The sequence below is a fragment of the Hemiscyllium ocellatum genome, chromosome 37 (assembly GCF_020745735.1).
Source record: "Hemiscyllium ocellatum isolate sHemOce1 chromosome 37, sHemOce1.pat.X.cur, whole genome shotgun sequence".
Lineage (NCBI taxonomy): Eukaryota > Metazoa > Chordata > Chondrichthyes > Orectolobiformes > Hemiscylliidae > Hemiscyllium > Hemiscyllium ocellatum.
The window spans coordinates 12,353,674-12,497,852 of NC_083437.1; positions in this window are offsets into that span (position 1 = coordinate 12,353,674).

The window sequence follows — 144,179 nt, forward strand, 5'->3', positions numbered from 1 at the left end:
TTGGTGGAGTGGGAGGGGAAGTTGAGCCATGGGGTGGTTGGGTTGGTTGGTCCAGGTGTCCCAGAGATGTTCTCTGAAACGTTCCGCAAGTAGGCGGCCTGTCTCCCCAATGTAGAGGAGGCCACATTGGGTGCAGCGGATGCAATAAATGATGTTTGTGGAGGTGCAGGTGAATTTGTGGTGGATATGGAAGTATCCCTTGTGGCCTTGGAGGGAAGTGAGGGGGGGAGGAGTGGGTGCAAGTTTTGCATTTCTTGCGGTTGCAGGGGAAGGAGCCGGGAGTGGAGGTTGGGTTGGTGGGGGTGTGGACCTGACGAGGGAGTCACGGAGGGAGTGGTCTTTCCAGAATGCTGATAGGGGAGGGGAGAGAAATATATCCTTGGTGGTGGGGTCTGTTTGGAGGTGGCAGAAATGACGACAGATGATATGATGTATCTGGATGTTGGTGGGGTGGTAGGTGAGGACCAGTGGGGTTCTGTCCTGGTGGCGATTGGAGGGGTGGGGTTCACGGGTGGAGGAGCAGAAAGTGGAGGAGATGCAGTGGAGAGCATCATCGATCACGTCTGGGGGGAGCTTGCAGTCTTTGAAGAAGGAAGCCATCTGGGGTATGCGGTATTGGAATTGGTCCTCCTGGGAGCAGACACGGCAGAGGCGAAGGAATTGGGAATATGGGATAGCGTTATTACAGGGGGCAGGGTGGGAGGAGGTGTAATCTAGGTAGCTGTGGGAGTCAGTCGGTTTATAGTAAACGTCCGTGTTTCATTCCTGAAGAAGGGCTTATGCCCGAAACATCGATTCTCCTGCTCCTTGGATGCTGCCTGACCTGCTGCGCTTTTCCAGCAATGCATTTTTCAGCTCTGATCTCCAGCATCTGCAGTCCCCACTTTCTCTTAGTGGTAATTTACCAAACTTCATTGGACTCCGGGGCAGGTCCAGCAAATGTCATGACAGACTGGAAGGCAGCAAATGTCATGACATTGTTTCTAAAAAGGTGTAGGCAAAATGCAGGTAACTATAGGCCAATTAGCTTCACATCTGTAGTCAGGAAAATGTTGGAGGCTATCATTAAAGAAGAAATAGATATCTGGATGGAAAGCATCCCATCAGGCAGATGCAGCATGGACTCAGGAAGGGAAGGTTGTGTTTGACCAACCTCCTAGAGCTCGTTGAGGATGTAAGAAGCACGGTGGACAGAAGAAACATGTGGATGTTGTATACTTGGATTTCAAGAAGGCATTCAATAAGGTGCTGCGTAAAATATTCATCAATAAGATAAGAATGCTTGCAATTGCGGGGAATGTACTAGCATGGATAGGGGACTGGTTAACCAATACAAAGCAGAGAGTTGGGATAAATGGGTGTTGCTTTGGTTGGAGATCAGTGGAGAGCAGGGTGCCACAGGTTTCGGTATTGGACCTGCAACTGTTCATATTATATAAATGATTTGGAAGAGGAGACCGAGTGCAACATATCGAAGTTTGCTGATGACACTAAATTGAGTGGAAAGGCTAACTGCGCAGAGGATGCAAAGGGTCTGCAGAGAGATTTAGATGGGTTAAATGAATGGGCAAGTATCTGGCAGATAGAGTATAATGTTGGTAAAGGTGAGATTATCCACTTGGAAAGTGAAGAAAAAGTAGGTCAGCGTATTGCTTAAGTGGTGAAAGATTGTAGCATGCTGTTGTACAGTGAGACCTAGGGGTGCTCATACATGAATTGCTGAAAGTTGGTGAATTGAATTGAATTGCATTTATTGTCATGTGTACCTAGGCACATTGAAAAGCTTTGTCTTGCGAGCAATACAGGCAGATCACAGAGTTAAATAGCATAGATAGTAAATAATAGGCAAACAGCAGCAAAACCCACAACATAGGTACGGGCGAATGTTAAGAGTTTGTGCGGCCATTCAGCATTCTAACAACAGTTAGAACTGTTTTGAAACCGGCTGGTGCATGTGTTCAGGCTTCTATACCTTCTCCCCGATGGTAGAGGTTGCAGAAAAACATTGCCAGGGTGGGATGGATCTTGGAGAATGCTGGCGGCCTTTCCTTGACAGCGGGCCGGGCAGATGGATTCTGTAGATGGGAGGTTGTCCTTTGTGATTGTCCAGGCTGAGTTCACCACTCTCTGTAACCATCTCTGATCTTGAATGGTTGAGTTGCCATACCAGGTAGTGATACATCCAGACAGAATACTCTCGATGGAGCACCTATAGGGTTGGCAAGGGTATTCGCCGTCATTGGCGAAGTTATAGAAAGGATGATTTTTACATGTGAGCAAGCCAGAATGAAAAGTCATTGGTTTAGGATAAGGGATAACAGGTTTAAAACAGAGATAACGAAGAAATACATTTCTGAAAAGAACATGAATCTGTGGAATTCACTACCCCAGAGTGCAACAGATACTGGGACACTGAGTAAATGTAAGGAGAAAGTAGAAAGATTCTGTTTTGATGAGGGTTGAAGGTTTACAGACAATCATTTGAATGCAACATAACAGGGAAGAAAAAAAACCAAGATAAAACCAGTGTAGCACAGCTTTGGAAGGGATTTATGTTTTGAAACATGGTCGCACTCACAGACAAGGAAAGATCAACTTAAAAAAGATAAAGTGATTATTCAATTTGCAACAACTTAACTACAAAACAATTCAGGGATACCAGTTTGTCACTTCAAAATGGAGTCCAAAAGTCCAAAGCTGGGATTAGCAGTCTGGACTTCATTTAAAGGGTGATTGATTGACTAGCTAGCAACTCAATAGTAGCAGACAGTATCTTCTCTTTAAAATTTATTTAAAGGTCTTCTGTGAGATATTGTTTTGAATGTAGTTTCTGTTTTACTGATTCAATGAAGAAGGTTAATTATATCGTGTTTGAATGTACAGCACAGGAGCAAACCATTCAGTCCAACTTGTCCTTGCCGACCAGATATCCTAAATGAATCTAGTCCCATTTGCCAACATTTGGCCCATATCCTCTAAACCCTTCCTATTCATGTATCCATCCAGATGTTTTTTTTTAATTCCTTGCGGAGAGTACAATTACAGGGTGTTGGCTTCATTTTACAAGCTGGGGGCTTTTCCTCTGCAGTCTGAAAAGCAGGGCTTCGATTCTGACAGCAGAAGTTGTATTGAGCAGTGTTTACTCTTCAACTGGCTTCTCTTTTATAATAGTATCCTTAAAAGGCAGTTGGCTCAGCACTGGTGACAGTAAGGACTGGATGTTGGAGATCAGAGTTGAAAAGTGTGGCGCTGGAAAAGCACAGCCAGTCAGGCAGCATCCGAGGAGCAGGAGAATTAACATTTCAAGCATAAGGTCTTCATTAGGAATATCCTGTTGAAGAGCTCATGCTCAAAATGTCGACTTTCCTGTTCTCCGGATGCTGCCTGACTGACTGTGCTGTTCCTGACTGGCTGTGCTGTTCCTGACTGGCTGTGCTTTTCCAGTGCCACACTTTTTGACTGAGTTCTGGTGATGTCATTTGACCAAACCTTCTGGGGTTGGGAACCAATTAACATTGAGTCCAGGTCTGGCATTGCAGAAAAACAACAAGCTCTGGCTCATCCCAGGGTTTATGTGGAAAGTCATCAAAGCACCTTCCTAAATAAAAACCAAAAGAACTGCAGATACTGTGAATCAGAAACAAAAGCAGAGCTTGCTTTCAGGTCTGGCAACTCTTCCTCAGAACTGACATCTTCCTGCAATGCAGCAGTGCTTTGAACTTCCATTGTAGAGAATGGGCCAGATATTCTGATGGTTGGAGATTCATTGGAGCGGTGTCGTCTGGAGTGCACGTCGGGGCTGTCTGGAACCCCCCCTCACTTGCTGAAATTGTGGGAAATTCTAATCAGCAATTCCCCCGTATCTGGAACCCACTGAAAGAGTCCATTAAAGTCAAATAATTTGGTGGGTTCTGACGTACCTTACAGTAAAATAGTTATGCAGGAAATGTTGGAGGATTTCAATCCTACAGTAACATCTTGGTAACAAGTCAATTGAACCCATGATTCACCAGTGATCCCACCCAAGCTCCTACATGACTCACACTGCCATCTAAATCTCCGTCCAGCCAAATTCACCCACCAATCCTCCCTTGCTGGACAATGACAAAGCCTCTACTCACCCTGGAACTAAAAGAAAACCCACTTCTCTATTACCTAGAATGCCCTGGAGCAAACACCGTCTCCCACCTTTAAGATCAAGCAATTCCCTCACCATCATCCAGGCCCAAGCCTCACATTTCTCCATGCCACTAGACCTCAAAGGTCCCTGACCCATATCACCATGGAACCATCCTTCCCCAAACAGCCTCCTCTTCCTCAGTGCAATCACTATTCCCCACCAGCCTTTTACCTTGCACATGCCCAGAAACCAACACGCTCTCCTCCAGCCTGACAGCTCCCAGATCCACCAATGTTACCAACTTTCAATCCGAACATCACATAATGCGGACTGACATTCCACACTGCTGGACTGATACCCCACCTCAACATAACTTCTCTTCCCACCACCAGCTTGACACCTCCATCCCCGAACACACTCTTCCCCACCAGCAAACCCAACATCCTTCTACCCTAACCATTCATTCGCTGCCCTGGCATATTTCCCATCTTACATCCTACCAACTTCACTCACCTGGCACTTTACCTACCTAGCACTCTAAACAAATCACCCACCTGGAAATCCATGCACCTTAACTCTGACAACCACACCATCCAATCCGTCTCTCATACTATCCATCTCACTGATCTGACTCCCAAAGCCCTCAAACCACTATCACTTAACTCCAGACTTAATTTAAATAATTGCCCTTTCACAGGCAGTATCAAAGTTACTGGCTGTGTTGCTGAGTATTTACATCAAAGAAGCTAAAAATCACACAACACCAGGTTACAGTCCAATAGGTTTATTTGGAAGCACTAACGTTCAGAGCACTGCTCCTGATGAAAGAACAATGCTCCAAAAGTTGGTGCTTACAAATAAACCTGTTGAACTATAACCTGGTGTTGTGTGATTTTTAACTTTATCCACCCCAGTCCAACACTGGCTCCTTCACATCATGTACATCAAAGAACACAGCTCACCGGCTGCTGAAAATTATGGTGTGACTTTTAGTAAGATTTTGTTATACTGGATGTAAAGATTCCTGAATAGTCCTGTAATGGGCTTTCCAAAAATAGCAATACTGTATCTCTGTACTGATTGCTGGGATTTCCCCACAATTTTATCATCAACGTAGTGTTTGTCCATCTCGTACAAACAAAACACTGCCTTTTCCACCTTTTCCAGCCCAGGTAGAGTTTTTCTTTCACACATGAAATGGATATTTTCCTACCTTCCATGTCACTGTCCTTGATTTTCCAAATACACCCCTGTGGCCAAAGTCTTAGGTCTTTTGGTCAAATCAACAGTTTAAAGTATAAATCTCCCAATGCTACGAGAGTCTGACAACTCTTCAGTCGTCTTCTGCCAGACTCAGTCTGCTAAAGCTTTTAAATTGCCCGTATGTCATTATAAATATGCTTTGTGACATTCCTGATTTTGAACTTGGTATAAATTAATTTACAGCCCATTGACTGTGATACTGCCTTGTGCATTGCTATGGTGGTAACATTGATCAGTAATTATTTCTTTTTATTTCCCTCCTTCCCAACCTGGTCCTTTTCTTCATTAATATTTTTTTCTTTCCTACAAGGATTTTTAACTATCTTGTCAGAGCTCCTAAATACTTGCTTCCTAATTCAAATAGGGACTGTCCCTTCAGACCCCTTTTCTCTGAGGATTGTGTACCTGCCAAACATGACAGGACGTTTTACTCCATTGCTTCTTGTCTTTCCGATGTCTGTTACGAGCTTGAGGTGAAAGCTTGCCCTGGAGTTTACACTTACCCTGCTCTTCCCGCCATGAGTTCTGCTGATATTTTTCCCACCCAACCATTTCCAGCTGCTGTCTGACTGAATATTCTTCAAGGGTTAATGCTCTTAAAGTAGTAAACTCACGAGTCTTGTGAAAACTGTTTCTCCTGGGTCAAATGGGTTTACCTCATCATTGTTTCTCAAAGGCAACTTAGCAATGATCATTGTGGAACACCATGCCATATGTTTGTAGAACCAATCATTGGCAGCTTGTGCTTTTGGTAAAGCATTGGCACCAGTCACCTTTTCTCTCTCGTTCTTTGTCTCTTCAGTTAACAGGATGAAAGACTAATGAGTCTGAACAAGAAGCACTTGTCTTCACAACAGATATAGTTTACTGCATAATGGCAATAGGTTCAAGCTACATTAGCTAAATCAATATATGAACAAAGAATATCAGGAGCCAGTGATGACATCTATGACCCTACTGCAATCTACTGCTGTACTCCTTAAATATGTACTATGGTCTATGTGACATCATCAGATTGGGTTGAATCTAATGGAATCTGCAACATTAACTCTTTGAGAACCATTGCCTTATGCACCATATGTCAAAATGAGTAAAACAAATGTTTGAATTGAGCCAGAATAAAGCTATTGACCAGAATCAGAAAGATAAGAGTCTTGGGGCTGTAGCAAAATTGTTCAAAGGACAAACAAGCACAAGTGTTATGCATTAAGCAATGAACAGTCTTGGAGCATTTTGTAGGGGAATCTGGACATGTTGCGTGTCTCTAAGTGTTGGCTGGAGAGTGTAGAGTGTAGTTTATTAACTGTAATTCACTGTGGAGAATTAGTACACTAGAAGACAGTGGTTGTCTGGCAGGAGAAGGATGTGGAGGTAGGAAAACACAAATCAAAATTGGCTGACAGTGGAACATGACATGGGTTGATTCATAATGCACAACAAAGAGCAATTGGCCGTCAAGAACATTGAACTGAGGGAGCAACCGTAGTACAAAAATGCAAGAGATAGGGAAAGATTGCCTCACAGTTGATGACAGAAAAAAAGATAAGTGATTTCATATGGGTTATTTAATAGAGATGGATTTACAAAAAAGACCAGAGGGAGACAGACAGCAAGAGTGATTAACAGAATATTCGAGAGGGAAAAGGAAAGGTTGATCCATGAATGGTGTCACACAAAATGATTGATTTATATAGCTAGCTCAAATCAGAAGAGCTAAAAACTAATGTACAGATTATGTCAGGGGAGCCAAACAGATCAAATCACAGAGAGAAAGGAACAGATTGGCAGAATCTTGTGACATTTCAACACTGTAGCTGGACTGATTTATAGAAAATACCAGAGCTGGCTGAAAATAAGAGGTGCGCTGACATGAATGACACGTCAGGGAGAAGGACTGACAAATGGAGTGATTCCGAAAGGATATCTTTAACCGACTCACAGAGGATATTAAGTAGAGATGCTAAGATAAATAGAGACAGAAAATACCTGGTACACAGAGAAGGACAATGGTGAGGAACGTTGTTGGCTAATGTGTTCACACAGCAAAGAAACAGAAGGAAAGGGGGTGATGAACTGTATTAGAGAGCAACAGCAACAGAAGAAAATAATTTGATCAAGACCTTAAACAAAAATTAGATGAGGCCTTCCAAACCTAACCAAAGAATAATTACAATTAGCTCCAATGGTCAGAAGGTTTACATTCATAGACTCTTCACATATACAAGTTATTTGTGTCAATTTGGTAATACTTTCATTCCTGAGGCAGCAAATTGTGGCTTTGACCCCCACTTCTGGCGTTGAATGTATAATAATCTAAACAAACATTTCAAAAGCAATACTGAATCAGAAACCCGACAGTGCAGGAAGCGGTCATTTGATCCTTCAAGTTTGCATCAGCATTTCAAAGAGATTGCACCCAGACTCATCTCATCCCACAAACTCTGAATTTCCCATGGCTAATCCACCTAGCCTACACATCTGAGAACAATGGGAGGAAACGAACATCCAGAGGAAATCCCCACAGACACAGGGAGAATGTGAAAACCCCTTATAGGTAGTCATCCAAGGCTGGAATTGAACCAAGTTCCCTGGTGCTATGAGGCAGCAGTGCTAGCCATTGTGCTTCATTGTCACAGGTGTGATCTTCAGCTGATACATTAAAGGTAAAAACAATACCTGCAGATGCTGGAAACCAGATTCTGGATTAGTGGTGCTGGAAGAGCACAACAGTTCAGGCAGCATCCGAGGAGCAGTAAAATCAACGTTTCGGGCAAAAGCCCTTCATCAGGAAGGGCTTTTGTCCGAAACGTTGATTTTACTGCTCCTCGGATGTTGCCTGAACTGCTGTGCTCTTCCAGCACCACTAACCCAGAAGCTGATACATTTAACTCCATCCCAAATTATCACAACATCAATAACCTTCCCTCCATCATAAAGTGAAAAGTGCTGATGATTGAACAATGTTCAGCACCGTGTGCAACTCCTCAGATTCTGAAGCAGTCTATGTTCAATTATAACAAGATCTAGGCAATGTCAAGGCTTGGGCTGACAAATAGTAAATAACATTGCACTACACTCCAATAAGAGACAATCTAATTACCTCCACTTGACATTCAATGGTTTTACCATCACTAAATCCCCTGCTTTCAATATGCTTGGCGTTATCATTGACCAGAAACTCAACAGGACTCACCACATAAACACACTGGCTATTATAATAGGTCAGTGACTGAAACACTGTAGTGAGTAACTCAACTCCCGAATCCCCAAAGCCTGTTCACTATCTACAAAGTGCACAAGTCAGGAGTGTGATGAAATACTCCCCACTTGCCTAGATGGTGCAACTCCAACAACACTCGAGAAGCTTGAGACCATCCAGGACAAAGTAGCCCGCAAGATTGCCACCACATCCACTAGCATCCACTCCCTTCAACAATGTCAATCACGAACAACAATGTGTACCAAGCATAATATGCACTGCAGACATTCATGAGAAACCCTCAGACAGCACCTTTCAAACCGATGACCACTTCCATCTAGAAGGACAAGGACGGCCGATCCATGTGAACACCATCACCTGCAAGTTCCCCTCCAAGCCACTCACCATCCTGACTTGGAAATATATCGCCATTCCTTCACCTTCACTGGGTCAAAATCCTGGAATTCCCTCCCTAAGGGAGTTGTGGGCCAACACAGCAAGTGGACTACAGTGGTTCAGGAAGGCAGCTCACCACCCTCACAGGATGATTCCCACATTCAAGAGTGAATTTAAAAAGACAGATTAAATCCAAGACATTATTGAAGCACAGTGAAGATGCCTTTACAGTAATCTAAATATGATGTTGACATTTATTTAGGTCATTGAGGAGTTTTGCTGTGAATCTGCAACATGACTTGGCCTAGAAATACATTACATTCTAACTTGGACGATAATTGGGAACATAAGTTTGATTCTGAAATGTGTTTCAGTGGAACAATGAGCTTACATTAAAAAAGTTACCTTTCTGTTCATTTAAGAAGTGATTTATACAAGGCCTAACTTGAAAATGGTAGAAAGACTATCAGCTTGCATTGATAATGTGCTTCTCCATAAGAATATGCGTCCCTATTAGTTTGAATATTGATAATCTGGATGTTAATCAAATGAGATCAAATCACCAGCTTTTCCACATACATATAGAAAGCAGGTCTGGTCAAACTGTGTTGTTAACATATTTTGACTCCATAACAGTTTCCTTTCCCCAGAAGGTGCAGAAGTGTACCTAGAACTTTATATTCCTGTGCTGTCCTGTTATGGACCATGTTACAAAACTGTGAAAATACTAAAAGAAAAAATAAAGGGCTTTGATTCACATAGATCTTATTACTTTTCTTAGAAACATCTCAAAGAACTATACACGCAGTGACTTATTTTGAAGTGAAGTTACTGTATCAGCAAATGTGGGAAGTATATTTTACATAAATGGCACCAGTGGCAGATTAGATTCCATACAGTGTGGAAACAGTCCCTTCAGCCCAACAAGTCCACACTGACCCTCTGAAGAGTAACCCACCCCCCACCACCCCGTGACTAATGCACCTAACACTATGGACAATTCACCTGACATGCACATCTTTGGAATGTGGGAGGAAGCTCACACAGACACGGGAGAATGTGCAAATGGCACACAGACAGTTGCCCAAGGCTGGAATTGAAACTGGGACCCTGTGAGGCAGCAGTGCTAACCACTGAGCCACCGTGCCACCCATGGAAAAGAGGTGAAGGAACAGTAAATCTGTGTTTGGTTTTGCGGGTTAGGACTGTAACCATGAACAGAATGAGAGAACTTCCCACTCTTTTTCAAACAGTAACACAAGATCCTCAATGCCCAGATCAATTCAAATGGAAGGGTCTTAACTTTATGTTTCAACTAAAGGACTTAAGCCCCACAAAATGGCATGTCTTCAACAGAGCACTGAAGTGTCAGGTTAAATTATAGGGGATTATTTTGCACGGTTTCAATCCCAGGAGAGAACATTTCCAAAAGAACACAGAGGCTAAAGAAGAGTTCTGACAAAGAGTCATTCCTGACTCAAAATAACAACTCTGCTTTTCTATCCACAGATGCTGCTAAACCTGCTGAGTTTCTCCAGTATTCTGTTTTTTTCTTCAGATTTCCAGCAGTATTTTGTTTTTACTTAAAATACATGTATTGATGCATATACATTCACAACCATACTAAAAGAAACAAATTCAAACTCAATTGTTCATAATGTTGCTCAATATTGAAATAAAATACTATTTTACTCAATCTAAAATCTAACCGAGTATTGAGCAACATAAGGGAACTTTCAACAATAACAGACTTTGAAAGAAATGAAATTATGTATATTGCATGACTGTGTAATTATATAAACATCAAATCAAATAGACTGGTTGGTATAATTCAGTAATACTTGTGCAATCAAGCTCCTTTGCTCTATGTTTCAGCTTTGATTTATTGCCATACTGAATGGTTACTCATCTCCATAGACCCAAAAGCAGATTTTATCATTTTGACAAGTTTTCATTATTAATTTTCAGAATAATTTCTCTGTCATTAATAATCTTCATTTAATGGATAACGACACCTTCTGCCTGTAAAATTACTTTTCAACAATACATCAATGGCCTGCTATTTAAGTCTTTATGATACAATCCATACAGAATCATAAGTGGCAACTTTTAGGGCCAGTTTTAACTCAGTACATCCAGTGGAAAACTGGCAATTAAAATTGTCCAGATTATTCACCGTCCTTAGAGTTTCCAGGAGTTGAAAATTGCCAACTTTAACCTGCATTCCTGACAAGCGGCCAGGGTATTCAGTCAAAGCAGATGGCATTCTTTCTCATAGGTTTGTCTTCGGATCCAATGATGCTGCCTGCACTTAGCTGTAATTTTATCTCAGCTACTGGAGTGGGAATCAGGATTGGAATGGTGCACACTAAAAAAGAAATGTTTTTGAACAGAATTTAAGTTCTACTTAGCGAGGCCTTTATTTTAATTAACCACCCTCCATTAAACCCATACTCCAATGCTTACTAGCTGCTCATATTTATGCAGTAAATGTTTTATTAACTGGCCGTTATGGGACCATGAGTGTACCATTTGATCAAGAAGTCCACATAATCAATGTGAAAACACACACTAAGTGATATAAACGTAATGCAAGGGGTAGACTCATCACTATTATACTTTATTTACAGCATAAATCACTGAAATAATAATGCAACTTTGCATAAATAAAACTTAGTAGCAGAAAGCCTTCTCACTCACACACTCAGCCGACCATTCAGATATCACGATAGATCACAGTAGCTGAGAAGAAATTGACTTGAAATTGAATCAACTGTTGATATTTCATGTGGGCATTCAATTGAACAACAACTTACAATTAAAACTCAGATATTGGACAAAACAATGCAGTAAATTTCACGGTATTTGAATATTCTTCATTTATATAAATGATTTGGATGGGAGTATAACAGGTATAGTTAGTAAGGTTTCAGATGACACCAAAATTGGAGGTGAAGTGGACAGTGAAGAAGGTTATCTCAGATTACAATGGGATCTTGACCAGATGGGCCAATGGGCTGAGAAGTGGCAGGTGGAGTTTAATTCAGATAAGTGTGAGGTGCTGCATTGTGGGAAAGCAAATCTTCATAGGACATATACATTAATGGTTAGATCCTAGGGAGTGTTGCTGAACAAAGAGACCTTGGAGTGCAGGTTCATAGCTCCTTGAAAGTGGAGATGCTGGTGATAGGATAGTGAAGAAGGCATTTGGTATACTTTCCTTTATTGGTCAGAGTATTGAGTACAGGAGTTGGGAGGTCATGTTGCGGCTGTACAGGACATTGTTTGGCCACTATTGGAATATTGCATGGAATTCTGGTCTCCTTCCTATTGGAAGGATGTTGTGAAACATGAAAGGGTTCAGAGAAGATTTAAAAGATGTTGCCAGGGTTGGAGGATTTGAGATATAGGGAGAGGCTGAATAGGCTGGGGCTGTTTTCCCTGGAACGTCAGAGGCTGAGGGTTGACCATATAGAGGTTTATAAAATCATGAGGGGCATGGATAGGTAAACAGGCAAGGTCTTTTCTCTGGGGTGGGGGAGTCCAGAACTAGAGGGCATAGGTTTAGGGTGAGAGGGGAAAAATATAAAAGAGACCTAAGGGGTAACTTTTATCATGCAGAGGGTGGTACGTGTATAGAATGAGCTGCCAGAGGAAGTGGTGGAGGCTGGTACAGTTGCAACATTTAAAAGGCATCTAGATGGGTATATGAATAGAAGGGTTTGGAGGGATATGGGCTGGGTGCTGGCAGGTGGGACTAGATTGGGTTGGAATATCTGGTCGGCATGGATGGGTTGGACCATAGGGTCTGTTCCTGTGCTATACATTTCTATGACTCTATGACTCTATATATATGATTTTTGCTGGTTTATCAAGAGTGCTGGGTCATAAGGTGCCAGTTAAGACAAAGTTTGTTGTACAATCAATTCATTAAATTAATAGACATATTATACGTTCCGTCATTCCTTAATGTCTCAGCATGTGTTTCAGCTAACAGTGAAACCACCAGGTAAGCAAATCCAGGACTAGTGTTTACCTTCCTGACTCCGAGAACTTCACTGGGCATTCTTAACAAGTGATCTCAATTCAATCTGCAGCCAATTGGTTGCCACAGGACGGTAACATTTCTGACCATTCTTGTCCATTTCCTGCCCAAAATAGAGGACAATTAGGTAAAATGAGGAATTACAACAAACTGAGCCTCTACCAACTCCATTTTCATTTAGTCGTCTCCTCCTCTCCCTACCTCTACCTCACCTCTGCTGGTCTGCATTGCTCTTAATGAGCTCTGCATGTAAATTAATCAATTGGGGATTTAATGGTGGTGGTTAATAGGTAAAAGAAGTATCATAGGTGATTTGGTGGTTGTGCATAAGAACACTTCTGGATATATCAAAAGAAAACACAATCTGAGCTGAGTGCTTCAAGCAGTGGGTCAGATTCAAGTTTAGGCTTCTTCCCAGCCATCCCTTACTCCCCCACAGTTAACATCCAACCTTCTATATTTAGCCTACCAACAACAGAGTTCAGCATAGTTTTCGAAGTCCTCTTACATGTGAGGTATTCTTTGACTAGTCCACTCATAAGTCAAAAAGCATAGCGCTGGAAAAGCACAGCCTGTCAGGCAGCATCCAAGGTGCAAGAGAGTCGATGTTTCAAGCCCATTCCTGATGAAGAGCTTATGCTCGAAACATTGACTCTCCTGCCCCTCAGATGCTGCCTGAACGGCTGTACGTTTCCAGCACCACACGTTTTGACACTAATCTCCAGCATCTGCAATTCTTACATTTTCCTCATCCACTCATAACTCTATGACGCTTATCCAAACTGTCTGTGTTCTTTCTTTTTAAAACTCTCTACAAGTAATGTACAACTGGATTTTTAATCTCCCTGTTGCCTAACCTTCTCTGGTTCATTCACCAAAATTACGCTGTTAGTTGCAAACTACATTGAAATAAACGCAAGAGAAATTCTACTCCACCCAGCAGTCATGTTTGCGACCTTGGACAATGAGGAAGGAGGAGGTAAATGGGCAAGAGTTACACCTTCTGCAACTGAATGGGAAGGTGCCATTGAGAAGGGGGGAAGTGTTAAGAGTGATGATGGAATAGACCTGAGTGTCGCTGAGGGAATGGTTTTTTGAGAATATTGAGAGTGGAGGGGGACGGAAAATGTGTTTGGTGGTGGCATCTTGCTGAAGAACTACTATACCTGTGACCTGCTCTGATGAGGGCAACTCCATTTGGTACATGTGTATTAGCCCAATTAAACGTAGAACAGTACAATGCTAGGTTGTACATTGCTCCGAAAGCTAGTGAGCTTCCAATTAAACCTGTTGGATATAACCTGGTGTTGTGTGATTTTTAACTTAATGTTGTACATTGTTGCTCTTCTGACAACTGGAAAATGAACCCAACACATACCACATGAATGCCTCTCGAGCATGCTTACCTAAAATTAAACACTTCATTTCTAATTGGTGCAACACTGTTCTCAACCTCAACTTTAAAAGAATGTGATATTTTCTTATTGTTCACAGCAACGAATTTCTTTATTGGTGTTTGAGTTAATGTGTTTGAAATAGTGACTCAAACTTGTCTCATGTATCACCACACAAGTTCAAAGCACAAAATGGCTATGTCCTTATCACAATTGGTTTAACAAGGCATCATGATTGGAACCATGGCCAGGCCATTGACTATGAGATCCTTGATTAGGGTTATTAGTGGAGGCCAATCAGGGAGCCCTGGCTGACAGATATAAGCTGGAGAGGGATTTGTACATTTTGTGTCTGTCACTGTGTCTCACACCTGCACACACACACAATGGGTGCTGGGGAAAAAAATAAGCACTACCGCAGTTAGGTGGTAGTGTGGGGGTTAATAAAAAAAAGGAAAAAAATATATAAACAGGAGAAAAAAAATAAAGAAAAAAAAGAAAAAAAACAGGAGTGTTAGCATTGAAAAAAAAACAAAAAAAAAATAAGCTGGAGAAGTGTCAGACATCCTGTTCACTCTAAAGGAAACAAAGAGAAAGAAATAAAAATAAACAGGAATGTCAGAGGTTCTTAAAAAAATACAGGAGATTCAGAAGTTCTCTAGGGCTTGGCTTTGAGCTGGCTGGTCAGAGCCTAAATATAGTGCACTTGTTAATAAAGGGTGACTTGGTGATAGGATACCAGGCTTTGTGCAATTATTTCACAAGGCAATGATTCTGAAAACTATCTGAGTATTTTGAAATATATTTTATACAGATAATTACTTGATATCAAATTCTGAAAGAATCCACAGTCTTGTCTTTCAGGCACAGGGGAAAAGAAACTGAAAACTCCTCTCGACACCTCCAATCTCCGACACCATCTGTTTTAAACTGAATGTTTGAGTCATTTGGGGGGTAGGGGGCATTTATAATGTGACCGAAAACAAATTTAGATGCATGCAAAGAGTTAAATGCTCAAAAGGAGATGTCTGGTCAAGACTTCAACATCAACCCACCCACATCCAGGTTTCACATGAGGAGGGCACCTCTTCCAGTACAAATTGAGCACTACCTGCAGTTCCATCCAGCCATTCTGATTATAGCAGCCATTACACCTACCTATCAAGCTGCTGTGATGCATTTTCATGATATATATTCTTATTATTCGAAATCTTGTGTTCATAGATGGGTAGAGAATAGCGTTGATTTGTTTATGTTCAGAAGTTTAAGTTCGATTTTAAATTTCTGAGAGTGGGGTCAGGGTGTCAGAAATTTTGTTTAGTAGCATCTTGAGCAAACTAGTTTGTGTGTTTCTTTTTCCTTTTGTGTGTAATTTACTTTTAGTTTTTTTTATAAAGTACACTGGCAGCCTCTTGCAGATACATTCAGTGACTGACCACCAAAGTAAACAAACGGCAAAACTAAAAGTTTATGATCTATCAAGACGAGCTTCACCCTGGGGTCTGACTTGTCCAGTATTATTATCAGCTAAGATCAAACACTGGCAACAGCTCACAAGGGAAATCAGCTGATGGCAGAGCAGGGAGGGCTTCTTCAGTGAAATTGGAAGGCTGGAAAGACATTGAGTGGTGAAACTGACGAGCTTTAAGCAAGCCCACAGGAGGGGCTGTGCTTCAATTATTTATTCTAAGAGTGCACCTTCACTGCCTGGCAAGCGATTACCAACTTTTTGGAAGTGAGATCGACTGTCCAAAACGTCCCCTGAATCTACACTTCCTTACTGTCAGCTTTCACTGAACAGGGGCAGCTGTATCTCTAAAAATTCACAGCAGGAATAATCATAACAATCCCAGCAGCATCAGCCACCTTCTGTTACATACAAACACAGGAATCAGGGCACTCAGCCCAAACCATGGTGGATCAGATTGTAATCTCAAAAACATGTTCTGCTAACCCAGAATAATCCCTTTCTTAGCAAGAATCTATCCACTTCAGTCTTAAAAATATTTGATAACTCTGCTATTTAAGGGAGAGAGTTCCAAAGCTTCATGATAAAGGACTTTGTCTAATGTTTTAACCAGCTGATGGCAGATGGGTAAACAGTGACTCCTTGATCGAGACTCTCCCACAAGAGGGAACATCCTCTTCATATTCACCATATCACGATCCTTCAGGATCTGATGTGTTCCAATCATTTTGATGTTTACTCTTCAACACACTAACAGACACAAGCCTAATCTGACAAAGCTCTCCTCATAAGACAACCTGCCCCCATTCCAGATGGTCACTTCACCTGGTTGGACTATAACCAGGTGTCATGTGACTCCAGAAGGTCTGCTAGACCTTCACTGAACTCCCTCCAACCCATTTAGATCCTTCCTTTAACGAGCTGACCAATTCAATATACAGTACTCCAGATATGATAAGGAGAAAGTGAGGACTGCAGATGCTGGAGATCAGAGCTGAATAATGTGTTGCTGGAAAAGCGCAGCAAGTCAGGCAGCATCCAAAGAGCAAGAGAATCAATGTTTCGGACATAGGCCCTTCTTCAGGAATGAGGAGGGTGTGCCAAGCAGGCTAAGATAAAAAGTAGGGAGGAGGGACTTGGGGGAGGGGTGTTGGGAATGTGATAGGTGGAAGGAGGTTAAGGTGAGGGTGATAGGGCAGAGAGAGGGTGGGGGCGGAGAAGTCGGGAAGAAGATTGCAGGTCAAGAAGGCGGTGCTGAGTCCGAGGGTTGGGACTGAGATAAGGTGGGGGGAGGGGAAATGAGGAAGCTGGAGAAATCTGCATTCATCCCTTGTGGTTGGAGGGTTCCTAGGCAGAAGATGAGGTGCTCTTCCTCTAGGCGTCGTGTTGCCATGGTCTGGCGGTGGAGGAGGCCAAGGACCAGATATGACTACACTGGTGCCCTCTGTTATTCAACATATTCTCCCTAATTTTGTGGAGAGAGTCAGAGTTAATGTTTCGAGTCTGGTGACCTTTTCTCAGAACTGATGATAGCCAGGAAAAATTTGTTTTTTAAGCAGGAGGTAGGGTGCAGAGAAGGGGGGAGGGGTAAATGATAGGTGGAGATAGAGCCCAAAGATAGAGAAAAACAGTTGGAAAGGCAAAGGAGTCGCTAACGGTCAGCCTAGGGGAATGAACAGCTAATAATGGACACTATTAGCTGACAATGGGTTGTGTGTATTTGCAGCCCATGTGATGACTAGGCCTGGTGTGTGCAGGTTGGGGAAAGCATGAAGAAAGATAATGATGCCCTAAAATTGTTGAGTTCAATCTCAACAGAAGGCTGCAGGGTCCCCAGGTGGAAAATGAAGTGTTGTTCTTCCAGCTTACGTTGAGTTTCGCTGGAGCACTGCTGCAAGCCTGAGACAGAGACATTGGGCAGTGAACAGGGTGGTGTGTTGAAGTGGTAAATGTTATTTTGTATTCAATTCCCCTCACGGTAAATGATAAAATTTTATGAGGTTTTGGGACTGTTTAGAATCAGTGGACTGGACCATATTCAAGTACTGAGCGGGAAACCTAGAGGAGAACACTACCGTCATCACGGACTTCATTGGCTATTGTGTGGAGGACTGTGTACCAAAGAAATCAATCCATGTGTTCCACAGTTGGAAATCTTGGATGAACCAGGAAATCCACTCCCTTTTGAAGACCAGGAGTGCAGCATTCAAGTTGGACGAGTCAGACCTATACAGGAAATCCAGACATGATCACCACAAAATAGAAAGTGGGGACTGCAGGTTCTGGAGATCATTGTCGAGAGTGAGGTGCTGGAAAAGCACAGCAGATCAGGCAGCATCCGAGGAGCAAGGTCTAAGCCATCAGAGATGCTAAGACGTAGCACCGTACCAAGTGAGAGGCCTAAACCAACCATACAGATTCCTACTGCCTGTGGCAAGGCCTAAACAACATTACAGGATACAAAATGAACCTGAGCAAGATAGCAGACAAACACACGCCCCTCCCTGATGCACTCAGTACTTTCTATGCTCAGTTTGAGCAGAATGCCAGTGGCACCTTCCCAGACAGGCCTGCAGCACCACTGCAGACATCAGATCGGTCTTCCTGAGAGTCAACCCAAGGAGAGCAACGGGCTCGGACAAAATCTCTGGCCCAGCAGTTAGATCCCGTGTGGACCTGCTGACGGAGGCAATCACCAACATCTTCATCCTCTCTCTCCTACAAGCCATAGTCCCCACCTGCTTCAACAAGACCACCATCATCCCCATACTTGAGAAAGCACACGCAACATGCCTTATTACTATCGCCCAGTGACTCTGACCTCCATAATCATGAAGTGTTTTGAGAAGCTGGCCGTGGCCCACATCAACTCCAGCTTCCCAGCCTGCCTTGATCCTCGACTATTTGCCTACCGAAGTAACAGGTCCACAGTGGACATCATTTCCCTAGCCCTACACTGATCCTGGGAACATCTAGATAACCAGGACACCTATGTCAGATTCCTACTTCTTGCATATAGCTCCAGCTTCTATATCATAATCCCCTCCAGCCCAATCTCAAACTCCAAGACATTGGTCTCGCCTCTGCCCACTGTAACTAGCTTCTCAGCTTCGTGATCCACAGACCACAATCAGTGAAGATTGATGACTGTACCTCCTCCACAATAACACTCAACACTGGAGCAACCCAAGGATGTGTCCTCAGCCCCCTACTGCACGCCTTGTACGCCCACGACTGTATTGCCAAAATCCAAATGAATGCCATCTACAAGTTCGCTGGTGACAGCACCCATCCAGTACATCCACTGATTCCCTTGTGCATCACTTGTGCAAAATACTCCAACAGATTAGACAAACCTGACTCTCCTTTCACACAACCATACTGCTTCTACCTGATTGCCTTGAAATGACCTAACAACAACAAGTCAGAGTATAGAATGGAGATAGAGGAGTTGGTGACAGGGTGCAATGTGAACAACCTTTCTCGCAATGTTGGCAAAACTAAAGAACTGATTATTAACTTCAGAAAGAAAGGAGGGGAACACACCTCCATCTATATCAATGGATCTGTAATTTAAAGAGTGGAGACCATCAAGTTCCTGGGAGTGACGATAACCTACAAGCTGTCTTGGACAGCCCAGGTAGATGCGATGATCAAGAAGGCACAGCAACACCTCTTCTTCCTCAGGAAATTTGGCCTGTCCATAGGGACCCTCACCAACGTCTACAGATGCATCATTGAAAGCAAACTGCCCTGTTGCTAAATGGCCTGGTATAGCAACTGCTCTGCCCAGGACCGTAGGAAACCACAGAAGGTGGTGTGCACAGCTCAGGACATCACAGAAGCCAACCATCCATCCATGGACTCCATTTACAAGGCTCCATTTTGAGGAAAGGCTGTGAACATCATCAAAGACCCATTGCACCACGCTAATGCTCTCCTACACCCTCTTCTATCAGGCAGAAAATACAGAAGATTGAATACACGCACCAGCAGGTTCAGGGACAGCTTCTTTCCAGCCTTTATTACATTGATAAATGGACTCTCTAACTTCAAATAATGCGAATCTTGTTAATGTTGAACTTGCTTCGTGCACATCCTGTGCAGTCTAACCTGTGTACCTCTGTCAAAGTTGTTTTTTACTCTCGGATCGGTATGCCCTTGCTTGCTATGATCTCCCTGTACTTCTTGTAAACAAACCTTTTCACTGTACTTCAGTATATGTGACAATGAATCACATCAAATACCTGCACGCTGATCTTTGTGACTCTTCATAAACAAACTCAGGTCCCTCTCCAACCTGGAGCTCTGCAAACTCTCGCCATTTCGATAATATGCTTCCTTTATATTTTTCCTGCCAAAATGGACAATTTCACATTTTGACATAGTGTACTCCATTTATTACATCGTTATCCATTGACTGAATCTATCAGTACCTTGTTGCAGCTCTGCATACCTGTGTCAATTTTGGCAACTGTGCTTTCTGTCATTTCAGCTGAGTCATTTATACAGATTGCAAGTACTGGAGGTCCCAGGGCCAATCTCTATGGCACACCACTCATTAAATATTGCCAATCGGAAAAAGACCCATTTATGCTTTTGCTCATATCAGTACATTACCCCCAAACCAGACTGTATTTTTCACGATAGCCTTTCATGTGATCCCATATCAAATGTCTTCTGGATCTAAATCCACTGATTCCCTTGTGCATCACATGTGCAAAATACTCCAACAGATTAGACAAACCTGACTCTCCTTTCACACAACCATACTGCTTCTACCTGATTGCCTTGAAATGATCTACGTTCCTTGATTTAACCTTTCTCAATAATAGCTTCTAACATTTTCCCAATAAGATGTCAAGCAACTAGCCTGTAGTTTCCTGCTTTCTGTCCTCCACCCTTGTTTGAACAGAGTGCTATATTTGTTAGTTTTTGATCCAATAGAACTGTCCCTTAATCAAGGGAGCTTTGGAAAGTTAAAGGAATACATCAATGTGATTCAAACATGAATCAGAAACCAACTAAAGGACTGAACGGTTGAACACTAGGGACCGAGCTCTAAAGAAATCTCCAAGGGAGGCTCAGCTGTCTCAATGAATGTGAGTCTCACTGCTCTCACAGTAGATCATTGCTGGCATTTATCGCAGCCTCCTAGAAAAGGACCCTCTTCCCATGAGGCGAAAGTGAGGACAGCAGATGCTGGAGATCAGAGTCTAGATTAGTGAAGTGCTGGAAAAGCACAGCAGGGCAGGCAGCATCCGAGGAGCAGCAAAATCGACATTTCGGGCAAAAGCCCTTCATCTTCCCATTAGGCTCATTAAGGTATACTAGTGGTTGTCACTAGAGGGCACCCTCTCCACCCATTTCCCCCACTTCCATGCCAGCAGCCATCATGGCCTCCCCACCCCAAAATTAGATTAGATTACTTACAGTGTGGAAACAGGCCCGTCAGCCCAATAAATTCACATCGACCCGCCCAAGCACAACCCACCCAGACCCAATTCCCCTACATTTACCCCCTTCACCTAACACTACAGGCAATTTAGCATGACCAATTCACCTAACCTGCACATCTTTGGACTGTGGGAGGAAACCAGAGCACCCAGAGGAAACCCACGCAGGCACTGGGAGAATGTGCAAACTCCACACAGTCAGTCGCCTGAGGTGGGAATTGAACCACTGTGCCACAGTGCCGCCCACACCCAAGTTTTGTGTCACACCCCAAAGTTTTGTGACCTTTTCTTCTGTGGTGGGAAGAAGTAGGTTGTGATGAATATGAGAAATAGGTTCAGCAGAAATGATGAAAGGAGAACATGGGACTCTGCGTTACATGAATGCATGAGGGCAATAGATGTGTGGGTGAGTGCTGACTACCCATTTGAAGGTGAGTTGGTGACAAGAGAAAGAGAGAGAGAGGAATGAGTGCAGCTGCATCACACTGAAGGAGTGCTGTGCAGGGGAATGCTTGGGAAGTCAGAGATCAGTGACAGTTCTGTCACTCAGCTTTTTGTCCCTCCTGGTGTCCTTGAATCCCCCCATGTACTGTTACTAGGTTGGAGGGACCACATAGCTGCTACCAGCTTCCTCAGCCTCTTCCATGCACCACTTCTATCGGATCTGTTGGCAGGATGTGGGGTTTGGTGGTTATGTGTGCATTTATATCCAATCCTGAATTACACTTGAGAATTTCACCATGAATTGGCTTCTTGAGCCACTGTGGTTTATGAGCAGTCAGTGCAGCTTCTATTAGGAAGCAAGTTTCAGAATTTTGGCGCAGCAACAGCAATGGAACAGCAACTTATTTCCAAAGCAGGATGGTGTGCTGCTTAGAGGGGTACTGGCAGATGGTGGTGCACCAATGCTCAGGTGTTCTCTGTCCTTTGAGGAATGATAGGTTGGATTGATTTATTATTCTCACATGTACCTAAGTACAGTGAAAAGTTTTGTTTTGCATGCAGTACAAGAAGATCATACCATACTAAGTGCATTAAGGTAATGCAGAGCAAGGAATACAATGTTAATGTAGCAGAGAAGGTGCACAAAGAATGAGATCAACGTTAGATTTGAAATTTGAGAGGTCTGTTCAGAAGTCTAATAACAGTGGGGAAGAAGCTGTTATTGAATCTTGCTACATTTAAGCTTTTGTATCTTCTGCTCAATAGAAGAGGTTGTAAGAGATTATAACCAGGGTGGGCGGGGTCTTTGATGATGCTGGCTGCTATTCTGAGGCAGTGAGAAGTGTAGATGGAGTCAACAGATGGAAGGTTGGCTTGTATGATGGAGTGGGCTATGTTCACAACTCTCAATAGTTTCTTTTGGTCCTGAGCAGCGCAGTTGCCATAACAAACTGTGATGCATCCTGATAGAATGCTTTCTGTGGTGCACTTATAGAAGTTGCTAAGAGTCTTTACAAACATGATGAATTTTCTTAGCCTCCTCAGGGAATAGAGATATTGGTGTGCTTTCTTGATCATCACGTCAATGTTGGTGGTGACCGTCACTCTGAGGAACTAAACACTCTTGACTACCTCCACCTCTGCACTACTGATGCTGACATGGTGCAGTCTGTTGGTGGACTGTTGGAGAGTTATTATAGTGCATCTTGTAGATGCTAACACCATTGTATGTTGATGTTAGAGAGAATGAATGTTAAACTTGTTGGATTGGGTGCTGTCATGTGGGCTGCTTTGTTCTGGACGATGTCAGGCTTCTTGAGTGTTGATGGAGCTGCACCCATGCAGGTAAGTGGGGAGTATTCCTTCACACTCTTGATATGTGCATTATAGATGGTGGGCCGGTTTCTGGGAGTCAGGTGGTGAGTTACTCACTGTAGGATTCCGAGTCTCTAACCTGCACTTGCATTAACAGTATGTCTGTGGTGAGTCATAAAGTCCTATCGCATGGAGACAGGCCCTTTGGCCCAAACTGGTCCAGGCCAAACAAAACATCCATCCATGCTAACCCTTTTCCCTGCACATGGCCCATATCCTTTTAAGAGTAGTGCTGGAAAAGCACAACAGGTCAGGCAGCATTCGAGGAGCAGGAAAATGTACGTTTCTGGCAAAAGCCCTTCATCAAGCCTTTCCTGATGAAGGGCTTTTGCTGGAAATGTTGATTTTCCTGGTCCTCGCATGCTGCCTGACCTGCTGTGCTTTTCCAGCACCACTTCAATCTAGACTCTGATCTCCAGCATCTGCAATCCTCACTTTTGCCATTACCTTCTAAACCTTTCTTATACATGTATTTGTCCAAATGTCTTTTAAGTGTAGTTAATGTCAGCACCTCAACCACTTCCACTACCACCCTCTATTTTAAAAAGTTGTCCCTCAGGTTCCCTCTCATTCTTTCCCTACTAACCTTAAACTGGTGCCCTCTAGTCCTCAATTCCCTAACCCTGGGAAAAGTACTGAATACATTCACCCTATCCATGCCTCTGATGATCTTATACACTTCTATAAGATTGTGCCTCAATCTCCTACATTTTAAAGAAAACATTCCCAGCTTGTCCAACCTCTCCCTATAACTCAGACCCTTGAGTCCAGGCAACATCCTTGTAAATTTCTGCTGAAGATGGTTAGGCTGAGGACACTACCCTGAGGAGCCCCCTCAGAGATGTCCTGGAGTTGAGATTAAACTCCAATAACGACAAGCATTTTGCTTTGTGCTAGGTATGGTTCTAACCACGTGAGAGTCTTCCAGTGATTCTCATTGATTCCAATTTCAATAGGACTCCTTAAGGATATATTTGGCCAAATGGATCCTTGGTCTCAAGGGTGGTCTCTCTCACCTTACCTCTGGAATTCAGCTGTTTTAGCCACATTTGGTCCACAGCTATAATGCGGTTAGGAGATGAGTGGCCCTGGCAGAAGTCAAACTGAGTATCAGTGAGTAGGTTATTATGCAGCAAGAACCAGTTAATAACTCTGTGGATGACCCCATCAATCACTTTAGATCAAGAGTAGACTGATTGGGCTGAGAGGGGAATGGAACAGACTAGGTTGCTCCTTGAAGAGCTGGCATGGACTTGATGGGCATAATGACCTCCCTCTCTGTTTCAAAAAGCTCTATCTCTGATTTTCTTACCCAAACCCCATTAATTCCTGCCGCAGGAACCCACATCCCAGCTGATTACTTACTTACTGTAGCTCCTTACAGTCTTCAATCTACAGCAATATTATGAAGAGATTCAAGACCACAAGCCTATTGTTCCCCATTCCTCCTTATTAAAACTTGTACTATTAATACTGTTCAAGCACGGAACAAAAACTCCACCTCCACCTTCCTCAGACCAGCATCAGGTCAGAGCATAAAGCAACATCTTTATTGACATTTATTCAGTGAGATTGTGGGATACAACATGACCCGTGATTTTGCTCTGGGGGAAGAACAGGAGTTACAACTCGAAAGACAGAGACCCATCTCAGGGACTAGATATGAACTAAACGATTGTTAGGATTTTTTGAAATATACAATTATCTTTTTAAGACATTTAGCTAGTGAGGAGAGATTTAAAACATTCTGCTTTATTTCATTTGGCAGAATGAGCTTTGATGCAACCTATTTTAAGGTTTATAAGTTTAAGAAAGACATAGTGTAAATTATTCTATAAAAGCTACACCTGTGCAATACTGACGTCAGATTAATTCCAATCAGTTTGGTATCATGAAAGGGAATTTAAAGCAAATCTTTTTATATGAATGTTCCCGTAAAAAACAAATTACATCGTTACTTACAATGTAGACTTTCAAACGAAAGAAGACAACTTGACTGAGGTATCAGTGAGCCATTAACATGTGAGAAGACTTGTTAATACAGGAGTCAACATCCACAGGACAAGAGGGGTGGATAAAGACAGAAAGAAAATTTACAGCCCAGGAACAGGCTCTTCGGCCCTCCAAGCCTGAGCTGATCCAAATCTACTGTCTAAATCTGTCGCCCAATTCCTAAGCCTCTGCTCCCCACCTTCTCATGCATCTGTCCAGATGCATCGTAAATGAATCTACTGTGCCTGCCTCTACCATCTCTGCTGGCAATGCCTTCCAGACACCCACCACTCTCTGTGTAAAGTACTTGCCATGTGCATCCCCCTTATACTTTCCACCTCTCACCTGGAAAGTGTAACCTCTCGTTAATGAATCCTTCACCCTGGGAAAAAGCTTATCTCTATCGCCCCTTCATGATTTTGTAAACCTCAATCAGGTCCCCCCTCAATCTCCTTTTTTCTAATAAAAACAAACCTAACCTACTCAAACTCCCTTCATAGCTAGCACCTTCCATACCAGGCAACATCTTTGTAAACCTCCTCTGCACCCTCTCCAAAGCGAGCACATCCTTTTGGTAATGTGCTGACCAGAACTGTACACAGTATTCCAAATGCCACTGAACCAATATCTTGTACAATGTTAACATGACCTGCCAGCTCTTATACTCAATACCCTGGCCGATGAAGGCAAGCATACTGTATGCCTTCTTGACCACTCTATCCACTTGTGCAGCAACCTTCAGGGTACAATGGATCTGCACTCCCAGATCTCTCTGCTCATCAACTTTTCCCAAGGCCCTTCTGTTCATTGTATAATTCGCTCAAGAATTAGACTTTCCTAAATGCATCAACTCACATTTGTCTGGATTGAACTCCATCTGCCACTTTTCCGCCCAACTCTCCAGCCTATGTATATCCTCCAGTACTCTGTGGCAGTCCCTTATGCTTTCTGCTACTCCACCAATCTTCGTGTCATCTGCAAACTTGCTGGTTATACCAACAGTGCTCTCTTCCAGATCATTTATGTATATCACAAACCACAGTGGCCCCAACACTGACCCCTGTGGGACACCACTGGTCAGCTTTCTCCATTTTGAGAAACTCCCTTCAACTACTATTCTCTGTCTCCTGTTGCTCAACCAATTCTTTATCCACCTAGCTAGAACATCCTGCACACCATGTGACTTCACTTTCTCTATTAGTTTACCATGGGGAACCTTATCAAATGCCTTACTAAAGTCCACGTATATGACATCAACAGCCCTCCCTTCATCTATCAACTCAAAGAACTCTATTAAGTTGGTAAGGCACAATCTCCCCCGCAGTCCCCGCACAAAACCATGTTGCCTATTACTGATAAGACCATTCTTTTCTAAACTTAAATAGATTTTATCCCTCAGTATCTTCTCCAGCAATTTCCCACCACTGACGTCAGGCTCCCTGGTCTGTAGTTACCCAGAATATCCCTACTACCCTTCTTGTACAGGGGGACAACATGGGCAAACTTCCAGTCCTCCGGCACCTCATCTGTGTTTAAGGATCCCACAAAGATATCCGTCAGGGCCCCAGCTATTTCCTCTCTCGCCTCCTTCACAACCTGGGATAGATCCCATCTGGTCCTGAGGATTTGTCCACCTTAATAATCTCTAGCCTATCCAACAGAACTTGAGATATTGAGAAAATCTAGCAAAGCGATGGTGAACTGAAAATTTTATGTCTTTGGCTGTTTTATACATTCTAAGGCTTCCAAATAAAGTCCTTGCATCCAATTTTGTTCTTCAGATAGTCATGGTTTTTAATCTCTCACTGCAAAACACCCCCGTTGACAAATTGCCAAGATTAAGATTGGTTGCATTATTAAATAATAAATCAGATCATTAATTCACTGAAACTGTGCTCTCCCAAAATGTGCTATCACCAGAATAATAACCTCACGGTTTAATTAATTACATGTCATATCATTGAAAAAATAATTACAGGTGGCCAACAAATTCTGGCCTCCCCCAAGATGTGAAAGGACTATGTAAAAATTGTATATTCGGTTTTCTCAGATTTTCTAAATATGACCTAGCTAAACTAATAATACTGCAGTTATTGCCACTGAATTCTTTGAATTTGCTATCATGGGCAACTTTTAATCAATTCATCTTTGGTATAAGCTCAAAATACCAAGAACTGGATGGTTTTAGAAAATATCAAAGGGCTCATGCTTCCATGAGTTTGCAGTTGAAGATATTGTTAGATGAAAGAGAGAGGAAGCATATCATTTTGTTATGGTCTATGTAGGAGTGCGATGAGTAGCATTAATAAGCAGAAAGTGTGATGAGTTGATTCAGTTGCAAGAGGGGCAGCAATATCCACTTTACTGAACAGGCGTTCAGCTCACTGCTAAACATTTTGGGCATGGTTTGTAAATGGTATATCCCCTGTGTCTGTTCATTAGAAGGAACAGCTGTTCAAAGACCCCTGTGCCAAAATGGGGCTGCCCTAAACTGAGTAAGTGCCAGTCTTTCTTTGTCACATTTGCCAAGAATCCATTTGTCCAGGCCCCTGCAGTCACCCTGACAGCTGCCAAAGGCTGTGTTTGGCACCAACTCCTCCTCCTTTCGTGTCCTTACCCAAAAGCTGCTGCTGGCAAGGCAGGTGGCTGAAGATTAAATTCCTCCATCAAGCGGGTTCCTGTGGAGACACTGCTCCAAAAGTCGTCTGAAGGAATTCCTCGGCCAAACTAACCATTTTCAAGTTCAATTCTAAAACAATAACATTTCTCAGAATTAAACATTACAGTATTTTACACTTTTAGTGATGTGGTAATAGCTACAAAGTCATTGAACGTAGGAGGTTGAGACCTTATAGAAGTTTTTGAAATCAAGAGGGGTATAAATAAGGTGTGTGACAGGTGTCTTTTCCCTGGGGTAGGAGATTTCCAGATTACGGGGCATATTTTTAAGGTGAGAGAACAAAGGTTTAAGAAAGGCATGAGAGACAATCTTTTTGCACAGAGAGGGGTTCATGTGTAAAATGAGCTTCCAGAGGAAGTGATGAGTGTGGGTACAATTACAATGTTTATAAGACATCTAGATAAATAATGGATTAGAAATGTTTCGAAGGATATGGGCCAGGCATAGGCTGGATGGATTAGTTTATTTTAGGATTATGGTCAGCATGGACTGATTAGACTGAAGAGTCTATTTTCATGCTGTATGGCTCTATGATTCTATGTCTATGCTCCAAAAATGTGAACATAACTATATTTGACATATTTGACTCAATTTCATTATTTTCCCTTTTAAGTCTTGTTTAACCATTGCTATAAAATGTTGAAGTTGTCAGTTTCCAAGACCTTCAGCGTCTCATCACAAGAGTGCAAATCTACTACTGAACATAGACTTAAATGACCCATGTCCAATTCATAAGTAAAGGTTTTCAATTTCCTTCTTTTCAGTTTGGGACCAGGTATCACAAAATCAAAGACACTCTGCCCCATCTAGCAAAGGCACCTGCCAGGTTAAGTGCCAATCTCAAGCAGAAGCCTCGCATGTTTCTTGGCCAGTCAGATCCGAGCAGAACTGCCTACTCTCCCATTGTTGTGGTTTTGTTCGCCGAGCTGGGAGTTTTTGTTGCAAACGTTTTGTCCCCTTTCTAGGTGACATCTTCAGTGCTTGGGAGCCTCCTGTGAAGTGCTTCTGTGCTGATTCCTCCGGCATTTATAGTGGTTTGAATCTGCCGCTTCCGGTTGTCAGTTGCTGTCCGCTGCAGTGGCCAGTATATAGGGTCTAGGTCGATGTGTCTGTTGATAGAATTTGTGGATGAGTGCCATGCCGCTAGGAATTCCCTGGCTGTTCTCTGTTTGGCCTGCCCTATAATAGTGGTGTTGTTCCAATCAAATTCATGTTGTTTGTCATCTGAGTGTATGGCTACTAGGGATAGCTGGTCGTGTCGTTTCATGGCCAGTTGGTGTTCATGGATGCGGGTTGTTAGCTGTCTTCCTGTTTGTCCTATGCAGTGTTTTGTGCAGTCCTTGCATGGGATTTTGTAAACTACATTGGTTTTACTCATGCCGAGCACCCGAGCTACAAATCTTCTCACAAACTTTGAACTCTCCCTTTTGAGACACCTCCCTATCTCCATCAGAAGAAACAGCAATGCTGCCAGCTTTCATCCTCCTCTATAGAGCTGTAGCCTGGTCTAGTCCATGAGCTGCGTGCACGTTCCCTTGCTGCAGGATTTGGATGATAGTTTCCAGTGCAGCCCATTAACATGCAGGAGCATGTCCGTGGAAAGGTGACGTGTCTGAGAGCTTTTTTGGAGACTGGTGCATGTTGGATGCAAACCTCACCCTAGTCCACGTTGTTCAGACTTCTATTATGCCCCACCCATTGGCCCATGATTGTTCACTGCTCTTTCCCCAGCGTTTTCAGCTTTGAAGCCCATCCACTTTGGGTTTTGTTTCTCGAGCGTGAGTTCTCAATGGAATAGAAACATACAAATTTAATTATTACAAAAATATCTGGCACCTTATAGCAATTCAGTGTTTATACAAAATGAACTGGAGCCAAGAGGCACCCATGCACAAAAAAGAGAAAATACAGGCCATTATTATACTAACATAATCCAACCTCTATGTTTGATGCTCTTCAATTTGATCTGTGTGCTCTATCTGTATTCTGTTCATCAATGCGAGATGAGCTTGCATATATGTAAGAACCTCATAGTCTTTCATTAATGACAAATCAATAAGGTGATAATTTACTTGATTTTCACAACAATGTGAGCAGTTTTGTACCTAAAGGTAAATGCTGATAATAAAGGCATCTTAATTCCAAATCCCCTCCCGTCATATTATTTCTGTACAGTATTGATTTGACTCACTATAATATCTCTCATTTCAAAGGTTTTGATGTTAGTTTAATTCGCCCATCCATATTTTGAACTCTTCTGTTTTTACTATGCGTTGGATTCATCTGTCCCCACATATCTACTGATGACTGTCGTCCGTTGTGTGCATTTCAGAAATGTTTCCCAGTCTAAAACCACTATGTGAATAATACTTGCTGTTTGTGTTATAGAGTTATCCAATTACAAATTAATTTCGACTGACAATGAAAATTGTGGAATAATGCAATCAGATTTTATGTTGGCTCATGTTTCATAAGTAGAGTTTAAGTCACAGACTGTATCAGTAAAACAGATAGGTCAGAAAAGTCTAGTAACCTATTCAGGTGTGCATGCTAACAATGGTTTTATGGTGCACCTTGTTACTTGAACCATGAACTATTACAGATGCATTATATATCTGCAGTTGCTGAATGCACATAGCTGCATTGTTGCAAAGTTAAACATTCAAGTAATGTTTTCCTCCCCATTTTTCCCCATTTCCACCCCTGGAGTCATTATGCATACTCAAATATATTCCATGTACTTCCAACTCCTCTGGCACCCTATCCAAGACATTGTGCTTCGTACGTAAGTCCAGATATACAAAGGAAGTCAACCTTTCGACCACAGTGGAGGATCACAGATCAATTTCATCCTGTTTCAATTGGACATTCTTATTTGTGCACACTCCATCAGAGATCAGTGAGTTGGTCTCAGAACAATGACCTTTCCAATTCCTAGTCTTGGGGACTAGGAATTTATTTCAGAGCTTTGCTGTTGGCTTGGCTGCATAAACTGGTTTATTTAAGCCTCTCAGTCTCACTTGATACCGCACCATGCAGTACATGGACCACTAAACCACCCTGAAAGCAATTTTATTTACCATAGAAATCTGCATCTGAGCAAGTTTCCATATTAATAATGATGACATTAGTTGGGAAAGACTGTGTTTGAAGCACAGAAAGTCTCATTTGATGGATGATTTGAACAGCTATTCCCACTCTATAGTTACTTTTGGTAACCATCATCAGTACCGTACTCACAAATCTATTGCTAGTTTTCCAGAAATATGCACTTTGAAACACACCAACCAATATGTTGATGAAACATACCAACCAATTATTAATTTTCCATCATAATTACATTGCTCAATTATGTCCTAGTTTTCACCAAAATGTTTTATTCCCAGACTAAATGACAACAATACTGGTGAGAGATTCCTACCGTTGATGTTTTTTTTTAAATGCAAGCATATTTTTTGTCGATGTATTTAGGATTTCACTGTAATTATAAGTTGTGACCAATGTAAATCGTTCTCATTGTACAAATTCGACCAAATCAATTACTGACAATAAGCTGAGTGATGTACTATTTTACAGGCTATGGTTGCATTTCACTGATGGGCATAGGTTTGACTGGCTGGGCCAGCATTTATTGCCATCCCTTGCAAAGCTGATGGTGAGTTGCCCTCTTGAACTGCTGCAGTTCATTTTGGTTTATCATTGGGGAGGATTATTGACCCAACAGCACTGAAGGAACGATAATCCATTTCCAGGTCAGGATGGTGAATGGCTTGGAACAGAACTTGTTAAGAATTGTGTTCTCATAAGATCATCAGAGATAGGAGCAGAATTGGGCCATTCAGTCCATTGACTCAGCTCTGCCAATCAATCATGGCTTTTATGTTGTTCAAACCCATTCTACTCCTTCTGCCTCTAATCCTTAAGCCCCTTATTAATCCATAAGTCTACAACCTTTATCCTTCTAGATGGTAGTGGTTGAGGGTTTGGAAGGAGCTACCCAAGAAATCTTGGTGAATTTCTGCAGTGCATCTTATAGACAGTACACACCGCTGTTATTGAGTGTCAGTGGTGGAGGGAGTGGATGTTTCTGGATGTGATGTCGACCAAGAGGGCTGCTTTTAGTCTCTGGGAGGAGAAATGGAGAATTGCAGGCATATAAATAAGCATGCTCTAGTTTTAATGAGATACACTTGCATGGAAATATGGTAGTTACTGCTGAATACTGAGATTCCGATCGCTATTTAAACCTTGAGGAGAGAATGTTCACATCGAGATTCTGATCCTTTATTTTCCCATCTTGCTTGACATTGCTCATGCCACAAGATGCAGGGCAAGTTCTGGAATTGCTGCCTAACTCTTATATTGTAGGAGAAAGTGAGGACTGCAGATGCTGGAGATCAGAGCTGAAAATGTGTTGTTAACCTGCAATCTTCTTCCTGACCTCTCCGCCCCCACCCCCACTCTGGCCGATCACCCTCACCTTAACCTCCTTCCACCTATCACATTTCCAACACCCCTCCCCCAAGTCCCTCCTCCCTACCTTTTATCTTAGCCTGATGGACACACTTTCCTCATTCCTGAAGAAGGGCTCATGCCCGAAACGTCGACTCTCCTGCTCCTCGGATGCTGCCTGACCTGCTGCGCTTTTCCAGCAACACATTTTTAACTCTTGTATTGACAATGGTTGAGGGAATAACAGAATGTCAGTGTTTGTGGAATTAATACCATCAGCAGGCAAAAAAAAAGCAAGATTCAAACACACCAACAGTAGGCAACATGATGGACTATGTGTAAACGCAATGTATATTTATACATAAATAGTATTTAAAGCATCAGATTCTTGAAATGATTGTTATGAATATCAACTAAGGAGCATTTAGTGTGTTTGTCTGATAATTATCTGCTATTTAGTTGAAATGGTTTAATGCCATCACACTGTCTTAAACCTTGGTGGAGCACTGTTTTTAGCTCACTGGTTAATGCATTCGACTGAAGTTTCAATGTCTGCTACGTGACGATGCTGAGACTTCAAAAAGTTTATTTTGTCTTTGTTTTTTTAAGAGAGCTCGTAAAGGTAGACGTTCCGAGGAGTCTAAGAGTGTAACAGTTTAACAATGGAAGGGGAGTGGCCAGTTCTCCCAGCTCAGGTTTTGTTTCTAGTTTGTTTTGCTGTAGCAGTCACAAGAGTTGTAAGCTTCACTAAAGGATTTCTCTGACTTTCTCTGAAATCTCTCTCTCGATGTTGTTCCCTCCTACCTGTAAGAATCAGTGTTTTAAGTTACCTTTTTGCCAAGGGATGTGTTGATGGGATGTTACCAGAACAGTTAATTAGTAATAGTTACTATTTCATGTCAGTTGTTATCTAATAGTTAAGTTATTTTGCTTTCTCATGTTTATGCTTCAATGGTAATGTTTGAATAAATTCTGTTTCATCTCCTCCGGGTCTGACCAGGCTGGCCATTAACAGGTCCAGGCAGCAGGCTGTGGACAGGGTTCATTATGGCTGACTACTTTCCCCCCTCCATGGTTATTTTCAGGCCCAGGTGTCCCTGGAAATCAAGCATGTGGTGTCTACCAATACTCTGGCCTTCTTTAGGGAGAGGTGGGCACTGTAGAGAATGGAGTGCTTTATTTGTCTCTCCAATTCTGTTTTGATTTAGTCCCTATGCCCCCCCCTTCACCTTTTACATTTAAGCATTTATGTTTGGAGGTGGCGGAAATGTCATCGAATGATTTGGTTTTTGCGAAGATTGGTAGGGTGGAAGGTGAGAACCAGGGGGGTTCTGTCCTTGTTACGGTTGGAGGAGTGGGGTCTGAGGGCGGAGGTACGGGATGCGTTGGAGGGCATCTTTATCCACATGCGAAGGTAAATTGTGGTCTCTAAAGAAGGAGGCCATCTGGTGTGTTCCGTGGTGGAACTGGTCCTCCTGGGAGCAGATACGGCAGAGGAATTGGGAATACAAGGTGGCATTTTTGCAGGAGGTGGGGTGGGAGGAAGTGTAATCCAGGTAGCTGTGGGAGTCGGTGGGCTTGTAAAAAAAGTTGGTGTCAAGTCGGTCGTCATTACTGGAGATGGAGAGGTCCAGGAACGGGAGGGAGGTGTCAGAGATGGTCCAGGTGAATTTAAGGTCAGGATGGAATGTGTTGGTGAATTTTGGTGACATGTGTAATAAGTATGTAGATACTGGCCTCCTTAGCACGAGACTCTATGCCCAATGTTTGGAGGACAATATTTGCTGTGACTGTGGTATGACCACGTTACCGAGGAACATGTTTTATTTCTGATATTGTCCCCAGATGCTCACTGGAACAGCCGCCAGTGGGTCCAGGCACAGAAGCAGCAATCAGTCCCGCGGTTGCTCCAACATACCAATGGTCAAAGCAGCAGTGTTCCCCTCTGTACTCATATCCAGCAGATACTGACGGAGCCCAGCCTGGTTCTCCCAACCTGCCATGGAGGCAACCAAACCCTCACATGCCAGAGGCAGCCTGGGACAAACAGTATTGGTGGAGTCCTGTCACTAAGCCACATTTCCCAGTGCTACTGACAAAGTTGCCTGCCGCTCCCCTGTCAGTGTGTGCACTTGGATGAAGTTCACAATGGCTGACATCACTGAGCCTGGGACTGAGTGGGGTGCCTGGTCACTGGCAGTCATCTGAATGTCAGCCATCTGCAGCATTGCTCCCTTGGCTAGCTGTGGAAAGGTGACAGTGATCTACCTTGCTGTATGAACAGCTCTTCTAATCCAGCTAAAGCAGCCATCGAGGTGCCAGTATCCGAACTGGAGGAAGGTACAGGAGGCAGCATTTCCTTAGAGGGATCTGTGACTTCTCCCTCAGAGAGAGAGGAGGAGGAGGTGTCTTGAGAGGGCACCTTTTTGATGGCAGAGAGTGTGCAGATGTCACTGGTCCCTACAAGAGACAAAAGAGAGAATGCGATGCAGAGGTGAGGCATGTTAAGCGTACATTTCGAGTGGCAGTGACAGTAATGGGGGAACAGCCCAACAAAGGACAAATTTCAGATTCGCTGGGACATGGAGCTTATGACATCACCACCTTGACAGTCATGGTCATCTCCCACCAAGGCAACGATCATCTCCTTGTAGGGTCTGACGAAACAAATATTGGACTCCCCACCACCTGGTATGACTCTTTCTGCCCCTTTGTGCACTGTTTCCTCCCAGAATGAGAGAAAGGGAGGGAAGGAGTGAGCTGAGAATATGGTTAATAGTTCTGGTGCTGGTGGGGGAAATGTGGCCAAAGAGAGGGTAGGAAACACAAAGGTCATTTAGAGTTAGTGTCTGAAGATATTAGGGTGGATGAGGGAAGGTGCCATATGTAATAGTGAGAACGTTAAAGTAAGAGACTTAGTGAGGGGCGGGCATGGTGGCAGATACAGAATGAGTATGGTGGAGAATTGGAGAGAAAACGTTGGCACTTACCCTGACAGAGCACAGAAGGTCATTAACCATCTTGTGGCACTGCTGGACACTCCTCCAGACTGAGGAGTCAGGACTCAGCCAAGTGAGAACGCCACAGGGTCTTAGCAAGGCTTCAGTGTAGACCTTGGGGTCTTGAGGCGATTCGGAGTATGATCCCAGTGTGGGGAAGCATTTCAGAAAGACTGTAATGTTTGAAGTTTCAGCTTTTTTTTATTTCTTAAACTTAGGTCTGCAATTTTAACCTTATTTCTGGTGTTTTATTATAATTCCTGCAATGTTTAACTCTTAACTTTGTTCTCTCATTCTACCTTGTCCTTAAGATTCTATACCTGGGTACTTGTTCTTAAGATGGCACTCGTGTGGTGACATCATTTCCTTTTCACCGTACAGTTGCACTTTTGTACACAAGTACACATAACAATGAAATCAAATCCAATCAGGATGTGATGCCATGGTTTCCTTTGGCAGTCCTGAGTGAAGAAGATGCCTCCACTCAGCAACACCACGTCCCACCCACCAGAACCTCCAGGTTTCTGCCAACAAAACCTGGCCCACCAGCTCTAAGGGCCATTCTTTTTATTGCTTCAAAACAGTGATTTTTAATCAACTATTCTTTGGCTTTTTTGCTCAAACTGGTCAAATTAAACCATCAATTTAACGACTTTCTTAATTTAATGCGGATACCCTTCCCTAAGTTTTTGCACTGAATTCCTGAGAGTTATGTGCAGTCATAACAAGGCATGTTACTGAATACAGTCGGTTCTGATATAATGCAATAGTGTGATCTCGCGTTATAAGAAAATCATGCAAAAGCCACGCCATTGAAACTAATGGGGCGGGAATCCCGTTATAGCCAATACAGGTAAGAATAGTTCACTTTCTACAAATGAAGGTCTAAATTCTTCAATCACGTTAAAGCCAATTCGCATTGAAGAAACACGCGTTATAGCAGAACCAACTGTCAAGCGATCTATGCATTCCTTTAGCTTCTCATCATACAAATTTTCCGTAAATGTAAGGACCTTCACCCTTCCTTTAGTGGATCTAATTTATTGTAGGAGTCTGACATTGATTGCTTTATCCTCAGTTTTTGACTCAGGCTTTGTAGCTTTGGAAAGTCTGGCTGTGGTCAACACAAGAATTTTCAATAGTTGTTTTGATATTAGTTGTTTCTGAGCTTGAAACTGGTTTAGTTCTGCTGTCAATGCTACAGGCTTCTTAACTGCTCGCTGCTGCACTCAGAAATGGGAGGCTCTGTGCCTAGTAGCTAGCATTTAAAGACGCACTTGCAGTTTTCTGACTGGCATTTTATCCTTTCTTCTGTTCAAATAACCATGGACTTTTCAGGAAGATTTCTTTGGGGACAAAAGAAACCTGACTAGTACAGACATTATCGATTCAACTCGATCAGAGATTATATTACTCACCTCTGAGCAGGCGCAACTTGAATTAAGGAGTCCTACCTCAGAGATAGGGACACTACCACTGTGTTGCATAAGCTCATACCTTGCTGGCATATTTTAAATAAATTACTCACTGTTTATATCAGTTGTAAATCAGACCAGCTCTGACCTGTCATGGCCATTAGACCGATCTGGTGTCTTGGGTAGATTCATTGTCACAAATTCTGATTATTGATATTAGTTGAAGGGGGCATCTAAGGTGAGGCAATGGCCATGGGGTATTATCAGTGAACTGTTAATCCAGTGACCCAGATAATGTTCCAGGGACCCGGTTGATTCCTGCCATGGTAAATTGTGAATTCATTAAAAATCTGGAAGTAAAAGTCTAATGATGGCCATGAAAGTCACAGAGTCCCACAGCATGGAGACAGGCTCTTTGGCCCAAACTGGTTCATGCCGAACAAAATGTCCATTCACACTAACTCCATTTCCCTGCAATTGGCCCATATCCTTCTAAACCTTTCCTATCCATGTATTTGTCCAAATGCCTTTTAAATGTTGTTAATGTACCCACCTCAACCACTTCCTCTGGCAGGTCATTCCATATGCATACCACCCTCTGTGTAAAAACTTTGCTCCTCAAGTACCCTTTTATCCTTTCCATTCTAACCTTAATCTGATGCCCTCTAGTTCCTTGATTCTCCGACCCTGGAAAAAAGATTGAGTGCATTCATCCTATCCATGTCTCTCATGGCCTTATACACTTCTATAAGACTCCCCTCTCAATTTTGTACGCTTAAAAGAAAAAAGTCCTAGCTTGTCCAACATCTCCCTATTAACACAGTCTATTGAGTCCTGGCAACATCCTTGTAAATTTCTTCTGCATTCTTTCCAGTTTAATAACATTCTTCTGACAGCAAGGTGACCAAAACTAAACACAATACTCCAAGTATGGCCTCACCAATGTCCTGGACAACTGCAACATAACTTCCCAACTTTGATACTCAATGCCCTGACTGATGAAGGCCAGTGTGCCAAAAACCTTCCTCACTGCCCTGTGTACCTGTGACTCCACTTTCAGAGAACCGTGCACCTGAACTCTAAGGTCCCTCTGTTCCACTACACCCCTTAAGGTGTTACCATTCACCATGAAATTCCTACCTTGGTTTGACTTTCCAAAATAAAAGACCTCACACTTATTAGGATAAACTCCATTTGCCATTTCTTGGTCCACTTTCCAAGCTTATCAAGTCCTTCTGCAATTTCTGATAACCTTCCTCACTGCTCATGACACTGCCTATTTTAGTGTCATCTGCAAACGTACTAGTCATGCCTTGCACATTCTCATCCAAATCATTGATGTACATAACAAACAGAACTGGCCCAGCACTGACCCCTGAGGCACTCTGCTAGTTACAGGCCTCCAGTCCAACAAGCATAATCCTTCCACTATTACCCTCTGCTTCCAACCATCAAGCCAATTGTATATCAAATTTGCCAGCTCCCTCTGGATTCCATGCAATCTCACCTTCCAGAGCAGCCTACCATGTAGAACCTTATCAAAGGCCTTACTGAAATCCATATAGATTACCAACCTGCCTTTGTCAACCTTCCTGGTCACTTCATCAAAAAACTCTATCAAGTATATGATGCATGATTTCCCTCACACAAAACCACGCTGACTATTCCTAATCAAACCTTGTCTTTCCAAATGCATGTATATCTTATCTCTCAGAATCTTCTCAAGTAACGAACTTAAGCATTGTGAATTGTCAGGAAAAACTCATCTGGCTCACTAATGCCTTTTAAACAAGGAAAGGACCATCTGTACCTGGTTTGGCCTACATGTGAATCCAGACCCACAGCAAAGTGGTTCGCTGTTACGGCCCTCTGGGCAATTAGGGATGGGCAATAAACGATGGCCCAGCTTGTGGTGGTCTCATCTTGTAAATGTATTTTTAAAAATGTAGGAGACTGAGTGAAATGGGCTATGGCAAGATGTGTGGCAGAATTGGGCAAGTGTGGCATATCTCATCTCAACACCAGGAGCATCTCACTCCAACACCTTTCATGTTTTTCACAAAGTGGTGTGATGAGATTCTCACCAGACAGCAGCGGGATACCCATAGTTGGGAATTAACTTTTGTTAGCGTCACAACTTGTCTCATTAACATTCAGCTTCTCACCTTACCAAACTCTTCAAGCAAGCTAAATGTAAGGAAACATAAGAAGGGAACAAGAGCAGGTATCTTGTGGAGCCAGCTTATTGCATACTTCAAAGTACCGTCATGTTGAAAACCGGACATTATCATCTCAGGGCACACTCCACGGGCACCAGCCACATGCACACCTTACATCCATGGGCACTGACATCCGATGTGTGCCAGCCTGTATGAATTCTCATGATCTCTGGGCCATGAATAGGATGCTCCTCCAATTTAATGCTGCATCTTAGGCTTCCCTGTCAGCTTTCATTATAACACTACTCATGGACACTGAGAACCTGAACCGTGAATGATTGCTGGCTATCGGTCCACAACAGATCTAGTTCTCAACAGCAATTTATAGGGCAACTTGTGGACTCCTCTACATCAGTGAGACAGAATGCCAATTTGCAGAGCATTTCAGGGAACATCTCTGGGACGCATGCACCAAACAATCCCACACCCTGTGGCCAACAACTTCAACTCCCCCTCCCACTCTGCCAAGGATGTGCAAGTCTTGGGCTTCGTCCTCCACCAAACCCAGGCCACCCGACAACTGGAGGAAGAACGCCTCATCTTCCTCCTTGTGACCCTTCAACAACATTGGCTTCACCAGTTTCCAAATCTCCCCTCCCCTCACCTCATTCACAATCCAAATCTCCAACTTGGCACCACCCTCTTGACCTGTCCTACCTGTCCATCTTCCTTCCCACCTATCCGCTCCACCCTCCTCTCCGATCTATCACAATTACCCCCCAACCTGCATCCACCTATTTCCTTCCCAGCTACCTTCCCTCCCACCAGCCCCACTCCCACACCTCATTTATCTCTCAGTCCCTTTCCCCCTCCACATTCCTGATGAACGGTTTACACCCGAAACGTTGACTCCCCTGCTCCTCAGATGCTGCCTGACCTGCTGTGTTTTTCCAGCACCACCCTTTTCGACTCTGGGCCTTCTGCCTCTATACAGCTCAGTGCCACATTTACAAGCTCTCACATTGAACAGTCGATAAGGCATTGTTGGTTTGGTTCGGGAAAGAAAACGTGAATTTCAATCCAAAATTTTCACCACAGTTGGAAACCACTCAACAAAGTTCCTGCCTTTTTATTTTAGCACAAAAGCATTAATTTGCGAATATTGTAGCTTTCCCTTAAAAAAAAATTCTCATGCTGCACCTGCTAGGTTGTAAAATACTGTTCCACATATAAATGAAAGATTTGTCCCTGGTATTTGTTTTACAAGATGATGAGTCGATGTTATGTTAATGGTCGTGTATGGGTATTGTGCCAGCTGAACTTTTTGGCAAGCATGTGTCGATCCCTGGCAAGGAAGACACATTGTGTTGGCAATGTTGTAAAGGTTTTGATGCTGGCATCTTGCCCCAATCTCTTGTGCAGCCAGTCAATAAAAGCTTTGTATTGAATATTTACATGAAGGGCATTTCATTACAGAGTGGAAAAATGAGAACCTCACTAAGTCATACCAAGAGGGGAGAAATTAGTCCACATTGGCAGCCTATTTGGAAGAATAGAGCAATTTTTTAGTGTGGGGCTAGATGTCTGAATGTTAAATCACCACTGTTGACTAAGGTTGTGTGGGAAATGTTCAATGATACTCACTACATTGGAACTAAATCATCCCAGTGCACCTTTGTACCTTTAATAAACAATCTGGCAATAAAAAAAAACTATGATACTATCAGACATGCATTGGGAAGCATGCACTGGGAGCAATTGTTCCATGTAAAGGGCACTATAGACATACGGAGACTGTTTAAGGAGCAGTTGTTGCGAGTGATGCACAAATGTGTTCCTCTGAAACAGGCAAGAAGGGGTAAGATAAAGGAACCTTGGATGACGAGAGCGAAGGAGCTTCTCATCAAAAGAAAGAAGGCAGTTACATAAGGTGGAGGAAGCAAGGGTCTTGCTCCGCTCTAGAGGATTACAGGCAGGTGAGGAAGGAGCTCAAAAATGGTCTGAGGAGAGCCAGGAGGGTGTACGAAAAAGGCTTGGCAGGAAGGATTAGGGAGAATCCAAAGGCATTTTACACGTATGTGAGGAATAAGAGAATGATCAAAGAAAGAGTAGGGCCAATCATAGATAGCAAAGGGAACATGTATATAGAGCCTGAGGAGGTAGGGGAAGTCCTAAATGAGTTTTTTGCTTCTGTCTTTACTAAAGAAAAGGACCTTGTAGTGAATGAAACCATTGAGGAGCAGGTAAGCATGCTGGAACAGATAGAGATTGAGGAAGCTGATATGTTGAAAATTTTGACAAACATTAAGATTGACAAGTTGCCAGGGCCAGATCAGATTTGTCCTCGGCTGCTTTGGGAAGCAAGAAACGTGATTGCTTCGCCCCTTGCGAAGATCTTTGCATCCTCGCTCTCCACTGGAGTCATACCTGAGGACTGGAGGGAGGCAAATGTAATTCCTCTCTTCAAGAAAGGAAATAGGGAAATCCCTGGCAATTACAGACCAGTCAGTCTCACATCTGTCGTCTGCAAGGTGTTAGAAAGGATTCTGAGGGATAGGATTTATGACCATCTGGAAGGGCTTGGCTTGATTAAAGGCAGTCAGCACGGCTTTGTGAGGGGCAAGTCATGCCTCACAAATCTTATTGAATTCTTTGAGGATGTTACTAGAAGTTGATGAGGGTCGAGCGGTGGATGTTGTCTATGGACTTCAGTAAGGCATTTGATAAGGTTCCCCAAGGTAGGCTCATTCAGAAGGTCAGGAGGAATGGGATACAGGGGAACTTAGCAGTCTGGATACAGAATTGGCTGGCCAACAGAAGACAGCAAGTGGTAGTGGAAGGAAAATATTCTGTCTGAAAGTCATTGGTGAGTGGTGTTCCACAGGGCTCTGTTCTTGGGCCTCTACTCTTTGTAATTTTTATTAATGACTTGGATGAGGAGATTGAAGGATGGGTCGGCAAGTGTGCAGACAACACAAAGTTTGGATGTGTCGTTGACAGTATAGAGGGCTGTTGTAGGCCGCAGAGGGACATTGACATGATGCAGAGATGGGCTGAGAGGTGGCAGATGGAGTTCAACCTGGATAAACGTGAAGTAATACATTTTGGAAGGTTGAACTTGAAAGTTGAGTACAGGATTAAAGACAGGATTCTTGGCAGTGTGGAGGAACAGTGGGATCTTGGTGTGCAGATACATAGATCCCTTAAAATTGCCACCCAGGTGGACAGGGTTGTTAAGAAAGCATATGGTGTTTTGGCTTTCATTAACGGGGGATTGAGTTTAAGCGGCATGAGATCTTGTTGCAGCTCTATAAAACTTTGGTTAGACCGCACTCGGAATACTGTGTCCAATTCTGGTCACCCTATTATAGGAAAAATGTGGATGCTTTAGAGAGAGTTCAGAGGAGGTTTACCAGGATGCTGCCTGGACTGGAGGGCTTATCTTAAGAAGAGAGGTTGACTGAGCACGGACTTTTTTATTGGAAAAAAAGTAAGAGAGGGGACCTAATTGAGGTGTACAAGATAATGAGAGGCATAGATAGAGTTAATCCCCAGAAACTTATTCCCAGGGCAGAAATTGTTAACACGAGGGGTCATAGTTTTAAGCTGTTTGGTGGAAAGTATAGAGGGGTTGTCAGAGGCGAGTTCTTTATGCAGAGAGTTGTGAGAGCATGGAATGCGTTGCCAGCAGCAGTTGTGGAAGTGAGGTCATTGGGGATATTTAAGAGACTGCTGGACATGCAAATGGTCACAGAAATTTGAGAGTTCGTACATTAGGTTTATCTCACATGAGGATTAGTGGTCAGCACATCATGGGCTGAAGGGCCTGTTCTGTGCTGTACTGTTCTAAAGTGGTCAAGGGTGCCTGAGAATCCCTCAGTTGATGCATAAATATGATGCTGTTAAGTCCTAAACATCTGTTCTGATTGTGTTAAAATTATTCTAAAATTCAACTCAAGAGGCATTATTGTCACTCTCCTTTCACTGAAAACATTAAAGAGAGACAAATATTGCAATTCCTCCTGAAGGAAATATCACTGCGGTGAACCTCTTCAATTAGTGATGCATGACTAATGAGAGGGTCCAGGAGCAAGAACAGAAAACAGAAATCAGATAACTTTGGAAAAATTACTGTGCAATTATTCAAGTGTCTCAAGGACATTGTCTACAAGAAATTATATGTAATAGATCAAGGAGCTTATGGAATGGATTGTATAAAGCAGGGGAAGAAATCAAACCTGGGAAGAAAGAAAGATAAAGCTGGTTCCCAAAGTACAGATTTTATTGGCAAGCCTTATTAACAGCATTGCCAGTTTGGAATACAGAACAGAAGTTTATGCTTGATCGATCTGATTGAATTCTTTGAAGAAATAGCAGCAAGCATGCATCAGGGGAATACAGAATTAATACCAAAACGTCTTTGATAAAACACTTTTCTAAGATCAGGACAGGTGGAGTCAAGGGATGAGAGACAGAATGATGGCTAACTAGCTATAAACAAATAAACAGAAAGTAAGGGATAAAGGTAATTACTCAGATTAGCGTTTGGTGAAAACAATTGTTCTAAAGGATCAGTTTGTGGACCACTGTTGATGTGTATCAATGTTTTGGGCACTGGTGTTAGAAGTCTAAAAACAAAATTTATGAATGGCATTACATTGAGTTACTAGAATGAGTGCAATAAACTGCAGAAAGAAATTAATTCGGCAGCAAAATGAACTTACAATCAGCAAATGCACTTCAACAAAAAATAATAATGGACTGCTACATTTGGCAAGATCAATATAAGGAGGCGATACAATCCTTGGAAAATAACGATCTGAATGGGGTAGAGGAATAGAACAAGCTGAGGAAGCAAATACACAAAAGGCTAAAAGTAACAATGTAAGGCCATCTCAAAGCGAAGAACAAATTTGGGTTCAATTAAAGAGGAATGGAATTAAAAAGCACAGAAGTTATGTGTAACTTGCATTGTACCTTGGTTAGTCCACACCAGGATAGTAGGAGCAATTCTGGTCTCCATTTTATAGAAAAGGAAATGAAGGCACTGGTTCAGTAATAAAAACATTTCCAAGAATGATGCAACTATGGAGTGGTGAAATGTTTGAGGGAAAAAAATGTAAAGGGTGATCTCTTTCTCTAAAAGACAGAAGACTGGGGCATGACATTATATTTCATTTGCCTCATTTTTGGCCACTCACAGTCCATCTATATCTATTATTAGCCTCTTTATATTCTCTTTCTAACTTATCTTCCTATCTGGTTTTGTATTGTCAGCAAACTTGGCAAATATAACTTCAACCTCTTCATCAAAGTCATTGATATCAGCTGTAACATTTGAAGTCCCAGCACTGATTCCTGTGGCACACCAGTCAGTGCACCTTCTCAATGTAAGAAAGATCTATTTATATCTACTGCACTTCCTGTTAACCATCAAATCCATTATCCATGTCAATAAGCTACCCCTTACATCATGAGCTTTCATTTTGAAGTTCTGAATCTTCATTTGATGCTGAACCTCTCACACTGATTATAGCAAAATCTCTAGGTTCTCCTGCCTACATCACAGGTATCTGCATGGACTTGGATAACAAAACCATCCCCACTCCATGGCAAGTTCCACACTAGTCCTCAGCAAGTATAGCAAACTTTGACACGAGGCAGACAGCTCAGCTATTCGAACTTAATGTTCTCTGCTGTAGTGAACAGTGTCAAGGAGTGTGGTGTTGGAAAAGCACAGCCAGTCAGGCAGCATCTGAGGACAGGAGAATTGACGTTACGGGCAGGCAGAAGGGCTTATGCCTGAAAATATTGATTCTCCTGCTTTTCGGATGCTGCTTTTCCAGCACCGCACTCTTCAACTCTGATCTTCTGCATCTGCAGTCCTCACGTTTTGCTGCAGTGAACAGTCTCACTCACCCTCTCTATACAGTCCCTGACTACTTTTCCTTTTGAATAGTTTCCTGTACAATCATAGAATCTCTACAGTGTGGAAGCAGGCCATTTGGCCCATTGAGTTCAGACTCTCTGAAGAGCATGTCACCCAGACCCTCTTTCCTACCCTGTCCCTGTAACCTTGCAATTCCCATAGCTAATCCACCTAACCAGCACATCTCCGGACATGATAGGCTATTTAAAATAGCCAATCCATCTAACCTGCACATCTTTGGATTGTGGGAAGAAACCCACGCCGTCACTAGGAGAATGTGCAAACACCACACAGACTGTCACATGGAATTGAACCCGGGTCCCTGGCGCTGTGAGACATCAGTGATAACCACTGAGCCACCATGTGCATTCAGCTCATCTACCATGCAGGCCTCACTCTCATCCAAATAAGCTGAAAAATATCAAAACTGTTAGACTGAAGTTCCTGCACTCATGTCCTCAAGATCCTGTATCTGCCTCACTCACAGGCACACTCTCCTGTCCCTGATCACTAACTAAGGTTGATGAGCCTACCTGAAGAGTTGGTGACTTTCCCTTGGAACAGACAATCCAGGTAACTTTCTCCTCGCAGATGTATCAAAGCGTATTTGCGAATCTGTCATAGGGGCTGGAAGAAATTCTATCTAGACAACCTGAATTAACTATGTTTCCTGGCAACCATTTAATCTGTTATCCGTGTCAATATGCACAAGAACTCTTCCCTCACTGTGCACTTTGTGGATATTCAACCGACAGAAGAAATTTCTCCTCAGTTTTAATTGGTATCCCTTTATTCTGAGACTGTACTTCTGCTCCTAGACTCTCATGAGGGAAAACATTTTCTCTCAGTATTTACCATGTCAACCCCCCTAAGAATCTGATCTGTTTCAATGGAATCACCTCTCATTCTTCTAATCTCCAATGAGTAGTGCCCGAATTTGTTTAATCTTTGCTCATAAGACAACCCCTCCTTACTGGGGATCAGCTGAGTGAACCTTCCCTAAGTTGCCTCCAATGAAATGATATTTATTCTTAAAAAGGGGAACCAAAACTGCTCACAGTGCTCCAGATGTGGTCTCAGCAGCACCTTGTACAGATGCAGTAAGGCTTCCCTACTCTTATACTCCACCCCCTTTAAAATAAGGTCAACATTTAGACTAGATTACTTACAGTATGGAAACAGGCCCTACATTTACCCCTTACCTAACACTACGGGCAATTTAGCATGGCCAATTCACCTGACCCACACATCTTTGGACTGTGGGAGGAAAACAGAGCACCTGGAGGAAATCCACACAGACAGGTGGAGAATGTGCAAACTCCACACAGTCAGTCGCCTGAGGCGGGAATTGAACCCGGACCTCTGGCACTGTGAGGCAGCAGTGCTAACCACTGTGCCACCGTGCCACCCACAAACATTCCATTAGCCTCCCTGATTACGTGCTGTACCTGTGTGCTAGCTTCCAATGTTTTGTGCCCAAATACCTTTCAGACCCTTTGGGTTACATCACTCTGCAGTTTCTCTCCATCTGAATAATATTGTGTTCTATTGTTTTCCTTTCCAAAATGAACATCCACTGCAATCTACTTAGTATCGATCGACTCAAAATGCTGTTAAGGAAAAAAATTCCAGGATTTTGACCCAGAGACACAGTAAGAAGAACAATATATTTCCAAGTCAGGATAGTGAGTGGCTTGGAAGGGAAGTTTGCAGGTGGTGATGACCCATGTAACTGCTGCCCTTGTCTTTCTAGACGGTAGTGGTCATGAGCTTGGAAGGTGCTGTCTGAAGATCTTTGGTGAACAGCTGCTACTGAGAATTGCTGGTGGAGGAGCTGAAATTTTGTGCATGCATTACCGATGGAGCAGACTGCTTTGCCTTGGGTGTGTCGCGCTTCTTGAGTGTCATTGGAGCTGCACTCACTTCGGCAAGACTTATGCCTTGTAGATGATGAATAGCCTTTGAGAGTCAGGATTCGCTACAGTATCCCTACCTACTCGTGTAGCTATTATATTTATATAGCTAAGTCCAGATTAGTTTCTGCTCAGTGGTCAACCTCCGGATGTTGATAATAGGCAATCCAGCGATGCTAATGCTATGGAATATCAAAGGGCTATATTTAGATTCTCTCTTGTTGGAGATCTGTCATTGCCTGGCAGTTGTGTGGTGTGAATGTTGCTTGCCAAGTTTCAGACTCAACTTGCATTAATCCAGGCCTTATTGCATTTAGGCATGGATTCCTACAATATCTGTCAAGTCTCGAATGGTACTAAATATTGTGCGAGCATAAACAAACATCATCTGTGATGGAGGGGAGGTCATTGGTGAAGCAATTGAAGATGGTTGGCCCTAGGACGCTTTTCACAAGGTGGTTAGCCATATTCTTCTTGGGATTCAATATTGGGCTTGTTCATTGGTTTTGCACACTAACTTTTAAATGTGTCAACTGCTATCTCTAAGCGGTCAGCAAGTAACTGCTTTAATGTGCAAGCAAGGAGCTCAAACTGCTGCAATAAGAAGCATCATAGCAGCTTCCTGAGAGTCTCACATGCAACTCCATCGAGTTTATTCATTGTTATAAATGAACTGCATATTGACAGAATAGAAACCTTTGCAGTTGATAAATATGCCTGTTGATCCATGAGTACCTTAGTTGTCAGAGTTCTATCTTCAAAGATGGGCTATTAATGGCATCCAGCAAAGGTGGACAGAATTCACCCTGTCTCTACCCCAATCCAAGCACAGCTTCCCCATCCCTAATCCATGAATTGCAACCAAACCCCTGACCTGAGCACTGCAGCACCGCCTGCCAATTGAGCACAGTCTGTCTCCCGAGAGCTCCGGGCCCCATTGTTGAGCCCTGATGTGCCCCCTGCCCTGGACGCTGACTGTATGAAGACAACCACAGCTGTAAACTCAAGCAAGCGCTCACTCTGACTATCAGAATTGAGGCAAGATATAAAAAAACTACTGGCCGAGAAAATATGGGATGTGACTATGTGATGCATGGATTGATAATTCACTGCAGATCTTATGAATATAACTGGCAGGCGCTTAAAACGAGCTTGAAGCAAAGAGATTGGTATTTAGAAGGACGTCAAAGCTGGGACCTAAAGATTAAAAACCTGTGACTTTTCAAAAATTCAGGTAGGAAAGGCTGATGAAGCAGCCTTGTTACTACAATTTGGAAAACGTAGTTGAGTAAGAACTTATCTTGGGTTGGAAGATGTAGAATCCATATGGATGGAGGAAACAATAATAAGTTGAAGAAGACAGTGGTGAGAGTAACCTGTAGTCTCTAATACTTGGCCATACTGTAAGACAGAAAATAAATTTGGCTATGATAAGGATGTGTAAAAAATGGAGTGAGCTATAATCATGGGTGAGTTTAATCTTCATATAGATTAAGCAGAGGTAGAATTCTCAAAAGTGTGCTCCGGGCCATTTCCTAGAGTAATATGTTGTGGATCCAATCAGGGATCAGACTATTTTGGGTCTGTTTTCATATAATGAAGCATGTTGAATGAATAATGCCAGAGTAAAAGATTCCATTGGAGACAGTGACCATTACATGGTTAAATTTAGCATTCAGATGGGGTGGAAGAAACTTGGGTCAGAAACAACTGTGCTGCGCTTAATTAATAAGAACTATAAAAGAACAAGGTCAGAACTGGCTGGAGTGAACTGGGAAATTAGTTTAACAGAAAAGCCAATTGGTGAACAACAGCAGATGCTTAAGAAATTATGTTTAAGAACTTATGATGTGGCAAACATTAGTGGTAGGCCAGACAACTGAGAAATTTTAAAAACAATCAAAAAGTTACCAAACGAAGAGGGAGAAAATAAACGTTAAAGCTAAACTATCAAGTAATACAAAAACAGGCAGGAAGTTTTTTTATTCAAATATATGAAAAGGAAGAGAGAGTTAACATAGCCCCCTGAGAGAATCAGGCTGGTGAAATTGCAAAGGAGTTGAATAAATATTTTATATCAATCTTCGCATTAAAAGACACTAATAATATTTCACTATATGAATCAAGGGGCTCAAGGTGAGAGGGAAGAAAATAAATAATGATAATTACTAGATAGTAGAAACTAATGCGGCTAAAGGCTGAGAAATCCCCAACACCTGACTTTACAATTATTTACAACATACATCAATGACTTTGATAAGGAAAGTGAATGTGCCCTACACAAATTTGCAGATGACACAAAAATATGAAAAGGATGATACAAAGAATCTGGAGAGGGATATAGACAAGTTAAATGAGTGGGCAAAATGGTGACAGATGGAAGATTATCTGGGAAAATGTGAGATCTTGCACTTTGACAGGAGGTGAATATGATTTAATTGGAGAAAAGCTGCAGAATATGCAGCATAGAGGGATTTACACAAATCACAAAAAGTAGTATCCAAGCTCAGTGGGTAACACCGGGTGGGGGATGGAATCTTGGGCTTTATTTCAAAGAGAATGAAATGGAATATAAAATTAGGAAATTATTGCTAAAACTAACCAAGGTACAAGTTAGAACATACATTAAACACTGTGAACTGTTTTGGTCCATAATTTAAGGCAAGATATATTGATATTGGAAGACGTCCTGAGAAGGTTTTCTCAGTTGCTCTTGGGAATGGACAGATTTCTTTTATGAAGAGGGCTTATTTTCAAAGGAGTAAAATTGATCCTATCGTCACTGTAAGCAAAATCCTTTCAGCCAAAGTATTGTATTTTCAACGTAGAGTTGGGATTCCAACACCCCAGATGAAGTCTGGATCGTGCTCTCAACAAAACCTTGCCCTTCCATCTATTTTAAACTTCAATTGGATATTTGGTCTGACAGCAACTCAGTGTCCAGTCTGAGCTGCTGAAGTGTCTCCAGGAAGCAGGACCTGGTGTTAATAGCCAAGAGAGGTAGCATCCATGTTGGACCTTGTCATAGAGAGCAGAATCTCTCATGGGCCAATGCTTTAGAAATTGCAAAAAGCCAATAGGTTCCAGGCTCTTATCGGACTGAAGTTTTCACAGTGTACCCATGGGAATCTTAATCCTATGAGCTTTTAAAAACCATGCTCTGCCGGGTCTGAGGACTGGTGGGAATCTTTGTCTCTCATTATTTCATTCTCTTCAATTGACACTGTGACCACACTTTGCTCTCACTGTCAAAATCCAGGAAATCTGGAAAGCCTATGCACCTCAGTTAAATCTCAACTGTCTTAATGAGCTACAAATATAATGAAATGAATAACCCATATCTTTCAAGACATTCAAACACAGCCTAACATGTTGCACTTTAATTAGGAAGTTGCCAGGCTTGAGCCAGTGGTCCTGTTGCAACAACTTCAGCAAATTTAATAGCCTCCAGCTCAGAATTTCCCAAACTCACTCAAGCCTGAAAATTTGCATTCCTCAAAATCTAAGTGCCCCTGTTTCAGAATTCCATGTAAAAATTCTGCTTTGTGTCTGATTCAGACTGGGGCAGTGTTCCTTTAAAAACCTTAGTATTGTTCTTATGTACAACAAATAGATAAAATTCCACAATGTCTGCAAGTATCCACATATTAGAGTTTTCAACTATTTGTGGCTGAATGGGAGATACTGGTGAGCATTGTTTAAATACTGTGTTCCAATATTGTTTTAAAGCTGTGGCAAATTCTTCTAATGCATTTGAACTGCCTGATCTTTCTTTTCCCTGCCAGACCAGCATATTATTTCCCTGGTGGTCGACAGGGATATTCATTCATAACATCCAATTTCTGTAGTAATCTAATAGCTAATATTAAGGTAGATCAGGAAACGGCAAGACATGTTAAAATAATTCATCATGCCCGTCTTCACAAGTTCACAAATTCCATTTGATGCCAATTTGGTTGGAGAATCAATACTTATGCAAAGGTTGGTGGAACGTGTGTTAGAATGAAATCCAAAGAATTAAAGGGTTGATTTGCAGATGCAAGTGGTATTCCTGGATATTTTTCTGGTATTCTGTTTCACTGTTAGCCCTTTCTGATCAAATGTATTGTGATTCCCAGACAGAAAAATTTAAGAACCTGATTTTAAACTCAGTGACAAATATCACGAAAAAGAAATATACCCCTCGACCTTTTTAAAGGAAACTGAACAACAATCATCCGAGTGTGCTCATCAGTAAATGACAGCATAGTGCCACAGAACATTTGGAAGTGGTGCTTTATGAAGCTAAAAGTGGCCGTTATCCCAGAGGAGTGCAGGCTGCCAGCAGTCATTGGCACAAGACCACAGCTATCTTGTTCACGCCACAAATAAAGAGGCAGGACCGTAGCAAATAGCAAAGCAATTGAACACCAAGGTCGTCAACCAAAGGTCTGGCAGGTGCTCTAACAATATGAGGAAGCCCAATGAAACGAGACAGACTTGGTGCCTTGTTGTGTCGATCATAAATGTTTTAAAGGCCTTCACATTATCACAGACTTTGAAATGTAGTAAGTAAGTAAGTCACATTGTGCATAACAAGATCCCCAAGCAAACTAGAATGAAGGGCAGTTTACCTGAGCAAGGGATGTTGCTCAATACAATGTTGAAACTGCCTGCTCTCCTTCAAACGTTCTTTTTGGATTAGTTCCCCAAAATACTGAGAACATAGAATTTACCCATTGATGTTGGAATGAACAGAATTGTGGAACCTTTGTTTTATATCTCATTGGAATAACAGCATCTGCACCAATTCACTCCCTCAGCAATGCATTACAGTCGCAGTCTGGAGTACATTCATTCAGAGCTGGAATGGGATTTAAACTTGGGACCTTTTAACACGGGCAGGAATAAATGCCTGACTAAGTCAACCTGATGCCTATATTTTGCATTTAATAGGACTCCCATAGATGGGTCACAACAGTTAAGAGCATGGTTGAGCTATTTGCTTTCAAGAATCTGGGCAAGGTGTTGAAGACTGAAATGGAGTTCACTCAACAATGAATTAGCTAAATGTAACCAAGCTGTTACTTGCACTTTTACTGAATTGACTGCCTGCACATTAATGCCCAATCTCACCTCTCTGACCTCTTCTCAAGTTCCTGAGCTTGGGCTCAGCCCAGGCTCCAATTCATGAATAACTCAACCGATAGCATTCTGTTCTGCTTGCTCATCTGCCCTCCTGCTACTGACTTTTAAGTTCTCCTGAGCCCACCTGTCCTGGTCATCTTGAAAAAGGTTCCTAAACTTAGTTTTCCAACATCACTTTGCATAACTTTCCCACTTGCCTCTCCTTCTCTGGTTCTCCTGTGTGAAGTGGCTTAGGATTTTTAGGTGAATTAACACCACTAAAAGCAAATTTTTTTGGTCATGCATCATATTGCAATGAGTGAGGTATTATAGTGTATAAATAAGCTACCACTTTTTCAGGAATGATGCTGACTGCAGTTCAAAATATTTTATTGGCTGTGTGGAGTGCTTTTGACAACCTGAAGCTATGAAAGGAACAGCATAAACGTAGGGTCTTTATTTATTTCCTTCCTTTGACTTCAAAATTCTACAGGAAATTAGATGATATCATAAAATAGAGATGACACAAATGAGTCAGAGCATTGCTCTAATCAAAGTATCTCAGCCCCAAGATACAAATGCTTTTTGTAGCTTCAGTGAATGCAATTAGGATTTTATCCGTATACATGGTACTATTGATCTTGGTGTAAATCCAACAGAACAAAGAGTTTATCTAAAGTGGCAGCAGCTCAACAGTCTAAAAGAACAAAGACATAAAAGTCAGAACGCAATTAGATGAAGTCCCATACAGCAGTTCAAAGTTCTTTTAATATGAGCTGTGTTGTTGGGTCACCTAAAGCATAATAGGGTTGCTTTTGTAATTCCTGCCTTTAGTGCCAAAAGTGTATCATGAGAGATTACAAGAGCACAGCCTGTGATTTTCTGTATAGCACATTTATTGGATTGAACATCGTAGGCTGAAAGCATCCCCCAAATTCTCTGACATCTGAAATGAGCTTCTCAAAAGGAAACGATTCCTGAATCACCTTCATTTACCAATAGCCCATATTGTTCTTGCCATAAGCATACGTGAAGGCAATGAATGTTGCAAAGACAGTAAGGTTGTTTGCATATCAGTTGCATGTGAAATGGCCACTAATTATAACCGGAACAAAGTGACCATGAATTTTGATTTCTTTTCTTTCTTTCTAATTTTCTACCCTTCTCTCCAGTGGATAAGTACTCATGTTAAGTCTGGGTTCATGGATGTGCAACCATCCTGTGTGTTGCATCAAAGTGATTTGCATCATGTGTAAGCGTGCACAGTGAACATATTTGAATAAAACACAATTGTTCCTCTTCCAAATTAGCACCAAAACACTTTCACTTTCCAGAAGAAGGCATTGTACTGAGAATTATGGCAAGCTTTTCCTACCCTAGACAAAGGATGCGAAGAATCAATTGTAGAAAGCACCTCAGCTAATACGGCCATATTGAAATCTTCAGACCTTCCACATCTTTATAATTCAAGGACTGTGCCAGGAGCTTCAACTACCACTAAACCACTGGGGAGCTGGTCAAATATTCCTTCCCTTTAATTTTTGCTATTCCTACTGTATCCAGATGGGTTTTGGGAGTGTTAGTGGGACAATTCTAAAGGTCATCCAATCAGAAGCTGGTAAGCATGGGAGCGAACCTATGAGAGAGGCAGAAGACTGATGATGAGGCATTGCAGCACGTGTTGCTACAAGCTCTGTTAACCTGGAGAGATGGTGGGGTTGTGTTATCTCACAATGCTAGCAACCTAGCGGCCTGGGATAAAGCTCTGAAGACACAGAGTCTCACTATAGATGGAACTGCAGTTCAAGTCATAGAGATGTACAGCACAGAAACAGACGTATTGGTCCAACTCATCCATGCCGATCAGCTCTCCCAAACTAATCTAGTCCCACTTGAGGATACCCAGCCCATATCCCTTCATATTCATATACCCATCTGGATGCCTTTTAAATGTTGCAATTGTACTAGCCTCTATCACTTCCGCTGGCAGCTCATTCCATACATGTTGCCCTTAGGTCCCTTTTATATTTTTCCCCTCTCACCCTAAACCTATGCCCTCTAGATCTGGACTCTCCCACCCAAGGGAAAAGACTTTGCCTATTTATCCTATCCATGCTCCTCATGATTTTATATACCTCTGTATGGTCACCCCTCAGCCTCCGACGCTCCAAGAAAAACAACCCCAGCCTATTGAACCTCCCCATATAACTCAAATCCTCCAACCCTGGCAACATCCTTGTAAATCTTCCTCAACTCTTTCAAGTTTTTCACAACATCCTTCTGATAGGAAGGAGACCACAATTGCATGTAATATTCCAAAAGTGGTCTAACCAATGTCCTGTACAACTGCAACATGACCTCCCAACTCCTGTACTCAACTTTCAAGGACCTATGAATCTGCATTCCATGGTCTCTTTGTTCAGCAACACTCCCTAGGACCTTATCATTAAGTGTAACAGCTCATTGGTTCACTAATGGCCTTCAAAGAAAGAAAATCAGCTGACCTTACCCTGTCTGCCGCACATGTCACTCCAGACATGCAGCAATGTGGTTGAACCTTAACTACCCTCTGAAATAGTTGAGCCAACCATCCAGTTTAAGGGCAAGAAGCTTAGCTAGCCAGCAGCACACATATCCAATGAAAGAACAAACTGCATAAACCTCTTGAATATGCACACAGTGAGCCACTGGCTGGGAGATCCAACAGACAACATCAGAAGATTCCTGGCATGATCCAGAGATCGGGAAGTTCAATGCCACAATAGCCTTTAACATGACCCACAATGGATGGCCACCATTGAGTGCTCCATTGAGGTTAGCTCCTGCTCCATCATGACGCACAAGCTCAGATAGCAGTCTTCAAAGACATTGCTGCTCAGACATTTGGTGGAAGTAGAGCCTCTGACAATAGAATCTCTCCAGTGGGTAATGTTTACTCTCTGCATTAATTGCACATCTCCCCTTGATTCTCCTCATCTTTCCAACCTTATGATTCTGTTGGCTTTCTGAGTGTTAGTGACTCCTGCTCTGGCCTCTCTAATATTGCTGCACACAAAGGCAATAGAATGTCCTGCAGACAGTACTCAAGGCAATTCTAACCCTCCTACTCTCTATATGTCAGTGACAAGTCAGCTAGATCCTTCAACCAGAAAGCGTCCTCTGAGCCAGTCGAGGTTGGCTAGCCTTTAGATTCCCTTTGCCACTCACTGGCCAGCTTCATCCTCCTTACTTCTCGTAATGACTACTGACTACAGTTAGAACTGAACATCACTGAGCATCAGTTTTGTATTAACTAGCAATAGAGCGGCATGGTGGCTCAGTGGTTAGCACTGCTGCCTCACAGTGCTAAGGACCTGGGTTCAATTCCTGCCTCGGGTGATTGTCTGTGTGGAGTCTGCATGGGTTTCCTCCAGGTGCTCCAGTTCCCTCCCACAATCCAAAGGTGTGCAGTTTAGGTGAATTGGGCATACTAAATTAGGTCAGGTGAATTAGTCTAGGGTAAATGTAGGGGAAAGGGTCTGAGTGGGTTACTCCTCAGAGGGTTGGTGTCGGCTTGTTGGGCTGAAGGGCCTGTTTCCACACTGTATTAATGACCTACTTAGCAGCCTGGCTGCCTCTCAGAACATCTAGTGACATAAACATATTGACTTTCCCCAAATGCTGTTCACTGCCACTTGCCCAGCTCCCAGTCCATCTCAAATGAGTTGACAAAATTCCTGGCCAATGTTTCAGGCCATTAGTTTCACTTCATTTCACATTTTGATTACCTACAACATTTTGATTTGAAATAAGGTGAAAATATGTGAAGAAGAATAATATAATAAGATTTAATTGGATATTGCTATTAAGGCTAAAGGGAACAAAGGGGATGAGGGGGGAATTGAAAAGAGGGGATTGAGGTGGATGATCAGCCATGATCATGTTGAAAAGCGTAGCAGGCCTGAAGGGCTGAATGGTCTACACCTGCTTTTACATTAAATGCAATCTTCAGTGCTAGAAATGCATTTTTGGATCAGGAAATAAAGACATAAGCCTTAGTCAGATTATTTTCTGACTACCTGAGCCATATTGGGATAAATGAACTTTTATCTATATATATCTCATTCATAAATAAATGTAAATTGAGCTTTCAGAAGTAAGGAAAAGAAATATGGCTCTGTCACTTTAATGGATAATTCTTACCTATTTAAATCATGACATTAAATATTCAAATAACAGAATGGAAAATTCTTCTTTAATCAGACTAAGTACATTGGTAAAAGTACTAAATGAGGTCTGAATAGCAAGTGAACTCTTAAATTATATTAAAAAGATGATAAATGGATGTAGACATTGCTAAAGGACACCAAAAATTGAAGCTTTTGGTCTTTCACTTGTCTGAAATAGGAAGCAAGAAACAGACTTGAAAAAAGGAGAACCATTTTATAGCATGATTTCCAAGGGTAAGTTTCCAAAAAGCATATAGACCACTTGGTCTATTATTGGACATTCTTTCTTAAATAATCCAGACTGTGCTAAGAGTAATATTGGAAACCAATTTAAGGGGATTGGCTGGGCCTGCCGTGTGTTGCATTCACACATACTACAAACATTACACACACTCAGGATTCTGGTGCATGTTAGCAAGAGGAATTTATACATACATTGCATCTTTTTAAATTGGGATCATGGAGACAGCCAAACTCTGCACATCCCAAAGCCAAAACATTGGCCAAGCTCCTTGCCCTGGTCTGATAAATTCAGATTAACTGTTCTTCCTGTATCTCCATGCTGATGGTAGCTAAAACCAACCAGCATCCACGTTTCATGCTATATAGACTAGTAGTTTTTCTCAGGTTCAGTTCTTCCTACTTCTGATGAGTGCAAGTTGAAAAACCTCCACTTCATTTTGGTGATATTTAAGTTCTGAATTACAAGTATTTATCACTGGGTTTTTTTTCAGACATATTACTCATACCGAAGGGTTGTAGCATTTAATTACCACAGGAAGTTATAAACCAAAGAACAGCAAGTGGTCAACAGTGAAGAAAGCTGCAGTTAGTATTAAAGACTGGCTTAAACAGAGCACCAACAATGATGCCATTTGCTGTTGCTATGATCCCAAAGTTTGGAAGACTGTGATCACCTACAGAACATAAAATAGAACATAGATGTCAATGATTTGGCTTGTGTAATGCATTCAATGATAAAAAGTTAAGCAACCAGCTTTCTTTTACTTATGGAATAATGAAACAAAAACATTAATGGTAAATATTTTTCCGGACAAACATATTTTCACTGTTATTTATATGTAATTTCTGTTAAATGTGATGATCTGTGTTTACACAGATGTCGTTTATTCAACATTAATCACTTAGCCCTTATTTTCTAAGTTTGAGCCCAGAGGCAAAATACACTCTCGTGGCCACCAGCCACAAACATATAATGGAACATCTTCGATAATATATCTGTGATTGCCAAAGTACATCAGAACCAAGAAAACCATTAAATCTGTGTTGACGGTTTATATTTAATCATAATCTCCAACACACATTAAAATTCTACTGATTGTCTCACCAGAAAATTTCTCCTGTTGACATTGGAGTAGATTGTCAAATTTAAATGCAATGAGGAAAATAAGATGGTTCAGAGTTTACACCAACTGCATAACCCATTGATTTTTTTTTCGGTTGTGGGAAGACAGATTGAATGAGCTGTGCCATGATTGTGTGATCCTTCCTGTCGTGTTTTAAACCTTGAGTCCTACCCAGCAGGTCCTTGCTGACATAGTTGACAAGCTTTCCTGATTTGCTTACCCAGGGTTTTTCCCATGAATCTCAGCAGTGAACACTTCAAAGTTATGGTGTGCAGAATTGCAAAATTATTTCAAGCATAAGAAAACCATTCTGCCCATCATGCCTGCGCTGGTTCCGTTATCTAGTCGGACTCTATTGCCTATTGCCAAACTCCTGTACGTCCCTGCACACTATTTCTATCCAAAAATGCATGCCATGCCCTCTTTCATGCCTCAATTGAACCTGTCCTCACCACATTTCATAGAATCCCGACAGTGAGGAAACAGTCCCTTCAGCCCAACAAGTCCACACCAACCCTCCGAAGAGTAACCCAACCAGACCTATCCCCCTAACCTATAAGCTATATTTACCCCTGACTAATTCACGTACACATCCCTGGACACTATGGGCAATTTAATATGGTCAATTCACCCAACCAGCACATCTTTGGATTGTGGGAGGAAACAGGAGCACCCGGAGGAAACCCACGCAGACACGGGGAGAATTGAAAACTCCACACAGACAGTCACCCAACTCTATTGCCTATAGCCAACTTGGGTTTGATTCCAGGCAGTGCACTTATGCTTGGATAGAAAGGTTTTGTCTCACATCACCCTTGCTTTATTTGCACATCACTTTAAACCAATGCTGCCTCATTCTCTTTTCTTTAACAAGTAGAAACCCTTTCACCCTGTCTACTCTATCCAGCCAGCTCATGATTTTGAAAACCTTAATCAGATCTCCTTTCAGCTTTTCTCTCTCCAGGGAAAACAACTTCTTCAATCTATCCTCATGGCTTAATCTCGCCATCTTCAGTTCTCACGGGCAAGTGACAAAGTCAATGGGTACCCGCTCTGACTTCCATTCAAAACAAGATTCAGTAATCCCATTGATGGCTCGGATTCCAATTTGCATTGGTTAATGAGGCATTTCTACCTCCAAACAGCAGCTGAGCTGTCAACTTCAGGGCCCTAATCAAAATGGCAGAAGCCCATACAATGACAGGTACAGGTTGACGAATGCAATGAGGTTATTTTAATCGCCATGCTAGTCCATTCGCACTTATTGAGAGGGTGATAATCACTCTAGAGTACTATGTTCAATTCTGATCACCTTTGCAAATATATCTCTACCTAAACTATTGTCTTTATGTCTAGCTAAGGCCTAGTGATTGTGATGATGGATTAGAAATATATTCGGAAGTAGCCCTCTGTAGTTTCAAATCTTACAGTTCTTTGTAACTGTTGCTTCTAAACAAGTACCTGTCAAGTTAATTAAGGGTTTGTTGTGGTTCTGCTCGCCGAGCTGGAAGTTTTTGCTGCAAACGTTTCGTTCCCTGGCTAGGGAACATCATCAGTGCTGTTGGAGCCTCGTGTGAAGCGCTGCTTTGATGTTTCTTCCGGTATTTATAGTGGTTTGTTCTCGCCGCTTCCGGGTGTCAGTTTCAGCTGCAGTGATTTGTATGTGGGGTCCAGGTCGATGTGTCTGTTGATGGATGTTCTTGCCGTTTCCGGGTGTCAGTTTCAGCTGTAGTGATTTGTATATGATGTCCAGGTCAATGTGTCTGTTGATGGAGTTTGGGGATGAATGCCATGCTTCTAGGAATTCTCTGGCTGTTCTCTGTCTGGCTTGTCCTATGATAGTGGTGTTTTCCCAGTCAAATTCATGTTCCTGGTTGTCTGAGTGTATGGCTACTAGAGATAGCTGGTCGTGTCGTTTTGTGGCTAGCTGATGTTCAGGACAAACAGGAAGACAGCTAACAATCCGCATCCATGAACATCAGCTAGCCGCAAAACGACACGACCAGCTATCTCTAGTAGCCATACACTCAGACAACCAGGAACATGAATTTGACTGGGAAAACACCACTATCATAGGACAAGCCAGACAGAGAACAGCCAGAGAATTCCTAGAAGCATGGCATTCATCCCCAAACTCCATCAACAGACACATTGACCTGGACACCATATACAAACCACTACAGCTGAAACTGACACCCGGAAACGGCAAGAACATCCATCAACAGACACATCGACCTGGACCCCACATACAAATCACTGCAGCTGAAACTGACACCCGGAAGCGGCGAGAACAAACCACTATAAATACCGGAAGAAACATCAAAGCAGCACTTCACACGAGGCTCCAACAGCACTGATGATGTTCCCAAGCCAGGGAACGAAACGTTTGCAGCAAAAACTTCCAGCTCGGCGAGCAGAACCACAACAACGGATACCCGAGCTACAAATCTTCAATCAGATTTTAATTAAGGGTTTTTGTGGCGCAATGATATTATCCATAACTCTGAACCTGGGTTCAAGTACCACCTGCTCCAGAAGTGTGTTATAACATTTCTGAACAGAATGGCTTAAAAAGATCTCTATCAGCCTAAGTGAGTGATAACAGGGTAGAAAGGGTTAAAATGAGACATTGCTCAACCTAGGGTTGGGTTGCCTGAAATTTAGAAGGTAAAGGGTCACTTTGGTCAAAGACATTACGGAAAACTGAGAGAGTAGCTGAATTGATTCAGGGGACCGGAAAATCACTAATAGCCTAAAAATTCAGGGCAGGCCAAACGAGAGTGAAATTGGGGTGGTCCCTTCATACAAAGAAATTGGGAAAAGTTTTCCACAAACAGAAGTTGCTGTTCAGCCAATTGGGAATTATAAATCTGGATTTATAAGCAAACGTGCTTGGAGTTACAAAGCTAACATGATTATATAAAGTGCAGTCAAGCGATGTGATTGAATGGTGAAAGGGTATTGTTGGGACAGCATTTTATGAGGTTCCACAATCTCAACTGCCTCTTCTCTGCAACACATCAACCAATAAGACAGAGAGAAGCCTGCCCAGAATTTCATGCTGGGAGCAGGATGAATTGCTTTTAGATGAGACTGAGGTGGTCCCAGGCACTCAGATGGCTGGTAGCTCTGTCATTCCAGTTACACCAAATGGGACTGGGGGTCTATGCTGGGTCTACTGGTGGCTGCAGCATGCACAGGAGCCCTGGCCCATGCTTGCACATCAGCAGCAAAGGATGCCAGAGGTACTGCAAAGGGTGGACCTTCTCCCAGCCCCTCACCATCACCACCACCCCCGTTTTTATTTCCAAAATATACATTTTTCATTTTAAAAAAAATTTATACATACATAGTCACACATTCAGTTTGGTTCTGTACAGTAGAGTATCAAGGCAACAAACAAACATTGGCCAACTTTATCCAAACAAACTAAAGGCATCCCTTACTTAAATAAGACTACATTTAGATGCATTTGAGACATCGGGAGGGTCTGATTACTGAATGGACCACAATTTTGCCTCTGCAGAAAGATGTCAGACAGTGGTCTTTCTCCACTGGGCTCTGGCAGTAGCTGCCCCAAACATTAATGTGTCCCTCAGCACATAGTCCTGGACCTTGGAATGTGCCGGTCGGCAACACTTGGTCAAGGTCTGGAAGACTAAAAAGTCCCCCATCTAGATTAATTGTAAAATATTTGCAGGGGGAGAATTAGGCTTTTTGGTGGCTATTAATTGAGATGTTGACCCTAACATTTTAGTAAGATTAGGACAAACTGGTGGAGAAAGGAGGGCCACATGCCCAGCTGAAGGATTTTATGTGCTCTCTCCATCTCCCCCAGCTCCTATCCCTTCAAACCTGCTGGTGGGGGGAGAGTAAAATTCCACTTGTTCTCACTTTTCCTCTTTCCACAGATGCTGTCAGACCCCTGAGTTTTTGCTGCATTTTTTTTGTTTGTTTTTAATTGAAAGCTTCAAGTCTGTTTAAATCAATAACCTATCCAACCTTTTCCCTCCTTGTATTAAACCATTATGGCAGCTGAGTCTAGTTTTAATGCTGGGTCCATTTTTGACAAGACTGCTGGACTGGCTGTTAGTCCAAGTAAAACGAGTTTATTGTCAACACTCACAAGTGATAAAGTCTTTTGCACTTCCTACAGTATGAACTCTGTACCAATTGAGCAATGGCGATATCCCTTTGTTAATGATTTATTTGTGAGATTTGAGCATCCAGCTGAATTTAGAGTTATCCACCCCAAATTCTCTTTGAACTGAACAGCATGGTCAGCCATTTCAAACAGTAGTTAGGAGTCTGTTGTGTTTCTGGGGTCAGGAGGCACATGTAGCCTGCACCATTAAGGATACCAGATTTTCTTCCATGAAATACATTAGTGAACCCATTGAGTCTTTACCACAACTGATGATGCTTTAATAGGCACTCATACTCGGACTAGCTTTGAATTCCAGATTTTGTTAGTTGAATTTAATCTCTTCCCGCAGATTTGAAGCCAGACCTGAGAACTTTAGCCTAGATTTAGCTCAGTGATGTAACTATCATAATACAACCAAAGCAGTAATTCAGCACCATTGTAAATAGTTAATTTTTAACATTTCTATTGCTTTGCCCTCTCATTGACATTTGAGGGCTGTTTATCGAGCTAGAGGTCTGTCACCAGTGGTGTTCCACGGGGATCAGTGCTAGGTCCATTGTTGTCTGTCATTTATACAAACAGTTTGGATGAGAATACAGGAGGCATGGTTAGTAAGTGTGCAGATGACAACACAATTGATGGTAGAGTCAACAGTGAGGAAGGTTATCTAAGATTACAAAGGGATCCTGATCAGATGGATGAATGGGCTGTGGAGTGGCAGACAGAGTTGAATTTGGATAAATGCGAGAGGGTGGATTTTGTAAGATGAACAAGGGCAGGAGTTACACAGTAAATGGTAGGACCTGGGGAGTGTTGCAGAACAGAGACATTTAGGGGTTAAGGTACATAGTTCATTGCAAGTTGTATCACAGGTAGACAATGTGGCAATGAAGGTTGGGGAATACTTGCCTTCGTTGCTCAGAATTGTGACCTCGACCACCCAGGAGAAAGGTGGTAAATGCATGGGAGTACCAATACCCTTGCCAAGCTGCAACACCATTCCTAACTTGAAACTATTCCACCTGTCCTTTGCTGTTGCTGGGTCAAAATCCTGGAACTCCCTTTCCAACAGTATGGTGTGTCTATGCCCCAGAAATCACAGTGGTTCAAGAAGACAGCTCAGTGCTTACTCTCACAAAGGCATGTGGGTATGTACTGCTGGCCTAGCTTGAAACATGGACATTCCATGATCAAATTAACAAAAAACCTAGACTTAGCTGTGTGTACTTCAAGGTCACTTCCCTGTCTCAGCTCTCCCAGTGGAAGTCTTGTGATCTAATGGACAGCATCAGAGCCCCATGTAGCATCCGTAACTGGAGATTGATGCAGAAGTGGTCAATTAGGGGACTGCCTCCAATAAGGGTGCTGAATCAGGCTGCAGCTGGTAACTGCTAGCTCAGTATCCTCCCAATCACACCCACCATTCATTCCTCAAGTGGGGGGGGCCCAACGTGTGTGGCAAAATTGAACAGAATATGCTTCGGGTTGGGAACATGCACCTCTTCTTGCAATTCTACTTCATAAGTCTTTCATTCTCTCATCAGAGTTATAGCCTCTCAACATAGATATCAATCCAGAACACAAAGGTTGAAGCAAGTTACAGGGTGCGACTTTCTTTACACAGAACATAGTTCTTATGTGGAATGGACTTCCAGAGGAAGTGGTGGATATGTTTAAAAGACATTTGGACGGGTGTATGAATAAGAAATGGGCCAAGGGCAAGCAGGTGGGACTAATTTAGTTTGGGATTATGGTTGGCAAACCGAAGTCCACACCTCCTCCCTCACCTCCATTCAAGACCCCAAAAGAGCCTTCCACATCCATCAAAGTTTCACCTACACATCCACCGATGTCATTTATTGCATCTGTTCCTCCTGATGTGGTCACCTTTACATTGGGGAGACTGGACGCCTTCTCGCAGAGCACTTTAGGGAACATCTCCGGGACACCCGCACCAATTAACCCCGCTGCCCCATGGCTGAGCATTTCAACTCCCCCTCCCACTCTGCTCGTGACATGCAAGCCCTGGGCCTCTTCCACTGCCACTCCCTCACCGCCCAACGCCTGGAGGAAGAAAGCCTCATCTTTCGCCTCGGAACCCTTGAAACCCAGGCCATCATAGTGTACTTCATCAGTTTCCTCATTTCCCCTCCACCCACCTTACCCCAGTTCCAACCTGCTAGCTCATCACCATCTTCATGATCTGTCCTACCTGCTAATCTTTCTTCCCACCCATCCGCTCCACCCTCCTCTCTGACCTATCACCTTCATCCTCACCTCCATCCACATATTGCATTCTTAGCTACCTTCTCCAAAGCCTCACCCCACTCCCACTTATCTCTCCACCCCAGAAGCTCCCAGGCTCATTCCTGGTGAAGGGATTTTGCCCAAACTGTCGATTTTCCTGCTCCTTGGATGCTTCCTGATATGCTGTGCTTTTCCAGCACCACTCTAATCTTGACACTGATCTCCAGCATCTGCAGACCTCACTTTTGCCAGGTTGGACCGCAGGGTCTGTTTCCATGCTGTATGATTCTATGACTCTATAAATCTATAATTTAACCCAACCCTTCCATATGTAGAATATTATTGGTTCCTCAATGGATTCCAGCTTCAATCTGAAAACTCCTTCCACAAGCTCCTGAATCTGTAATAACAAGAATGCAGTCTGTCTTCAAGCCTAAGTTTGTCTTTCAACAGTTTAGCTAAATGCCTCTTAACCTTACTGTGATACTTTAACTTGAAGATGCCTTTTGGATTTACCTTATCTATAATGTTTATTGTTTTTTCTATGAGGCGTTCTGTAATTTAGCTCTAAACACCAAAAGGCCTCAGTTACTTCAGTTATTAGCCTTGTAACTCACTTCATTGACACCAGGCATCAATTATATTTGGAAACTAAACTACAACAGACCGATCTCCAACCCATGTTAACCATCCTCAAGCAAAGGCAACTCCAATGTCTGTCTAAACTAGATTTAAACCCAGTTTCCTGTCATAAAGAGATACTTTTGTTGCAAAATATGTCACTAGCCTATATTTCATAACTGTTCAAAGCCCTTGGGCTCAGAGTGTTGCAAAATTAATTTCTTTTATATGATAAATACTTGTGTTCATCACTCTGCACACTGTCAATGCACAGGAGTGTGCTGTCCCAATCAATTTGGGTTGATTTTGTAATTCTTTGTTTCTGAAATAGGGCTTCATTTATTGGGAGCGCATAGTAGGAGTATGCATAGGCAAGGCTCACAAATTTTCCTCTACTAATTTCAAATTAGAACCAACAGTTGTGTAACCTAGCTAGTCACAGTGAGTGAGGCTCCAGAATGCATATTCAGAAAATCTATCTCTTAATGTCAGGAGCAATTACTCCCTGCCTGGTGTTTTGTAGTTAGGGATGCGATAAGCATCTTTCAGTTCTGTTCTGATAATACATTTAATCCCTAACTTCAGAAGAACACTCCCACAGCCTTGGCACAATAAATCCAATTCCAGTCAGGCTCTCTGAGTAAGAGCACTGATATGAAGTCAATTCATCAGGAATGTCAGCTGTGGCTACTTTCCCTGTATCTTTACTGGTGATTTACAAGCGTCTATCTGAATCCCCTCATTTCCATTTGATAACATTATTTGAAGATATTGGATCAGGGTCCACAAATATATGCTGATATCATTCACTTTTCCATTTTCTATTTCCTGCCCCAACCAGGTTGTTATGTGTATGACATGAATTTCTTGGATAATACATAATTAGCTAGTGCTCTTAAAACATCTCCACAAAGAGACAGTGCGGTGCCAGGAGACAATTCCACTGCAGTCACCAAGCAGACATTGGTAAAATAAATTATAAAGGTAGAAATTTGTTTCCTATACTGTTATGAAACATGTACTCCTTCATCAGACATCCATGCCACATAGTTCCTCATATTCAGTTCAAACCAATGAATAGAATGGCACATCAAGAATTGCACATAACAGGCAGCCAAGCCAATCCTAACCATTTTGTTCTATGGCCTACGAAGAGAGGCCACTCACCCACCCCCAAGACTGCTGGCACTCAGAGGACTGCCAGAGACCAGGCAATGGCACAGCCACAGGCAAGGACTTCACCCACATGCACAGGAAGGAGGACTGACATCCAGGCACATGGGAGGCAATGTCCCTCAATGCTCAGAGTCTGCAGCAGTGCAGTAAGTCATGTGACCATCTGCCAACCTCCATGGACAGGTTGGCATTACCATGGAGACCCTGCTCCAGTACCTTCAGGCCCACAACAACACTCCAACAGTCCAGACCCTGATCCTCAGGACTGAAGGGTTGGTAACAGGAGTGCTAGGGTGCTCCACAAGGAGACAAGGTGGTGCCAGGAAATAGCCAGCCAGGGGAGCTACCACTCTCACCACCTTCAGAGCTCTCCCCTCAGGAGATTACCGATATGGCCAGGCATTGGGCCTCCTCCAACACTTGAAGGGGTTGTACCCATGGGGGGCTCACTTGCCTCAGGCACAAAGACCCTCAGCCTGCCTGGGCCATTTGGACGCGAATGCCTCCAGAGATCCCCAACCAGACTTCCCCAGGGCCAAAGACACCCATTGCCAATCAGGCTCCCTCCAGCCTGGCTTCAGAACCAAAGAGTATGAACAGACATGCAGGGAGGGAGAGGAAGAACAAAACTTATTGAGAGTACTTTGGTATGATGGATGACAATGGGTGCATTATGGGACAATGGGTACACTATTTGTGATGCGTGCAATGCTGTTTCCCTTTAAAGGATCTCCTTTCACCCTTATAGGTTTCAGTTTAAACTTCTCTTCCCTGAATCCCCACCATTGCCTGGCTCCCAACCCAACCTCTTTACCTGCTACCTTTCCCACACAACCGTTGGTTTTAGAGGTGGTCCGTGCCAGGGCTGGTGACATACTGCTCCCTCAATAGGTGCTCCTGAGCACAGATAAACCACAGACTCCCCATCCTCCAGCATGACCACATCTTCATCTCACCATGTCCTCTCCTATCCCTTTACGGATACTGTTGCTTCCCTCTACAATCATCATTCCCCTGTGCCCTGACTTCCAAAGAATCGGTTATCAAGACTTCCTCCCATGGCAGCAGCATCTCCGCCCCCACCGTATTCCCTGAGGAGGTGGGTAGATGCAGAAGGATTTGGACAGGTTAGGAGAGTGGCAAAGAAGTGGCAAATGGAGTACAACGTGGGAAAGTGTGAGGTCATGCACTTTGCTAGGAAGAATAGAGGCATGGACGATTTTCTAAATGGGGAGAAAATTCAGTGGCCTGAAGTGGAAAGAGACTTGGGAATTCTAGTCCAAGATTCTCTCTAAGATACACTTTCAGGTTCAATCAGTGGTTAGGAGATCAATAGCAATGATGGCATTTATTTGCAGATGAACATAAAAGCAAGGATCCACTTCTGAGACTCTATAAGGCTCTGGTCAGACCACATTTAGAGTATTGTGAGCAGTTTTGGGCCCCAAATCTCAGGAAGGATGCATTGGTCCTGGAGCAGGTTAAGAGGAGAATCACGAGAATGGTCCCAGGAATGAAAAGCTTAACATGTGAGGAATGTTTGAGGACGCTGGGTCGATACTCAATGGAGTTTAGAAGGATGAGGGGAGATCTAACTGAAACTTACAGAATACAGAATGGCTTGGACAGAGTAGATGTTGTGAAAATATTTCCATTGGTAGGAGAGACTAGGACTCGAGAGCACAGCCTTAGAGTAAAGGGAAGACCTTTTAGATTGGAGAGAAAGCAAAACTTTTTTCAGCTAGAGAGTGGTGAATGTTTGGAATGCATTGCCACAGAAGCCTGTGGATGCTAGGTCACTGAGTACATTTAAGACTGAGGTAGATAGGTTCTTATGTATCAAGAGGATAAGGGTTACAGGGAGAAAGTGGGAGAATGAGGTTGAGAAACTTATCAGCCATGATTGAATGATAGAACAGATTCAATGGGCTGAATCGCCTAATTTCTGCTCCTATGTCTTTCGGTCTAATGGTCTAACCCTTTTTCCCTTAGATTCTATGGACAAGACCGAGAGACTGACTGTGACCGGATTGCAAAGACACTAGCCCCTTGACTGGGAACTGGTCTGACTGGGTGTCTAACCTTGGCCAACTCCCTGGAATGGTATCAGAGGCTGCTGTTGACTTGCTACCCCAGGAGCCCTGGACTAATGGTTAATTCCTTCAGTGAGGACAACTCCCATTAGTCTTTGAGACAGAGCTGCCTGCTTGCTGCACATGCAGTGTGGGATTACTGTGTAAGCTGCTGGAACATGCTGATTGGGCACATTGCTGTACTGCAAGATCTCTGCCCCTCTGACTGACCAACAAGACAAGCTGCCTGGCTGTGTGATTATGCTAGTTGACAAGGCAAGCCAAGGCATGGATGCTATGAATGTGCAAGTAGGTGCTAAGTGAGTGAGTACTGACAGAACAAGCGAGCAGCTCTTCGGTGGGTCTGTGTGTCTTTGATGGGCTGAATGGCCTGCTTTCAAACTGTGGGGATTCTATGCATACAGAGGGTCTTTGCAGCCAACAGTGAATTGATGTCACCAGGTATTCCACGCTGATTTCCATGCTAAGATTTCTCAATGTCACATTTGTTTCATACACATTTACTGAGCAATAACCCACCCTTATTGACAACTTGCTCCTGCATAATGAGAAAGCCACCGCATTTTGTCAAAAGAGCAAAAGATGGCCCGAGACGCAACTGATTTTAAGGTAGGTCTCATGGGACTTCTTACCTGATTCTGCCTCAGATCTTAACATCAATTCTCCTGCTCCTTGGATGCTGTCTGACCTGCTGCGCTTTTCTAGCAACACATTTTCAGCTCTGATCTCCAGCATCTATAGTCCCAGATGCCTCAGATCTTGCCATGGTCCATATCATTTAGACCTGATTCCAGCCGAGGATTGTGTTTGTTTCATTGTTAACTCTTCAAAAAGTAGTCAGTTGGTAGTAAAGGATTTTGGGATTTCCCAAGACCACGGTGGCAGTCGGCAGCACGGTGGCACAGTGGTTAGCACTGCTGCCTCACAGCACCAGAGACCCGGGTTCAATTCCGGCCTCAGGCAACTGTCTGTGTGGAGTTTGCACATTCACCCCGTGTCTGCATGGGTTTCCTCCGGGTGCTCCGGTTTCCTCCCACAATCCAAAAAAAATGTGCAGGTTAGGTGAATTGGCCAGGCTAAATTGCCCGTAGTGTTAGGTGAAGAAATAAATGTAGGGGAATGGGTCTGGGTGGATTGCTCTTCGGAGGGTCGGTGTGGACTTGTTGGACTGGAGGGCCTGTTTCCACACTGTAAGTAAGTAATCTAAAAAAAATGTGGGACATTTCTTTGACTCTGCTGGCAGGAAATCTCTGTTCCCACATTGATTACGTTCTCATTGCTGCTACACATTGTGAAATTGTCAGCCGGGAAAACAAAATGAAAAGCTTCTCCCTGTGGGAAAACAAATTGCATCCAGACACTAAAAACTTTTTTTTGGAAATAATCAAAAACAGGTTGCCTGCTGAGAGCTACTGTCGTTAGTTGTGGATGTCAAGTTGATGTATATTGATGAAAAGTCCTTGAAGAGAAAGTAGAGATACAGGATCCCAGCAGGCAGTTGCTTTTCACTCCATCATTATATACAGGGTTTATTTCTGCTTAAAGCTGTCCCTTCCTTTGCCTCTCCTCCATGCAAACAATTCCTCTTCTGACCAACTCTAATTTTCCAAAACCGACATCACTACGTCACAGCCACCAGCATTGCTCCTCTCATCAAAACAAAAGGTGGAGAAGTGTGTGGAATGCACTGCTCGCAGTGGGAGTAGACAATGACTCTTGGGTAGGGTGACAGTAAAATGAAGGGTATGCAGGTTAGTTTGATCTCAGAGTAAGATAAGAGGTCAGTACAGCATTGAGGGCTGAAGAGCCTGCACTGTGCTACACTGTTCTATGTTCTATATTAGGGTCAAGAACTGAATTTTTTTCTATCACGCTTTGGTAGTTGATTTTTATTTGGGATAGAGAGGCCACGTTATTTTGACGGTCTTTAAGAACCATTGTAACATTGTTGTGGCTCACAGTCACCTCACATTTATTGACCAGTTGATTGTAAGAGTTGGTTCTGATGTATAAGTTAAGAACCATCTACTTTCATATTGTTCTGAAGTGTACACTGCTTGAAAAAATTGACTTAAATTTCAATCACTCTCAGAGTAGTTTTAGTTTGTTTCAATTTCTCTGTCAGAAAATATACTTCCTGGTGTGAAGGTGATATCCACAGGACTGGGAGAAGTTTCAGTCTACGATGATTGTTTTTCACTCTAATCAGGGCGGGGATGCTCATTGGCTTCAGGTTAAACAGGAAGAAGTCCTGACTCCCTCCAAGTTAACTACCTCTTAGAGATGAATACACGTAAGCGTTCCAAGAACTCAAATTTCAGAAACCTTGCTGACTTGAAGAACATGTGGGAAATTGTTAAGTGCTGCTTAATGCTAGCAAATGCTATTATGCCCATCATTTGTCTATATGCATTATTTAAGGATTGTACCTTCATTATCACTAGCTTGCTATTTATCAATTATCATAGTTGTCTGATATGACCTCACTTGCAGTGAAAAATCGAGGTGTAACCCAGAAGAACTTGCATCGACAAGTGCAGAGAACAGAACATTGCAAGGTTGAAAGAAAAAAAAATCACACAGCACAAGTTTATAGTCCAACAGGTTTATTTGGAAGCACTAGCTTTCGGAGCACTGCTCCTTCACCACCTGATTCACTTCCAAATAAATCTGTTGGACTATAGCCTGGTGTTGTGTGATTTTTAACTTTGTCCAACACATTTTCAGCACTAGCTGCTCCACAGAAAGTCAAAAGAAGTTAGCGTCTGACGTAATTGGATTAAAACTGCCTTGTTAAAGAACCCACAGAATTCGCGAGTGATCATCATAACAAAGGTTTCTGATCTTTCAAATTATGATGACACATTTTGTGAATTGCTACAATTAAACACAGCATTCATTGCTACTGAGTCAGAAGACAATACACTCAATCGCCATTCTGGAGACATAAACATACTATCTAAGTTGGCACTGCAGTGCCACACTAAGGGAGAGATGCACTATTCAATGTGCTGTTTTTGGAATATTAAACTAAAACAAAGGTTGACAAAAAAACCCTATTTTTTGAAGTGAGCAGGAGAACCCTCTTCAGTGTCCTGGTCAACATTTATCTACTAAAGCATAGCAGATCTGACAGCATCCGAGGAGCAGGAGAATTGATGTTTTGGGCTTACACATCAATTCTCCTGTTCCTTGGATGCTGCCTGACCTGCTGTGCTTTTCCAGCATCACTCTCTCAACTCTGATCTCCAGCATCTGCAGTCCTCACTTTCTCCAGCATTTAACTGGTTAACATTGCAGATATATTTGATTTTGTTCAAAAAGCACGCAATCAATGTGACATTTTATAAATTCCTACTTTGGAAATGGAGCCAGTCTAACTCAAGACTGGAATACATACAGTCTGTAACCTCCCACCTTTAATACATTGTCTGAACTGAAATGTCACCTTTTCTTGTAAAACCTTAAGTTATCACGGGAATGTGACTTAAAAGAAGTTCTGTGATTTACATATTAATTAATCAAAACCTGAAAACCATTCTAAAAGATGAAAGACTTGACAGCAATATAGGTTTGTTCAATATATCGCATCAGTTGTATGACACTTTGATCTTTTACTGTTAATTATGCATCTTATGATCCTGCCTCTATAGCTACCTGACAAAGGAGCAGCGCTCTGAAAACTTGTACTTCCAAATACATCTGTTGGAATGTAACCTGGTGTTGTGTGATTTTTAACTTTGTTCATCCCAACCCAACACTGGCACCTCCACATCATGTATCTCATTGTCCTTTATGCATACCGTTCACTGTCTAGCTCCAAGGAAGAAAGAATATGCTTTGGTTCCTGTAGTGAATATCAAGAGCTTGATTTTACTGATAAGAAATTGTATGTTTTGCTGAAATCTGCTGCTTATTGTATTCAAACAACAGCAAGGTGACAAAAAGTAATTAATTGTGAAACATTTTGGAACGTTGTAAATGTCAAGATTTGTTTCTTAAGTCAAGATTTGCCTAATATGCTTTGACGGTAGAAAAACTGAAAGAACTGTGGGATGCTGTAAATCAGAAACAAAAACAGAAATTGCAGCAGATCTGGCAGCACCTGTGGAGAGAAATCAGAGTTAACATTTCAGGTCCAGTGAGCCTTCCTCAGAACTGATGGTTACTAGGAAAGTGTTGGGTTTTATGCAGAAGATCGAGTTAGGGGGAGGGGGTAGTGGTTAAATGATAGAAGAAAGAAAGTTTCCTCAAGGTGGGCATGCCAAAACGAGATGAAGTATTGAGTTAAATACGAAATAAAAGTCAAAAAATTGCAGATACTGTGGATAATAGAACATAGAAAAATACAGCGCAGTACAGGCCCTTCGGCCCTCAATGTTGCGCCAACCGAATCCTACCTAACCTACACTAGCCCAATAACTTCCAAATGCCTATCCAATGCCCGCTTAAATGACCATAAAGAGGGAGAGTTCACCACTGCTACTGGTAGGGCATTCCATGAACTCACAACCCGCTGTGTAAAGAATCTACCCCTAACATCTGTCCTATACCTTCCACCCCTTAATTTAATAATAGACTTTTTAATTATGATATTAATTTTAAGACTGCTTCTGCACAGGAAACAATAGAACAGACATTAGCACAAGTGTTTATAAGATACAAAGTGAGGTGAAGCACAAAGTGTAAATTGAAAAAAGAAATTATCACTAGCCTAAGCATATAATTATATGAAAGTGGAATATTGTAGAGGTCTGAGGGACACGGGCTGTAATGAGATTTGAGGCAGAATCATGTGAGCAGACTGACCACATCACAAATATATTGTCCCATCTTGTACGCTTTTGAGAAGTAGTGAGGGAAATTTCTCACTAGGCAACGGCAAGTGGCCAAGGAAGTAAGATACTCTCTCAACGTCTGTCTCCTCCCTCCACTCCAGTGGGACTATCTGTTCTTTCCCCTCTGGTAGTTAGACACATTGTTGTTCTGCCATTCTCACATTCCGATCACTTAATCTTATAACTTGATGTGGAGGTGCTGGTGTTGGACTGGGATGGACAAAGTTCAAAGTCACACAACACCAAATATAGTCCAGTCCAAATAAACCTCGAAGCTTATACTTTCAAAAACACTGGTTGGACTATAACCTGGTGTTGTGTGATTTTTAACTTAATCTGAACTATCAACATCCTTTCTCCCCCAGCACTCCAACACCTTCTATCTCTGTCCCACTACTGCATAAATGCCGACCTCTCCACACCTCACTTCAACTCTGATGATGAGTCATCAAGAAACATTAGCCTGCTCTTTCTCCTCGGATGCTGCCTTGCCCGCTGTGATCTCCAGCATTTTTGTTTTCAGTTCAGATTCCAGTATATGCAGTAATTTGCTCCTAACTGATGAAGTAATGTTGTTGCTTATTAAAGGACCAACTCGTTTCATTCATATTCTGCTTCCTGTCTCACCAAACTCGCCAAACAAGCTAGATGTCAACAAAACTTGACATGGGAACCAGAGTGAATACCTAGCGAGCTGAAAATGTGTTGCTGGAAAAGCACAGCAGGTCAGGCAGCATCCAAGGAGCAGGAGAGTCGACGTTTCGGGCATGAGCCCTTTTTCAGGAGCCTGAAGAAGGGCTCATGCCTGAAACGTCGATTCTCCTGCTCCTTGGATGCTGCCTGACCTGCTGCGCTTTTCCAGCAACACATTTTCAGCTCTGATCTCCAGCATCTGCAGTCCTCACTATCTCCTGGAATACCTAGCGACTCCAGCTCACTGTTTGCTCCAATGGACCTCCATGTTGGTCACTGGACATCAACATCTCAGGGTGTGTTCCATGGTTACCAGCCACATTCAACCCAGATCCAAGGATTTTAGCATTTGATACATAGGAATATCTAAGAATTCTCAATCTAATTCACTTCCAGGATGATTTTGCACTTGAATGCTGTACTTTAGGCTACACCGGTAACTCTCATTGTAATACTGAAGCAAGGACACTATATCCGAAACACTTTCCCAGCTCTTGGATTGGGCCAGGCCGCATCTCCAGCCTCTCCACTCATCGTCAAAGCACTGATTCACTCTTCACCTGCCTGGACACTTACCTTGCATTGGCCTCCTTACCTTTATGTTGTTAACCCCCTCAGCCAGAGATACCAGGCTCATATGACTTCGGTCTAAACAAACTGTTTAATCCTGACACAAAGAAGGTAGAAGTGATTTTCAAGAAGCATTTTTTGAATGAGAAATGTCAGCTATGAGGATAGGTTGAAGAGGTTGTGAATTTTCTCCTTGACAAAAAGGTGTTTTGATGATCAAAATCATGAGCAGGTTGGATAGCATAGTTAGGAAGAAGATGATCCAACTTGTGAAAGGAACGAGCATGAGAGGGCATAGACTTAAAGTGGCGTGCAAAAGAAAGAATGGTGAAATGAGAAAACCGTTTTGATACAGTGAATAGTTAGGATATGGAATTCCCTGCCTTAAAATGTGGTGGAGGCAGGTTCAGTTCAAGCCTTCATAAGGGCATTGGATGATTATTTGGATAAAAGTAGCATACAAATGTATGTAGACAAAGTGGGAGATTATCACGAGGTAATGATGAGGAGAAGTTTCTTCACTCAGAGATTGGTGAGCCTGTGGAATTCATTGTCACAGAAAACAGTTCAAACTAAAGTATTGAATGCTTTCAAGAAAGAGATATGATTTGGAGATGTCGATGTTGGACTGGGGTGTACAAAGTTAAAAATCACAGAATAATAGGTTATAGTCCAACAGGTTTAATTGGAAGCACACTAGCTTTCGGAGCGACGCTCCTTCATTAGGTGATAGTGGAGGGCTCAATTGTAACAAAGAATTTATAGCAAAAATTTGCAGTGTGATGTAACTGAAATTATACTTTGAAAAATTGATTGTCTGTTAAGCCTTTAATCTATTAGAATACAGTGACAGTTTCACTTCTTTCATGTGTAAATCACAAAATCTTTTTTTAAAAGTTGCAATCTCATGTTAGCTGTTAACAATGGTGATAGCTAGACAATACGTTAAAGGTTCTGGATTAGTGGTGCTGGAAGAGCACAGCAGTTCAGGCAGCATCCAAGGAGCAGCGAAATCGAAGTTTCGGGCAAAAGCCCTTCATCAGGAATAAATGAAGGGCTTTTGCCCAAAACGTCGATCTTACTGCTCCTTGGATGCTGCCTGAACTGCTGTGCTCTTCCAGCACCACTAATCCAGAAACTGGTTTCCAGCATCTGCAGTCATTGTTTTTACCAATATGTTGAAGGTGTTAGCCCCCTGTGTTCTCTGTCTATGACCTGATGTTTAGATTGATTCTAATCTAAAAGGTGAGATAACAGAGTTTTACATAAATTCATGCATGTTTTGAGCTCAGAGTTCTACATGAATATATGCAGTTTTTGAGCAAAGTGCAATGTAACTCTGCAAGTACAAATTCACCCCACAAAATATATGTGTGCATGTGGGTCTTTGTCTGTGTGTGTGTCTGTCTGTCTGGGGTGGGGGTTGTGAGTGTGAGAAAGTGTGTGTGTGTGTGTGTGTGTGTGTGTGTGTGTGTGTGTGTGTGTGTGTGTGTGTGTGTATAGTGAATGCAGAGTGCCTTAAGTCTGTGAGGGGGTGCATGTGGGAGTGTGTGTGTCTATAAGGGTGTGTGTGAGTGTCTGTGTGCGTGTCTGTGTGTACCTGTGTCCGTGTGTATGTGAGAGTGTGTGTGTGTGCGTGTGTGTGTGTGAGTGTGTGTGTGTAGGAATATCTGTGTGTGTACATAGTGCAATGATGATCACCTGTAATGTGACATGAACCCAAGGTCTCGGTTGAGGCCCTCCCTATGGACACCTTCAGGTGACCATCTTCCAAGGTGGACTTCAGGACAGGCAGCAGAGGAAAGTGGCCGAGCAGAGGCTGATAGCTAAGTTTGGTACCGATAGGGAGGGCCTCAACCGGGACCTTAGGTTCATGTCACATTACAGGTGATCACCATTGCACTACACACACACACACACACACACACACACACACACACACACACACACACACACACACACACACACACACACACACACACACACACACACACCCTTATAGACACACACTCCCACATGCATCCCCTCACAGACTTAAGACACTCTGCACTCACTGCACACACACACTTTCTCACACTCACAACCCCCACCCCAGACAGACACACACACACAGACAAAGACCCACATGCACACATATACTTTGTACTTGCAGAGTTACATTGCACTCTGCTCAAAAACTGCATATATTCATGTAGAACTCTGAGTTCAAAACCTGCATGAATTTATGAAAAACACTGTTATCTCACTTTTTAGATTAGAATCAATCTAAACATCAGGTCATAGACAGAGAAGACGGGGGCTAACACCTTCAACATATTGTCTAGCTATCACCATTTTTAACAGCTAACCCGAGAATGTAACTTTTAAAAAAAGGTTTTGTGATTTACACATGAAAGAAGTGAAACTATCACTGTATTCTAACAGATGAAAAGCTTAACAATCAATTTTTCAATGTATAATTTCAGTTACATCACACTGCAAATTTTTGCTGTAAATTCTGTGTTACGATCGAGCCCTTCACTATCACCTGATGAAGGAGGGTCGCTCCGAAAACTAGTGTGCTTCCAATTAAACCTGTTGGACTATAACCTGGTGTTGTGTGATTTTTAAGAAAAAGATAGATATAGTTCTTAGGGATAAAGGGATCAAAGAGTAAGGAGAAAAAGCACGAACTGGAGATGAGTTGGATGATCTGTTATGATTGTATTGGATGGCAAAGCAGGGCTAGGCAGACTGAATGGCCTATTCCAATTTTGTATCTTTCTATGTTTCTGTGATGCTTGGGTGCCACCCTCTGCACCGTAACAACTCTGAGAAAGGCAGGAAGCTTGTCAAAGTTGCCAGCAAGTTCCAGCCTAGTCAACAGAGAGAGGCTTCACTTAGGGACTGTAAGTCAAGGGCAACCTCTGATACCAGTCCATGGCCTTGGATATGGTCAGTCAGCTAATTAGGACAGTGAGAGTTAGGAGGCTTTATTCACAAAGGGAGAAGAACCAAAGGTTGGGCATCCTAGCACTCATCCTGACTCTTCCTGTCCTTCTGGAGACTATGTTTATCCCTTTCAATGAGAGTGAGGCAGTTATTAAGGGAAATGAAAGTTAGGAGTTAGTTTCGATACAGGCAGAGAGCTGTCCCAAGTGTGTGAATATACAATGCAGAGAGCTGTGTCAGAGATCGGACTGGGTGTGAACAAGTGAGGAAAACATTTTTTTTTAAATTCATTTGTACGGCATGGGTGTCATTGGCTAGGGCAGCATTTATTGTTCTGAAGGTTGTGAAGAGTCAACAATGTTGATATGGATCTGGAGTCATATGTAGGCCAGACCAGGTAAGAATGGCAGTTCCTTCTCTAAGGGACCTTGGTGAACCAGATTGGTTCTTTTTGTCAATCACCAATGGGTTCATGGTCATCATGAGATTCTGAATTCCAGATTTTTTTTATTAGATTCAAATTCCACCATGGTCCATCTTAGAATGGTCCCAAGAACCACGGTCCCTAGAACATTACCTGGGTCTCTAGATTAACAGTCTGGCAATAATACCACTGGGCCCTGAGAGAAGGTAATTGGTGGAGACAATATTGACAGTGGTGCAGCATGAGTCTTGGTAGGAGGTGGGTACAGTGGCAGTAGCAAAGGTGGACTGAATGTGAGGCATTGAATTGAAGATGGAGTGTCATTGACCCTTTTTCCTACACTGCTGGGCATTTCTCCAAATGCTAAGACTGTAAAGACACACGTGGCAACCTTAGCCAAACTAGCATGATCTGGTTTTGTGTCCTTCATTGCTGGTCAGGAGGGAGGAGGAAATGCCACCTATTCACCACCCCATCCAGCAGGGCATCCAGGTCTCTGACCACAAAGAAGAATGCCAATTTCCCCCCAGTCCACCACACCTGAGACAAATGACAGGGACTGTCCTTACAACAAAAAAGCATCCAACAATGGTGATTATAAGCTGGGATAGTCTGGCAATGCCACAGCAGGAGAGTTGATGAGGTCATACAAGAAAGAACAACAATATGAAAGGTGCAGAAACATTGCAGTTTCTAAGAGTAAAGACTGAAATCAACATTGCTAATTCAGTGGGAGGTAAGGGGGAGGAATAGGAGGTTGCTATTAAGCTGCTAAGCATGGATTTCTCAGCCAACATATTTGCCTCCTCAGTACCTAATGTTAGCATCCATGTGTCATTGTGAGAGAAACAAGGAGGACTGAAATTTGTTTGGATTCTAGATGTGTTCAGGTGATGGGCAGGGGAAGAGTGAACAGGATAGAAAAGGCAAAGAAATCAATTTACATAACTCCTAAGCTTTCTAATATTCTCTTCGTATATCCTGATCAATTTTAAGCAATATCACAGAGTATTTGTGGGCCACTCAACTGCAATGGACACCATCTAGTCCAGTCTATCAGAACCATGGAAACTATCTAGTCTTGTCTATCAGAACTGTGGTAACTGTCCAGTCCAGTCTATCAGAACCATGGTAACCATCTAATCTGTTCTATCAGAACTACACAGACATGACACTCCTCCACAGGGGCCACCCAATCATGATCAGGAAATCTGCTCACTTCTTCCACTTTCTGGACCCAGGAGGCTGATATAAACAATAGTGCTTTACCTCCCACTCTGACTGAGACTGGTTAACTCAACTCAAAGCAGACATAAATGTTTTGGAAATGTTGGTCCTCAGGACTTCCCTCCAAGTTGAAACTCTCTGAATCATAATGGGACTGGATAACTTGGTAACTTGACCCTTCTAGTTGACAGAAACATTTAAAAAATGGGAGAAATTTAACTGGGAGTCTGACAGGCGAATTGTTGCTTCTCCTTGGACACTCCAACAGCTCTGGTTCTATATTTAATGGCTAAGTTTGCACTAAAGCATCCAGATAGAAGATCTGAAATTCTAACTTCAAAGTGCAGTGAACATGACGTCTCATTAGAAACTTGTAATGAACGAACAATTGAACTAATCTAAAATGAAAATTTTTCTGGAAGAGACATAATTAAACTTAATTATGAATCGACAAATGTTCTATTTTAATCCATTATCATTGCATAGAATCTCCCACACTATCTGACTCAGTTATTCACACATAAAACTGGGGATTATGGGGGATGGTTCAGCAAAGGTGGAGAAAGGCAGCTCAATTTAACTATTCACTTACTGGCTAGGCCAGACTTTACTGCCCATCTCTTGTTGCCCTTGAAAAGGTAATGGTGGGCAACCTTCTGGAACTGCTGCCGTCCATGTGCTGTGGGTTGACACATAATGTCATTAGGGAGGGAGTTCCGGATTTTGACCCAGTCACAGTGAAGAAATAGCGATATATTTTCAAGTCAGAGTGGAAAGAGGCTTGGAGAGGAACTTTCACGTAGTGGTATCTCTGTTGTCCTTCTAAGTGGCAGAGATTATGAGTTTGGAAGGTACTATCTCAGGATTGTTGGTGAATTTTTACAGTGCACCTTGTAAATGGTATGAACTGCTGACGTACTACTAATCAAATGACAGGGACTGTCCTTACAACAAAAAAGCATCCAACAATGGCGATTATAAGCTGGGATAGTCTGGCAATGCCACAGCAGGAGAGTTGATGAGGTCATACAAGAAAGAACAACAATATGAAAGGTGCAGAAACATTGCAGTTTCTAAGAGTAAAGACTGAAATCAACAAGCTGCTTTGTCCAGGATGGTGTCAAGCATCTGAAGCTGCCCCAACCCAAACAAGTGAGGAGTATTGGTGCACAGCCTTTGGGGAATCAGGAAATGAGTTAATCACTGCAGTATTCACAGCCTTGTGGAGGTGCTCTTCTAGCCACTATACCTATATAGAGTCTTAGAGATGTACAGCATGGAAACAGACCCTTCGGTCCAACTCGTCCATGCCGACCAGATATCCCAACCCAATTGAGTCCCATTTGCCAGCATCTGGCCCATATCCCTCCAAACCCTTCCTATTCACATACCCATCCAGATGCCTTTTAAATGTCGCAATTGTACCAGCCTCCACCACTTTTTCTGACAGCTTATTCCATACACGCACCACCATCTGTGTGAAAAGGTTGCCCCTTAGGTCTCTTTTATATCTTTCCCCGCTCACCCTAAACCCATGCCCTTTCATTCTGGACTCCCTCACCCCAGGGAAAAGACTTTGTCTTTTTATCCTATCCATGCCCCTCATGACTTTATATACCTCTATAAAGTCACTCCTCAGCCTCCAATATTCCAGGGAAAACAGCCCCAGCCTATTCAACCTCTCCATGTAGCTCAAATCCTCCAACTCTAGCAACATCCTTGTAAATCTTTTCTGAACCCTTTCAAGTTTCACAGCATCTTTCCGATAGGAAGGAGACCAGAACTGTATGCAATATTCCAACAGTGGCCTAACCAATGTGCTGTACAGCTGCAACATGACCTCCCAACTCCTGTACTCAATACTCTGACCAATAAAGGAAAGCATACCAACTGCCTTCTTCACTATCCTATCTACCTGTGACTCCACTTTCAAGGGGCTATGAACCTGCACTCCAAGCTCTCTTTGTTCAGCAACACTCCCTAGGACCTTACCATTAAGTGTATAAGTCCTGCTAAGATTTGCTTTCCCAAAATTATGGCTAGTCCAATTCAGTTTCTGATCCTTGGTAAACTCAGGATGTTGAGAGTGATTGCAATGCTATTGAATGACAAGGGACAATAGAATTTCTCTAGTTGATGGTTGGTCATTGACCAGTACTTATGTCTATGAATATCACACCGGTATGTCAATCTAACACCTACAGCATGTGTCAGAAGATCTGATCCAGAACAGTCCAGAGAGTGAGATAATGGCCAGCCTTAAAGGGACAGGCCCAACAGTCAAGGAGTTGCAAACACTTTGGTCGAGGGTTTTCTCAGTCATGTCCAAGAGCTGTGTGTTGAAGGCAGTCAGAGGTTGTGGCAGAAACAGTCCTAGAGATCCATTCATTGATTGTTGAGGGGGTGCAAAAGGGCAGTAGGGCTAGGGTGGTCACTGCCAAAAGGAGTAGGGTAGTCAAGGCTGAGGGGGTTAAGCATGGCATGTGTAGAGGTGGGAACAAAGTTGGGGATATGGGGATTTCAAGGTGCATGGAGAGCATGCACAACAGCATTGGAGGGCATGGTAAGCTACAAGAGGTGAGGTAACTGTCAATACTACTGTGACCTCCATACAGCGAGCAGAATAGGCATCATTAAGGTGTCATGTCAGGGCTCAGGGCATAGTGAGGACAGTTGGAAGAAATTTTAATTTGATGATCTCCATATTGAGGGGTGGGTGGAAATGGGCTGTCAGGTTAGTCCGAAATAAAAAGGGACACGGAGTCTCTGGAGGGGTATTTGGCAGCCTATGGAAACTTGGTGCTCTTCGTGTCCAATACAATCTGGATTCTCTGCCAACACTTGCCATTCTCCAGATATGGAATGCATCTTGAAAATGTCTGGGACAATGCCCATGGTGGGCAGAGCCAGTGTTCAAAGGGACAAAGATGTGGAGCGTACACTGACAAATTCCAACAAAGTTTCATTTAATAATGGCTTTGCCAGTCTGCAGTGCAAACAGAGTGAATACTTTTAGGCATTTAATGCTGGTCAAAGGCAGATTACATCAGACCTTTGGTGCTTGTAAATCAAACATTGCTGAAGGTATCAGCAATGACTTAATAGGAGGTGAAAAAGCCATGATCGTATCAAATAGCAGAGGAGACCTGAGGGAATGAGTTGTCCAGTTCTTATGTTATATTCAATGCTGGCCCAAAGCCTCCCATCATTGTGAAGCTTCCAAAAGGTGTTGTAGATGGCCGGGAACATTGCTACATCATATGTCATATCAATATAATGACTGACAGTACTACATTCAAAGATATCCATGGTTAATGTGAGTCTGGGGTGGAAAGGAACTCAAAGCACATCAGGAACTCTCTTTTGAACATAATGTGTTGGTGACTCAGTCAGTGTGGCACTAAGGTGGTAGACATGCTGCAACCAAGGACCATGGCTGAGTAGACAATAGAGTTCTGCTGCTTGGACCAGTCTGCTGGTGGGGGCCTCCAGTAGAGTCAAGAGAAGGTGTCCAGCTGCATTATCCTGGCTTACTGTATGCTCTGCACAAATAGAGCAAGCAATAAGGCAATATGATAGATGCTGAAGAGCTGAGGCAACAACAGAAGTCTTCTGACTCCAAAGGACGACATGTGTGTAGGGGAGGAGGTAGCTCTCCTAATCGGTAACAGAGCTCAGATGTATCAGGCTGTCCGGACCAGAAAGAACCTGATTAACACCCAGTTCTGGGTGATGAGAGCTGGGTGCAGCAGACCATCATGGAATGTATAATAGTTGTTGGTCACCATGCTAGCATTTAGTTTACATTGTGGCAGGAAACCACTGGTCTTCTTTATGTTTGTTCATAGGACTGCAAATTCAACTTCATGTTTGGAATTGTCTCATTGTTTGGCTGAATGTGATGTTTCCCTATTGGACAATGACAAGATGTGGGTTTCCAAAGGGTATTGGGGGCAGACCAGCAGTGACTCAGAGAGGATGTTTAGACAGGATGTAGCTAAGAGTAGGTAAGGTGCAGCCTGGTGGTTAGAAAGTGACTAAGGTGAGACAGTGGGGTTATATGAGGACTGGAATGTTTGACTCATGGCTATGTGCAGTGTGGTTTTGTGGCTATCACAATGGTGGATTGCCAAAACTTGGCCAGATCGACGTTGGGCTTTTTAAAATGGTGCAGGCACAAGGGAAGCTGGTCTTTTACAGATATCCAGTGAGCGGTGAGCTGTCTGGGGACAATAGATAAGGTAAGATGGGGCTAAAAATCAAAAGACAGAGTATTGACGGGACAGGATAGGTAATTAATAAGGTGCATTTGGTAAGATATGGTAAAGAATCTGACAATGCCTTGCAGTGGGTAACTCTCCAAAAAACACTCACACATAGTCAACAAAAGTAATATTTAGCCCATTGTTTTCCTGTAAGTCTTTCTCCCCTTTTCCTTGTGTCTTCGCTTAGATATCCTGAACTGCTCAAAGACAAATAGTGAGCTTTTGCCAACTCCAATGATAAATGTGTCGTCAATGTGAAACTGAGATATAGATCAGGAAATAGCCCACATTTATTCACCAAAAGCTAATAGCATGTCTGATCTCAGGTAAAGATTACCTTGAATCTAAATTTGATTAGAAAGAAGACAAATCTGAGGTGGTTCCCATTCTCAAATGCTGCCAGATTATATACCTGGAAACTGCCAATGTCAATAGACAGAATGTCCTGGCACTTTGAACTCTGAGCTACATGGTTCAAATAGGCTTGAGCACAATTAAGAAACAAGAATGTCACTCCAATGCAATACTGAGGGAATCAATATTTTTCAGATGAGGCATTAAACTGAGGTCTACATTTGTTTCAGGTTGATGCTCATGTTCCTGATGAGTATTTCAAAAAAGTACAGAAGAATTCACTCCAGTGTTCAGGCCAATGTGTTTACCTCAATTAAAATAACTAACAACATTAAATGCTCATTAAGTCACCCAGGTCAGGTGACTTGGCCATGCTAAATTGTATTACTGTCCGGTGCATTAATCAAAGGGAAGTGTGTTTGGGTGGGTTACTCTTCAGAGGGTTAGTGTGGACTTGTTGGGCCGAAGGGCCTGTTTCCACATTGTGTAGAATTTAATCTAATCCTCCTAAAGGCAAAATTTTATCTCCAAGGCAGGACTTTTTTTTTAACATTGTTAAATGTGAAGCTAGCATTCTGTCTGAAATAGCTGAGAGATTCAGTTACCTTTTCCTGGACAGTATCTAGAATTAGGTGTGGTTATGACCATCAATGGGTCTGTCAAGGCTTGGACTCTCATTTAAAGAATGGGCAATGGCACAGAGCAGGTGATATGCTTGTCTGGGCCGTGGTATAATGTAATAGAAGTAAATGCATAGGGAAGCGAATGAATGGTTCCATGTGAAATCTGAATGTAGGGATGAAGCATCACTCTTCCAATTCTCCAAAATAGTCAAGAATGTTCAACACACAATATCACTTTGCATTTGATAATAAATGTGGAGAGGTTGACTGACTAATCTTTGTACATTTAATTATATTTTTCCATACCGTAAAATGCCTTGCATCAGACTGAAAACCATTACTAAATATAGGCAGTACCTAAAATACTCTCGCCATCTTGTAACTTTTCGACAAACTTGAAAGTTAATGGAGATCATAAAGGCTTTTGTGAAATATGACTCTCCTTTTTAATATAAATATCTTAATGGAAGCTCAATTGTAAAACAAGAGAAAATAATTCCATTGATTCTAAAGATAACCTATTTTAGAACAAAATGCGTATCATACCAATTGCAGACATCCATCATACTGACATTAACCGGTATTTAGGTATTACTGTTTGTTACTTTTAGATTTTTCTTCATTTCTTGAAGACAACTACATAAAAATGTTCTGTTGGCTTTGATACAATGGCTGGCAATTTTATTTTTATAAATGAGGAGAAAGAAGAACATTGAATTTCACATTATTTGATATTCATAAGAATAGTGTCTTTTTTCATCTGCTAATGTATCTCCTTTGGCGTTAGTAATAGAGTCTAAAACTGCAGCACAATTTTAATGTCCAGCAATAACGAAGGTATGACAATATGTCCAAGTCAAAGTAGTGTACAGTGTAAAGGAACTTGGAGTTGATATGCTCCTTTGGCAATGCTACTTTTCTCCATTTCAGTCTTTGAAGTTGCAGGACCTGTTGAAGTAACTCAGTGTACCATGTCTCATTCTAAAATATAACCAACGTAGCTCTTGCAACACATTCCTACACTTCACATCTGATAAGGATTAATTTCTTCACTTGAAAGTAATGGGCAAGGTGATTATGTTAGTATTTAACACTGTTAATAATGAGGGTTTACAGCACTTTGTACATTCTCATTTTCACCTGTAAGTAAGCTCAGGCGAAGAGCATCTATCACTAAACACAAAAATAAAACAAAGGACTGTGGATGCTGGAAATCTGGTACAGAAACAGAAACTCAGCAGAACTGGCAACATCTGTGAAGAGAGAAAGCAGAGTTAATGTTTCCGGTCCAATGACCTTTCTTCAGAATTAGATACTGTCCAGGAAAAGGTAACTGAATCTCTCAGCTATTTCAGACAGAATGTTAGCTTCACATTTAACAATGTTAAAAAAAGGTCCTGCCTTGGAGATAAAATTTTGCCTTCAGGAGGATTAGGTTAGATTCTACACAATGTGGAAACAGGCTTTTTGGCCCAAAAAGTCCACACTAACCCTCTGAAGAGTAACCCACCCAAACACATTTCCCTTTGATTAATGCACCGGACAGTAATACAATTTAGCATGGCCAAGTCACCTGACCTGGGTGACTTAATGAGCATTTAATGTTGTTAGTTATTTTAAACACATTGGCCTGATCACTAGAGTGAATTCTTCTGCACTTTTTTGAAATACTCATCGGGAGCATGAGTATCAACCTGAAACAAATGTAGACCTCAGTTTAATGCCTCATCTGAAAAATATTGATTCCCTCAGTATTGCATTGGAGTGACATTTTTGTTTCTTAATTGTATTCAAGCCTATTTGAACCATGTAGCTCAGAGTTCAAAGTGCCAGCATCTGAGCTACAGCTCATAATTAGTTCGACCACCGCTACCTTAGATAGATACATCTAAGGCTGATCAGATGGTAAGAATGAGATCAAGCAGGTTGATGATGGTTCTAGCATAATCTGGAACAAGCAAACCCAAGTCGTTATGTCCTTCAGGATTCAACCAGCTCAGTTTGTAGTGGCATTACCAAGCTAGTCTTTGAAGTGGACATTGAAGTCAACAAACCTGTATTTTTGGTCCAATACTCATTCAGCTTTTTTACCAGCAGCAGTCTACTGTTACCAAGAGGTGCCCTGTATCGGTTTGATTTGACGCTATGGACAAATATTCTCCACGTGAAATTGGGATGATGCATCAGGAGATTGTCCAAAGTCACAATCCCTCCTCCTGACTGGCAGTGCCCACCTCTGTATTTTCATGGTGGACTGAAGAGAACAGGCTGGAATTGGGACTATTGCCCCTGCCAGCAGGCAAAAATAGAGGTAATTTGGTGCTGTACACTGGCAAGTTAAAAGGCTATTCACTGGGACATTAGTCCAGTTTTGCACAGGAGATTAAGCTACGCAAATGTCCTTGTCACCCACGTTGCCCTTCCAACATCCTCTCCATACTGCCAATAACTCCAGGATCTAAAGTTTTCTCAATATCTCCTATCCCCTTTCATACCCACCCCATATTCACTCACTTCATGTTCACTAAAGACATAATTCATGATGATCCATATAACAACAACTGGGAAGTTTTTGAGCTGGTGAAGCAGTCAGAGTAAATGTGGTAATTCAAAAGGGTCTCCAAAAACCACAATGCTCTTACAGGTTTATAAAAGTGTTAATCAAATCGACAGCTGTAGAAACTTGACTTGAGAAAACAATACTACTCTAAATGAAAATTAAAATCCTCAAAATAAACACCTGTCCAAAACTCTCTTTAAAGATACCAGATGCTCTAAGATCATGTAAAACTCTATTGATGTAAAATTCACAGTTTGCCTGAGAGCTTTGTCAACAACATCTGCTGAGATGAATCTTTTAGTCAGGACTGGAGTTCAGCCAAGTATGCGTAATGATGTCAAGCTATGCATTGCTGTGTCACTAAAACCTCCAGAGCTATTATATTAAAGCAATGGAACAGATGGAGGTCATTTGTCATTTAAATGCTTACTATCATGTGGACTGTCAATCAATGTAAAAATCAAAATACAGGATTCATTTGACAATATAAAATCTGAATCTCAATTCTATTAAATGCATTGGAAACTTCATCCATGAATAAAATAGTCCAATGAACCTGAATATGCTCACAACATTGGTTAATTCAATGGGTACTTTCATTTTAAGAAAATGCCCAATAATTGATGCCTATATTACATATAGAACATAGAACATAGAAGGATACAGCGCAGTACAGGCCCTTCGGCCCTCGATGTTGCGCCGACCGAATCCTACCTAACCTATACTAGCCCAATAACTTCCAAATGCCTATCCAATGCCCGCTTAAATGACCATAAAGAAGGAGAGTTCACCACTGATACGGGCAGGGCATTCCATGAACTCACAACCCGCTGTGTGAAGAATCTAAACCCGCTGTGTGAAGAATCTAGCCCGCTGTGTGAAGAATCTAATATGTAGTTACACATTCAGGTACATAATTCTTTGAAGTTTGCATCGCATATAGACAGGATGGCTAAAAGGACATGTGGCACACCTGCCTTTATTGCTCAGTCCTTTGAGTAGAGGAGTTGGGAAGTTATGTTGAGGTTGTACAGGACATTGATGAGGCTTCTTCTGGAATATTGTGTCCAGTTCTGGTTGCCCAGTTATAGGAAGGATATTATTAAGCTGCAGAGGGTTCAGAAGAGATTTCCCAGAATGTTGCCAGGTATGGACATTTTGAGTTATAAAGAAAAACTGGATAGGCTGGGAGTTCTTTCACTGAAGCAAAGGAGTTTGAGGGAGGGCCTGATAGACGTTCATAAAATAATGAGAGGTATAGATAGAATTAATGGAAGTTGTCTTTTCTCTGGGATGTGAGATTTCAAGACTGGAGGGTACATTTTTAAGGTGAGAGGAGAGCAATTTAAAAAAAGACATGAGAGGCAAATGTTTTACACAGAGGGTGGTTCACACATGGCATGAACTTCCTCACACCATGAGGACGTGATGGATGCAGGTTCACTTACAATGCTTAAAAGACAATTGGATAGGTACATGAATAAGAAACATTTGGAGGGATATGGGCCAGAAGCAGCAGGTGGGATTAGTTTAGTTTGGGAATATGTTTGGCATGGACTGGTTGGACCGAAGCATCTGTTTCCCTGCTGTATGACTTTATGACTCTATGTAATCAGGACAGTTGATCTTGCCAACTTTTTTTTTAGGTATTGACAAGAAGCGGGCTTTACTGGGTAAGACAATTTTTATTGGCAATCCCTAATTGCCCATAGTGGTGGGTCACATTTTAGTATCTTTGAATTCCATGGGTAAGGGGGAGGTGCAGCTGGTTTAAGGATACACAGAGTGCTGTTCAGAACAGAATTCTATGAAGTTCACTCAGCGATAGTGCAGTAATGGAATTGGAGTTCCAAATCAGTATGGAGTCCAGCTTGGAGGGGAACTTGCAGCTGGTGGTACCTGCTGCTATTGTCTTTCTAGGTTCTAGGTTCGAGGTTGTAGACACCATAGGTGTGAGAAGTGCTGTTAAATGAGCCTTGCTGAGTTGTTGCAATACATACTCTAGATGTTATACCACCGTTCAGTGGTGCTGAGGAAAATGAAAGTTGAAGAGGGTGTATAGAGCATGAATTAAGCAGGCTGCTTCACTAGAAATGGCACTGAGTTTCTTGAGTGTTGTTGGAGCTGCACACATTTGGGCAAGTGAAGAACATTCTGTGTTTTTGACTTGTGCTTTGTAGATGGTGGATAAGCTTTTGGGAGTTTGGAGGTGAGTTAGTCATTGTAGTCCATAACCTGCTGTAGTGGCACAATACTTACGTGGCTAGTGCAGTTCAATTTCTGGCCAATGGTTGACTGCAGGATGTTGATAGTGGGAGATTCGGCAATGATAATGTCCAGGAAATGAGTTTGATTCTTTCTTGTTGGAGATAGTCATTGCCTGGCAGTTATGTGGCATGAACATTACTTGCTACTTACCAACCCAAGCCTAGATATTCTCCAGGTCTTGCTGCATTTGAACATGGACTGTTTCAGCACCTGAGTCACAAATAGTGCTGAACATTATGTGACCATCAGCAAAGAGCCTCACCTCTGACCTTATGTTGGAGGGAAGGACATTGATGAAGCAGCTGAAGATGTTTAGAACTAGGACACTACCCTAAGATGGAATTCTTGTGACACACTGATACCGTCCATATCCCTGAGCCAGGAGGTCTGAGTTCAAGTCTGATGAAAGCCAGAGGAACTCTGGCAGAGAATTAATCTCTCAAACAATTCTCATTTCCAGCACAGGCTTCCCCATGGTTGCCCATGACCTCTGACCTGGTGTGAACAATATCACCTTCTGAAGCTGACGTGACATTGTGAAAATTGACAGGGTGGTGCAGGTTCCTCAGAATTGCGAGGTGTGGAGTGAAAATCCGTGGCCTTATCTCACATCCTCAAAGTTAGCAGAGAACAACATGGTGCAGTGCATCCCAGAATCAGGACAAGTTGAATTTTCTCCATACAACGTATACCCCACAACTTTAAAACTTCCAAAGCCCTGGGACTAATTGGGGATTACACCTGACTTTTCCCTCTAACCCGGCAATGAGGTGGGAGAACGGGAGTGGTGTAGAAAATGTCTGTCTTTATATTTGCACAGTGAGGGTGAGATGTATTGGCTGTTCTGGGAAGAATATACATTTATCAACTGTAAGAATAATTGTATATTCTGCAAGTACTGAAAGAGAACTCAGTAGTTTGAGGAAGATCTACAGCAATACAACTAAAGGTTTTGAGTTCATCAGAACAGATGCTAAAATTGGAGAGTGTTTAGGGAAGGATCTGGGAGCACAGGAGAGGGAAAGACCTGGATCATCTTTTATTCCTTGATTTCAGGGCATAGGTAAAGTCTGCATCACATATCTCCATTGAAACATCAAAGGAATAGCTTGTAAATATGTTAAACATTTGCATTCTACTACTGTCAAAAATCATATCTGGAGTACAAGGATGCAACTTCACAGTAACCCAGCAATCTTGCCAAATGACTGCTAGATTCAAATATCCATAAGTGCAATGTCAACTGACATTCGCACTACATTATGAGTAAGTGCAAAATTTCAAATGGTTTTTGATTAATCATTTATTTCCATTTGGTCTGTGTTGACTCCTCATGATGAACAACCAGTTGTATAATGCAAAAGTAGCCATTGTTTCCAACTTATTTAGTTGGCACCAAAGGGGATTATCTGTTTAGTTTATAGTGGATTCAACCAATATCCCTTGAGATCTATCAAATGGAGAGGGATTGAGTCTATGGCGACATTATTAAAATGCTTTGCTGACAACGTGATGAAGATTTACTCATGTTGCAATGCTGTTTGTGTCAGTGTTTGTACCATTTGCTGCTTGTTTTATAGTATGACTGATGATTTTGCTAATACCAGGAAAATATACGACACAAAATAATTTCACTGTGCATTATTCACGTGCAAACTCCTTCCAGGGAACTGACTCACATGAAGATTTTAAATAAAGAGATACTTGGGCAACACAACCACACATTTACCATCAACCCCATGGCCAAGGCCCCCTTCCCCCACCCCCACCCCCACCACCATGTAGTAAAGTCGCCTCCGGCACAAATGGAGAGGTAAGTCTTTACCTTCTTTATCATGCTAGCTTTCATTTTTTAAATCTGCACTGACGTCTGCTACCTCAATGAAAACCAATGTTGTTATAGGTGTCTGAGGTGAATATTAGGTTCTTTATTGGCATCTGCAAGTGGCCTGTTGAATGGGAGATGCCTTATTTTGTCCTTGTCCAATATGTTATGCCACACAATTGCACCTATATATATGCATTTACATTTCCTGTCTGCTAATGTGGAACATTAGGGGGAATGAGTGAGGACCCTGTTCCAGGGATTTATCAGTCTTTAAATACATAGCTTTCCTAGCACCTTTTCTCCAGTGATAGTTCCTGTACTTATTTCCTCTCCCCATCTTTTCCCCTTGATTATTTAATAATGTGGTGTCTAAATTCTACACAATACATAAGAGCATGATACCTGAAATAACAGCACAGAGGCCTGTATCCTGTCACTAAGTCACTCTTTAATCATATGCGCGCATTACCCTGGCTGTGGCCAGCCAGTTCAGAGTCAGTCCCTGAAGTGAGGAGATTCTGAATCCCCTGTTTATATTGTTTGTCCCCCATATTACTGTCAAATAACAGTAGTGCCTATTTCTTCCCAGCACCCATGTTATGTGAGTGTAGGTGCAGGATACATCAAAGAAACATCGAGTGCAGAAAACTTTATTTGTAATCCACCACCAGGAAGACAGAACACCTGAATAGCCAGTGACAACCAGTGTCCCTCTCTTTAAGGGCAAAGCCTACGTGATCCACTGTTTTTTTTTCTCTTTTTTTTCTTTTTTTTATTAACCCCCCCACACTACTGCCTAACTGCAGTAGTGCTTATTTTTTTCCCCAGCATCCATGGTGTGTGTATGCAGTTGAACATATGAGGATTCAGTTTTAATCACCCTTTTGGAATGTTTTTAGATTACACACTTTGGAAACAGGCCCTTCGGCCCAACAAGTCCATACTGACCCGCTGAAGTGCACCCACACAGACCCATTCCCCATCCTTTGTTTATATCTAGCAGCCAGGATTCTGTGATTAGTCCAGATTAATAACCCCAATCAATTATCAGAGTCAATAAGATCCACCTGGTTCCAATCACTACAATATCATGAAATGTACAAGCAGATATAGGCCATTCATCCCATTAAGTCTGTTGCACCTTTCACTAAGATCATGACTGATCTGATAATGCCCTTACTCCACTTTCCTGCCCTTTCACCATAATTCTTGGCTCCCTAACTGATTAAAAAGGTGTCTAAAAAAGCCTTGGATATAATTGATGACCCAGCCTTAAGAGCTCTTTGCAGTAAAGAACACCAGATTCACAACCCTCTAAGAGAGGAAATTCCTTCTCCCCTCTGCCTTCAATGCCCTATTCTGAGATGATGCCTCTGGTCCCAGACTCTACTGCAAGGGAAAACAACCTTCCTGCATCAACCCTGTTCAGTATCCTAAGAATCTTAGGTAATTCAATCATGTGTTATGATTTTACATTCCAATGAGTACAGGCCCAACCAACTCAATCTCTCCTCATTAGACAAGATCTTATATCTGGTACCAGCATTCTCTGAGACCACCTCCAATGACAATATAACTTTTCTTAAATTTGGGCCCCATACTATAGAAAGTATTTCAACTGTGGTCTCATTAGTGCCTTGAAAGGTTTTATCAACTTTTATATGGCAATCCCTTTGAATAGAGACCATTTGCTTTCCCTATCACTCAATAAACTTAGACGCTAGCTTTTTGTGATTTTCAAATCCAACTGCTTCACAGCTTTCTGCAGTCTTTCTCTATTTAAATAATATTTAACTCCTCCATTCTCCCTTCCAAAGTGCATGCCTCACATATTCCTGCAAAATATTCCATCGCCAAGACTTTTCTCATTCATTTCACCTACCAACATCCCAGTGCAGACACTTTGTGTCATCCTCACCATGTCTATTTATATGTCATCCACAAATTATATAATAGTACTTAACTTTCCTCATCTCAGTCATTAATATATATTGTAAGTAATTATAGTCCCAATATTAACCTCTGCGTACTCCAACAGCTATTGGTTGTCATCTAGAAAATCTCCCACTTCCCTCACCCCCATCACAATTTTCTGTCTTTTATTATTTTGCCAATTCTCTATCCATGCTAACATGCTACCAGTTTACTCTCAAAATTTATTTTCTCCCTCTTCGTTTTGTTCGGGTCATCTGTTGTTGGTTTTTAAAACTTTCCCATCTCCTGCCTTGCCACTAATCTTTGTCACATCACATGTTTCTTTCTTTTAGTTTGATGCTATCCATAACTTTCTTGGTTAACCATGGTTGGCTTTCCACTTCCCAGAATCCTTCTTCCTCAGTGGATCGTGAATCATGCCTCACTGTGAGCCATAAACTATTTTCTTTTCTTGTCATTGTACCTCTGCAGTCTTTACTGCTAAATTCCTTTCCCAGCCTATTCTAGCCAGATCTATTCCCATTCCTTCACAATTTCACTTGTTTAAAATTAGCACAGTTGCTTCTGACTGAAGTTTTTCCTTATCAAACTGAGTACTAAATTTTACCATGTTATGGTCACTGTTTCCAAGGAGATCTTTGACTCAAGCGTCCTTCATTAAACCTGCCTCTTCACATGACACCTGATGCCTATTTGGATCCAATACAAATCATTCTGGAAATTGTTCTGAATGCATTCTATGAATTCTTTCTAATGGCTTCCTCTGCCAATCTGACTGTCTCAATCTTCATGAAGTTTAAAGTCACCCAGGGATAATGGCCTGCCCTCACTACATGACGTCATTATCTTCTGCTTCATTCTCTGGCTCACCAATATGGCCGCTATTAGGCAATTTATATCCTACGTCCCACTTATGTTTTCCTTTATATATCTTACCTCCACTCATACGGATCCTGTCTTGTGATCCAAGGTCATTTCTTGCTATCATATATTACAATAATGTTACCCCTCCATCTTTTTCTTCCTGTTTGTCCTTTTGAAGAGTCACATGCTCCTTAATCTTGAGGTTCCTAGCTTTGGTCTTCACGGAACGAGATCTCTGTAATGGTTGGAGGTTCATACCCATTAACTTATACTTGTTCCATTAATTCATCCAATCTCAACTACAATCAAAAAGCTATCACCAAACAATAAAGTTCAATTTTTACAATTAAATCTTTATTTATTTTGAGACACTGAACGATACAAAGAGTGGGACTGTAGGATCTGTTTCCATGCTACACATCTCTATAATTCTATTACCCTCTCAGATCGTGTAGAACTGAGTTCGAATCTCATGTTGTCATTACTGTTACACACACAAAGAGCAATGGGTGCTATGAAAATAAAACATCAGTAATCATTCTTACTTATTAAACCACTTCTCATCAGCACAATCGCTCCCTCTCACATAGAAATGGTTACTCTTACAGACAAAAAAAATTTTTAAAAATCTTATTTAACCTACATGAATAATCTAATAAAACTAATAAAATACATCACTTTAAGCCAGTAACTTGAATATTTAAGTTAAATGCCTTGTAAGCTTCTTATAATGCATACAAATTGACATAGGATTCCATGAGAAAACTCAATTACTTGATCATTTTCAGTCTGTGAATGCTGTAGCAGAATAATATATGAAGGTAATTTGATGTCTTTATTGGTATGGTATGAGGTTAGAAATTGAAAGGATTTTATGACACAGTTATAAAATTGATTAGGGCACCACTAGTGAGAAAGCTAGAAGTCCCACTGGATTGTAAGTACAGGTTTCATCTAATGTTACATATCGCTCTGGTGTTTACAATATATCCCTGGAGTGCGTATAGGGAATAAGTGCACTCCTAGGCAGTGATTTCTGTGCATTGAAATTAGAAAAGTTGTCATTTCCAATCTATTAACATTAATGTTTAGAACAGGAGATGTGTAATTTCCTGGTAACAATGGAACACTGGTAACTTCAAATGGAATGGTTCTGTCCCCTACTTAACAGAGATGTTAATTAGTTTCAGATTGGTTTCACCTTTGTTAAAATAGTGGATGCAGGAATTACAGGTAAATGAAATTCAGGCAATTTGCCATTAACTGGGATATTGTGTGCAATTCTGCTCTCCCTCCTATAGAGGAAGGATGTTGTGGAACTTGAAAGGGTTCAGGAAAGATTTTCCAGGGATGTTGCCAGTGTTGGAGAGCTTGGGGTAGAGGTAGGAAGAGGCCACGTAGGCTGGGGTTGTTTTTCCTGGAGCGTTGGAGGCTGAGAGGTGACCTTGTACAGGTTTCTAAAATTATGAGAGGCATGGATAGGTAAACAGGCAAGGTCTTTTCTGTGGGGTGGGGGAATACAAAGCTAAGGACATAGGTTTAGGGTGAGAGGGGGTAGATTTAAAAGGGACCTAAGGGACAACGTTTTCATGCAGAGAGTGGTGCATGTATGGAATGAGCTACCAGAGGAAATGGTGGAGGTTGGTATAGCTACAACATTTAAAAGGCAGTTGGATGAAGGATTTACAGGGATATGGGCCAAGTGCTGGCAAATGGGACTAGATTAATTTAGGATATCTGGTTGGCACGGACAAAATGTACCAAAGGGTCTGTTTCCGTGATGTACCTCTCTATGACTCTAACTGCACAGCACAACATCATAGAATCCCTCCAGAGTGGAAGCAGGCAATTCGGCCCATCAAGTTTACAGTGACTCTCTGAAGGATATCCCACCCAGACCCATCTCATCCCTGTAACCCTGCATTGCCCGTGGCTAATCCACCTAGCCTGTAGGTTTGGAATGTGGGAGGAAACTGGAGCACCCAGAGGAAACCCATATAGTCACAGGAGAAGGTGCAAACTCCACACAGACAGTTGCCTGAGGCTGGAATCGAACACAGGTTCCTGGCGCTGTGAGGCAGCACTGCCAGTGACTAAGCCACCATGCCAACCTCAACACATTCTCAACAGTGCACAGTCTAAAACCTTTTCATGGGGACAGGGATTACAATTCTCCTGTAGCCATGCAAAGCGATGTAGATAGCACAAAAATATTGCGCCACCTGTTCACAGGAATGATTGTGGAATGCAGCCCTGCACTGAATGCATAGCAAGCTGGCTGCACACTCAGCAGGAAGCTGAGGGAAGTGTGGGGTTAACATAAGGCATAGCTAGTCTGTACTCCTTAAAGGCAGCCTGCCCTTCTTAAAGTGAGGTGCATCAAGACTACAGCGGGCTGGTGCAATGTCTCTCAAAGTAGACATTGAGAGAAGAATAAGACTACAAATAGAGCAGGCACACTTCAGAATCCCCAATGTGGCACTGGGGAGCAGATGAAGGTGAAGGTGAGGAGAAAGACAATGTTTTCGTATTAGCCCAGGAGAGAAATAGGCCCTGCTGCTGTGCTGGATTCAAATTCATTGGCCTCATATGAGTGAAAGTCAGTGCACTGAAAGAACTATTGGGAGACAGGCACATCTTCATCTCTCCAGCTCCTTGAGAAGTGCACATTATTGGGTCACCTGTGACTGAGGTCAGTCCAACCAGCATCACCAAGAATATTCAAGCTCCTTTTTCAAATCCTATTTCACCATCATCCACATTTCTGGCATAATGTTAAGCTAGAGACAGTGTTGACCATGGACCTCTTGCTTGCTACTAAACCTCCCTTTCCCTCATCCAAACCCATCCTTTCTACATTTATGCTTTGAGGAATCCAAGAGCTGTTTCTTGCTTAACTAGTGCTACCATAAATGGCTTAAGCAAGAGCAGACATCGAGTGAAAAGGCACCACCAAATTAATTTAGCACTAGGCGCCACTAATTCAGACGGTGACATGATCCATACTTTAGAGGGTAATATAGAAATCGCACTTTGATGGCATACAGCAAGCTACTGAGTGTAAGTGGGTTCCAGGCAGTCTGGGGAAGGTCTATATTCCAGCACCTCAGAGGGCAAGGTCACAGACAAGGCTTTGTTCCGAGAGGAACCAGGTGATGACCTTGATGAAACAGTACACAGAAGGACATTGATGGTTAAGGTGATGGTTGGAATGTGGTCAGGCATAGAGGATTCCAATTTAACATGGTACAGGACCTCACACAGAGCTTGGAATGCAATATTTCCATCTGGCCAACTTTTTTCTTATTCTGTCTTGAGATATGGATGCTGCTGGATAAACCAGCATTTATTGACCATCCCTCATTGTCCCATTTGATGTTGAACAGTTTTGTTGAACAGCTGTAGCCCTTGGGATATAGGTACAACCACAGTGATGATAGGAAGGCAATTGCTAGATTTTGACCCAGAGATAGTTAAGGAACAGTGATGCTATTCCAAACAGTGTGTGCTTTGGATGGGACCTTTTGGGTGGCATTGTTATCACAAATCTGTTGCCATTGTCCTCCAAGGTGGTAGAGGTCATGGGTTTGGAATGTATTCTCAAAGGTACCTGGGTAAGTTACTGTAGTTCATCTGGCAGATGGTACATTCTACTCTCTCTAAATATCCATGGCAAAGGAAGTAAATGTGAGTGGAAGGTGCTGCAAGGGATGCTAATCCTGAGCTGATTTGCCCTGGATGATGTCAAGCTTCATGAGTGTTATTGGACCTGCACCCATCCAGGCAAGTAGGGAGTATTCCATCACACTCCTGACTTGTGTTTGAAGATGGTGGAAAAGATTTGGGCAGACAGGAGGTAAGTTACTTGATGCAGAAATACCAGCCTCTGACTTGCTCTTGTAACAAGAGTATTTAGATGCCTGCTTCAGTTCAATTTATGGTCAATCAGGGTGTTGATAGTGGGGGAATCACCAATGGAAATGTCATTGAATGTCAACAAGAGAAGGTTAAATTCTCTTCTGTTTGAGGTGTCAGTGTGTGGCACATACGTGGTACAGATGTTACTTGTCACTTACAAGCCCACCCCTCAATGTTGTCCAGATCTTATACACAAGCTGCTTCAGTTTCTGAGGGTTTGTGAAAGGTACTATACATTGTGCAATCCTCAACGAACATCCCACCTCTGACCTTGAAACAGAGGGGAGGTCATTGGTGAAACAGCTGAAAATGGCTGGGTCTTTGACACTACCCTGAGCAACTCCTGCTGAGGTGACCTGGAGCTGAGAAGATTGATCTCCAACAATAACAGCAATCTTCATTTCTGTGAGATATAACCCCCAACCAATGGAGACAATTCCCTGGATTCCTATTGTCTCCAGTTTTTTTTAGAGCTCTTTGATGCTCCATTGGTCAATTGCTACCTTGACATCAAAGGCTGTCACTCTCACATTGCCTCTGGAGTTCAGCTTGTTTTGACTAAGATTGTACTGGAGTCTGGAGTTGAGTGAGCCTGGTGGGACTCACATTGAATATCAATGAGCTAGTTGATCAATTGCCACCATTGATGACCTTTCGAATCACTCCAACACAGCACGATGCTGGGCACAGCCATGGTAATGTGTCATGGTTGCTGATTTGACTTCTTTTATTACACAGTGATAATGTATCAGCACTAATATGATGTCTTTGGGAACTTGAGTTTCCATCTAAAGTGGAGAAAAATGGATTTTAATTTTCAGTTGTGGGAAGATCTGGTTTGTTTCCTTGTCAAAGATCAGAAAGTCATTTGGACGGTGAGTTCAAACAGGCAAAGTTCAATGATACATTTTTGGGCTGTATTTTGTTTACAGGTGACAGTGGATTCATGTTTGGCAAATGGATTGAAAGGGAGACATTATGGTTATAAGGGGATGAGATCTGAGTTACAGTTCACAATCAGTTTATCCAAAATGAAGGACCTGAGATATATTCTCCTCTTCCTCATCTTGCTGAGGTGCCTTCCAATTGCTCAGCAGAGAGGGTGATAACAGAGAAAGAGAGAGAGAGAGAGACGATGGAGGATGTAAACCTAAGGATGTGCACCAACAGGAGGATGCACTATGTTGTTCAGATAATGGAATGGTGATGTGGGATATTAACAGATTGATTTACCGTGTATTTACACAGCTCTTATGGTAGGTGTGCTGCCCACACATGGTTGATTTGTGAAGGAGAGTCATAGGCCAAGTGTAGAGCAGGTAACACTTAACAGATTCTGAGGTGGGCTCAATGATTGTAGGTTCAGCTGAGTGCAGGGTGAGGTTTTTGGGACTTCTGCTAGGATATAAAACATTCATAGGCAGGATCCTTCACATTGTTTGCATGTTCATGGAGTGGTGGCCCTTGTAGCTGAACTACCTCTCCCTATTTATTCATGCATGGGACCCTCAGAACCAAGTCCGTATGTGTAATCAATAGCACCATACACCGCTGAGAGTACCAATAAGCTGGCAAAGTATATATCCACTCTCACCACTCTCAGGTATAAAAGAAAATGAAGAAATCCTTCTTATTCTGACTGGGCCTTCTCATCTCCCTGTTGCAAAGATGCACAATAACTGTACAATGCTGAAGGTACTACCTGCCATCTAGAACGAAGCTGAGACCTAGACATTGAGTGCTGTGGTTACCTTCACTTATAACTCCATCCTTGTCGGCTCTGGCTGCAAGAGGTGACACAGTTCTTGATGAAATGGAGTCACCTCTGACACTCAGAAAGTGTCCGAAAGTGTCAGAAAGAGTCAGAACGCTCCTCCTCTCTCTGCTCTGCTGGCCGTGTTGCACCTCCAAGTCACACAGCAGACAAGCTGAGCTGCAAGAAAAGCTTCCATTACTGAAGAAAGGGTTGTCCCAAAGCACCTTGTAACACTTCTGACCTCCTTCTTCAAATCTAACACTGCTACGCTGTAAGCCCACCAGGGGGAACCCTCAACACTTTAGTTCCACCACAGCCAGCAAAGAAAGTGAAAGCATTAAACTTGGAAGGTGAATGGAGATTCCTGTAAACTAGTGTGACTGAGGGGATCCTTTGTGAGGGCAGTTACAAGAGAAAGGTAAAGAGTTGCAAGCTCCAACTTGGCAGATCAGGCATTAAATTAGTACTCGCTCTGGGTCTGTTTCATAATTCATCCTTGCTGTGTGCTTCTAGCACACCCACAGCATTCCCACACTTTCACCCTCAAGGTAGCCTTTTGGCGGACATTTTCAGTTTTTCAGTTTGTGCAGATGTATAGAATTAGCATCGTTGCTGAGTGACACAAACCAACTTCTGTAACTTTACAGCTCCTCATCCAGTCAAACTACATCACTCCCTTATTTCAGCCATGCATCTTGTCTGCCCTCGTCTCTGTCTGAACTTTCTCAATCTTCAATTTGCGACCAAATCAGTGATAGCGATTTTGCTGATTTTTCTGTAACTTTCAACAGGGGAACATCTGAAATACTGAGCTGAAAGAAGCTACTGCTCTTATATCTGGGATTAATAGGTGACAAACGGTAACTATCTCCTGAAAGAGTTCCTTTGGTGGAAATGAAACAGCAAAAATGAAAATTTGATGGCAAATAAGGTTTCTAACGGAATTAACTCTGGATTAAAGTAATAGGAAAATGGGCATTTTTTTTCAATTTTCAACTCAATTAGTTTAAATCTAATTAAAAAGTAAAACAATATAACTAGGCCACAGCATCATTTATCAGCTTCCTCATATCTTGCAGCTGAAGGTTGAAAAATGATCATAAGAATGAGATAACTTTCATGATTAGCTACATTCATTATTCATACACAGCTCTACACGACTTTATTCCCCATTCAGATGGTCACCTTCCCTTATTAATTTTAAGTGAATCTAAGTTTAAAATACTTCAATTGAACCAAATCATTGGAGACACTGCATTTGATCATCTATTTACATATGAAACTTCTTTTGCATACAAGAAAACATTCCACTGCGTTATTAGATAGTACTTTTATACTTTAATAGATGCAAGGGGAGGAATTGATGAAAGGTCATAGTAGTTAGAAAGTTAATAAATGTGAAAACCTTAAGATTAAGCTCTTGTTTTTGTCCAATGGGACAAAATGTGTTAAAATAGGGAACACCAATGATATAGAAATGTTCTTTGACTTTGTTCTGTTGGGGTCCAATGCATATTCAGTTTTGTTGCCTTTTTATAACATGATATAAATTAAACTTGTAATTCTTCCGAAGGAACATTACACATTTTGGAATAGCTATAATTCTAATTGCCATTGAAGTCCGACTACAATTATCTCAGTCAGACCACAGGAGTCTCAGTCCATTGATCCGATGTTGCCTTCCTGTTTTTGTAAGCTACTCCATGACTCACAAGGAAACAGTGCTCTCATCTCTCAGCATGTTGGTCATTTGAAAGAAAATAACTGGGGCCCAAAGCCCATGGTTCCCTTCCATCAACAAAAGTGCGGTGTTAATTGGCCATTTAGAGGGTATTCTTTCTCCCCCCCATGTCCCTATCAACTATAAATGCTGCCAGCTAAGTAAATCTACCTTATGTATCTGACCCACTTGAGGAAATATTGTTGTCCAGACCAGAGTCCACGTCTGAAGATGCCATTGGGCCACACTCATGCCCATAAACTAAACTGCGCAGCAACTCAATAAATCTATCTTCAAGATACACTACAGCATGACACTTCCCTTTCTGGGGTGATAATAAATAGCAAAAATCTTCTCTCTTTCTCTCAAGAAGACATTGAAATGTGGGCCTTTCATTTTGATCTATTTAATTACTTTTTAATTGAAGTGTAATGGCTGCATGATTGAAAAAAAACGTATTTGTTGCAACCAGTCAAAAGGGGTTTAAAAGGAAGGGAGCCAATCTCCCTTGTCACGTATTGTGACAATCCCAGTCAATAAGGTACTGTCAGTTGTGAGGTATGTTTTAAAAGAGGAATTGGTTGGAAAGTTAACGTCTGAACCACATGGCCAATTCCCTCACCCGCACTGTAAGGAACGTAGCTCTCTGATGTATTTAACTCATAGTTTCCAAAAAGTGAATTGAATTCGCTTTATGGTCACAGATGCTCAAATGAGGACAGTGAAAAGTTTATAAGTCATCACTGACAGCACCAGCGTCACCAACACACAGCACCATCTCAGGTATAGAATACATAGGTACAATCTGAAATTATAGACAAATGAAGAAATATAAATGGCATTATAACCATAGGTCAGAAAAAAACAAACATTACAGTCTCTGTCCAAGGGCTCTCCACACAGACCAGCACAGGGGGCCTCCATGTGGTCTGACAGCCAAAGTGAGGATGTCAGTGACCAACAGCCCAGTGCAGAGCATGGAGGCAACAGCCCAGTGTTAAAATACCAGTGACCAGTGGCCCAGTGTGGGGATGCCAGTGACCAGCGGCCCAGTGCATAGCAGGTATAGCAGCCCAGTGTGTAGCAGGGACAGGAGCTCAGTGTTTAGCAGGGACAGTGGCCCAGTGTGTAGCAGGGACAGTGGCCCAGTGTGCAGCGGGGACAGTGGCCCAGTGTGTAGCGGGGACAGTGGCCCAGTGTGTAGCGGGGACAGTGGCCTAGGGCTGAGCGTGGTGATATTGACTCAGTGCCTTATCCATTTAAGTTCTTTTGTTAAAGTGCCAAAAAATTCCAAATAAATGAGACCAGAAAAAAGAACACAAAACTTTATTCTGAAATCACACTTTGACCTGTGGTTTTGATATTAAATTCAGTTCTCAGGGAATCGTTAAATTCTCTGAATTTGACAAATTAGGTAGGGCAGCTCTGCATTCTCCTGATTTCTCAATTATGCCTTCCAAACACAATTGTTGGAAAGGATGTACAGAATAATTGCATATTGAGTGCAACGTTGCAAATGTCCATCACAGTCCCAGTTCATATCAATATGATGTAATACAGAGAATGCAATATGATGTAATATTGAGGATGTTATGAACATGAAATGCCCAAGGGAGTTGTTCCTTACTTTTCATTGAACAGTGAATTATTTTTGGAGCATTCTGACAATTGTATAGACATATATTGTTGTATGAATTCATGGCGACTTGATCTATCGCATTAAGCCAACCCTGACAGGATTCCTAACCCAAATAAGCATCTCAGAGTGCTTCTCATGCAATATACCATATGCATTTGATCCATGTTCCCAGATGTTGAAGTATCATCATTTTCAGCAGATTATGCACATGCTAAAATTTTACTAATTGCATTGGACAATTTAATCTGATATTTGATGGTGTTGTTTGAGGACAATTCCTACTCTTCTTCGCAGGCTTAAAAATCCTCTTTCTTTCTTTCAGGAAGACCTTGAAATTTGGCTCCATCTAGTTCATTACTTTTTACTTGAAGTATAATGGCCATATGGTTAAAAGAATTAAACATATTTATTGCAACCAAGTCGGAGGTAAAATATGTAACCACCTACACCACTGAAATCGACACTTGAAGACTCAATTTAGTACTTCATTGGAAGAAATCCATTTATTAGATACAAATATCTTATGAAATGAGAAAAAAGGATTAAAATTTAAGGCTGCCATTCACTGTTAGTGACTTGACAATTTGAATTATAGGCATTAAAGGAAAAAAAACACAAAGGGAAAGTGTCTTAAACAATAAAAGTCACATTCTGGGCTATTCATTGGCCATCACCAGCTAGTTTCTAAGATGTCCTCTATGTGATGCCCATTTTCTGCTGGAAGTGGTAAATCATAGAGGTACTTTCGAATATTTTATTTCACATCCCTTTTCAGAAACTTGCTGCTAATTTGAATGAGATTTAAATAAGAAGTAATTAGGAAAAATAAATGTACAAGTTATGGATGAGCAAAAGAAGCTAAATTGCTAATGTAGAGGAAAGTGAGATGAACTAAATCAGAATGAAACATCTCCCAAGAGGAGCATTAGAATTAAAGCATTCAGTTGTGTATGACTTTATTCGCTTTCCAAAGAGGTGGCATTGTTTCTCCATTTTAATTAAATTTAACATACAATGAATACTCCTGTCAGGCTGGGCTAAAATATATAACATTCAACAAAATGAGAAAATTACTTTTACACATAGAAAATGAGTTCAGTCGGTGCTATTGGTGTAATACTTAAGCATTATAAATTAATTTTGAAAGATGTATTTTAAAAGACCGTGTTAATTAAGAGGAAGAAACCTGAAAAGGGGAAAAAAAAGCAAAACATGTTAATTCATGCCAACCTTTTGTAATGGTGAGATGCTTCCTTTTCAAACTTAATGAGGAAAATGGCAGAATTATCAAACGTTATCTGACTTAATTAAACAGCATGTTAAGGACAAATTCTATATTAATTAAAGCCAGTTCTTTTATTCTAACTCAGAGGGCAGTGGTTTGAAATGTACAAAAATATATTTTTATAATTGTTTTATTTTACATGATGCACAGATTTCAATGATTTCAAAGGAACTTCAGAAATGGCAATTGGACCTTTTCTATGCAGTAATGGTTTCACAGAAGGCTCCTAAGTATGTCATTATTAATGTTATCTCTGCAAAAAGACACTGCAAAGGTTTAGTGACCCAGATTTTTCAGTTTCTGGATGGTCAGAGACCGAATGTATGATACAAAATACTTTTCAGGACCCTATGCATGTCTCAGTGCACTGACTTCCCAGGAATTTCCCTGCTTCCCAGCAAACCCTGCAAAAATTCCCAACTAGTTAGGCTTAGAGATGTTGGACATCCAATTTAATTAACTGGGTAATAGACCAGAAAATGTTACACAGAAAAATCTTAATCCAATGCCTGATGAAATTTTCAAGTGAAATCCCCATCAACTTTCTCCTTGTTTCCTCAACTCCTCAACTCACCCTGAGCTGACCAGCTCTCCTGCACTTAGTGCCCAGATCACCCACCTTGCCAACATGCCATTCCATGCCACCCACCTTGTGGCCCAACCCAGCTTCCATCCTATGTACCTGCTTGCCATTCTGTTCACCCTGCTTTTGGAAGGATGGCGTTAAACGACAAAGGGTACGAAAAGCATTTACAAGGGTGCTGTTGAAACTGGAGGGTTTGAGCTATAGGGAGAGGCTGGATAGGTTGGGACTTCTTTCCCTGGTGTGTCAGAAGCTGGGAGGTGACCGTATCGAAGATTGTAAAATCATGAGGGGCAAGGAGAGGGTGAATAGCCAAGGTCTTTTCCCCAGAGTGGGGAAATCCAAAACTCGAAGCAATCGGTTTAAGGTGAGAGAGGAACTATTTAAAAGGGATCTGAGGGGCAACGTTTTCACACAGAGGGTGGTGCATGTATGCAACGAGCTGCCAGAGGAAGAGGTGGAGGTTGGTACCTTTACAACATTTAAAATACATTTGGACAGATGCCTGAATAGGAAAAGTTCACAGTGATATGGACCAGATGCAGGCGAATGGGACTAGTTCAGTTTAGGATACCTGGTCGGCATGGACAGGTTGGACCGAAGGGTCTGTTTCTGTGCTGTATGACTTTATAAGTCTGTATGTTACCCTACCCACCGGCCACCCTATCTAATTACCTATTTACCTCATCCGCTCTACTCCCTTATGTGCATATACACTCACCCATTCTCTTATTCACGAACACTAACACACAGAAATGCTCCTGAAATGTCCCAAGACTTTTTGGTACTCATATCAGAATACGGCAGCTTGTGTTGCAAAAATAGGGGTGTGGGTTGACTTCCCCTGATCCAGAACTACGCGGAAGCAGTTCAACTTCTGGATTGCTCCACATTTCTGAAGAGATGGGCATCAGAGAACCCAGCGCAATATAGGGATCTCAGTCATGGGGGCAGAAAGACAGGGCAGTGCAGCAAGACAATAGTGACTGCTGCTCCTGAGAACAAGTGGGCTACTGTGCAATCATGTCGACAGTTTCAGTTCAAATTTAGAAAGCAAAGCAAGCTCATGGAAAGGGAGCAGTCTACTATTGAACCGTGAGGAAGGTTAGGAATTAGAAAAGCTTCTTAGGTCCTTAGACCACTGCTCATGTGGAAAAAGACTCTGAGTAGAGTCAGACCATTTCAGAATGACAAAAGGAAGCCAGATCATTACTTACAAACAGTTATGGAAGTTGTAGGTTGTGCTTTTCAAAAATCCAGTCTTGAGATAGAAACACCAAGAGGAAGGCCAGCCCTTATTGGATGGCTGCTTTGTTGAACTGCTGCAAGCTGCCTTGTATGTGCTGTAATTAGGGAATTCCAGGATTTTGACCAGTAACTATAAAAAACTACAAAATACATCAAGGTCAGAATATCATCATAACTTAGACTTAGAGAACAATCTCATCCCCAGTTCATTATTAATCTCCAGATGCAGCTAAGGAATGAATAGTGGCAGTCAAAAATTACTCCTTTATCTCAGACATGTCACATTTTGAAGAAACAAAAACATTAGAAAGTAAGCATTACATGTTTTCAGATATTTATAAAGAGCTTGCAATCTTGGTGGGGGCAACTGCACTGGGGTGAAGGTTCCCTAGCTCCCTGTTACCCTCAGAACTGGGGACCAGTGGGTTAAGAGCGATGTGTGGTTCTCATGTAATTCCTGACAGTGCTGGGCCTGGCTAACAATAACAGCTATAGATCTGTTTAATGGAGGCACACATACAGCTGTTTGACTCACTGCACTGATGTAGCTTCTAGGCAAGGAAGGACATTGTCTCCCTTGTACCTGTCTACCCCTTCTGCTCTTCCCTTGCATTCAGATAAAGTTCCTGATTGCTGATACCACAAGGTCATCTCCTGTCTGAACCTGACCAGGTATCTGGCCTCCAGCAATTCTCCGAGTTCTATTTCTGCATCGGCTTATTATACGTACTATGAGGCGACATGATGGCTCAGTGGTTAGCACTGCTGCCTCACAGCACCAGGGCCCCAGGTTCAATTCCCACCTCAGGCCACAGTCTGTATGGAGTTTGCACTTTCTCCCCGTATCTGTGTGGGTTTCCTCCGGGTGCTCCAGTTTCCTCCCACAATCCAAAGCTGTGCAGTTCAGGTGAATTGGCCATGCTAAATTGCCCATAGTGTCCAGGGATGTGTAGGTTAGGTGCATTAGTTAGGGGTAATAGGGTAGGGGAATGGATCTGGGTGGGTTGCTCTTCGGAGGGCAGGCGTGGACTTATGGAGCTGAATGGTTTGCTTCCACACTTTAGGGATTCTATGAGCTGTGAGTGTACTCTCACCCTGTACACCGACGGAACTCACTGAGGTGGCAATATGTGGTGTGGCTGTTGGTGCTGGTACATGCGTGGGGGGGGGGAGGGGGGGTTGGAAGTGGAGAGGAGTCCTGAGTAACTGAGGAAGTAATGTAGTGGGCACACAGGGTTGGTAGTTTGGGAGGCTGAGTGGAGGGGTACAGTTTGTGAGGGTTTAGTGACAAGCAGGCAATAGTGAGAGTCATGATGTGGGGGAGCCAGTGTTGGACTGGGGTGGACAAAGTTAAAAATCACACAACACCAGGTTATGGTCCAACAGATTTATTTAGAAGTACTAGCTTTCAGAACGTGCTCCTTCATCAGGTAGTTACAGTGGACAGTGCTCTGAAAGTTAATACTTCCAAATAAACCTGTTGGACTATAACCTGGTGTTGTGTAATTTTTAATAATGAGAGAGGCACAGCGAAAGCTTCTACTGGGAGTTGGGTGCATTGGGACTGTTCAAGTGAGTGCAAAGTGCCACCCTGTTGGAATGGAAAAGGTCATTGAGCATCTCATGGCATTATTTGCTTTTCCTCCACAAGTTGAAAATGGCTCCAGCCTGGCAGGTTCTGATGGCATGAACTCTTCTGCCAGTCGTCGAGGGAGAGGATGCCTCTTAGCCATACAACTCCACCCACCAGGACCTTGACATCTCTGTCAGAAAATTGCAGTGCCATGTTCCCTTTCTCTGCCATCTTACACACACATCCTGCGATGTGCAGGACTGCCACTGAATGAAAATGCCTGCGGTATTTGAAAGATGGTACGGGTACAAGGGATACCAGTGTTTCAGTGGATATCTGCCGAGTGGTGAGTTGTTTCGGAAAGTTGTTCGGGCTAAGATGGGGCTGTAATAATGAGTGAGCTGAGTTTGGTAAGACATGGTGAGAGAGCTCATTAAGCCTCACAATGACAAACCCTTTGAAAAAAACTTGATAAAACCCAGACTTCACCAAGGAAAAAGTAAGATGCAGCCCATTCAGCAACTGAGAGGCAGATGAACTTTGAGAATCCTAGGGTATTGCTTTTCGAGAAATTGACTAAAAGTCTTAGTATGAGATTCTCATTTGATAGGATTATAGGGATGATTTGTTTTGAAACACCTTGCAATTTCACCGGACCTATGACACATTTGATCATCTCAAACACTTCATTGTTGATAAAGACTTTTGATGCATGGTTACTGTTGCTATTGCAGGGAACAGTGACAGACCTTTACATCTTCTCTTGTATGTGGCATTTTTAAACCTTCTGCCTTTTCATCTAGGCATAATGTTAGAAAAAGAAAAAGCACAAAGTGCATTGAACGCACTGAGCTTGTCTAATCTCGTTAAGGTTCCAAATCATTTTCTTTGCAACATTAGACACACTAGCGTCTAAACCGTGAAGTGCAAAAGCCAGGGATGATTCACAGGGCATCTGAGTTTTTTGGATTCTTCCATGGATGTGGGCATTTCCAGCAAGGCCAGGATTTGTCACCCATTCCAAACTGTCCAGTTATTTGTTATACCATTCCAGGTGGCAACTTAAGAGAACATACACATGTGGGCCAGAGCATTTGAGAAAGGGCAGGATTTCCTTCCCTAAAAGACACTTGTGGTCCAGTTAAGTTTTTAATGCCATCTGTAGTTAGTTTTGGTCGCCCTGTTATGGGAAGCACATGAAGCTAGAGAGATTTACCAGACCATTACCAGAGAAGTTGAGTTATAAGGAGAGGCTAATTAGGTACTGACGTTTTTCTCTGGAGTGCAGGAAATTGAGAGGTTATTTCTGTTCCTTCACTGTCACTGAAACAAAATCTTGCAACTCCTTCCCTAACAACACAGTGTTCTTACCCAACACAAGGACTGCAATGGTTCAACAAGGCAGCTCACCACCACGTTATGAATGAGCAATAAATGCTGGCCCACATCCAATGAATGAATAGAAAAAGATAAGAATTCCAATAGTGCTTAGCAAAGGCAACAACAGACTCAGTTGTCATGTTACATAAGGCCAAAAACACTTGTTTCTATTTGTTGAAATCAGAGATGAGAAATGAGAGGAAACAAGGCTGGAACCTGTCTAATTATACGTAGTATGATAAAACATGATTAATGATGAGCAATTCAATAGGTTGTTGACTACAAACTTCTTGATCATCAGATGTAATGGGGGGAATGTATAAATACAGCCATCAGGAGACCACACAGCAGGTATGTGGCAAAACTAAACAATCTGTTACCAAACAAATAAAACCGGACATTGTTGTTGGTTTACAGCCAGTCAAATTTCCAACTGGAATATCAGTCTGGAAATTCATTCAATCTGTCGGTTTCCTGATTAGCAATTGAAGTTAAGGTTAGTCTAATTTGGTCATAAGAACTAATTTCAATTCTCAGAGCAACTGGAGAAAATCTGGATGGTGTAAAGATATTAATTTCTGCAATGTGTTTGGGACTGTTTCCTCCAAAGGGAATTTAAGATTTTCACAGATTCAGAGTGACTCCAGAGCATTCAAAAATGGCAGGGAAAATCCCAATTCTCAGCACCCCCAAAGTTTCACTGCCATGGATAAGCATTCCCGTTAGTTCCATTGCAGAAAGTAGGCAACTCCTGCACCCAACAATTTCTGTGGCGTCAGGCCAGCTCCTGAATAATTTATGGTTCACGGCTCCTCAGAGGTTTTGTGAAACATAGTCTAGATTCTGAACCTTTTGAAAAGTTAAATTCAAAAAGGTTTTGCCCACGTCTACCACATCTCTTCCGTTCCAACTCATGCACTCTGTTTCATACCAGAGCCCCTTTACCCTCAATGACCAATACCATGGCACTTATATCCTCAATGACAACTCATCCCTCACCCACATTGACCCTTGTGTTATTCAACTAAATCATTCTCCTATCCACTCCCCAATAAGACTCTCATGCCCTCCTTCATGCTGCTTTCATGCCCATTCACCTAAAATACAACATAGACAAGTAATTAACCATCTAGCAACAAGGGTGTGCTTGTATTATCGCTAAGCATGTGTAATGCCATCCAGGTCAACTGCAAGGGATCTTAATCTGTCCATATTATACACGCTTGGTTCAGAAACTTAAGCGTATTTCTTAACAGTGGTTCCACTTTGACAACTGGATTAGGGTTTTAAATAGGTAATTCCCTATGCTGTTTCACACAGCAGCATTCTCCCAGTCTTATACAGGTTATATTGAAGAGATTATAACAAATTGTTCTTTCTGTGATCTCTTTTGTCAATATCTCAATTTTATATGTGCATGATTAATGTTTTTTCTTAATTTTTTAAGAAACATTTTTATACTTTTTTTGAGAGTTGTAGGGACAACAGGGTTTATTCTTTCAAAAGAGGATTTGAGAGTTCTTTCTCTGAATGGTTCCACATTAGACATTATGAACATATGCTGCATTTGTTTTGTATGTAGTACATACTTAATGAATGGACATGAAAGAGTGATAGTTGGAATAGACTATGTGAAGGCCTATGGGAGATGGGTGGAATCATGAGTTTCCATGGAGATGGAATGGGGAGTGGATGAGTGAATCAGAGGGGTATGGCCTAGACAGCCTACCAGGTTTTGATACAATTGAATGGAATTATATAAAACAGAGATCGGCATTTTACATCAGTCCTCAAGGCACTCAGCCATTGAATGTGGTCTGCCTGGAATTGGCAGGTCAACTCTATCCTGCACTGGCTTGACCCCCTACTTACCCCAGTTGGAAGATCTTGGTTTTCGGGGCCTTTCTATCAGGTCTGATGAGTCAGGAATTTTCCCAGGTCAAGCTAGCCATCTCAGTCATGAAAGTCCAGTATGTTTTAGAACTGACAACAGAAAAGGCCATGCTGAGATAATACCTGAATCAGAGCTGAGTGAATATTGGCCTATTGCACAAAACATAGAAATTCAATAGAGAGACAGATACAGTTCTGCTGTACAGAACCTTATGGTCAGATATTGATTGGGGTATATGAGGGAGGATATGCTGGTCTTGAAAAAGCTACAGCACAGGCATTGTGGAGGGATAATAGGCTTGAAGATTTCTGTTGTTAGGATGGATTGTCTATCTGCTTGGGTTTAGAAAGTCGAGAAATGATATAATGGAGTTGCTCAAAAGTATTTACTATCATAGAATACAGCAAAGCTGTATAATTTGGGAAGAGACTCTAGAACAAGGAACACGGATCTAAAGTTAGATCATTCCAAGTGAAACCAGGAAGCCCTTTTAAACAACATGTAATGGTATACTTTCCCCCACATGGTTGTGGGTGCTGATGGTTAAATTCTCAAGATTAAGATGACAGGCTGTATATCAGGTAAAGCCATAGGGGGGGACAAATGAAAGATAGGGAAATAGAATTCAGATATCAATCAGATCTGAACTAATTAATGATGGGACTGAGCAACTTTACTGTGATCATCTTTTTATTGTCAATATCAAGAGGATAAGCATCAAACAAAGAAAGCACATTTTCAAAGAAAGATAAACAGATTATCATAAAGTTTCAGATAGAAACTGCCAACTGAGCCTCATATGAGTGTGAAGAAAAAGGTGTTTGTTGGCACTTTTGTAGGGTGATGGGAACATGAGGATTCCCCCTGCTGGTGACAGATGGAACAGAGCTGAACAGAAACGTATCTTTAACAAAATGGTTATTGATGATTATTGTGGAATTGTGTTCAGTTATAGAGTCATTGAGTCATAGAAATGTACACATCGAGCCATGCAGTACCGAAGCAGTCGCTGTGCTAATACCTTGTGACCCCAAGCACACTATTGGCAATAATGTTCGATCAAATCTAAACTGAATTCTCACAAATTGCTGTTCACCGTTTTATGAACCTCATTAATATTTCGTCCAGAAAAAAGTACTGTTCTTATTTCAAAAACTAGTCATTTTATGCAACGCAGTTTGAGTTCAACATCAAAGCATAAACTGAACATTGTGCTGTGTATTAGCTACATCCCTCAGATTTCATGCAATCTCAATAGAAAATGTTTTACATTCACTGTGGAGAAAATAACATTTTGTTAACTCATAGAATCCTCCAAATCATTGATATCTGGAGAAAAATATGCAATCCTTCCAAATTAAAACATATCTTAATGAAATATTACCTTGACTCCTGAATGTCAGCCAGTCTCAGATAAACAGAAGACTTGTGTTGAAATTGACTGAAACCTGAAACTCAGTAAAGTTTTGATAATGGCCACAGCTGTCTAACCAATAGACTAATCCTTGGAAATGGAAGAACATTTTAATAATTTTATTCATTGTAATGGCAATTAGATAATTCAATATTTTCAATGGCAAAACCAGGCTTGTGTTTTTTTAATGTCAACCAGAGCTCTTTAAAACACCATCCCTAAAGTGCTGAAACAGGCCATTCAGCCCATCAAGTGCACACCAACCCTCCAAACAGCACCCCACCTAGCCACACCCCAACCCTGCATTTCTCATGGGTAATCCACCTAACCTATACATCCCTAGAAACAATGGATAATTTAGCATGGCTAATCCACCTAACCCACACATCCTTGGACACTATGGGCAATTTAGCATGGCCAAACCACCTAACATACACATGTTTGGACTGTGAGAGGAAACCAGCATAGACACAGGGAGAACATGCAAACATCACACAGACAATCACCAAAGGTGGAATCGAACCTGGGTCCCTGGCGCTGTGATATAACAGTGCTAACCACTGAGCCATCGTGTCACTCTTTCTTTTTTACAGACCGAAAGGACAGTTTCCACAATAAATTGGGCTTTTTCCAAAGTAAAAACATTGCAATGCATCTGAAGAAATACAGTGCTCTATATAAATGACAACTTACTGTAAATGTTGTGGATGTTGTGAGACTTGAAAGGGTTCAGAAAACATTTACAAGAATGTTGTCAGGATTGGAGGATTTGAGTTATAGGGAGAGGTTGAATAGGCTAGGGCCTATTGGACTGAAGGGTCTGTTTCTGTGCTGTACATCTCTATGACTCTATGTCCCTAAATGTACAATCTTTACCAAGAATCACAACATTATAATAGAGCTTTGGTAATGATGTTTGAAGATGTAATTTCTTTTCTAATGAATTCAAAGGGTGTGTGTCACTGGCCAGTATTTGTTGCCCATCCCCAAATATACTGGGGAAGATGCTGATGAACTGCCTTCTTAAAGTGCCTCAGTCCATAGAGTGTACGTGTATTCACAATGTGAGCTGCTGTTTTGTCTGATACAGTAGCCCTACCTGGGGGGTGAGATAGTCTAGGTTCAAATCCTATCTGCCCTGGAGGTGTGACCAAGCAGATTAATCAAAAAACTACAGCCGCAGACCTATGAGGGAGGGAGTTTAGGATTTTCATCCTGCAGAAATGAAAATGCAAATGAAACAATCGCAAGTCAGGATGTGTGTGGCTTCGAGGGGAATATAAAGGTTTCCTTTACGTCTGCTGACTTTTTAAATGCAGAAAATAAGATGAGACCTTTTGAACCTGCTCCACTACTAAATATGATCATGGCTAATCATCCAACTTGGTCCTCTGTTCCTGCTTTCTCCCCCATCTCTTTAGCCTGAAGAATTACAAATATCTCCTTCTTGAAAAAATTCAATGTTTTGGCTTCAACAGCTTTCTGTGACAGAGAATTCCACAGGGTCATGTCTCCCTGGATGAAATTCTTTTTCTACATCTCAGTCCTAAATGTCATCTTTAAAATTTGACCCCTGGTTTTGGACTCACCAATCATCAAGATCCTTCCTACCTTTCCCCTGTCTGATCGTGTTAAAATTTTATAGGTTTCTTCGAGATTACTCCTTTTTTCTTCTAAATTCAAGTGAACATAGTCTGAGCCTATTCAGTCTCTCTTCATACATCAGTCCTGCCTAAAGTAACTCCACAGAGGCCGGTACGCTGTCACAAAGTCACCCTTTATTTACATGTGGAGAGTCCTTGACACTGATCCAGCTCTCGGAGTGACCAGAATATCAGGTACACCTGTTTATATGTCAGCTAGGGCTCCCTGATTGAACCAGATTAACAACCCCAGTCAGAGAACTCCTATTCTATGAGGTCCACCTGACTAACTGCATGACAATCACTATACTGACAACACAGGTAAACCTTTGTTGTATTCCCTCCAAAGCCAGGACATCATTCCTCAAACAGAGTAACACTGCACACAGTACTCCAGGTGTGGATTCAATAAGACCCTGCAGGATTGCAGCAAGCCATCCCTTCTCCTGTACTCTAACGTTCTCTCTCTGAAGGCCAACATACCACTGGCTTTGCTCACCACCTGCAGGACCTGCAGGCTTGCTTTCAATTAAATTAATGTTTCTCCTTAATGTTTCGAGTCTGGTAACTCTTCAGTTGAACTTTGATAGAAAGTCACTGAACATAAATGTTGTGTCTCCCCACAGACCTGCTGAATTTTGCTAGCAATTCCTATTTTTATTTCAGATGTCTGGCATCTGAAGTTCTTGGTTTTATTTTATGCTTACTTTTAGTGACAAGAATACAAGGACTCCCAGGTCTCTTTACTCCTCCTCATTCCTCCATCGACTGCTATTCACATAATAACTTGCCTTCCTGCTTTTGCAATCAAAATGGAGAACCTCATATTCATCCACATTATACTTCACCTGCCATACATTTGCCCACTTAATCAACTTGTCCAAATCACATTGAAGCACCACTGTATCCTCCTTACAGCTCACCTTCCTACCCAGCTTTGTGTTATCTGCAAACTTGAAGATAGTGCATTTAGTTCCCTCATTGACAACATTAATACTTATTGTGAATAGTTGGGGTTTAGACACTGATCCCTGTATGATCCCACTAACCACTGTCTGCTACTTGGAAAAAGAATCATTTACTCTTTATTTCCTGTTTGAGCTATTGAAGTGCAAACTATGTAAGGTACACAGTCCTATGTTTGTGGTGAAGGGACTCAACAATGAAGATGGTGGATGGGATTCCAAGAGAACAGGCCATTCTTGTCCTGGATGGTATGCTGAATGTGTTTGGAGCTACACCCATCCACGCACCTGACCTATAACTTGCATATGATAGATAGGGAATGATGAGAGTTAGCTGCTGCAGAATTCCTAGCCTCTGATTTGGTTCTAGTCATGATATTTATGTGCCTGATGTAGTTCAGTTTCACATCAACTGTAACCTGCAGAATGCTATACTCAGTCAAGGGCTGTTTTGATATCACTTCATAAGTCAAGTGCAGTTATTTTTTAACTATGTCTATATGAAGGCTGTAATGAAGACAGGAACTGAATAGTCATTGATTAGATTCCCTACAGTGTGGAAACAGGCCCTTCAGCCCAACCAGTCCACACCGACCCTCCGAAGAGTAACCCACCCAGATCCATTTCCTTCTGACTAATGTACTTAACACAATGGGCAATTTAGCACGGCCAATTCACCTGACCTGCACATTATTGGATTGTGGGAGGAAACCGGAGCACCCAGAGGAAACCCACGCAGACACAGGGAGAATGTGCAAACTACACACAGATTAACCATCGCCCGATGCTGGAATTGAACCTGAGATGCTGGTGCTGTGAGGCAGCAGTGTTAACCACTGAGCCACCGTGCTGCTCCAAACTGATCATCATATTGATGAGCAAGCACTATCTGATAGCAGTATTGGCGATTCCTTTCATCATCCTATTGATGATCGAGAACACACTGATGGGACAGTAATTAGACATGTTGGATTGGTCCTGCTTTATGTGTATAGGACACATCTGGGCAATTTTCACCTTTGTCAGGTAGATGCAATAGACTAATAGAGTCATAGAGATGTACAGCATGGAAACAGACCCTTCGGTCCAACTCGTCCATACCGACCAGATATCCCAACCCAATCTAGTCCCACCTGCCAGCACCCGGCCCATATCCCTCCAAACCCTTCCTATTCATATACCCATCCAAATGCCTCTTTAATGTTGCAATTGTAATAGTTTGATTGGAAGAGCCTAGCTTGGGGCACAACTAGTTCTAGAACATGACTACCCAGTTCTATTATCGGAATATTGTCAGGATCCATAGCCAATTTCTGCTGTAACTGGTAACCCATGGTGCCTTATGGATGCCTGATTTTGAGTTGCTCAATCTTATCAAAATTTATTTCATTCAACGGTGGCAGTGTCACACAACACAATATAGGGAATCCTCAACTTGAAGACAGGATTTCCCCTCCACAAGCACTGTGTAGCGTTTATACCCCGCAGTACGTTAATTGACAAAGGACTCTGTGACAGGTAGATCGGTGAGGCCAAGGTCATGTAGAAAATTTCCTCTCCTTGGTTACTTCATCACCTACTGCAGGACCAATCTAGCAGTTATGTTCTTTGGGATTCAAACAATAATGGTACTACTAAACCACTCTGGATGACGAACACTGAAATCTCCCACCTAGAGTACATTCTGTGCTCTTGCCAGTCTCAGTGCTTTTTCTGTTGGAGTAGCACATGCAGTAAGGCAAAATAATCATCGGGAGATTTCATGTTTGGCTTGATGCCATAAATCCTCATGGGGGTCGACAGTCCATGCTGAGGACTTCCAGGGCATCTCCTTCCTGACTGTTTACCACTACATCATGACCTATAGTGGGTATGTTGTGTTGATAGGATGGGACATAGAGTCATACAGAACAGAAACAGACACTTCAGTCCAATTCATCCATACTGACCAGATATCTTAAGCCTATTTGTCTCATTTACCAATATTTGACCCATAACCCTTTAAATCCTTCCTACTCATGTATCCTTCCAGATGTGTTTTTAAATGGTGTAATTGTACCAAACTCCACCACTTCCTGTGGCAGCTCAATCCGTACACTCACCATCCACATTGGAAGGGGATGGGGTGACTGAAAGGTTTAATTCCATGAGTATGGCTATGTCATGTTGCTGGTTGACTAGTCTACCAGACATCTATCGAACTTTGGCTTGTTATGTTAGTAAGGCAGAATTTACACAATCAATAGGACTGTGCGTGCCATTATCACTTCTGGTGCCCAGACTAATACTTGACAGCCCACTAGTCTTAGGATATGTAGGCTAGGTGCATTAGACAGGGGAAATGTAGAATAATAGTGGGCAGGTGAAAGGGTCTGGGTGGGTTACTCTTCAGAGGGTCAGTGTGGACTTGTTGGGCCAAACGGACTGTTTCCACAGTGTAGGGATTCTGGTCGGTACAGATGGGTTGGACTGAAGAGTCTGTTTCTGTTCTGGATGACTCTATGTCCCAACCCATTGACAGGACATACCCACCAGGGATCATGGTGTAGTGGTAAGCAGTCAGGAGGGAGTTGCCCAGGGAGTTAGCAGCATGGACTGTAGACCCCGGTGAGGATTCAGAGCATCAAGCCAAACATGGATAAGGAAATCTGCTGATTATTTGCCTTACTGCATACCTTATGCGCTCCTCCATCCAGACATGACTGAGTGACTTGTTAAGTTATTTATGAGTCAATCACATCAGGCTGGGCTTGGTTTCACACTGTAGGCTGGACCAGGTAAAAACAGCACATTTCCTTCATCAAAGAATATTAGTAAAGCAATTCTTTAAAGACAGGCAACGATGTTTTCATGATCACCATTTAAATAGATTTTGTTAACTCCAGATTCACTCACTAGATGCAAATTCCACCATCTTCCAGATGGGATTCAATCCTACACCTCCAGAGCATTAGCCTGATTGCTCTGATTCCCAGTATATTCACCCCGTCACCTCCCACTATATGCTTTACACTCACGTTTCTGAAGGTTCCGGACTCCTCAGCAGGCCTTCCCTTTTCTTCCCATGAGCTTGTCATAGAATCCCAACATTTTAGGAGCAGGTCAATCAGCCCATATTGATCGTCCAAACAGCATACCATCCAGACTCACACCCCCTATCCTCTTGCTAAAGCCCTCCATTTCCCATGGCCAATCCACCTCGCCTGCTCAATCCTAGGCATTATGGCCAATCCACCTAATCTGCATATTTTCAGACTGTGGGAGAAAACTGGAGCACCCTGAGGAACCCACGCAGGCAGAGGGAGAATGTTCAAACTCCACACAGCCAGTCGCCTGAGGCTGGAATTGAACCCGGGTCTCTGGAACTATGAAGCAACAGTGCTAATCACTGAGCTACCATGCCATCCCAAAAGTTTTAGTGAGCTTCAACAGCCCATTACCTCAGAGGACATGAGATGTATCCAAATGTTCAGCCCCATTTGAAAAGGGGACCCCACCAACAGACCAGAGGAAAATGGCAAAAAGTCAGGAATACAGAGGAAATTCAGATTTTCTCAATGCACTTCCAGACCCAGACAAAAGTTCAGCCCAAAGTATCAAATAGTGACTTCACTGCTACTGCAGTCAAACCACAGGCCGGTACGTAGGAAAGCTCAAAATGATGTGATCGCCTATTTGAAAAGTATTTGTCAGTCTGCTACTGCAGCAACTTGGCCTACATACTAATCATTGAAGTAATTGTGGACTGATCGAATTAGTAAGGACTTAACAGACATGACCTGCATACAGAAAAGCAAACTTTCATGGGAGGGCAATAAATTCATTCTTCAATCTGCTGCATTCGACACTGTTTAACAATTACAGACCATAACCACTGTTTCCATTTAGATCGGTAATGGGTCTACTGTTGCCACTTACAAACACATCCTTTTGACCATTTTGTTGTTTCTTCACCTGTCCAAATACCCTCTGTATGTCATTTGTCACGTACCACCATCTCTTTTATCATTGAATCACTCCTGCCTTCTGACACAGCATAGACATTCCCTCTTGCCGTTTTCTGTCAGTTCCATGCCCATCAGTTCATGCCCCTCCAATCACCATCCATGTCGTCATCCTTGCTTAAGAATTGCTACATCTCAAACCTCTTTCCTGCTTCTGGTGAAAGAGGCAACTGGAAATACTGAACATTTCTTGTGTTATTTTCTGGTTATATTTTAAGCTGATTATTGGTTTATTCTGGAACACACATCAGGCAGATTACTCGACTTGATCAAATTGGTCAAGGCAATTGTTCAGAAAGTTGTAGTCTTTAAGTAGGTTTTATGTTAAACACAGGAAATTAGTTTTGATCTCTGCCTCTCTGACTCAGGTGTATTGTAGACCTATTAAAGGGAAGCAACGACAATAAGATTTGAGTGGAATGCACAATAAATAGTTCCGTAAAGGGAGCTGTGAAGAAGGGAAAAAAACAAGATGTCAGCTGAAACTAATTGATGTCTTTGCCTCAAAGTGTTGTGCTTCAGTGTTCAGGCAAGGGTCAAATAAATATTTATTTGTGATAAGCTTGTCATACTAAATCATTTTATAATGAACTCATATCAACATGAGTTATAATTAAATGCTGTGTTGAATCAAAGGAAGATAGCTTTAAGATCCTACTCTACCAACATAAATATGTATCTGGTTTTTGAAAGTTCAGTGAATAAAGCTGCATGTGTATATATCAGGCACTGTGGAAAATTCTGGTCCATAAGGCAATAACAGAATTGATCTGGTTTTTATTTTATTGATTTAAGTGGGAGGAAAACAGAATTGGGTCTACAATGGGCATGCAATCTATTCTGAGGTTTCTAACAGAACAGTGCAGGTAAAGAATTGCCCTATTTTATCAGAACAATTTGTAATATGCTGTAGGTAGACACACAATTTGACCCAGTGGCCCTCAAGGAAAGTTGATACATTTCCAAGTCACGATGGTGAGTGGCTTGGAGGGAACTTGCAGGTGATGGTGTTCCCTTGTCTCTGTTTCTCTTGTCCTTCTAGATGGAAGTGGTTATGGGTTTGGAAGGTGCTGTCTAAGGAGCCTTGGTGAATTTCTGCAGTGCATCATGTAGTTGGTACTCACTACTGTTACTGAGGGTCGGTGGTGGGGGAGTGGATATTTATGAATGTGGTCCTAATTGAGTGGGTTGCTTTATCCTGGGTGATGTCAAACTTCTTGCGTGCTGTTGGAGCTGCCCCCATCCAGGCAGGTGGGTCCTCGCCTGACTTGGGTCTTGTAGATGATGTCTTGAATCACAAAGTGTATCCAAATGGTTCAGTTTAATATAGTTAAGAGAAATGTGTATATATTAAGTAAATGAAAAGATGAAAAAGAAAGGGAAAAACATACGTCACATGCCTTTCTGGCTGTCGGTGACTCCCCGATTGATGGCTGGGTTGGTGGTCTTAGCTTCCTTCCTGATACCATTCACAATCCCATTCCAAGGGGAAGTCCAACAATTTGGAGTGAAGCTGTCTCTCCTGTACAGTGTGACAGGACACAAGTACAGAAAAACAAGTTGGTTGTGCCATCTCTGGCACGTACAGGAATGTGAGTCACCCATCACGGGACTTATTCAATATCATGAAGCTGTTGAATATCATCAACAATGCTAACCCATCATGTATAGATGGTGGGCAGGCTTTGGAGAGTCAGGAGGTGAGGATGCTACAGGATTTCTAGTCTCTGACCAGCTTTTGTCGCCATTGTATTGTGGCTAGTCCAGTTATCAATCAAAACCTTTAACTGAATAACAAAAATGAAGATAAAAACAAAATTAAGGAAGAGGAAAGTTACCTGGACACTTTACTCGAGCGCATGTCCTTCAGATGAGGTGGTCTATGATTTCCTATCAACATTCTGGGAGTATCATTGATCAGAAACTCAGCTGGACTCACCACATAAACGAAATGGCTACAAGAGCAGATCAAAGTCTAGGAATACTGCTACGACTCCCCAAAGCCTGTCCACCATCCACAAGGCACAAGTTAGGAGTGAGATGGAATACTCCCCACTTGCCTGGATGGGTGCAGCTCCAACAACACTGAAGAAGCTTAATACTATCCAGGCCAAAGCAGCCCTCTTTATTGGCACAACATCTACAAGCATCCACTCCCTCTACCATCGTAGCAGCAATGTGTACCATCTAAAAGATGCATTGCAGAAATTCACCAAAGATCCTCAGACAGCACTTTACAAACCCACACCACTTCCATCCAGAAGGATAAGGGTGGCAGATATATAGGAACATCACCACACTCAAGTTCCCCTCCAAGCCACTTACCATTCTGACATGGAAATATATTCCCATTCCTCCACTGTCGCTGGGTCAAATTCTGTCAATGCCTCCTTGATGGCATTGTGAGTCAACCCACAGCACATGGACTGCAGCAGTTCAAGAAGGCAGCTCATTGCCACCTTCTCAAGGGCAACTAGGGATGGGCAATGAATGCTGGTCAGCCAGTGAGGCACACATCCCTCAAAAATGAATAAATGAAATGATTGGGGGAAGGGGGGTGTGACTAGGTGAGTAAATATGGGAGCTCACACAATTGTCCAAGAGTTACAAGATTTTTGCAAGCTGTGAGGACGAGAGCAGGGAGGATGAGTGGATTACCACGGGTACTGTGTAACAGACCGCCATTTAAATAGGGAGGAAAAGGAGCATCGCAAGGAGAGAAGACAGTATCTTTGGAAGGATTGAAACCATTCTCTGAAGCTGTCAGTGTCAGTCCAGAAGGTTGCGTTGCGCAATTAGTGGTAGGATTATGGACACCTCCTGAGGCTTGTAGAGGAATTTGCAGTGAGTGAGAAGGAATCCAGTTGTGACTGACCACATTAGGACCCCAATTTCATTGATAGGAATAGAAAGGAGGTTCTGCTGAAAGAATTTGAACAGTCAGGAGTTAAATTGAAAAGCAGAACTCGAAGATAATAAGCTCAGCATTGCTACCGAAGCCATGGGGAAATGGTTTAGGGTAGATAAAGTCAAAGATTTAAATGTGTGGCTCAAAGGTAGGTTGGTGGAGTGGGTTTCAGTTGATGAGGCATTGGCATCAGTGTTGGTAGAAAGGAACTTTTCCAGTGGGACAGGGATCACTTGGACTGTGCTGGGCACTGATGAACAAGATCACAAGAAATGTAGAGAATGTTTTAAATGAATTAGAGGGGGTGAAGATTCTGGAAGGGACTTAAAAAGCAAAAGGATATACTGACACCAAAGGGCTGCTATTTAGATTATGATACCCAGAATAAAATAAGAAAGGACATTAGGGGGCGGCACAGTGGTTAGCACTGCTGCCTTGCAGCGCCTGAGACCCGGGTTCAATTCCCGACTCAGACGACTGACTGTGTGGAGTTTGCATGTTCTCCCCGTGTCTGCGTGGGTTTCCTCCGGGTGCTCCGGTTTCCTCCCACAGTCAAAAGATGTGCTCGTCAGGTGAATTGGCCATGCTAAATTGCCTGTAGTGTTAGGTCAGGGGTAAAAGTAAGGGTATGGGTGGGTTGCGCGTCGGTGTGGACTTGTTGGGCCGAAGGGCCTGTTTCCACACTGTAAGTAATCTAATTTTTAAAAAATCATGTGGAAACATCAAAAATGTAGCAAATAGTTGAGAAAATGGTAAAAAGGAAAGAGTAACGGACCTTTACTCAAATATATATAGTAATCAACTAAATAAATGAATTAATGACACAAACATGGTTAATGGATATGACCTTATAGCCATTACATAGATATGATTATAAGGAAACCAAGGCTGTTAGCTAAACATTTAGGAGTATGTAATTTTTTGAAAGGGCAAATAGGAAGAAAATGGTGGTGGGGTAGCTTTAGAATGGGATAGAATAAGTGCAATAGTTAGAAATGATCTAGGAAAGAATGAACCAACATTGCTAAATTGAAAGAAAAAACCTACAATGTGGCAAACATTAGTGGTAAGTCAATGAATTGGCTTGGGTTTAAAACCAACCAAAGATAATCAAAAATAGGAGGGAGAAAATAAAGTTGCAGAGTAAACTAGCAAGTAATATATAAAACAAACAAAGAGCTTCTTTAAATATCTAAAAAGGAAAAGACAGACCAATGTCAATAAAGGGCCCCGAAGAAAATGAGGCTGAGGAAGTGATAGGTATCCAGGAAATGGGAGAGTTGAATAAATACTTTGCAACAATCTTCATGGTAGAAGATACAGACAACTTTCCAAAAAATACAAAATATTTAAGGAGCAAAAAGAGGAGAGGAAATCAACTCAATATCTATCATGCGAGAAAAAGTGTTAGGTGTGACAATACTTCGGTTTTCAGAGATGGATTTTGCTTTTTTTTAGAGAAGAAAGGTTGAGACAGAGGAACTGAATGGTTTTCTCATCCCCAATAAAGGAAACAGTTTTATTAAAAGTTGGAAAAATAGAAGCAGCCTGAATGAGTGGGGTCAAGCTCCCACAGAACCAGATATTTTAGCTTTAGCTTTCAGCTGTTGCTGGGGTCTTGAAGCTGGATGTGAAATCTCTTATTCCTCTCCCTGTTACAGCTAAAAGCTGGAGTTTTCTTCCGACTGCTAGAATTGCCTGTGAGGTAATGCATTTTGATGAATTTGCATTTGTTTATGGAATGTTACTATTTTGGAATAACAGTTAATTGGTAATTATATATTATTTTGTTAAGCATTTTGATAGAGTTGCCAATTCTTTTCTTTTATTATTATTATTGTGTCTGTATTTTAACTATAATGTAAAAACCACCTGATGGAGGAGTGACACTCCGAAAGCTAGTGCTTCCAATTAAACCTGTTGGACTATAACCTGGTGTTGTGTGGTTTTTAACTTTGTACATCCCAGCCCAACATCGGCACCTCCAAATCATGTAAAAATAAAGTATGCTTTGCTTGAAATCGAGGAGTTTGACCAATTGAATTGCATGTGGAACACAACGCTTTACACCTAGCTTTAAAATAAGATAAAGTTAGGGTCTTGGCTATCTTTTTAAAATATTTTGAGGGGATTTAGTTTGGTTCATAATGTAGGGTGACTAATCAAGTTAAAGACCAATAGGTCCCCTGGATTTGATAGCATGCATCCTCAGATACTAAAGGAAGTAGCTCAAAAAATATTGGGTGCATTGTTAGTGACCATGTTAAAATGCTTATATTCTGGAAAAGTCCCAGATGGTTGGAAAATTTCCAATGTAACAGCTTTACCCAAAAGACAGGGTAACAAGAATGTTAAAGCATGATATCTGTCATTGGGAAAATTATAAAGTTTGATATGAACAATATAATAGCAGAGCATTTAGCAATACATTAATTAATCAAGTTGAGTCAACATAAGTTCACAAAGGGGAAATCATGCCTGATAAATTTATTACAATTCTTTGAGAAGATAATAAGCAGAATAGATTAAGGGAAGTCAGTAGATGTAATAAATGTGTACTTCCAAAAGGCATTGATAAGGGTACCACACATAAGGCTACTTAATAAGAACCCATATTTTTGAGGTTAGTATGTCAGTTTAGATAAAGAATTGGCTAACTAATAGAAGGCAATGATTGGGATAAGGGGAAAATTTTGAGGAAAGCAATCGGTGGAATGCCACAGAGATCAGTACTGAGGCCATAATTATTTGCAGTATTTTAATGACTTGGATGAAGTAAGCGATCATTCTGTAGTCAAGTTTGCACAATTATAATTGGAAAGGCAAGCGGTGAGGGTGCCACAAAGAGTCTGCAAAGGAAAACAGAAGAGTAAGCAAGTGGATAAAAATTTGGCAAATTGATTATACTGTGGAAAAATGTGTGTTGATGTACTTTAGGAGGAAGAGCAGGGGGCTGACTAATATTTAAATGAAGAAAGACTGCAGAAACCAAAAACAAAGAGGGATGCGAGGGTCCTCATTGTATGAAGGACAAAGAGCTAGCATGCAAATTCAACAGGCAAAGGCAAATGGAATATTGGTCTTTATTTCAAAAGGATAAATCAGTCATGGCTAAATGAGGTATAGAAATAGGAAGGTTTTGCTAAATTTATACTGGGCACTCAGACCACAGCTAGAAAAGTACGAATAGCTTTTGTCCCCCTATCGAACGAAAGATTTCCTGGTATTGTAGGCAGTCCATTAGGTTGATCCCAGGCATGGAGGGAATTTTTAGAGTAGAGGTGAGTAAATTGACTTTGTACTCATTGAAATTTAGAAGAATGAGCAATGACCTAATTGTATAAGATTCTTAGGGGCATGCTGAGCAATTGTTTCACCTGTGGGAGAGTCCAGCTCACAATACGACGTCACACATTAAGACAGAGGTAAAGTGGGATTTGTTCTCTCAGAGGCTAGTGAATCTATAGAATTATGTACCGCAGAGGGCTGTCTAGATTGGGTTGTGAAATGTATTGAAGTCTGAGCTAGATTTTTAGACAGTAAAGGAATCAACGGCTATCAGGAAAAGTCAAGAAAGTGGAGTAGGTGATTATCAGATCAGCCATGGAATGGCTAAGCAGAATGGGCTGAATGGCCTACTTCTGTTCCTATGCTATTTGATCCAGTGAAGCAAATTGTGGTGTTACACTCCATCGATTCCAAACAGAACTTTATCCAGCTAACCACTGAATCTATCCCTGCTGTTATTTAGTCTGTAGCAGTCCTTCTTTAAGAAACACCTTTTAAAATTAAGGATGATAAACAGCCGTGGTACTCAAGTGGTCTGAGACACAATAAACTAAATTAAAACCAAATGACGAACTAAATCTGGGGGAGAAAAAAGTCTGTCAAATTTAACATGAATTTCTTCACCTCAGTCATAATGTAATCAAGTCTCCAAACATTCCTTGCATCTCAGTAACCTGTTCCCATAACGAACATCAGGGTTCATCTGGGATGATTTAGGAGGCCAAACCACTGAACAGAGAAAATCCACTTTTATCAATGGATGTTCTGATGCCTGACCTAATTACAAATTGGCAAAGATGTGCAGAGCATGTTATTGAGGGCAGTGCCTCTGAGAGAACAGGAGGTAGCAGCGAAAGAACAAAAACTCATCAGGCAAGTTGTTGTCTTTCCACACGCATCTTTAAAAGCAACAAGAGCCACCTACAATTTCCTACTGTGTGAACTACTCAAACAGAAAGTTATTGAGTCAGGAGAAGTCAATGTGAAAATTGAAGCCGTAGCAGAGAAGTCTCCAACTGGGAACACTTTCACTAGAGAGTAAAATGTCAATAAAACCAGCTGAGAACATTATTGTTCTTCCCCAGGTCATTGCTATCTATGACAATACCACACGCTGTGTCGTATTAAAAGGAAATGTCAGACACTGATTTAATAGAGCATTTTACTGTCACACCCCAGCACACAAATGTGATGTAGTTATCCGAAACTAAACTGTTATTACGAGGAAATAATGGTCAAACTATTTGGTGATTTTTGTCCAAATCGATTTCAATGAATCACCTAATGTATCGATAAGAATTAGCCTTAGATATTGGAATGGCAATTTAAGTGCGCAGTTTTGTAAATGAGTAAAGTGACTTTAACCATTATCACAAGGGAATACACAGAAGATTGAGATACTAGCCCATTTACTAAAGGGCAGTCAACAAACATTGTTACAGTGAATTTCAGCAGCTAAAAACTACCGAAATAAAAACCCATTGGAAAGGTTTCCCATCACAATATTTCTTGTTTCCTCTATTTTGTTGATATTGCAATTGTTATGGTTCTTCCAAACTTCCTTGCCCTTTCAAATTCTTTCCTCTATACTGTCTTCCTTCTCACAATGTTGGAAACAAGTGCAGCACTCCCTTTTAACTTTTTGAGATTCATCTTGATTACAATAGTCTTGAACGAATGTTTAGAAGAAAATTGGACACAGTGAATCACACATCCCTAACACAGCTGCCTTGTTTTTTGCTTTGACTGATCTCTGGCTGACTGACAATTACCACCCATTTGTTGATCTTTCTGCCTTTCTCCCAGATTGTCCTGACGTTGAAGATGAAAATGTATTTTTCAAGACAATCACAGCAAAAATCTTCTTTCAGTCTTACTTTCCCCCTTATACTCCACGGGCTTCAAAATTATAGTTTTAATTTTTTCCCTACTTATCTCATATTATTTCCTGTGCGATGACCCTAGACATTTGTGTGCTGTGGTCCATTTTTACACACGAGTATGAAATTCCTGTCAGTTCTGTTCATTTTAGCCCAATTTTGATGGATTCATGACTTTGTTAAAATTGAATAAACAAGAAAATGATGAGTATTAAGGCATCCCTGTGTATATGAAGCCTAATCCAACTAATAGAGCTCCTATGCTTCAAAGTTGGCAACAAGAGTTGACAGATATTATTTTGGAGGCATTAACAACAGCCAGTTTGAACAGGGTTGAATCCCTTTCTCAAATGAGCCAAACTCGTTTCAAATCATGTCCTTAATTCCCACTGGTTGCTATTCACCTTGGATCATGTGCTAATCCAGAAGAGGGTTACTATTTTCTTGTGTTGCATAAAGTGTTCTGGGGATATGTAATCCTGGAGGCTTTGCTGATAAGACACATTTAGTAGCAGAATATAAAGGAAGCACTTATCAGCAAAAGAACATTCGCAACTAAATTACATCCAACCAAAGGATACTATAACCTTAGCATGTATCTGTTTTGTGGTTTACTGCAAGATAGTCTGGAAAAACACTGAAAGTTTGTTAGGAAATATTAAAGCTGGGATCAAGATCTAACAGAAATTGCATTTTAAAAAAGTAAATGTTTAATGCTGTGGGCTGAGACTCTGTTGTGTTCAAGGTCGTAAAGCCGTGTACAAGTGTAGGCAAAGAAACAAGTAGAGTCTCCAACAAATGCATGATTTCCCCAGCAGAGCCTGGGAGCCCAGCTTGTATTTAAATTCCTTTTACTGTGTTCATTTGTGATGTGGATTCTAGCAGCCTGGAGAGATGGTAACATTTAAATATCCTGCCTCATAATAAAAATGGGACTCTCCAAGGTTATTTTAATTGATGACTCAAAATAGTTCAATAGTCACTGTCCAAGTCAGTTTTAGTTAGAGACTGAAGAACAGCTATAGAAGTAAATGGCTGCATACAGTTGAATTGCTGAAGACTTGGGAATTTATTGAAATCCAGGAGCTGTTTGGTGCAGTTGAGAATTGGAAATCATGAAGCCTATCAGCTGTATTTTCTTGGCACAGTTTGGGAGCCAGGAGTTCAGAGAAGGCAGGAGCAGTGCCAGCCTGGTGAAGCTCACTGTCTGTGAAAGAGTTGAAATGACGACAATAACTAGAGCAGAGGTGCAGCTTTATGATTCGAATAGATCACTGTCTCAGGAGAAGAAACTGAACTACCAGGAGTGAGTCATCTTTGAAATAGGCCAAATTGGAGGGGCTTCTGAAAAATACAGGGGCTAAATCTTCAAAAGTGAAGAATTGGAAAATCTTTTGAAGGAGAAAGGTTTTTGTGAGATTTGGTGAGCCATAATGTCATTAACATCTGTTTGGGTTGCTGAAAATCTATTGTATCTGTCCTGACCACAACTATCATTTGATGTGTGGGGAGTGTTTTTCTTTTAACACATATTGAGCACATATTCATATAGTTGCATATATGCTGCCAATTATTTACTTTCCTAACTTTGTCAGGTTTATATTACTTGTGCAGAACCTATAGCTTTATTCCCAGTAAATACCTGGGATTTCAACAACTTTAAACAACCCTAACCAAATTGCTATATCTATTTTGCAGTCTTATCTGGGAGGTAGTGAGGACAGCAGATGCTGGAAAGTCAGAGTCAAAAAGGACGGCGCTGGAAAAGCACAACAGGTCAGGCAGCATTCAAGGAGCTGGAGAATCGACATTTCGGGCATAAGCCCTTCATCAGGAATGTAGAGGGGATGGTGGATGAGAGATAAATAGGGGGTGAGACTGGGCCTGGGGGGGGAGGTAGCAGGGAAGGCAATAGGTGGATGCAGTTGGGGGGTAATTGTAATAGGTCGATGAGATGGGTGGAGTGGATAGATGGGAAAGAAGATGGACAGGTAGGACAGGTCAAGAAGGTGGTGCCAAGTTGGAGGGTTTACAAACTAGTGAAGTTGATGTTAATGCCGTGTGGTTGAAGGGTCCCAAGGCGGAAGATTAGGTGTTCTTCCTCCAGGTGTCTGGTGGCTAGGATTTGGCAGTGGAGGAGGTCAGGACTTGCATGACCTTGGGGGTGTTAGAGGAGGAATTGAAGTGGTCAGCCACAGGGTGGTGGGGTTGTTTGGTGCTTGTGCCTCAGAGATGTTCCCTGAAATGCTCTGTGAGTTGGTGTCCTGTCTCCCCGATAAAGGAGAGACTACATCAAGAGCAACAGACATAGTAGTGATATGCAGGAAAATCTCTGCTGGATGTGAAAGGATCCTTTGGGGCCTTTGACGGTGGTGAGGGGGGAGGTGTGGGCGCAGGTTTTACACCTCATGCAGCGGGAGGGGAAGATACCGGGTGGGGAAGGTGAGTTGGGGGGGTGGGGTGGTGGAAGGTGTACCTAACAAGGGAGTCGCGGAGGGAATGGTCTGATCCTAATAACCTTCAATGTTCATTGCATCCCAGGCCTTGAGTATTGCCCAACTTAGAGACATCTCTGGGACAGAGACACACCCTGCCTGAACTGAAACGATCCAAATGAAAAGTCAAAGCCATAATATCATCCACTAAAAGGGATCAATCAGCCTATGGAAATTCTAAAGCCCAAGAGGAGGATCCATTCAGATTTCTTTTGTTAATCAAACTTTCAATCAGCAATGTGTAATACAAATTGGTAGTTAGGGGGAAAAAAAACCCTGAGGAAGGGTCAGTGGACACGAAACATTACCTCTGATTTCTCTCCACAGATGCTGCCAGACCTGCTGAGCTTTTCCAGCAATGTCAGCTTTGGGTTGTTGGGATTAGGGAGGCTGTCTTGGTTTTCTGTTGAAGCGCAGCAAGGTTTATAGCTTTGAAATATTGCACACTGTTGTTCTTCAGTGAAGCGAGTTCGAGTCAGGATGTCACCAATTAAAACAAATGATGATGGTTAACGTCAATTCCTCTGCTACCAGACAAGTGACCTCTAAGCTTCACTTACACCTTAGTGAGTTTAGTCAGTGTGTATCTGAGTAATGCCAACAGTTTTGGATTATAATCTAGGACTGCACTAAATTTGATTTCTGTTTTGATGCTAAATGTATACTTAACATCAACCCACCATTTGTTAGTGAGCCTCTAATACATTTTTTCTGTTTATTTACATTTCTGTGAACATTATGTTGTTCACATCACTTATGATAATCTTCCCATTTCCATTGACTGATTATAAAATCCCTCTGTCAGTGAATTTTTATTTCTTCATTGAGGCTAATGTACATGTCATTTTATGGATGCCCTCTTCAAATGTATAAAAGTCTCCAATTTAAATGCCTCCCTGAGGTTTACATGGAACATAGAAAAGTACAGCACAGAACAGGCCCTTTGTCCCACAATGTTGTGCCAAGATTTAATCCTAATGACAAATATAGTAACTTAACCTACGCACCCCTCAACTCACTGCTATCCATGTGCATGTCCAGCAGTCGCTTAAATGCCCCCAGTGACTCTGCTTCTATCACCACAGCTGGCAACGCATTCCATGCATTCACAACTGTCTGCATAAAGAACCTACCTCTGACGTCTCCACTGATGCCTCACAGCGCCAGAGACCCGGGTTCAATTCCCGACTCAGGCGACTGACTGTGTGGAGTTTGCACGTTCTCCCCGTGTCCGCATGGGTTTCCTCTGGATGCTCTGGTTTCCTCCCACAGTCCAAAGATGTGCGGGTCAGGTGAATTGGCCATGCTAAATTGCCCGTAGTGTTAGGTAAGGGGTAAATGTAGGGGTATGGGTGGGTTGCGCTTCAGCGGGTCAGTGTGGACTTGTAGGGCCAAAGGGGCTGTTTCCACACTGCAAATAATCTAATCTATACCTTCCTCCTAATATCTTCAAACTATGACTTCTTGTACCAGTCAGTGCTGCCCTGGGGAAAAGTCTCTGGCTATGGATTCTATCTATTCCTCTCATTATCTTATATACCCTGATCAGGTCTCCTCTCTTCCTCCTTCTCTCCAGAGAGAAAAGTCTGAGCTTATTCAACCTTTCTTCATAAGGGAAGCCCTCCAGTCCAGGCAGCATCCTGGTAAACCTTCTTTGCACCCTCTCCAAAGTTTATTCCAGCTTTACCATCCACTGAGTTTACCTTAACTTTGTAACCATCCTGTCTTGATTGTTTTAATTCATGATCCTATAATTATCTTAACATTGCACAGCGTTCTGGGATTTAGCACATTGTCTTAAGTATGTTAAATAAGTGGAATTGGACGAATACATGAAGCAGCAAAATAAATGTTGTGTCACTGGAAAAAGCAGGATAGTGGAACCATCAGATAGCTCTTCTGAGAGCTCGCAGAGGTATAATGAGTTGGATAGCCTCCAGTTCTGCTCTGTTGTGCGATACTTTTATTGTCCATCAAGTGAAGTGATTAAGAAGTCCTCTTATAATCAAATGCAGAATGAATTTCACTTTCTAAGCCACTTTATAGGTATACCAAAAATCACAAGTAATCAACAATAAGATAATCATTGAGAAATCTAATAGGGAATTCAAAAGAAACTTCTTATTCCAAAGAATGATGAAGAAATTAACTCAGTACTACAGGGAGTGGTGGAAGCAAATGATTTAAATGCACTTAGAGAAAGCTAGACAAGCATAGAGGGGAATAGACGAGATGAACAAAAATGGGAAAAGGTTCAAGAGAAGCTGCATGCTAGCATGGACTGGTTGGGCCGAATGTCCTGTTTATGTACTATATAGATTCTGCATATATGCAGATGCTATAAATCGAAAACAAACAAAAAAGAAATAGCTGCAGGTCTGGTGGCTTCTTCTTCAAAAGGATCACTGGACTCAAAACGTTAATTGTTTTCTCAGCACAGAGTTTCTGCAGCAGCTTCTGTTTTTCTAAGTGTGTAATCCTTGTGTATGGATAAACCTCCCAGGAATTATACCTCCGCAAAAAAAAATCAATGGTTTCAAGGGAGGAGGGAAATTTGAAATTTTCTGATTTCCAAATGAGGAGGTTTGAAAAACTGGCAAGGCAGCTGTATTATTCACTGCTCCAATATCCAGCAATATATATTAAATCAATACAAACAAATGGGAAATTATAAACAAGATATAAATGGACATGGAGACATGGACACCTGTCAGTTAGGTACAAACAGACAGAGGCACATTTGCCAAAACCAACATTATGAGGGTGGGATGGCGGCTCAGTGGTTAGCACTGCAGCCTTACAGCACCAGGGTCCTAGGTTCGATCCCAACCTCGGGTGACTGTCTGTGTGGAGTTTGCACGTTCTCCTCGTGTCTGTGTGGGTTTCCTACTGGTGCTCCGGTTCCTCCCACAGTCCAAAGGTGTGCAGGTCAGTTTGAATTGGCCATGCTAAATTGCCCACAGTGTTAGGTACATCATTCAGAGGGAAATGGGTCTGAGTGGGTTACTCTTCGGAGGGTCGGTGTGGACTTGTTGAGCTGAAGGGCCTGTTTCCACACTCGAGGGAATCTAATCTAATCAGTCCACATGGCTAATAGCCAGAGAAGATATTTCGGAGTAATCTTGGCCTATTTATTCAGACTGTGTTAATAATTTCATGCACTGCAACATCCTGCACAAATCATTTCACCATCACAGATCGAATTATGCCATGTGCCTAAGCCCTGATAGCGCAAAATGACACACTTAGTGTAGCACCGATTTGCAACATTAGCTGTTGTGTATCACAGATAAATGGAAAGTCTGTTGATACACATCTGCATACGTTACAGTCACTGTTTCTCTCGAACCATCTTTCAACAGAATGCTGTTAAAAAATGTCAACTCATTTCCTCTCACCCGTAAAATAACATATCGGCCTCCCAGTTCAGTGAGGAAATAAAAACTCACTGATGGCAGGATTTTATAGTTGGAACAGTGGAAAGTTAGTCTAAGTGACATGAACAATATGATAATTGCAAACATGTAAGTAAACAATGACAACTCATTACAGGCAAACTAACATACAGTGGGTTCATGTTTGATGTGTTAATTGTCAAAAAAAAATCAAAATTAGTAACTGATTCAAATCTAAGTATGAAGCTAGATTACATTGGAATAATACCTTCATTTCTCAGTGAAATACTTTCATGAGCTAGTTATCTCAAGTGATTTTACGTGATGCTTACAGTAAAATTTAAACCAAGAGGCTGGAATTATTCAAGTTTAATCACTGGTCTGTGCTCAGTTTAATGATTTCATGTACTGTAGCTGACCCCTCTGGGTTAGGAATGTGAAAATTAGCTAGGATTCACAATCCGCTTGGTTATCTAATGACTCCCATTGGAAAGGGCATGTGTGAAGACGTAATAATGATCACAGGTTTTTATCACACTTTATTTCTAATACACCATCAAATATTTATCTATGAGCCTCTTCAAATGTGAAAGTTTCCAATTCAACTGCATCTCTTAGGGAATTATTCCATGTTATCATCCACTGAGTCTATCTTAACTTTGTAATCATCCAGTCCTGACTGATTAATTTCATGCCTCTATAATTATTTTAATTACGCAACCTGTTCTCAGATTCTGTTTGTAAGTTTGGAAATGCCTTTTCCAAAATATGCTTCTCAATCCATCCTCATAATCGGATTCCCACCAGAGATGCCGGTGTTGGACTGGGCTGGACAAAGTCGGAACTCACAAGACACCTGGTTATAGTCCAACAGGTTTGTTTGAAATCTTAAGCTTTCAGAACATTGCTCCTTTATCAGATGAAGACTCAGTGTCTTGTGACTTCTAACATAATTGGATTGAGATATGTCTTCATATGGACCAGACTCAACCCCTCAAAATATATTAAGAAAATAGCTTATTTTAAAAGCAAGTGCCAGGCATTCAGTTCTGGGTACAAATCAACCTCCCAACCTTTATTTATACAGTGTAATTAAAATACAATAAAAGAAAGAATAAATTGCAAGAACCTAACAGGGAAGATTGGTGGTTCAGTGGTTAGCACTGCTGCCTCACAGTGCCAGGATCCCAGGTTCGATTCCAGCCTCGGGCGACTGTCTGCGAGGAGTTGCACATTCTCCCTGTGTCTGTGTGGATTTCCTCCTGGTACTTAGGTTTCCTCCCAAAATCCAAAGATGTATGAGTCAGGTGGATTGGCCATAATGTTAGGTGCATCATTCGGAGGGAAATAGAATTCTGGGTGGGTTACTCTTCGGAGGGTCGGTATTGGGCTAAAGGGCCTGTTTCCACACTGGAGGGAGTCTGATCTAACTCTATTGGAAAACTGAATAGAATAGTAGATTAATTAACTACTAAATGGCGACTGTTCTAATATAATAACATCCCATAGAGACACCATTGGCAATGGCAAATTCAGTAAAATAGATTGCCTGACATGCAATTCTCCAGTTCAGGAGGAAAAACATTAAGAGAAAATTCTGAGAGAGAGGGTAGCAAGGAGAGATGTACTGTAGCTTCTAAATCCTTTAAGGTCCCAGCAATTGCTACTGGACACTAAAACTAAAAATCCTGGCTCTGTGAGAGCTCAACCACACCCATTAGGGTTGCTTCTATTGTTCCAACTATTAGAAGAAGAGGTTTCACAAGCTGTTTACTTTATTGGATTTGGAGTACACTTCCTGTCACCTCTGTCACATTCTATCTTCATAAAAAAAGAACAAAATGCATCTCTTAAAGTCATAGTATTGTCACAATCTGCAGGGTTGCCCATCTTTATCCTTCCCAACAGACAACTCCTCATAACTGTGGGATTTGAATCCAAGACAAAAAAAAAACAACCATCTGTGGATGCTGTAAGTCAAAAACAAATTTAGAAATTGGTGGAAAATCTCAGGAGGTCTGGCAGCAACTGTGCAGAGAGAAACAGGGTTAGCATTTCAGGTCCAGTGACCGTTCTTCAGAACTGATCTTGAATACAGAATCTCTTGCTCAGAGGTAAAACACTTCCTACTGCATCACAAGCCCACCATAGAAACATAATAGCTAGTAAATACAAAATGCCAACAGAAACTAATGCACATTGGTTTGATTTTGGGAGCCAGATTATCGATGATCCTGAGCTGCATGTGACCAAGAAGCTATAATTTACACCAAAATGTCTTCATTTCTAGTCGCAATGCAGAATTTCACACTTATTATCCAGTTCAGCATTTATTGCAGTATTGAGAGGAAGTTGTCCTGGATCAGGTCCTCTTTCAAATGAGACACCAATCCAAACCAATCTCCTATCTCGGGTGATACTGAAATATCCCTTGATATATTTTAAAGAGGTTGTCCCAATGCCAACTTCATAAAATGGTTAAGCGACCATTGTTTCCTGGAGAATTTTACATAAGTTGGCAGCCAGATTTCCTACAAAACAACAATGGTGATCTTGCCAAACTGCCAAAACCAGGGACTGAGAAGATTTCACTCTCTATCTTCAAGACTGTGGCATGGGTCTTAAAATGTTGGCTGTTAACTCATAAAAGTCATGAAAGACTAACATGCAAATGGAAATGGTTTCTTTTTTCCTACACATCCTGTGCCTGTTTTCCCATGTGCTTGACCAGGTGGCCAAGCTACTGGAGAGCCTCCGCTGCTTTTCCAACTCCTCCATACCAGGAACAAGCACCTTCAGGAGGGCACTGGAGAAAACAAGTTAAAAAAAAGTTATATTTTCTGCTTACATGGTATGTCTCAAAATATGTTTTATGATGCTTAACAGAGTGATACTGACAAAGGTATAAATGGAGGCACAGTCAGCCATAAATCTTCACTTCTGTGGTGTCCTAAAACATTTTTTTCTCATTAAAGTTAGCATAATTGCAATATCTATTCCATGCTACAATCGCATTGACAGACTTTATATGGCAACCAATAAAGGGAAAGATTGTAATTCACCTGATCTGCATATGTCCGTTATAAATAAATGTCTAGACTATACATATCCCATGTTCAGAAGCAGCATTAAATTGATTTTTGTGTATATATAAAATTCTGTTAGTATAATTTGGATGTGAGCATCTTATTATAATCTAATCAGATATCAGATCATAAGTCAATAGTCTAACTTTCACATTTAATAGGGTTTTACATGAAAGATAATGATTATAACAAAAAATGTTTGATGAGCTTTTTTTTGTGGTTGCTGCATACTGTCCTGTACTGACAACATTTAGACAACAGTGGTATTCAGTTGGCCAAGAGGCTCTGTTTCCCAGGTGGACCAGAATGAAGCCTTTGTAAGATTTATGAGTGACAGACGTACAACCATGGCTGAAATCCCAGGCATGAGATTTTAAACCTCATGCCACAGACTTGAAGATAGAGGGTGCAGTCTTCTCAGTCCCTGAATGACATGGTTTTGGTAGTTGATTTGGGAAAATAAGCTGAGTTTGGCAGAAATTCGGTTCTTGTTGTTGAGATTCTCCATCCATGTTTTGTACAGTGAGATGAAAATCTCACTAGCGAACAGCAAGTTATGGATCCATTGGCGTACAATAGCATTCCATGATTATCTGATGCTGCCATTTTTTTACATGAAGGTTCCCACTCTCCCAACCTTCCGATTAATGTTTGATGGCAACAATTTCCAACATGAAAATCAAAGTGGCTATCTGGCAACTTCATCTTGCTACATACTCCCCTGGGCTACCATCTTGTTCCCAACATCTCAGGGTGCACTACATTTGCAGTGACTGCTTCCAATCCCTTGCACCCAGATGTTGCCATTGGATATGTATCAACCTCACTGCACCCTTATGACACATCTCCATCTCATTTAGAATATGGTTCTGCACTTCAATGCTACACCTTACTTTGTAACATTGCTGCTGTAACATTTGCACATGGAAACAGGCACCCAGAATATGGGATTGGAACCAGCTACACCTCAGCACTCCTTGCTTTCTCTGTTAGCAGTCATTCACTTCACATCTGTATCGATGTTCACTTAATCTCTGTCTTGTCTTGCCATTTTGCTCTTGGACCCCTCAATCAGAACTTAAAAACCCACAGTCCTTTCGTCTTGCCTTGCATTTTTGTATGGTGAAAAGCTAGGCAGCATATCACAGCTATCAACAGTGATCAGATAAAGGTGTGGGCATGTTGTTGTACAGCAATGCGATATGTCAATGTCACATCTACACCATGTGCCAGCAGCGAATCTAGCAAATAAACTACCTGTGCTTCAACCATGTCTCAAATCAAGGAGGATAGTCTTCAGTCAGGCCAAAGACAACAGACTGCAGTGGATCCTGTCACAGTAAGTCAAAGACATCATCTATTGTTAGTCCAGGGGCCTCAACATAGTCTGTCAACTACTTGGGGTTGGAGGAAGATTCAAATTTCCTAAAATTAGTTCCAGCCACAAACTGGCCATAATTCTGGGACAAAATTGCAAGATTCCACTAGTTTGAAAATTCCATACATATCCTGAGGCAAAAAGGCATGTTGTTAGGAATGAGTTGGTGGAGACTGCATAGCAACAGGTATCTGCCAAGGTCGAAATACAGCTGGTACCAGAGTCTCTTCGCCTATTGATGTACCAAGTGGAACTAAGTCGACGTCTATGTCATTTCTTAACTGCGCAGCCTCTACAGTAATACTGCAGTATTACAACAGTAATAATTCTAAGGTTTAGGATGAAGCTTTCAATACTTAAATTGGCAAGGTGCTGGTGGGGGTGTATGCAATGCATCCAAGGGTAATGAAAGAAGAGAGAATGGAAATCAACAGGCATTGTCAATAACCTGCCAACTTCTCATGGACTTAGGGACAATATTCCCTCTCAGCTACATGGCCATTCCAAGAGTCCACATACATATTCACCAATTGGTTTGACTTCTGTTCCCAGAAGTCACTGCTGTGTACGGATCTTGGAGGTCTGCACAATATCAGGAAAACATAGGGGTTCATATCTCAGAGTTCTTGCCAAAGGACTGGAGAATTGCAAACATTATTCGAAAAATGTCATGTAGATAAGACCAACATTTACAAATCAGTCAGATTAGTCTTAGTGTTTGGTAAACATTCAGAAACAGTTATTTGGCGTAGCATAGATAGTCACATAGAAAAATATTGGTTCATTCAGAAAAGCCAGCATAGATGGGTTGAGGGAAGATCATGTCAAACTTACTAGAAATTTTTGAAGATGTAATTGATGAGGAAAATAATGGAGAAAAGTTGATGTGAGGTATTTCAGATCAGTCACAATCCTATTGAATGCCAGAGCAGGCTCGAGGGGGGGAATAGCCTACTCCTGTTCCTATTTCTTATGGTTTTACGGGAATGCTATTGATGTGGTGCACCTGGACTTTCAAAAGGCATTCAATATAATGCTGCACAACAAATTTGTTAACAACCTATAGCTCATTGAATAAAAGGGATAAATCATAAATACAAAAATTGGCCATGGGATAGAGTCATGGAGTCATAAAGATGTACAGCACGGAAACAGACCCTTCGGTCCAACTTATCCATGTCGACCAGATATCCCAAACCAATCTAGTCCTACCTGCCAGCACCCGGCCGAGATCTCTTCCTGTTCATATACCTATCCAGGTGACTTTTAAATGTTGCAATTGTACCAGCTTCCATAGAAAAGAGAGGGGTGGAGGAAGGATTGTACTGGAGCTCCTCAGGATTCAGCATTGTGATCTTTGTGCTATCTATATATATCTTGTTATGTGGGGGTCAATTTCAAAGTGTGTGGACAATATAAAATGTGGGAGTATTGTAAACTGTGAGGAGACAGTGTAGAAGTTCAATGGGACATTGAAGTTTAGGGTGGGTAAGTGGAAATGAAGTTCAATTGGAGAAGTATAATGCAACACTTTTTGATACAGAGAACATAGACAAAAATATAAAATAAAGGAAACTATTCAAAAGAGTGTGCAGGGACCAGAGATACTTGGATGTAGATGTGTATAAGTCAATAAAGTTGGCAGGAAAGGTAGAAAGAATAGTTAATAAAGCATGCAGAATTCTAAGCTTTATGAATAAGGGCATGAAGTACAAAAGTTATGTTGAATCAATATATCACACTAGTTGAACATCTACTAGAGAACTGTGTACAGTTCTGGGTACCACCTTTAAGGGAGGTTGTGAACACATTAAACAGAAACAGAAGCATTTTATGAAAATCGTTCTAGGGATGAGAAAGGGACAGTTTGGAAAATTTGGCATTGCTTGCCTGTGACAGGGGAAGAGTAAGTGAAGATCTGATAGTAGGCTGGACAGAGTAGACAGAGAGAAATCGTTCTCACCCGTAAATGGAGCAAAAACCAGACGGCACAAATTTAAAGTGCATTGCAAAAGAAGCAAATGCAAGGAGAGAAAACTTTTTCATACAGTGAAGAGTCATACTGGTATCAAAACAGTAATTTTCTTTCTCTTTCCACAGATGCTGCCAGACCTGCTGAGTTTCTCCAGCATTTTGTCATTCTCTCCTTTTGTAGTTTTCAGGTGACCCTGAATTAAAGGGGAGGCGATGGTCAAGGGGTATCATTGCTGGACTGTTAATCCAGAAACCTACGTATTTTCCTGGGCATCTGGTTTTGAATCTTGCCAGGGCAGATTGTGGAATTAGTATTTAATTTAAAAATCTGGAATTAAGATTGTAATGTTGGCCATGAAACCATTGGGGAAAATCCCATCTGGTTCACTGATGCCCTTTAGGAAAGGATCCTTAGCTGGTCTGGCCTACAAGTGACTCCAGCAGCAATGTGGTTGACTCTTAAACTGCCCTCTTAGAGATCAGTAAAAAGTGTTGGCTTAACCTATGAAGCCCTCATCCTGTGAATGAATAATAAATTAAAAGGTTTAGGGTGCAATTTCTTTCCTATTTCCTCCTTAAAACTGTGATTTTTTTTTTGCTTTATTTGCTTCACCTCACACAGTCTGACTGTCCACATGAAACAGATTGTTCACTTTGACCCCATGGAAAGTAATAGGGTTGGGGAATGAGTCTGAATGGGTTACTCTTCAGAGGGTCAGGAATGGACTTGTTGGGCCGAATGGCCTGTTTCCACACTGTAGGGATTCTATGATTCTAGGAATGATTTTGCTAAGTTGTCCCATTTCCAAGAGGGCAGCATGGTGGCACAGTGGTCAGCACTGCTGCCTCACAGTACCTGAGACTCGGGTTCAATTCCTGACTCAGGCGACAGACTGTGTGGAGTTTGCACATTCTCCCCGTGTCTGCGTGGGTTTCCTCCAGGTACTCCGATTTCCTCTCACAGTCCAAAGATGTGCGGGTCAGGTGAATTGGCCATGCTAAATTGCCCGTAGTGTTAGGTAGGGGTATGGGTGGGTTGCGGGTCGTGTGGACTTGTTGGGCCGAAGGGCCTGTTTCCACACTGTAAGTAATCTAATGAACATAGATGTACCATCTTTCATTTGAATTCTGATTCTTTTAAGACAGAAATAATGCATTTAAGAAATGATTTTATTGCCATCCATTTTGAATTCAAGATTGATCTTGAATTACTGGTGCTACCAGTGGGTAATAATTGACTTAAAGCACACTCAATTAGATCCATTGCACTCTCTATCTCTTTGTTAAAACTGTCGCTGTTTTGGCCTCCGGAATTTCAAGCCCTGTCAATTCTGAAATTATCATATTCATTTTAGATAGTTAAAGCATATGTCTGACCTCCTTTTGTTCCAGTTACTGAAATTAATTAATTATAACAGTTCACCAAATATCTGCTGTCTGCTCAATTTAAAATATTATTAGACTAGCCACTCTGCAGATCAGCTATTATGTTCTTCTTCGAATCTGTTAAGACGTATTAGTGAAAGAGCAATACAGTTCACTTTTATCTGCCCTCTGAAATGATCTAGCAAGCCAATCAGTTGTATCAATCGCTACAAAGTTCCAAGAGAGAAATGAAACCAGGCATGCCCCCTGGCATCAGATCTTGGCACTGCAAGTGACAATGGCATAAACAGCACTGTCAATCCTCACTAACATCTGGGGGCTGGTGCCAAAACTGGGAGAGCTGTCTCACTGGCTAGTCCAGCAGCAGCTTGACATAGTCATACTCATGGAATCCATACCTCACAGACAATGTCCCAGACACCACCAACACCATTCCTGGATATATCCTGTCCTACCAGCAGGACCAGCCCAGCAGAGATGGTGGCAGGGTAGTATGCAGTCAGTAGAGAGCCGCCTTGGGAACCCTCAACATCTACTCTAGACCCCATGAAGTCTCATGACTTCAGGTTAAACATGGGCAAGGAAACCTCTGTTGATTATATCTATGGTCCTCCATTTTGAATAACCTTTCAGGAGGCACTGAAGGTGACAAGGGTAATTTGGGTGTGGGGGTTCTAACGTCCACCACCAAGAGTGGTTCGGCAGCAGTACTAGTGATCGAACTGGTCACATCCTAAAGGGCATAGCTGCTAGACTGGATCTGCAGCAGGAACCAACAAGAGGAAAAAACATATTTGACCTCATCCTTGCCAATCTGCTGACCGCACGTGCATCTATCCCTGACAGTATCGGTAAGAATGATCGCTGCATAGTCCTTGGGGAAACAAAGTCCCAGAGTTGAAAAGCGTGGTGCTGGAAAAACACAGCAGGCCAGACAGCATCTGAGGAGCAGGAGAATCGATGTTTTGGGCATAAGCCCTTCTTCAGGAATCAAAGTTCCACCTTCCCATTAAAAATAACCCCATCGTGTTGTGTGGCATTATCACCATGCTAAAAGGGACAGACATCAAACAGATCTAGCAGCTCAATTCTGGGCATCCATGAGGCACTGTGGGTCATCAACAACAGCAGAATGGACTCCAGCACAATCTGTAACGTCATGGCCCAGCATTTCCCCCACTCAACCATTACCATCAAGCCAGGAGATCAATCCTGGTTCAATGGAGAGTACAAAAAGCATGCCAGGAGCAACAATAGCAATACATAAAAGTGAGGGGTCAATCTGGTGAAGCTACTGAACAGCACAACTTACATGCCAAAATGGCATCAGCAGCAAGTGATAGAAAGAGCTGAGTGATCTCACGCCAACAGATCAAACCTAAGTTCTACAGTCCTGCCATATCCAGTCATAGTAGAGTAGGAGGCTCAAATATCCCCATCCTCAATGATGGAAGAACCCAGTACATCAGTGCAACTTTCAGCCAGAATTGCTGAGTGGATAATTCATCTTGGTCTCCCCCAGTGGTCCCCATCATTACAGATACCAGTCTTCAGCCAATTTGATTCACTCCATGCTATATCAAGACACAGAATACTGCAAAAGCTAGAGGCCCTGCCAACATTCTGGCAACAGTACTGAAGACTTGTGCTCCAGAACATGCCACTCACCCAGCCAAGCTCTTCCAGTACAGTCACAACACTAGTATCCACCCAACAATGTTGAAAATTACCCAGGTATGTCTTGTACATAAAAGGCAGGGCACATCCAACCTAACCAATTACTGCCACATCAGTCTACTCTCGATCATGTAAAGTGATGGAAGGGGTGATCCACAGTGCTATCAAGCAGCACCTGCTCAGAGATGGCCAGTTTGGATTCTGTTAGGGCCACTCAGCTCCTAAGCTCATTACATAGGTTTGGTTCAAACATAGACTAAAAGAGCTGAATTCGAGAGGTGACATGAGAGTAATAGCCCTTGACATCAAGGCTACATTTGAATGAGTGTGGCATCAAGGAGTCCTAGTGAAATAGAATCAATGGTTATCAGAGGGCAAACTCTCCTCTAGCTAGAGTCATATCTGTCACAAAGGAAAGTGATTATGGTTGTTGGAGAACTGTCATCTTAGCTCCAGGACATTTCTGCAGGAATTCCTCAAGGTAGACCAAGGCCTCTCACATCCCTACCACACCTTTCCATACAATCACTGCAGGTGCAATATGTGCCTGTTTACTTCCTGCTTCCTCTCTATCCAAGGCCCCAGGCAGAACTTCCAGCTGAAGAATCACTTTACCTGCCTTTCACTCAATCTAGTGTACTACATTCAATACTCATAACATGAACATAGAACATAGAACATAGAACATTACAGCCCTCAATGTTGCGCCGACCTGTCATACCAATCTGAAGCCCATCTAACCTACACTATTCCATGTACGTCCATTTGCTTGTCCAATGACGACTTAAATGTACTTAAAGTTGGTAAATCTACTACCGTTGCAGGCAAAGCATTCCATAACCTTACTACTCTCTGAGTAAAGAAACTACCTCTGACACCTGTCCTATATCTATCACATGGTCTCCTCTTTACTGAGAGGACATGGAGGTACATAAGAAGTACATGGGAACAGTGTATGGGTGGGGTAGGGTGATGGATGGGAGTCTGATAATCATGATTGTAAGTGAGCCGATAACTCAGTAAATGCAAATGGTCCTTCTAGTCTCCTGGCTTTGCTACGCTACTACAGGCCTGTCTCCTGATGTGGTGGACCCAAATCACCCCACCCTATCCCCCTCCAATTGAAACATGGTAGGCAGGGGCAAGCTAATGGAAACTGGTTTGCAGGGTTGGAAATGTTACCAGTGCACCCTTCGCATCATTTTCACAAAACTTCAGCCTAACATGTTCCCCTACTTGCTCCTTCTTCTCTATATTTTTGTATTGACAGAAAATATACTCCGCCCCTTTCATCAAAATCATTAACATAGAATATCAGTTGTTGAGGTCCTAGCACTAATCCTTGTGACAGCTCACTGATTACAGTTTGAAATTTGAAAGTGAACCCTTTATTCTAACCCAATGTGCTTAATCTTCTATCTGCAGTGCATGTTAATCATGGATTTTTACTTTTGCTTCTCTCCTCCTTACAAACAAGTTCTTGACTCCTTTTCATTTCAGATATACCCAAGTACAGGACTTTTCTGAGTTTGTGGAAGTGGAGGTAGAATATAGGGAAGTTGAAGAGAGCCCAATCACTCATGCAGTCACTCATGGCCACCAGCTCAGAGACTGATACTCAATATATTTTAGAAGCTGACTAAAATACTGGGCACAAAAATGTAGGAACCATAACAAGGGCGAATAAGTGTGTGGATACCACTTTATTGGAAGTTAAGACTGCAGAATAGTTTCATTATGGAGGAATCTATGAGGTATATTGGGGGACATGGCTGAGAGTTTACTGTATTGGAATGGCTGACAGAAAGCCTTCCTTGATGTCAAGTAAGATGGAGGCATTTCTTTTATCCTGTGGTTTGATGCCACACTATGAGTTTGTTCAAGACAGACTGATTGAGGACAAGGCAAAATCAGAGCTGTCTTCAAATTTAAACTTCAAAGCAACACAATTTCTCATCCTTCCATATTAAATATTGCTAGACATGGTAATAGGAAATCAGTCAGGCTGACTCAGTTACAATTCCAGAGCTGAAAATGTGTTGCTGGAAAAGCGCAGCAGGTCAGGCAGCATTCAAGGAGCAGGAGGATCGACGTTTCGGGCATGAGCCCTTCTTCAGTTACAATTCCATCCTATTTAAATGCTTATGTTCATGTACTCTGAAGACACATTCCAGGGAGTTCTATTATAGACCAAACCAAAATATACTCAGATAGCCTAGACCCGAACTTGCTCTTATTTTAAAGGCAAGTGCCAGGCAAAATACACCGCTGAAAGTCAGAGCATCATCACCATTCTAACTGCTGTCATGTTTCACTGTCCAGGGTCCAGATGCACAGTACAGTCCAGCAGTACCCTTGCACAGGGCTTTGTGCATCAGTAGAGCCGTGGGAGCCATCAAGTTACAGCATCTGAGGGTCAATGTCCCAGCTTCACTTGTAGCACCAACAATTTCAATCAGAGGTCTGAGTGCTGTGGAGTAAGGTCACTCTGCATTCATGCAAGTCCAGATGGCTGTTGTCTTGGCTCTGCCTATTGACTTAAAAAATAAATTCCAGAACATAGCAAGAAGCCATCAATCTGTTCTTTAACCAAGTAACTGGAATGCATTTGGCAGGGCCAGGTTCCATGCAGCAGACAGCTGTTCAT